At 41.5% G+C, this 144,179-nt stretch overlaps 1 protein-coding gene across 4 annotated transcripts; it reads left to right on the top strand.

Annotated features, from left to right (window-relative positions):
• Positions 1–59,215: 59,215 nt before the first annotated feature.
• Positions 59,216–87,219, top strand: C2H11orf87 (chromosome 2 C11orf87 homolog). 4 transcript variants are annotated; one of them, XM_054627920.2, is made up of 2 exons: positions 59,216–59,370; positions 81,344–87,219. In XM_054627920.2, the coding sequence occupies exon 2, from the start codon at positions 81,492–81,494 to the stop codon at positions 81,966–81,968; it is 477 nt and encodes a 158-aa protein (XP_054483895.2). In that variant the 5' UTR covers positions 59,216–59,370; positions 81,344–81,491; the 3' UTR covers positions 81,969–87,219. The 4 variants fall into 4 exon arrangements, with proteins under 4 accessions (XP_054483895.2, XP_077030036.1, XP_077030037.1 ...); XM_077173921.1 differs by lacking the exon at positions 59,216–59,370 and adding an exon at positions 80,526–80,654; XM_077173922.1 differs by lacking the exon at positions 59,216–59,370 and adding an exon at positions 80,740–80,757.
• Positions 87,220–144,179: the final 56,960 nt, after the last annotated feature.

Genomic DNA, 144,179 nt, shown 5'->3' with positions numbered 1-144,179 from the left:
CTGATTTCTTTAAAAAATAAGTTAAGAACTGAGTCCATTGTTTCTTATTTTATTTTGACAGTGTTGTTTATGTTGACCAGCACTGTACACTGTGCTCCATGCATGTTGCTGCTGTAATTAATTAGAAAAGGATGATGTGTGTGGCTCAGTTCAGAAGATGACACTCTTTCACCCCACTGAGGACTGGGAACCTGCTTTGTCACCAAGCAGCTCCATGACCAGAGGAGGAGCAGCAGCAAGGAAGTGACCAAAGGTGGTACTACCAAGCCAAATGTTCTGAGGAGGATATGCAAGGCCTCCCTTTTTAATGCTTTGGTGTAGAAGTGGTCCTCTACCTGAGCAAAGACATTTCTCTGTTTTCTGTCTACCAGCTCACCACCTCTGGATGTCCCTGGCCCAACAGGTTGCAAACCAGCTCTTGCACTCTCACTCCTCCATGTGGCTCCCCAGCTCCATCCACTGCAGGCAAGGGTACCTCTTGGCTCTGTGCTAAGCTGGAGCTACTTTGGATGCTTACATTTTTGCTGAGCTGCACCTTTCCTAGTCTGGAAAATCGTTGGGAGATTCCCAATGCTCATCTCTCCTTGTGGCTCAGTGCATGCATTTACTTCCTGTAGATTTCCTTTCTATTTTAAGATGCAGGAAGTCCAGTCCCAGCAGTGGGCTTGTGCCAGTTTGAGTTTGAAGAAAACAAGGCAGTTTTGTTCCTAAACACCCATAAACATACTTCTGTCCGTTTGACTGTCTCTGATGTCCTTCTCTGCTCTGTCACTTGAATCTCTGTGACATGGGGACATGATTGTTCAGCAAATTATCTTCTCTGTTTATAATATCTTGTGTATTATTTGAGGGCTATTACATGAGTCAAAACTGTTGTGTATGAGGCATTTGCCAGGCCTTGATTCCACCTTACAGGAATAATGGACTGTGATCCTAAATAAGCAGAAATAGTTAACCCCAGTTTTGATCATGAATCTATTTTACTTACTGATGACTGGTGACTTAACTTTGCTGTCACTTTGCAAAGTCTTACTTGTACATTTTATTCAGTTTACTATTACCTGTATTTCCCTTCAGAATAAAAAGACACCCAACCCCTCCTTTGTCCCTCTCCTTTGGCTTTAGGAAGGTATTTCTAGAGAAGTAGGGGCCCAAACTGAACCCTTTCTTCCTCCGTCTGCGCTAGTGTTTCTGCTGTTGATGGTCCTTGGTCAAAAGTCAGGATATTTGGTTGATATTCCTAAACCCTGGATTTCACATGCATTTTTCCCACTGCAGAGTGCTTGGATTTTGGGCTAAAACCATTTTTTCACCTGTTCTTCATTCATCCTGGAGACTCTTCCACCTCCCCAGCCCCAGGGCAGCTGTCAGTGTTGTCTCTTGAATGTTGAAACCAAAATTTGGTCCAACCAATGTAATCAGGTCTCTGGATTATTTTCTGAACCTGGTCCCTGCTGCTCTTAAGCCCTTGCTTGTCCTTGGCAGCCGTGCTTCCCATCTCCTCTTTGCCTTGCTCTAAAGTCAATGTTACACTGTACATTTGACCTTGACATACCATTCTTAAATTTTAGAAAACTGCAAAGCTCCCAACTCCTGTGTTTTGAGGGGGCAGCAAATGCCTAAACCAGTACCCTTTACTGGCACAGACACTGAGGAAAAATATTTTCTGCTTGTCTATATTTATTGTCTCAAATGCAAGGAGAGAGTACTGCAGTCCTTCACTATATTGCCAGCAATACAAGTTTTGCAGTGAGCTCCTCAATTTTCTCATAAACTACCCCTCATATTTCTTCCTCATCACCAGTTTTTTAAAGGGATCATTAAGTTTCTCTCAGATAGACTCCTCTGATGTTGCAGGATGGGACCCTTCTGCTTTATTGCACTGCTTCATGATGTATGGGCAGAAATACTGCTTACCAAATAGGAGGTGAAGTGAAGCACTGGCTCTGCCATGCTGTCATATGTTGTAGAACCCACTGAACACTTCTTCACACTGTTTTAATGCAGGGGGAAAAAAAACCCAACCCAAATATATTTTGAGTGGCTTGAAACCATTCCAAACCACTCAAAATCAGAGAAAAAAATCAGAGCTGTGATGCAGCCCACCAAATGCCAAGCATTCCTGGGACTGCCCCTGCAGGGGCCAAGCAGCCCCTTCCCCCACCTGAACCCTGTGGTTCCTGTGGACAATGGTAGGCAGTGCTCATTAGCCAAGTCATATTTCACCTGAAGGGGAAAAAAGCAGGAAGATAGCACCTTGTGAGTTTGAAGATCAGAGCCACTGTTGGAGAGGTTTGTAGATTTTGTCTCAAGGGCTGACGATCGGGGTCCTTGTAGGAGTTGTGTGTGAGAAGCATCAAGGTGTTCTGATATTCAGGTGGAATTGTTTTGACAAGTCTAGAAATATGTGAGTGAGGAAAGGTAATGAAATGAAATCTTCCCTCAATGAAATTAAGGAACTTATTAACTCAGCAGCTTTGGGAAAATACTTTCAATCTAGATGGACACCTGACAGGAGCCCTATCGAATTTTCATAGATACAATTAACTCCTTCCATTTAGAAACACTCAATTAGAAGCTTCCAATTAGGTTGCACAGTACACCAATAAAGTGCTATTAACCCTCCAAACCACTGCTACTGACACTAAAGACCTGAGAAAGAATGATTGAACAGCTTGATCTGAAATGAAAGCAGCTCACCTAAGGCAAGCCTGGTGCCGATGTGAGCACTTTCCTTTTTTCTTTTCTTTCCAAAGTAGATCATTTGTACAGTGGCACATGGAAGTGCTTTGCATTGCAAGCAGGACCAGCTTGTGGTGAGCCCATCCACAGGCCAGGGCTGTGGAGCTGTCTGGGAGCCCCAGCAATCACTGGTTGGTGGGAAGCCTGCTCCAGACCTGGCCTGGGCTTCCTTGCACAGGGCCACATCCTGCAGCACAGTGTCACCCCTCTGGCCTTGCCAGCACTGTCCTTCCCAAGCCCCCCAACTTTTTAAAAATGCTTGGAACCCCAGATACTTCCATGATCTCACTTCCACGCAAGTGACTTCTCTGATTTAATATCACCCCTTTGGGCAGAGTTTTTCCTCACTGTTGGCCTGAGCTGGTACCTTTTTTGGTTTTTAATGGGTTCCTGCACTTTTCCTGGCATATAATGTAGATAGAAACAGACCAGTGAAAGATTAGTTCAAAGGTTTATCTCATAGAAGTTGGTGGAAGTGGTGACCTTTTCTCAACTAAGGTAAAATGTGTGCTTAGGGAACTGAAAATACACTATTGACAAATGGCTTAAATGCTTACTATTAAAGGCCTCCATGAAATGAGGGGAGGGGGAAGGGAGTAAGAGGCCAGGTAAGTGGTGGCTTGAGCAAAAGACCCCCTTGGGATGTATTCTGCTGTTTCACATCTAGGAGGCACTGACCATGTTTAAATTACTTCTTATCCACCTAAGCAGGTCTTGTCAAACCTGCAGGGTCTGGCTAGGATAGAGTTAGCTTCCTTCACAGTGGCTGGTGTGGGAGTGTGTTTTAGATTTGTGCTGAACAGAGGGCTGATAACACAGAGATGCTTTTGTTATTGCTGAGCAGGGCTCACACAGAGCCAAGGCCTTTTCTGCTCTTGTACTGCCATGCTGGGGAGGGGCTGGGGTGCTTGGGAAGTTGGGAGGGGACACAGCCAGGACAGGTGACCCCAAGTGACCAAAGGACATTCCCGACCATCTGACATCATGCTCTGTGCTTAAAGTGGGGGAAAAGAGGAAGGGGGAAACATTTGGAGTGATGGTGTTTTTCTTCTCAGGTAACCATTGCATGTGATGGGTCCCTGCTGTCCTAAGGATGGCTGAACACCTGACTGCCCACAGGGAATGGTGAATTAATTCCTTGTTTTGTTTTGCTTTGCATGCATGGCTTCTGCTTTCCCTTTTAAAATGTCTTTATTTCAACCCATGAGTTTTCTTGCTTTTACTCTCCTGATCTTCTCCCTGATCCTGCTGGTAGGGGAGCAAGTGGGGCTTGGTTCCTGGCTGGGGTTACACCCCAACATCAACTTACATAGAAAGGATGTGGGTCACAAGAAACTTCTGGTGCAGCCAGAGTTTTACATATGAATGTACCTGAGCTAACTTGTGATTGTTTGCCTGCCTCTCTGGGATCCATCCTGGTGCCAACAGGATGACTTTGCCAAATGTACCTGGAGGCAGCTCCACGCTTGATATGTGGTATCATTAGTGGCTCAGAAATTGATGGAAGCTCTTCAGTTAATGCCAATGTTGAAATTTGGTACTCTGAATATCAAAACTTCTACTGAAACTTTGAGAAAGTTGGTGAATGTGCCTCCTAGCAGATATTTCAAGGTAACAGATCAAGTGTTTTTAATTAATTGTATTTCCATACACACAGAGATAGCATTTTCCATTCTGAATTAATGACCTGTGAAATCCTGAGTTTAAATACAGAGGTCATTTGTAATTTACTGGAGGGCAGAAAAAGCGTCAACTCTCCCTTAATGATTCCACTGTTTTTTTTATTTCCCTTGACCTCAAACAACCACAAGGCTTTTTCTCTAAAAAACCTTTTGCTTCCAGCGATGAGACTCTGTATGTTGAGTTTCAGCTGTGATTGAATTTATACTAGAGCCAAGTTATAAACCCTCGAAAATAGGATTTATAATGGAAATTCCAAGTACAATCTTAACTGCAACAGCCAGCTTTATACTCAATACTACTATTAACATTCTTCAAACCCAATGTTCAGGATGAGTCATACTGATCTAATTCTTTACATAACCCTTTTCTTTTCTGCAGCTCAGGCCTACTCTTGTAATTTCTAGTCATATGCCAATGGATACATTTCCTTAATTTGGGGGCACACAGGACACAGCTGATATGCAGTGCCATGGAAATAGACACTCTTTCCAGCAGGGGCATGCCTTCTACACGTTTATTCCATTAAAGGACAAGTTTTGAACAACTTTCCCTAGTCTGAATCATTAATGTATTTGTTACTTGTATAATGTCTATGGAACCTTCTAGTTCTAGCTTTCTAGCGCTTAGATAATCATGCAACATTTAAAATTACAATGGTGAACAAAAAGTTTCAGGAAGCTGTGAAGATAGGAGGATTGTAACTCCTTCTGCTTTCTACCTGATCTTTGTAAAAGAGAGGTGAGGAATAATTGGCATGATGTGAAGAATATGACATGCACTGTCCTCAGTGGTGCTGTGCTGCTATAAATGCATAAGGTGATCCTAAAAAGGGAAGGTGAATATCAGGGATAAGAACAATGGTAATGAAATCACTTTGCTTGTCCTGGTCCCTGCAGCAGAAGATTTGATGTTGCTGGCCAGAATGTAGAGATTCTGGTTTGTGAGTATTATGGAAGTTTTAGAATTTCACAAGTAAATGCAATTTAGACTTTATGTAAAAACTCATGAAGACAGCATCTAAAGCATCTAGCAGTTTGGGAGGAGAAGGGCCAAGCTGACACAATGTCTGAGAGTGGAATTAGTGGGTGAAAGAAAGGCTTGAGTCCCACCATTCCCTCATGGCAGGTCCTTGCCTCTGCTACCTTGTGCCAGGGAGAGAATGAAATATTTATCTGCATATATGAAGTAGAACAAATTGCTCAGGTGAGATTAGGAGGCTGCCTGAGGCTGTTGGTTCCACTGTCCTTATTCCATCCATCAGCAGAGGGTGAAGGGAAAGAGGAGGTGCCAAGGATGGGCCAAGCTGTCAAGAGCAGAGCACGAAGCACAGGGCAGCTGGACATCCCTCTCCAAAGAAACACTGGTTTATGGGAACTTGAATGAGTGTCTGGAGAAAATCTGGCAGTATGGATGGACCTTCAGTTCAGTCCTGCTATAGCATAGAAAGGCGCATTTCCTTTTGCTGCATTTGTCCTTTCCTTAGGTAGCAAAAGTTTCCTTGCAGCCCATGCTGCCTTATCCTGCCATTAGCTGTTCATATGTGTGAAGCATTCTGCTAATTACATCTGCTGGTGATGAGCTTCTCCTCCCACCCACGGGCTCACCAGGGCCTGTGCCTGAATGTGAGTGCAAATCCAAACACAGGTGACACTTTGGGCATGCCAAGGGCTGACAGCAAGCTGCTTCAGCATCGAAGCAGTGTCTGTCCTCAGCAGGGCTGGACACTGCTCCTTAAAGCCTTAATTCCCACAAACTCTTTCTGACACATCTGTAAAAGTAAACAGGTAAAGCAAGCCTCTTGTGAGCAGGTTTGTGTTTTCTTTCATGGGACACTCTGCTGTAAATTTTTAGGGGTCTGAAAATTGGAGAAGGTTGACAGCCACCGGATCACTTCTGTAAATAGCCAGAGAATAGTCAGGGGAAAAAAAATGTCCATATTCTCTCCATCTCTTCAAAACTGAGACATAACTGGTGTTTCAAATCCTTGTGGAATTGAGCTTCTTTTAACATAATCAATTGGGAAATTTTAATTTCTTTCTTTAATAGGTCATATTATCATAATTTAAATTGCTGTTCTCCCACAGATTAAATATATTTCCAGATTTATCCCTGTGATCTTTTCATCAACTTTTTCAGATCTGAAGTGTCAAGCCCTCTGGGAAAAAGAGGGTCACTAGCACTAATATTTGATTGATGCAGTAATATTGCCACTTGAATTTCTATGATAGTCTGGTTTTACAGGGCCTTGAGTACGCATTAGTACCTGGTTGTTAGTTTAAGCTGTGTCTCTCTGGATGTATAAACTGTTGCTTTTGAAGTTATAAGCATAAGAAAAACTTTACTTTCTACTTTAAAAAATAATCTTTCAGACTGTTGAAATGATTTGTGATGTTGTTACGATTTTGCAGAGAAGAAATCACCACTGAGAAAAAGTACTTTTACATATTTCTGGAAAACCTTTGAAAAGTATATGATTTATAAAGATTTGAAAGTCATATTTGAAGTCTCTTGGGTATTTTAGGAAAGGCTTAAACTCTTCCAAACAAGCCTTCCCCTCTGGGGGACAAAATTTCTGCAGCTATCCCACCCACCTGATGTTTGCTTCTTCACACATCTGTGAAAAGTTTTTAACCTCTTGGTTGCTCTTAGACAAACTCAGAAGAGGGAGAGGCAGCTCATGGGCCCCCAAGGAGCTCTGCAGAGAGAATTCCTTAGCCAGGGAAGGAGGATTCCTTATCCAGGGAAACCCAGGTGAGGTGTAGGCCAGGGGCAGCTGCCAGCATCCCATGGAGTGGTGGGTGGCACACGAGGTCTGTGCAGGAGGAGAGATGTGGCTGCTGTGCTTGGGGAAAAGCCTTGTGGACCAAAAGAAAAGCACACTGGACTGGGACAGATCTAATGCAGGAGATGAGGGGAGTCAGAGCTCTCTGTTGTAGGTGGTGTCAAATCAGCCTCTGGCAGGGAGCACAGACTCCTGCCTGAGCCACATCTGTAGGAGTCTCCTGACTGAACTTGACCAATGAAGAATAAAACAAACCAACCTTTAGGAGCCCTTGCCTGGCTGGATGTAGGTTTTGAATTGAAATGGTTTTTTGGCTGCCATGAGACTACAAAATGCCTTTTTCCTAGAAGGAGGACAACATGTACGTATTTTCATAACTAGTTTTGGAGGGTTAAAAGAAAGGCCTTGAACATGAAATTGCATAAAGCTATGCAGAGGAGCAACCAGAAGACTTCAGTGTACAGAAGGACCACACTCCTCATCTTTCCCCTCTCCCTGTGAGTGCTTGGTGAGGTGAGCCAGTTGTCAGTGTATTTACTGCACTTCTTATCCCTGAGTGATTTGTTTTGGCTTACCACTCCAGCTCAGCCAGGAGCTGTCATGTATTTGGGAGGAAAAGGCCTTTGCTCTATTTGCAATAGACTCTGTATGACTGGAGATGGGGCTTAGATCGGAGCAGGCACGTTTTGCTGCATGTGTTTGTTGTTTGACAGGTGTCCAAGGGATTTGGAGATCATACAAGGTTTTTGGAGAATCACACTCTGGACCAACTGCTGTTTTGGCCTTTTTCAGGAGAAGCCATCTCTCTGACTCAAGCTGCATGCTGACAACCTGCCTTCTTGGCTTTAGTCCCCTGGAGCCTGACACAGTGTTGGGGGTCACTTTGCAGGGGTACAGAGGAGGAGTGATGGAGATTCATTCTCCTCCTTCTGCCAGCTCTGTGCCCTCTCTCCTGGCTCCTCTTTGCCTGTGACTGTCACAGTGGTGGCACCAGAGTTATGGCTGCTTATACTCTCTCATATATCCTCCTTCAAGATCCTTGATTATAGGTACTTAAACTTAATTACTGTGGATTTTATAGCACTCTGGGACAAGATAAAGGAGAATGAAAACTAGTGAGGCAAGTGGCCCTTCCTCTGCTGTTCAGGGAAGACTTAAAGGTATTTTTTTAACAGGTAATTTATGAAAACTTTGATCAGATTATGTAGCTGTTTCCTGCTGTCTCAACATCATCCTCATGAGAACACTACCAATAGGGCTTGGCAGTAAATTTCTGGAGATCTCTTAATAGTATTAGTCTTTCTGCATCTGGGAAAAAGTTTTCTGATGTGAATAAATTTATATTTGTCCTGATGAACATTATTAATTTCAGGCTGTTTCTTCAGTTTACCAAAATTAGAGCATATTGTCACACTGTTCTGCTAAACATCTCTGGTTACTTGCAGCTTTTCTATCACCCCTTTGTTGTTTCCAGCTGGAAGTCACCTGATTGAACTGATTTGATTACTGATTTGAGAATTTTATCATGTAAGATTTGCAACTTAAATTTTTATTATTGAGAGAAAATAAAGAGGAGAAAAAAGAAATCACATGTCCAAATAGCAAATTCCTGGCAATTTGCCTGGAGGAAGAGGGAAGGCACAGAGGTGTCCAGCTGCAGCTGCTGTGGCCTATATGAGGACTCTGCATCTCATTCAACACTGGCTGAGATGAAATAGAAACTTCCATTTACCTTATCATGGAATGAATCTGGATCCTTTGGTAAGTAGCCTTTTTCAATATAAGAAATGTCAGAGAGAAGGAAAAGAAATCTCTGCTGTTCTGAGATCTTAAAGCTCTTATTTAAGATATTTCTGGTGTGTTGTCTAGAAAATGTTTATAATTTATAAGAAGAAAATTTGATTAATTTATTTGTGATTACCAGCCTCATCAAATAACTTGCTCTGCACTTGTCTCTGAATAACACTAGGTCGTTTAGAAATTCAACTTACTGTTTTATTTATTTTAATGTCAAGAACCACTAATAATTAAAAAAAAAAGTTCCATCTCTGACAGAAGTCTTTTAGTGGGAGTTCAAGTAAATTATTCACAAATCAAATGATGATTTTATTCCAGTGGGAAGGTGAGAGATTGCATTATTCATTATTAATTCCATCATTCCATAATATTGCACAGCACTTTATGCAAAAAAATGAAACCGTCATTTGCAAAGAACAAATGCCTCTGGAAGCAACATGCACATGGAGATGAGCAGAAAGGGGCTGTGATGAGCCTCAGGTCTTGTGCATATCCCCTCCTTCCTTTTCTTTTTCTTTCTCCCACTTTCTTTCTCTGTCCCTCCCTGATTTCAAGTCCACCATTTTGGAATGGACAATTTAGATTAATATCTGATCTAGAAGAAAAGGCTTTGGAAGACAATGGAGAGATGCAGATGTAAGAGTGAAACTGAGCCTCAGGACATGCAGGTTGCAGCAGAGAACAAGATTAGAGGCAGCTGCTCAGGAGGGAAGGAAACAGGAATTGAACAGGAAGAAAAAGCTTGAGGACTGGAGATGTAGGTCATGACCACTATTTTTGCAGTCTTTGATGCATAAGTAGGATCTGTGTGGGACACAGAGCAAAGTATGAGAGGCGAGTCAGAGGCTCTAACAACCTCTAACAAGCAAGGCGCATGTTACCACCTCACAGACAAGAATAATCCCAGATCCTTTCCCACATTTATGCCCTTGTTCATGGACCCACACTCCCTGTCAATCAAGTAGGATGTTCCTGTGAAGGGAAGGCTGGCAGATCCCACTGGGATATCTACAGCTTGCTTCTTGATGAGCAGGGTGGAGTAATGATCCCCGCTCTTCTTCATCCAGGGGAGCCCTGGCAGCAGGAAGGAGAAGAGTGGTATTAACCAGACTGTGACAGAAATATTACTTCAACATAAAAGTAAAATGATTTTCCTGTTTCTGCTCTGGTTCCAAATAGGATAACTTAACTGTCTCTCTGTATCAACCCATCTTCCTGGATTTATTTGTTTTGTGACCTTCAGGATAAATACAAGTCAATATTGCAAATCGATGTTAAAACATTGGCTCTCTGAAGGGGAATGCTGAGTTTACGGTGAAGTGATATTAAGTGATGAAAACCAAGGTCATGGTGCCTTTTGTACTCTGTTCTCTGTAGGCTCTGGTATTTCACTGGCCTCCTAGGACACCTGGAAATATGGCAGCAACATATGATGAGGCCTCATTAATATCTGAGGGATGAAGCTTGCTCAGTCTCTCAATCAGTGTGCAGAGTAGAAATTGGGGATGTGGGCAATGGAGGAGAGATTGGTTTTTGTTATTATATGTCTTGCTGTATGCTGGAAAAGGCAAAAACAAGGGGGTGTGTTGTGCCACATTTTGCAAAATGATGTGGTTTGTAATGGCCCATGGGAGCTCATCCACAGCCTCAGGTCTGCCTGACCAATTCTCCATCTCCTGCCCAGAGATTCATTTTTCTGGTTGAGGTCCACAGTAGGGACTCTGTCTGGACAGACCTCTGGGGACCAGCACAGACCAGAGCAGATGCTCAGGCACTACAGGCAACTGGCTGGGCACCTGAGTATTACTCATTTATTGACTTGCCCATGATGTTGTGCCAGTGATTGACAGGCATTTGGGCAGCTCAGCAACATGGCATATTCTTGCAACTTACCAAGAAGGAGGGAAAAGAAGAAAATCTATCACAGATATTATCTGGGTTTTTTTTGCTTTTAGGTTTGTTTTTTTGGGGGGGATTTTTTGTTTGTTTGTTTTGGTTTGTTTGTTTGTTGTTGCTGATTATTTTTGTGGTTACCCAACCCCTCAAATTCAAGGCCAGTCCCCCTGTTCTGTTTGGTTATTGTGGCATTACCTCCTCGGTAAAGCAAGAAATTCTGCCTGTGTCAGAACTTGTCAGGAATGCAAGGAAATATTCAAACTTCTCTGCAGCTTTCATAAATCAGCCATCATTGCTCATGGTGAAATATGGCATGGAAAGTCATAGTCAACAAATACAAAGGAAGGAAAGCTTCAGCAGGCACCTCTCTCTTACTAAACTTCATGATTTTTCTTTTAGCACAGGAGTTTTAACTCATGGGGTTTTTTTTTTCCACTGCAATGCTTTTAATTTGAATTTCTGAGCTATTTGCAGATCAATAAATTGTGTGTTACTACAGGTCTGTGCAGAAAAACCTGGGATGTATAGACCTGCAGAGACAACAGCACTGGGGCCTCGAGAGCCTTGAGGCAGCAAGGCTTGTTTGCATCAGCCTGCTGCCATTCATTGAGAAGATGCTATTATGCAGGGACAAATTACCCTCCAAGAAAACAATCAGCCCCAGGAGTTTTTCAACTGATTTTATTTGAAAACACAGCTACACACATACATATGATCACTGAAACCAAAAGGATTTCTACATAGTTTCTGTCAATACAGGCAAGGGCTTCTTGATGGAAAGTGGAGCCTAAAATTAAACCCACACCACATTAATCCTAGGTCTTGTTTTTTGAGGAGATTAAACTGTTTCTGATGTGCCTCCAGTAATAAGCTCTAGCAACAGCCAAGAGACTCCAGGTGGCTGTCTGTTCCTCTGGGCTGAGCAAGCCATGATAAATAGGAAGTGAGGCTGGCCAGGGAAAAACTGCTGTTCTGAAAAATGATTTACTGATGTTATGGGGTGGACCCACTCTCCACAGACCTGTCTCTGGATTCTGTGCTGACTATTGCCCTCTGTGTTGCCACTGCCTGGTGATGACCCCTATTAACCTTCTCAGAAGTCCCAGTACACTGGAGGTATTACCTAGGTGCAAAACTCTAGTTATGACACCCATGAAGGACAGTCATATCTGCACAAGTTTGGGTGGGTTGTGCTTCCTATGAGGAAATTAAGAATGGTCATAGCTGTCCAAGAAGATAACCATTTCTCTTGGGGGTAAGGATTGGTTAAAGACACTCCTTAGAGGACGCTACAGTGGTGTGAAAATTAGTCATCTTATGGGAAAAGCTAATTTTAGGAATTTAAGGAATTACCCTGCTCATGTTGAGCTGAAGTGAAAGGACCAATGAGAAGACAAACCAGAAAACATGAGGCCACAGTGGCTGGCACTGGAACTAAGGTAAGTGATCTCAGCTTTGGTGTAACAAGATATGACTAGGACCAGAGGAAAGATATTCCTACCCACACCTGGCTACAGGGCTGGTGGATCAAAACACACAATGCTGCATGACTTATTTTTGATGGCCAGTCCCAAGGAAGTTGCTGCTTCTTGGTGTGTGTTTGTCAGAAATCCACCTTGAGCACAAAGGCAGGACATGCAGTACATTCCAGTCATGCTAAAAGCCCCTCATGTCCCAGAGGGCCAAACTGGCATCACACCAGGCCATGATGTCTCTGCTGTAGGGTCTCACCAGAGCGCCTAGCAGAACACCCAGCTGTCTGTCCTGGAACAACTTGACACAGTCCTTTCTGTGTGAAAATCCTACAACACACCTTCCATGGCTGAAAAGAGAGGGGCTATCATCAGTAATGTTAAATGCTGACAAAAGAACCACAGAAACTAAAGGGAACCTAACTCTTCTGCCTTTAATACATTATTTAGGAACCTTGAGATGTGTTGTCTCAGCCTGTGATGACTACAGAAAGCCTTGCTGAATTTTTCTGTGGACCTAAATTAAATGAATTTGAGTTTGCAGTGAATTCACAGCTCACTCCTTCACCGGTGTGTCAGCATTTGGTGACTGTTTGCAAGGGGCTCAGAGGAATTCCTGGTAGGCCAATGGAGTGCAGCAGGGAGAGTGCTGCTGTTTGCAAGTCATGGCCACTGGGAGAGGCACAGAGAACACCTTCCACCTGCTGTGTGCCTGTGGAGCACCTCTGGGCCTTGGGGCATTGGTCTTGCAGGACCTTCTTTTCAGCAAAAGCCTATTTCCCCCTAAGAGACCAATTTGCTTGGTGGGATTGAAATAATAGTCTAAGGAAGTTTATATTCCATGGAGGGCTGCCTCATTTAAAAGTCTCCTGTCATTAGCTTGTGCCATTATTGTAGAGACTTTTCAGTGCAATGTGCAGATGAAAATACAGCCCAGGAGATGTACAAATTAACACTTATAATGACATTTTTAAGGAGTAAACAGAATTAATTTTTCCTGTGGAAATTAACAACTCCAAAGACAATATCCAAGTGGTTGCCTAGGGGTACATCCAGCAGTTTTGTCAGTCAAGGGCAGAAGGGTTATATCTTCCTTTTTAGTTAATAGTTTTCTTTGCTTCTGATGAGGAGTATATATTGAAATTTTTCTCTGTCATGGACAGAACTTTGTTGCTGTGTTTCACATCATTAGTGGCAGATCAGCTTTCTGTCCCAGTGAAACCTTGCCTGTAGCCCTGCAGCCCTCGTGAGTCTGTGGGATCAGGGCAGTAATGCCAATGCAGACATTGTCTGTGTCCTGGAGGGAACATGGCAGGTTCCCTGCCTGCTTCCTTATGAGGCTGGCTTCTCCTTCAGAGCAGCAGGGCAAAGATCATAGCAGATGGAGCCAACCTTTTTTTAATTAGCTAATTTATTATTTCAAAGAGAGAGTCCCTGTATTTAATCCAGTGCAGATGTATTGGAGAACTGGCTTGTTAGCATTATGAAAGTGGAGGCACTTTTACATCCCATTCTCCTCACATTTCTGAACAGAATTTTTTTGCAAAAATGTTGGTGGGGTTTCTTTGTCATTTCACATCTGTGCTTTGTTCTATGGTGCTCTGCTTTTGAGCTGCTTTTGGATGTGGAATGGTCACAGAGCTGCTGTACTCTGTGTCTGGAACAATGACCTGGTTTTCTCATCTGAGACCCTGTGTTGTTTCCCTAACATTTATCACAAATGAGTTAATCCCTTGGCATTTGACAAGCACATCAATCAGCCATTTTGTCCAAATTGACATCATACTGATCTGTCACTTCCAAATATATTCTGGTGGAAAGTTACCTTGGTTAGAGCAAAATGAGGAGGAAGAGGAGTAAGAGGAACATACTGGATTTCCCAAGATCTTGTCTGATTTGCTGGGGATTTTCCAAGATTGGAATTTCCATACTGGATTTTCCAAGATCTTGTCTGATCCTAGGCCAGGGCAGGCAAAGCTCTGTTCAGATCAAGACCTTTATCTGACATTGATCACTAACAAGAGCAGGAGAAGAGGTCAAACATGTAGTGATACCCCCCTAATCTCCCTAAGTCCCCAGATCCAGCAATCTGTAGCTGAAGAACAGAAAGAACCAAAGATGGCACATTTTTTATTAAAACCCCTGCATACATTTTTCTTCTGCATTTATTCAACCAGTTTTCAATGTATTTATATTTTTGGGTTCTGCAGTTTGCTGGTGAAGAAAGTGCTCAAACTGGACCATATGAACAGTTTTTTCAGTTGTAAAGAATAGTGTGACTTCTCTCACCCTGGTTTTTCTCTAACCTGTTGACATTTTAGGGTGTCCTTTCTGTGATCTAAAAAATTTCTAGATGTTAAAAATCCATTATTCCCACTTGGTCCACTTGAATGGGGTGCTCTTAGGCTCAGGAATCTTCTCTATTTGTCTTTTTTGTCCCTCAGTTTTCTTACTCTCATTTCTCAGGCTTTGGAGAGAGATGGCATGTTCATGCATAGCAAGAGGGAGAAGTTAAGGAGGGCATTTTCTCCTCCATCTCTTCCATGTGCTTTCATCAAGCACAACCTCAAAGATCTTCCCCTTCCTCCTTCACTTCCTGCCACATACTTGTATGGCAGAACTTTCTTCCAGAAAATGTTTTCTTGTAGAAGCTTGGTCAGGGACCCCTCAGGCATTGCTTGGGCTGCAGGGCTCTCACAGGGCTGGGCTGGGGAGCAGAGCTTGGCAGAAGGGGGCAGAGGGCTGTAGGGAAGGCCTGGGGGCTCTGCTGTTGGGGTGTGAGAAGTGGGAGTCTTTTATTCACAGTACAAACAAAGATATTATTTGCCCTTTGTATTCTTTGTTGTTCCAACTAGTAACTTCAAATGTAGTTGTCATGTCTTCCACCATGCAGAGTTTCCACATACACACATTGTATTTCTGGCTGCTGTCTTCCCAGCTCTGCGAGCACAGCCCTCAGAAATCCCCTCAGCCCACACACCTCCCTCTGATTCAACACTCCCACAATGAGAAGAGTGAACTGAATGAATCCTCCTTTTCCAACAGCTGGACTCAGCCAGGTCCCTGAAATGAGCCATCTCAGCTATTCCTCCTTTCCTCTCCTGCCTGAAACCCAGCACAGCACTCAGGGCTGCCTGCATCTACTTTTTCCAGAGTCTGGAGAGGGAAGAGGGCAGAGCATCATTTGGGAAAAGACCTGGCAGAGTCCCATGGAAACTTGGTTTTTTGTTCATCACAGGCAGAAGCCAGTCAGCTGCAGAGCTGTGGTGTCTGGCATCTGCACAGAGCATGCCAGAAGCAATGTGATTTGCCCTGTGGCAGCTGCTGCCTGCTCTCCCTGCAACTCCCATTCTTTGGCTCCTCCTGCACCATGTCTGTCCTGCAGCTGAGCTGGGCAGTGAGGCCTGATGCCTTTCCCCTCCATGGGGTGCAATGCTGTCTGGGGCAGTGCCTGTCTGGCAAGATTCTGGTTGTCCTCAACCCTCACTGGTTCCTGTCCTAGAGAAGAAAAACGCTGGAAAGCTCAGAGGTATAAAATAAAAGATATTTCTCGCCTTTAAATACAAAGTGATTTGCCTGCTTATAAAGGTGAAAAACGTTGGGTCTACATCTGCATCATTGCATCTACACCTAAATATTGCATCTAAAGAGCCCCATGTGTGAGTGAGGAGCTGGCAGCTGCTGCCCAGCACCAAGACCGGCAGGCAGGCCCTGCTCAACTCTAAATAATGTGGGCACAGGCTGCCGTGTCTGTGTTGCTGGCTCCCTGAAATTGCCTGTCTCTGTGTGAATGTCAGAGCCCTGCTGCTTTCCAAGTGACTGATGGTTCCCCCGTGTGTAGCTCTGAGGCTGACCCTGTGCAGGAGCCTGCAGACACGAGTGTGGAAGGAGCACAGGAGCCTGGCAGCTCGCTGGGGACCAGCAGTGCAGGAAGCTGACAGCTGGAGCTGATGTATGGCCCTGTTGCCCACCTGATGCATTTAGTGAATTATGGAGTAAATGACCGTGGCTGTCAGTGAAGTCAGGAGATTTGGCAGGATGCTTTAGTGCTTGGAAGCTCACAGGCTTCCTCCCTCACCACAGTTTGCAGTGCTGAAAGAGAAGGGAGGTGGGCAGTGTTTGTGGGACCAGTGGCAACACAGTGCATTCCCCTGGGGACCCTGTGGCTGCATGCAGGGAACACTTCAGGTGAGTGATGAGGGGAATCAGGGGTCTTCAGGTACAAGACTGAAGTGAGAGGCTATATGACATTTGGTTTTCTCCTCCCTTCACAGTTACAAACAGCTACCTCTGTGTAATGGCATGTTTCCACTGGGAAGTGAAGAAGCCTCCTGGTGCTGGCTAAATTGAATGCACAAAAACCCCAACCTGATAGCATGGTGCTAGAGTAATGGTTGGCCCAAGAGATGACTCTTTGCTTTACAAAAGAGGATCCAAGCAAGGGTCAGCATGGCTTTGTGTGGGTGGTTCAGACATGGTAGAAGGATTCCTGCACTGAGATCACTACCAGCAGGCAGCAGTCTTTCTGTCTCTTTATTTCTTTATTTCTTTATTTCTAAAGTACTCTTTATTTCTTAATCAGTAAAAGCAAAATAATTTTTCTTTTATTAACCCAAAACTTACTTGTTAATTTGGAGGGTTTTTTCTATAGGTATGGATAAACTATTCTTTGTACCTGATTACTGAGGAATGTGCACATCTTACAGATAGCTTGATATGTTGCAAGTATTTACTGTAAAGGCAGGCAACAAATCAGCTTTTGATCAGGTATGAGATCAACTCCTACGGGATGCTTGTGATGTTGAGGTGTTCTGGTAACTGGAGCTGATTCCTGAATATAATTTTTAAAGCTCTCCTCCCTACCTGATGATCAAAGACAGCAGAGTGCATAATTCATGGCCTTTCATATTCATGTTTATATTTTTGGTTTATGGTAGGCGAAAGCCTTTGCCATTTTAATGAAATATATGCCCACCCACTGCTCAGTTATTGAAAGAGGATTAGACTGATAAATACATGTAGTTATCACTATTCATCTTCAGCAAGGAGGTTCTTTTTGAGACAGTCTCCCTGCTGGCAATTCTGCCAGGGTTTTGGCTTAAGCATCTTTGGGCCACTGGATCTCTGTTCCTTTTGGTACAATTCTCCTTCCACTACTGCTTATGCTGATGTGTCTATAGCCTAAAAGAAGGCCTAGCTTTTGAATCTGAGCACTGTTTGAGATAATTTTTTAAGGCCTGTGTGACAGCTTACCTCTGCTCTGGGGTGACTTGAAGGTTTTTTTTTTTTTTTTTTTTTTGTTTTGTTTTGTTTTGTTTTGTTTTGTTTTTTGTTTTGTTGTTTTTTTGTTTGTTTGTTTGTTTTTTGGGTTTTTTTTAATTGTTTCTGTTTTCTTTTTCTTTTTTTTTTTATTTTTTAGAATTTTTTATAAAAAAAATTAATTGAGTAATAAATAGTGCCATAATCCTTGCAATAGCTGGTTTGATAATCTGTACCTCAATGATGACATGATAAAGCTGGAGCTTTATCATGAGCTGTCAATGTGCTCTCACAGCCCAGAAAGTCAATGGTGTTCTGGGGTGCATCCAAAGCAGTGTGGCCAGCAGAGAGGGGATTCTGCCCCTCTGCTCTGCTCAGACCCTGCCTGCAGGGCTGCATCAGCCCTGGGGTCCCAGCAGAGGAAAGATGTCGATCCCTTGGAGCGAGTCCAGAGGAGGCTGCAAAGATGATCAGAGGGCTGGAGCACCTTTCCAGTGAAGACAGGCTGAGAGAGCTGGGGCTGCTCAGGCTGGAGAAGAGACAGCTCTGAGGAGACCCCAGAGCAGCCTTCCAGTTCCTAAAGGGGGCTTATCAGAAAGATGGGGACAGGCTTTTTGGCTGGGCCTGTAGTGGTAGGACAAGGGGTTTTAAACTAAAGGAGGGTAGATTCAGACTAGATATTATGAAGAAACTTTTTTACAATGAAATGGTGGAATACTAGAACAGGCTGCCCAGAGAGGTGGAAACATTCAAGGTCAGGTTGCACAGGGCTCTGAGAAACCTTCTAGTGGAAGGTGTCCCTGCACATTGCAGGGGGACTGGACTAGAGGACCTGTAAAGTTCAAAATAACTCAAACCAGTCCATGATTCTATGATATATCCGTGATGTACAAACTCACTCACAAGTAGTTTGCACCTGGGTTTATTGTCAAAATGTACATAGGGATAGTGTACCCTTTCAGGCAGCTTTGAGACATTGCCTTCTGCCCATATTTAATTATAATTTTCTTTGTGTTTTCTGGTCTCTATTCACATATTTAGAACAACAGCAATTTTGATCCTGATGCTCCTGGAAGAACGGGGGGCTTGTTACAAGAAACACAGAAGGATAGAATATTGAGTTGAAAAGGACCTATGCTGATCATTTAGTCCAACACTTTAGTGAATCCCCCATATAGAGATCAAACCACAACCTTTGCATCAATCACATCGTGCTCTAGCCAATTGAGCTAATCTCTTTTCATAGCTGTGTAACCAAAATAAAGAAAGCTGCTTGCTCTGCTTTCACACCACACCTGGTGCAGAGTAGGGCAGAAAATGATTCACTTCTGATGCTTCTTCTGTTAAAGAAAATAGATGGAACACTGACAAATGCCAGCACTTCCCTTGTGCTAGGCATTTCTCAATAACACTTACCTGGCATTAATATGCTCATAATGCTGAGCTGTGGGAAAGGCCTGATCAAGGGGTGATCAGTCCTTGCATGGATGCTCATCTGGTAATGGGGGTTTTCTCTCTGCTGGCTGTTAAGCCTGCTCACTGTTATGCCTTCACTTTGACCTTGATATACACAATTTCAAGAGCAAACACTATCTTCTAACCCACATCAGCTTCATCTAGAATTAATTTAGCAGATACAGCATAGTCCATGAGACCATATAACATAGTCACTAAAATATTATTTTCAAGGTGGTTTTAACTTTGCAGCTTCATTTGCAGAAGAGAAGGCTTCAGGGTGACTATAGCCTTCCAGTACCTGAGGGGAGGCTACAAGAAAGATGGAGAGAGGCTATTTACAAGAGCATAGAGTGACAGGACAAGGGGGAATGGCTTTAAACTGAAAGAAGGTAGGGTTAGATTAGATATTAGGAAGAGATTCTTTACTGTGAGGGTGGTGAGGCACTGGAACAGTTGCCCAGAGAAGCTGGGGATGCCCTGTCTCTGGAAGTATCCAAGGCAAGGTTGGATGGGGCTCTGAATGCCCTGGTCTAGTGGGAAATGTTGCTGTCCACAGCAGGGGGGTTTGGAATTAGATGACCTTTAAGGTTCCTTCCAAGCCAAGCCATTCAATGATTTTGTGATTTTCAATTTGTGCAATTAATATTGCAGTTGTTCTCACTGACCTGTTCAGTCAATGGGAGGTGGTGGAAGGTGCTTTCTGTGATTAACACATCTGGTCAGAGGGGAGGCATGAAATTTCCAGCATATGAGTGTGGTTGAGTGATCTCCAAGCTCAAATTGGCCAGAAACTCTGTAGAAGTGGAATTTGGGGCTGTAGTCAACATTTAATTGTTTCTGATGGACAGTACTGGTCCTTGGAAAACTGAAAGGAGCTGTACCCACTACAGCCTTGTGCTCAGCTGGTTCCATTGAATATGAACACAGTTCAAAATCCTCTTCAACATGCACATGTGAAGATTTTGAAGCCTGTGACTGGCACTTTTGGGACTCTTGTTCTTGGCTTTTTACATCTGATTTTGCTTAGGCATGCATACATTTGATATAGATTACAATTCTGTATGAAGCGTGATCCTCTGCAGCCTTGGAAGTGTCTTGTGGTGTGTTCAAAACAAGCTCATCAGAAGTTTGGCAAATATTGTATTATGTCATTCACTACTGTGCTGGAAAATGTGAAGCTTAGCTGAATTACTTGGTAAAAATGACAGTAATAATCAGCTATCATTGCACAGAGCTTTGCTGTGCTCAAACAAATCAGTTGCCAATTTCTGCCAGACTCCATGAGGAGTACCACAAATTATCAGCAGCTCCTTGCATTTGAAACAAATGCAGCACATTCTAAATATGTGTCCTCTTTTCTAAATTCATGTAGGGCCAGAAAAGTATGTGTTTTCTTGGCTTTTTTTTTTGTTTGTTTGATTGTTGGCTTTTGTTGTTGTTGGATTGGGTTTGTTGCATAAAAATCCCCTTATAATCTTCTCTGTCCATTGTTTCCTTAAAAATTAAGATTTCCTGATGTCAATTAATCAATTTTAGCTGTGGTCATTATTCACACAGAACTGCCTTTCCATCCCCAAATTAATAAATGTGGCAGGGAGCTTGTTGTCTGGTGCAGACTGGCCTGATGACACCTACTTTCTTAGAAGTTTAACGTGTATCATAATTTCATCTTTCTCTCACAACTTTTGCTGACTGTTCTAATATCATGTCTTTCTGTTCTCAATTCTCCCTTCTCTTTACTATTATGTGAGAAAGAATCTGTTAGCAGACATTTTTTATTTTTCCTTTTTAGTGGTGTTTTGTAACTATGAGATGATGTATGGAAATCTTTCTGGTAAAGGAGCCAGACTTCACCAAAGGATATGCCCAGGAGATTTGATACCTGTTGCAGTCATTATTACTGTGGTGTTGTGCACATGTTGATCAAACTTCTGGCTTCCAGGGCCAAATGAAAATTGTTCCTCTTTGGTCCAAGAATGATATGCTTTGTTTTGTTTAGATTTGTTCCCCACTGGAACAATTTTGCTTCAGCAGCTCTTTGTGAAGCCAGTCACTGAAGTGCTGTTTTTGTGATAAAGCAGGTTTGCTGTGAGGGTGACTGCCTCTTCCCTACTTGACACTGCTATCCCATTGGTGTCTTTTTTCAGCTCTTTCAGGGGGTTGGTGTTTTTATCACTTTCATGTGAGTTGGATCTGTCCCGATTCCTTCATTTCCTAAAAGGTGGCCGAGACTGCTCTCTACATATTGAACTGTTCTCTGTTGTAGTCTGCTCTGAGCTCATGCTCTCTGCAGTTTGGGATGAGTGCTTCCAGGCTTTATTGTGCTTCTTTTTTGTGGTGCTAGAGCATCCCCAGGTGACCTCACCTCTTGTCAGCTTGTCTGGAGTGCTCTGTCCAGTTCTGGGCTCCTCAGGACAAGAGTGACATGGAGCTCCTGGAGCAGGTCCAGCAGAGGGCTACAAAGGTGATGAAGGGACTGGAGCATCTCTCTTATAAGGAAAAGCTGAGAGAGCTGGGCCTGTTCAGCCTTGAGAAGAGATGTCTGAGAGGGGACCTCATCAATATCTAGAAGTATCTACAGGGTGGATGCCAAGGGATGGAGCCAGGCTCTTCTCAGTGCAATAGGACAAGGGGGAATAGGTAGAAACTGATGCACAGAAGTTCCTGCTGAACATGAGGAGGAACTTCTCTACTGTGCAGGTGACTGAGCACTGGAACAGATTCCCCAGAGAAATCGTGGAGTCTCCCTCACTGGAGATGTTCAAGAGCTGTTTGGATGCAATCTGTGCCATGTACTTTAGGAAGACCTTGCTTGAAGAGGGAGATTGGACCAGATAACCCCACTGTCACCTCTTCCTGCCTTACCCATTCTGTGATTCTGTATCAAGAAAAAAAATATGAAAAACACCATCACCACAAATTACTTGTGATCATGTTTGTGTGTGTCAGCTGCTGGATAAATACAACCTGTAAGTACATTCTCATCTCATGACATGTCAAGGTAAATGCCAGACCCTGTTTTTCCCTTTTCTGGCAACCAACCTCCCATACCTCCTATTTGTTGAGAATGGGACTATTTGCAATGTTCCTGGTGCTGGGGTAGTGCAGGTGTGGGTGTTGACAGATGTGACCAGATAATTTCAAGCTCATTTATTCTTTTCTCCTTTGGCTTGATTTTGTTTGTTTAGCTGTTTTTTCCCCAAAACTGGCCTTTCTAAGGACTTTCCAGGGAGGTCTTCCGTCAGATCAGGAGGGTCTCTGAGCACCCTTCCTGCCTTACTTTCCCTCAGTTGTTTCCTATGCTCTCTTCAGTCTCTTCACCTCTAGTTTGCTCTCTGGTGGCACCCTCCTTCCACCAGCACTGACAGGCTGGGTGTTTTCTCTGCGCCCCGCCTCGGGCAAGCTGCACGCTGCTGCCTGGCTGTGCCACAAGAGCAGCTTTACCTGCTCCTCATTTCACCACGTCTTGCATGTTTAATCACTTCTCCTGATGTAGAAGTTAATGGAGGGTCTCTGGTGGCCAGCCCCTGTGGAGCAGGGACAATTGCCAGCCAGCTCTTAATCTGCCCCTTGGCCACCTGCTAATGGCTGATAGTGTTTAATGCTCACAGGCTGCTTGATTGAGTAGGATTCCTTCTAAAACAATAAACAGGGCCACATCTTTCTTCTGCTTTTATTCTTTGAGTACTCATAAAATCAGAAATGTAACCTAAAAGGAAAAGTATGATGGGTTTTCATGCTGGGGAAACAGAGCTGTTTTCAGTGTGGATAGACTGTAAGGTTCCCAAGTGCTTAAAAGTCTGTGTGTCTTTAGATTTTATAGAACTAAGCAAATGCTGCCCTTCATGGGTTTGTTTTTTTTTGGTTTTTTTTTTTTTGTTTTTTCCCTAAAAAGGCTCTCAAGATTAATACCTTTCAATTTTAATTTAGATGCCTTGATTTACTTTCTGGTTACTGATAACTATTCAAAACTTGAATGTGTTTTCATACAATGTTACTTCAATCTGTTTTTGAGTACGAGGCTTTTCAATTTTTCAAAAAAAGTCTAAAGATGGAAAAATGGAGAAAAAAAAAAATCTATCAACTACTTCATGAAAGATTACTTTCCCATATTGACCACAGAGCTACAAATAACTTTAAGGAGACAAAACCATACTGCAATGTTTTAAGCCTCACATGCAAATTGTGTAGACGAAGGCTATGCCACATTCTTCTCAATTTTTAAAAATGTATAGCTTTTAACAATTGGCCCTGCATTTGGCCCCACTCCCAAAGAGCATACATGGTGCTTATCATATTATCCAATATCTAGTTGTGTTATTACCCAAGGCTAAGAATTAAATTGTAAATAATTAAGTTTTTAAAAGGTTTTGAATTGTCTTTAAGTTTGGTAAATAATCTAACCAGAACTTTGTTAAGAATGTTCCATTTTTTTTTTTTTACATTTGGCCTGTATATGTCCTACATACTGATGTCAAAATCAATTGAAGAGGTTCTCAAAGGAAGTAAAGAAATCACAGCTGCAATTCCATTAGCAATAATATGTTCATGGCAGACAACATTGTCCATTCTGTATATAGAGGTTTTAGACTCTGATTTATTTGTAAGACCTTAGGAAGTAACTCAGTCATCTTTTGTAGCTCAGTGAAGATCTCTGGCTAGCACAGCATGTAGCTTAAATGCTACATCTTACGTTGATAGAACCATGCTAGCATTTCAGATGTAAGGAGCAGCTGTCTGCCTTAGTTTTGAACTTACACTACACCACAAGCACAAGAATGATTCTTAAGTGGATTTAACAGCCCAGACTGAAAGTTTGGTGTGATCCAGGTTGGTAATTTTGGAAGTACCTCCAGTACCTACCTAGGTTATTCCTGCTGCAAGGTGCATACACCTTGTTCTTAGTGAATGGAAAATTAATGGGTGGTGCCAGGCAGTCCTCTCGATACCAGAGGATGATGGAGGGCTTTGCCAGGGTGCATAACTGCAGGTAAGATGAACGACAAAGGAGAAATAATAAAAGTTTTAAAAAGGGCAGGAAAATGAATAAAGAATGTAATACTTCAGTGGCTTTCCAACTACAGAGACTTTTAAAAGGTAATCAGAACTTACAAAGAGAAAGGTTATGTGTTGGACAAATGTGAGATATTCAAACCATCTTCAGAAAGAACTGGGTGACCTTGAGGACTACAATAATTGAAAGGGACTGAAATTTAAGAGTACAAAATGAAAGGTCAGGTACTTGCTATCTAATAACAAAACCTTTATTACAAACTGGGATCTCAGCAGCTGTAAATGACAGAGGAGGAAAAGCTTCTGAAGGAATTGGCAGGTCAGAGTTGCTGTAAGTATCCATAATTACGTGTCTGGGAAAAGGCTGTTCAACTAGGCTATAGCTGTCAGGAGTGCTGGTGGGAGAACATCAGTGCCATTCCATGAGGTATTCCACTCATCCCAGCTCTAGCATCCCAGGCTGCTTTGAGCAAAGTGTTGATCCCTCCCTCCTGCTCAGCCTTAGCAAACACCTGGAGGGCTGTGTCCAGTTCTGGGCTCCCCAGTACAAGAGACACACACTGGACTTGCTGGAGCAAGTCTATTGAAGGACCATGGAAATGATTAAATGCTTGGAGTGTCTGATACATGGGGAAAGGCAGAGAGAACTGGGACTGTTCAGGCTGAGGATGAGAAAGCTCAGGGGGATTTATTCAATGTATATATGATGGGAGTAAAGAAGATGGACCCAGGCTTTTCTCAGTGGTGTCCTAGTGATGGGACAAGAGGCAATGGGCACAAACTGAAACATGAAATTACATCTAAACATGAAAAGAAATGTTTTTTACTTTGATAGTGACTGAGCACTGAAACAGGTTTCCCAGAGAGGTTGTGGAGTCTCCATCCTTGGAGATATTCAAAACCAGCCCAGGCATGGTTCTCAGTGACGCAGTCAAGGTGACCCTGCTTTGAGCAGGGGATTGGACTGGCTGACCTCTGTTAAAGCTTTCCCACCTCAGCTGATCTGTGCTAGAGTGATTCATAGGAGATGAATTCAGATTGCAGAGAGGGGTCACAGGGATGAGAGGGGTCCTAGAGTGACAATCCTTCATGGTAGGCTGAAAGTTCTATCTAAAAAATGTATGCAGTGTGTGAAGGGGAGATTTAAGCACCACAGAGAAAGAAGAAATATTTATTGCAAAAGGCCACGGTCACACAATAATAGCTGGGTTTGTGCTTGTCATAATAACTGAAAAGTTGAAGTCAAAAGGTATTATGTATACATCACAGCAATCACATTTGCTATCAACTTTCCAGGCAGCAGGGACAAAAAAAAAAAAAGTAGCAAAATCTAACCTTTTTTAAACAGCTACTAGAAGTCATTAGAAAATAAATGCTATAATGCAATATCTTCAGGAAGTGGGGGTCCTTCAGTCCTCAGTGAGGAGCACTCAAATACAGAGGTCCTATTTGGCTTCTTCCAATTTCTGTTTCCTTAAGGAAGAAGTGAATGCTAAGAAGTGAAATTGTTGATCTCTGAGCTCACATCTGTATGACATTACTAAAAAGGGATAGTGAGGACATAGAGGAAATGAGGAACCCAAATGCATAAGAACATTCAGATCTTCTGTATTTTAACTGGCTTAGCCATAGTAGAAACTTGAGCAAAATCAGTCATATGTATTGGAACATTGCTGTTCTGGTGGAACTCAATAGGGTGAGAGCCCTGGAGATGGTGCTTTAAAAATACAAAACATGTTTAATTTAGCTTTAAACTGAGCCTTTCTTATCCTTCTTTAGAGTCCCATTTAATGCACTACAATAGGAGATGAATGGTTTAGGTTCTTTTCCAAATGCCTTGCTGAAAATCGCTAACTCCAGCTCCAGAAAGTTGTGCTGGAAAGTGGTCTTGCACACCTTCGAAAGAAAATTTCAGCTAAAATTCTTCTTTTCCTGTCATTTTTGTTAAAGATAGAAATTGGCTGTGGCATTTTTGACCTCTGTTGATTGTCTGTTATGTGAGAATGTTATGAGGATAAGCTGCAGGTTTTTTCTCTCTATTGTTGCCTGCCTCTAGAAAGTATTTTCTAGCACCTCTTCTTTCTAATTCCCCCAGAAAATTCAGTTTGGTTCCAAAGGTCCAAATCAAATTGAATAGAATGCATATGGAAAATTTATCCTTTGAGCATAATCTCTACATCCACACTTCCATCATATACAGCTCATTCAGACTATGTGGACAATTGGACAGGAGAGAAATCTCATGAAACTGATAACAATTAAACTTCACACAATTGTTAAAGCAAATTACTCTCTTCATCATACATAATTACTATAATTTATATGGAATCATCTGTGGGAAAATAGAAGGCAAAGAGAAGCACTTTAGAACAATTTTGTAAGGCTGTAAAATAAATTTATTTTACAGTTTTTTAAAGATGTAAAATAAATTTTTCCATGATAAATAGCTTCAGGCCCAGGTGCTTGAGTATTGAACAATGCCCAGGGATCCTGCAGCATCTAGGGCTTCCTCTTCATGGTAGTGGTTGCTTGTAGCCCTTGCTTCCCAGTTCTCATGATGAGTACAAGTTTGATGAGTACCTTTGCTCCTGGCTGATCATTTGGCTTTGGCTCCCTTATTGCCACTTGTGCACTTCTCTTTTCAGAACAAGAAAATGTCTTGCGTGCCAGGGATGTCTATTGTACATCATTCTGGGCACCTGCTGATGAAATATTCTCTGCCACCTGAGACTGGCTTGGTGTTGCTGCACCTCCTGTGAAGTAAAGCTGCTGAGACTGGCTCACTGCTCCTTTTGGGAGCTGCTCTCCTCACTCACCCTCATGCAGGCACAGCTCAGTCCCAGGCATTCTCCAGCCTTGCTCTTGAGGTTCCTCAGTTGTGTGTGCTTGAGACACACCAGGCCTTGTTCCTTGTTCTTTTGATGCATTCAGATTCATCTCTTGGCCAAAACCAGTGGCTTTTGCCTCCTCTCAAATAGTCTGGGAAGAGCTTTGTACATCTGCAAGATCTGCAGCTCTTTACTGCAGCACATTTTTGCAGGCAGCATGGGGAGTTTGATGGGGTGTCTGACATTGAGCCTCATCTCCTTTCCAGCTCATCTGCCCTGTTGTGCTACCAGAGTATGTGGTGTTCCTGTGCAGGGAACACTTGATTTCCACTGCAGCCAAGCTCCAGTCTTCCCCATATCTTTGATGACTCAAACTTCTGCCAGCAAGTTCTATTAGGTTCTCCATCACACTGCAAAAGGAAGGACACGTGCACTGTTATATAAAACTTTCACCAACTTGTAGGCAAGTGCTGAGGAGTGTCTGTGGATGTGCAGTGACTCACATCAACTGGGATGCTGGTGTCTTTTAGGTATATTTACAGGCTCACCCAGACATCAATACTTTATCATGGTTTTGTTCTCTACTGTCAGAACAAATGCACTGCAAATCTTCCAGCACACCTAGCATGTAAATCTTCACCTGTGTGGTTTCAAATTTAGTCAGTATCTCCAAAAACGCTCAGTAGCTTATGCTGGGAGAGAAATGTCAGCAGATTTGAGTGCATCAAACCTCAGGTTGAATAGAGAGGGATTCAGAAAAATTTGGCAGTGTGGACTTTGCTGCAGGTAGATAACAAAGGCCTGATGTTCAGCCATCAATTTAAGCATTAAGGCTACATCTTAATTCCTCATACAGAATGGTTTTGCTCTGTGTGTCCTGCTTGAGTCCCTTCAATAGGCAGCACTGCAGGAAGGAGGAGCCACCTGAGCCAGCTGTTCTGTGATCTGAGGATTGGGCTTCTTTTCTTTGGTGTATTGACTGATCCAAGTGTGATGCTAGCAGTACTGCAGGTACGTAAAAGGGAATATTCCTCTATTTCCAGTGGAGAGATGGTAAGATTCATTGCAAGGTCTCCTCCTGAGTGTATCTGGGACCACTTGTGCAGCTCTGCCTTTGGACTGGAAAAGGTCAGGAGAAGAATTACTCTGTGTAACAAGAGAAGGAAGAGCTTTTCGTATCAGAAAAAAATAAAGGAGCTTCCGTGTTTAGCTTAGCTAAATGGAGGCTGGAGGTAATGCAGCTGCTGTCTATGAAAATGCTGGTGGGAAGAAGAAGGATACTCTGAAAACAGACAAAATCATGTGAGAACAGAAGATATATCAACGGACCAGGAGCAAAATCAAGCTAAAATAGGAAAGGTGTCTCCTCATCATTACAGCAGACAAGGAAGAGCCTTCCAAACAATACACAGCTCTTCCAAAATGTAGCTTGCTGTGGCTATGGAACAGTTTCATACAGTGTGATGCCAGTGGCAGACATCTATCACGAAGAATTCTATCCCTTTATATATCTGGTTGCTAAAATTGCTTTAAGTTCCAGTTATTTTCCTCTCCAAGGAAAGATAGCCACCATGAGAAAACATGGCACACATGCAAAGTGTGCATCAGCAAAGTGTCAGGGGGTGCATTAGCCTTTTTTGGAAGAGTGTTCAGGGGCTTGCAGAGGTCCCTGCTGATCTGGCCACTTCACTGTAATATCTGCACAGATTACAGGCAGAATTTAAATGACACAGGAAAACAAAAACAAGCGAGCAGGCAACCAGCAGAGAATCAGTGCAGTGAAATCTAGTCCCTTCTACTCAGGGACTGGTGTTGTCACAGTCTCCAGGGCTCTGTGTTGTGCTTCCTCTTGGGAAGTGGAATAGTGAAGAGGCATCCTGCGAATCATGACATGCTGTAAAATACGGGTTTTAAATTTCACAGAACATCTGTTGCAAAACTCTTGTTTGTTCAAGGCTCTTTATTTCTTCCATTGTCTAGAGGAACTTAGATATGGGAATATTAATATTTCATGTCCATTCACAGACAGGTCTTTTTTCACACAGGTCCCTGAGAGCAAATGTTCCTTATCTCTTGTCTATTAGAGGACTGCTATTACCCTCCAACTGTCCCTGTTTTCCTTCAGACCTTAATAAGGAGAATTTTCTTTCATATCTTGTTGTACTTTTTAAAATAATTTGATTATCCCTCAGACCTCAAGGATTCTCCACATTTTACATTTGGATGGACTTGTGGCTAATGGCCAACTCTAATGAAAGTGACTTTTCTGGGCCCAGGAAACATTCTTTTATTCCCTATCATTTTCTGTTTCCTCAAACTACAATGGAAGCCTGTCTGCCATCTTTAGCTTTTTTCTGAGACTATTTTCATCATTACTGCTCTAGTTATTAACCTAGAAAGGTATCATCAGTCTTGTTTTAATGGCGGGATGTTATGTATTCTGATGGTACCATGGGTACAGGGTAATGTTGAAACAATGGCAACTGTTTTGTTTTTTTTTTTCTTTTCCTTTCTTTTGTTTGTTTGTAAGCAGCTGGGACTTTAGGATGCCAAAAACCTTCAGATATTCTGCTTTTTTATTCTGATAAATGCACTTCAAAAACTATTTACATGTAAGAGAAAATGCTCCAGAGCTCAGAGCTCATAGAGCCCTGCACAGTTCCCTTTCAGTTCTCTTTTCAAGACATTTTCTGTAGCCCTTCTACCCCCCAGAGGATTCATATTTTTTGAGTAAGAACATTACCTTCTGCCTGAAGCCTGCCTGAAGTCAAGAAAAGGTCATAAACTGACAGCAGTTGGTACTGGATCTAGGTGTCTCACAGTCCTCTGGCAGCTTAAGCAAGCTTAGGTAACTAGAAAGTATTTTTCTTGGCAGAGTATTTTATTTTGAGAAATATTTTATTTTACACCCTTTGAGTTAAAAGGAACTAAAAAAATTGCCTGGAAATAGGAGATTAGGTGAAAGCAGCTGACTGTCCAGCTTAGATGCAGACATGGTCTTTCCTCTTTTAATTTCCCTACTTAAATGAATTTGTCATGCTTTGTTAGTAAGAAGTTAATGAAATAGTTTGTGCATCACAAGAGGTTAAGTGCATGTAATTTCAGCAAATCAAACCAGGGCCTGAAGTGTTAACATGCAGTAACTGGGCCCATTTGGTAAAAGTGATTAATTCTTCATTTTATCTGCAATATTCTGGTCCCCTTCTTCCAGATATTTCTTTACATTCCTTGCTGTAATTGTCAAAATTAGGTGTCATAAAGTATGATGTTCTGGAATTAGATGGGTAATCATCTTTAACTGTTAGTGAGCACTGCTCTGTGTCAAGCTTACTTTGGTGGCAAGGCATACTTCTTCATTTCTCAAATTTTTGTCCTGTCATAATCAGCCATATGAATTTAACAAAAGTTGAAGTGAGACCTCTGTGCTCTCTGGCAGCCTGTGTCTATGTGCCCCTTCTTCTGTTGCTGGGGTAAGCTGGGTGCAGAAGGACCCTCTGGCATGTGCAGGACTCTGGAGTGTCCCGTGGGGAAGACACAAGCAAGTCAGCAGAGCAGGCTATTGGGCAGACTGCACTTGCAGAGGATTATCAGTCAGGAGGCTGGAATCAAAGGGCATTTCATTTTTGAAGCGCCTTCTAGCTGTTTATCTCACTGAGAAAACTCAAGTCCTATACAGTCCTGTGCCATTCCATAGCCCTCATCAGTTACTCTTTGGAGCAGGAAAGTGGACTGAGTTTGTTGCAGTGTTGCAACACAGAGTAAATGTCATCTTGTGAGTGCACATTCACCCAGCTCCAATAAAAGGAAGACCATCTCTGAACAGCTTCTTGGCTGTACCTATTGACTGTTTTTGCTAATACTTAGCAAAGGACCTGACATCTGGATGCCTTTCAAATGGTCAAGGAGAGAAAAGGTTGCTCTCTTTCTCAAACAACTCATGGAAAAATGTTTGGATGACCCTCTGTAATCCATAGTGCTTCCTGTGGGTATTGTCAGTCCTCCTTTGTACCCCCTTTCTGTGTACACAGTGGCCCATCCCAGATGTTACCAAGGCAATGGCCTTGCTGCCTCAGGACCATCTTGCCCAGGACACTGCCTCCACCAAGAGCCAGCAGTGCATGCTTGGAAGAAGCAAGTAAGAATGATCACTGCCCTCCAGTAGCACCCTGATCCCAGCACTCTGGTTGTGGACTTTCTGGATAGGGTCCTGTCCATATGGTGTGGTAAGGTGCCCTGCATACTGCTGAGTTTAATGGCCACAAATGACTGATCATCCTGGAATTCTCAAACTTGCTCAACCCTTCAGCCTTCAGAGTGTTCTGTGCCGCTGAGTTCAACAGTGACATCATGAATACCACAAAAAGAAGGTTTGATTTTGTTTCTTTTGGTAGTGAGGCGATGTGGATTATGATTCATAGCTTACAGTTCAGGATGATGAGGAGACCATGGCTGCAGAGTTTGCTGGGTTGGTGCAGAATTGCTGCTTGCCAGCTAAGCCCCCAGCCATGGGGGCTGAGGGCCTGCTAGCCCTGCATTTGGGGACCCAGCCTGACATCCTCTATTTTCACACCTCTCAAATGACCACTGTCCATCACTGTAGCAACTCATCCAGCATGAGCTCTGACCAGCAAGCTGGGAAGAGACATACCCCCTCTCTTCCCTGAGGAAGGGATAGAGCCACAAGCCAGGCTTCCCTATGGAGAAAGAATGATCATATTGATACTCTGCCTAAATTAGGTGAAATTAAAATTTCTTGTGGACAAAAATAGAAAACAAATTATGTAAGTGAGGCAACAACTGAGAGTCAGTTCCTTTATTAAAGCCAAAATCACTAAATGGAAAGCAAGATGAATCCTTGGTTCTCCTTGATGTAGAACTCAACAGGCCCTGTCCATTCTTCTGCCTGTTCTTATCTATAGAATTGTCACTTTTTTTTACATGCAAGCAATGCTGCACTTATCCAGGCTGTGCCCTTTGAGTTTCAGTCCTTGCATCGTGCTCTGCCTGGGGAATGAAGCAGCTGCTTCCCGACTTGGCTGTGCTTTCCTCAGAGGACTTGGTAGCATTTATGCTTTTGAACCTTCCTGGCTTCCAGTTTGGTTCTGGATGAAGTTCAAGGTGTTGATTTTCAACTTAAGATAGTTTGCATCCTAGTGGTGAACTTGCTTCTCACAGTATGATGCTGAAGGATCTTGGGTAACTACCTTGGCAGATGGAAAAGGGATGGTATTTCTGGTGAGGATCTCATCACCAGCATTTTCTCTCTCTTTTGTTTTACCCTAAATCACTTCTATTATGTTTACTTTTGAATCTCACCTAATTTTCTGTGGAAAACCCTGGGCTTACATTTGTGTAAGGAAATGAAAGATGCCTGGAACGTGTCCCAGAAGGAGGTGGTCCATGTCCATGGGATTAAATTCTCACCCATCCAGCACAGGATGGCCAGTTGCTGACTGTACTTCTTAGCCATGCTATTTCCTGTACTAGGGAACATTTGGGAAGTTTCTAGATGACCTGGAGCGAAATTGTCTCAAGGAGCACTGTAACGAATTAACAGTCCAAGTGATTCTGTTCCACTGGTTGGGAACATTTCCTGGCACTGCTTAATAGGTAGGGATGACTGATTGCCAACAATTAGGGTAAAGTTTTCAGAAGAACTAATGATTTTGAATTTAAGAATAAGGTGAGAAAATGATGAATTTCTGATTATTGGCTTGGAGACATCTGGGGAGATCTTTGGCACAAATAGTCAGCCTGAGTAAGAAAGGTCTGATCCAGAGCAAGAACTGTGATCCTCGGGCTTTTGGTCTGGATGATGACCAAAGGGGTGGGAGAGGATTATTTTAGTGTGCTGATACATCTGTGATAGCTCACAGTTTGTTTGGCTGCACCCTGTGGGGTCCAGCAAGGAATGCTGGATCACCATAGGCTATGGCAAGTTCAGAAAGGCTAGGGAGTCACTGGAGCAGGAGGATCCAGGTGATTTAGAAGAACAGTTCCTGAAAAAGCAGTGAGGTGGAACCAGAATGCGTCTCTGTGGCATATGGTTAGTGCTCCTTCTGAGAGCTTAAGTCTGGTAAGTCCAATACCTATCAAATCAGGAGTGGATTTAACTCTAGGATTGAAAGTTCAGGAGCAACATGACAAATATAAAGTATTAGAGGTCAGGAGAGACGCCATTTCAATTTATTTCAGGCATCCATCAGGAGTTCTTGTTGGTGTTGTTGTTATTCTTTCATAAAGCTTACCTGGGATTTTGTGCTCCAATCTGGTTTAGAAGGGCAAGGCTGAGGGAACTGTGGCTGTTGAGGGAATGGGGAAGGATGATATAAAAGTGATCATTTGGATGTGCAGGTGTTTGGCAAAAGAGAGGTTTAAGGATTAAATTCTACTGGGAAATAAACCAGCAGCCAGCACAACTCAATGCCTTGTGCTCCTGACAGGGGTCTCTGCCTCCAGCAGCAAATTCCCAGTGGCTCCACACACAGCCAATAGTTATATGGTAATAATTCCAAAGTTTCTTTAAAAAGAGAACTTTTCTTCTTGCCTAGGGGCAAGAACTGACTTTTCTTGGGGGTTTCGTTAGTAACTATTACATTTTGGTTCTACTGTAACATAAAGTAAATCCCAAAAATTTAGGTTAAAGTTTGACTTTTATTAGTCCAGATGTTATAAAAAACACTGAGTACCAAACAGCTTTCTCTCCCCTAGGCTTGTGGAATACTGGGGTGTGCTCTGTTTTAGGTAACACAGGATGTCCCAGGATTTCATTAATGTGATGCTTCATAAAAAAATGTGATACTGTCTTGGGATCTTGCATATGGCCATACTGAGCTTTCCTGAACGCTTCTGCACCCTGCATTTCAAATACATATCTGGGTGACATTCCCAAAAACCACTTCAGATTCTTAAATTGGAAAAAAGAGAGCTAAGTTGAGCATCTTTTGCTGATTAAAGGTCAGAGGGAAAATGTTATTAGGAGGAGCTCAGAAGGGTCATTTGTCTTCTGTATTTTGCAGCAGGATGAAAAATACTTGCAAATCTCTGGACACAGCTTTAAGAGTTCCAGAGCATTTTGGCAGTTGGGATTATAACAATCATATTCTGCAACTGATGGCAGATTAGGGAATGTCTTGACTGGGAATTGACAGGCCTCCACTAGTCAGGGTTCTTTTTTGTGCCATATCTGAACCAGAATCTGGGAGTCAATTTGGCAGCTGGTTTGTGAGTTAGGAGAGTCAAATGCAGCTTTTTTACTCATTCAAATTGACATGTAGTTCAATGTGATCTAGGGTTTGTTTATGGGTAGTTTTGGTTTGGATTTGTTTGTTTTTTGTTGTAGTAGGAATTACAGACTTCTTATTGTAGTGTTGTGAAAATGTTTGGGAAATGTTTTATTTTTCCTTTTCTTTTTTGCCTCCTTGGTTGGATCAACTAGTAAAATAAAATAAAAAAAATTACTATTGAATCCCTGAGTAAATGGAAATTCTTTATATTCAAGTGTTTTCTATAGTGTTTGGTTGGATCAACTAGTAAAAAAAATGAAAAAAATTATCATTGAATCCCTGAGTAAATGGAAATTCTTTATATTCAAGTGTTTTCTATAGTGTTTTAGGCCTGGGGATGTTCCTCATGCACCTCTGTATTTATTGCAGGCTGTGCAGATCATCAGAAGGTGCACAAGTGTTTTGCAAAGATATGGAGAGAGTAGTCACACACAGCCAGTTCCTGAATTACAAACTGGGGTTTTACAGAAGCCCAAACACAGTTTAAAAAGATCCAAAGGGAAAACTTTATTAGGCAGCATTCATGTATTCCTTTTGGAACTCTGAGCAGTGTAACTACCATAGAGTAATACAGCATATTTAAGAAAGAGGAGACTTTAATTAGAACCTGCTTTTATCTCTCCTTTTGGAAAGAGGCACAGCTCATGTCATGATGCTACAACTACTGTACTTTTTAAAGAAACTGGGTTTTAATTGCAGGTCTCAACCCCAATGCAGCTACTGCTGTTTAGTTTATCACATGCTGCAAGTATGTAGCCTGTGTGAGGGGAACAGCAGGACTTGCATTGATTTGAAACTTCTCTGCATTGGAGCTATAAACTTTGTAGGGCACTTTGGGTAGTTGACTATCAAAAATCACATTTGACATTTAGTCCCTCAGCAGCACAACCAGAAGTCAAGGGATGAAGAGCTGTAGCAGATCACTTTGTGCCAGGTTACTGCCTGCTTGGTCGTTTAAATGCTCTTCTTTTTTTCATGCAGAACATTTTATAATAGAGTGAGAAATTAGGTAAATATCACATGGCATTTCAGATGTGTATGTGGAGATCTGTATTCAAATTGTAGAAATGGTAGGTCAGAGGCTGCTGTTTACAGCAGTGCTTGATTAGAGGGAAAGGTTTTTTTCGGAAATCATCCAACAAAATGTAGCTCTGTGGTACTGTCATCACTTGAAGTGAGGAATCAGCCCTAATCCTTTCAGACCAAACTGACAGCAATTTACAAAATGCAGCCCTGTTAGTGTGATGCTTGAAAGTTTTCTTCCTTTCATCTATTCAGTAAGCTTTAGATTTTCATTTTTCTGTGACTTGCACTTGATTCTGGGGCTTCAGCTTACATCAGTCACAGACTTTCAAACTCTGTGTCTTTATTCCCCTTTTGATGACTTTTCCTGCAGGCCAACAGCCTGGATCAGCCAGGTGTGGCCAGCAGGAGCAGGGCAGTGACCGTCCCCCTGTACCCAGCACTGCTGAGGCCACAGCTCCAATGCTGTGCTCAGTTCTGGGCCCCTCAGTGCAAGAGAGACATTGAGGGGCTGGAGTGTGTCCAGGGAAGGGCAACGGAGCTGGGGAAGGCTCTGGAGCACAAGTGCTGTGAGGAGCAGCTGAGGGAGCTGGGGGTGTTCAGCCTGGAGAAAAGGAGGCTCAGGGGGACCTCATCACTCTCTGCAGCTGCCTGAAAGGAGGGTGCAGCTTGGCAGGGTGGGTATTGGTTTCTTCTTCCAGTCATCAAGGCGAGAGGAAATGACTGGAAGTTGTTCCAGAAAAGGTTTAGATTGGACATCAGGAAATTTTTTTATGGAAAACGCTGTCAAGAACAGGAATAGACTGCCCAAGGAAGTGGTGGAGTCACATCCCTGGAGGTATTTAAAAGATGTGCAGATGTTGCACCAGGCACTATCAGACTTATGGTTGGACTCAATGATCTTAGAGGGCTTTTCCAGAAAAATCATTCTGATTCTATGACCACTTGAAAATGGGACAGGAACCAGTCCCTTTTCTCAGCTGGGTGAGATTAATGAGGCAGCATTAATTAGCAATGGTCCATATTCTGCAGCACTCTGTGAGTGCTGTCTTTTCTATACACACAGAAGTGGCAGAATACAGCCCTACCTTGAGGGCAATTTTTGAAGACCAGTATGGAGATTTAACCACACAGCTGCAGTTCAAGCCAGTTGTGGTTGCACCTCCAAGCATTCAAACCCTGCCCATTGCTCTGGGAAAAAAAATCTAGACACATCTGACTCTGAAGTGAATAACAACAGAAATGTTTGTCACTTCTGAAGCAGTTAACATCTGCTCATGTGTTAGTTAATTAACAGAGCAATATTAAGCTTTGAAGAAGCCTTGTCTTTCATCAGATATAAAAAATAAAAGGAGTTAGCACTCCTTTACTCCTTTACTCCCTGATACAAGACTTGCTCAGGCTGCACACCAGTGCTCACTAAACTGCATTTTGAAGCCTCCCATGGACTTACTCCACCTGGCAAAGGGCCCAAGTGTGACTTGTCTGCATTAGTCACACTCTGTCTGGCTTTAGATAAGATTCAGCTTAACTCCTTCAAAATGATGTTGTGGAAGTAGCATTACTGCTGTTCCACCTCACACCAAAACTTGCTTATATTGGCTTTGCATATGTGTATTTGATGAAGTGCTCACCCTCAGTTGTTCAGAATTAGTCAGAAATGATGGGACTTCAGCTAATAGTCATTGTAAGGTAAATGTCATGAGCTTCTTTAGCAGTGATACAGCTCTTCCAATACTAAACATTTTTCTCTAATAACACTTCTGTCAGAAAGGGACAATGTATTGTCACCATCTCAGTGGCACACAGCTGAGGTACACAAGTTGACTTTCAACTCCAGATTCGAACATATACATTCAGATATTGCTGACTCAGTGTCAGGAGGTATCTAGACTCCTGTTACAGTTGATGGAGACCTAGTTCTTCAACCCCATAGAGCCTGGAGAGGAGTTATCTTCATGCTAAAGCAGATAACTGTTGGCTCCTCAATGAATCATGGAATGTTTGGGCTTGAATGGACTTCCAAAGGTCATCTAGTCACACCCCCCTGTTCAAGCAGGGACACCTAAAGCTGGTTGCCCAAGATCATGTCATCTAGCTTTTGTGTGTTCTCAAGGATAGAGACTCCACCATCTCCCTGGACAGCCTGTGCTGGTGCTTGCTCACCATCACAATAAAAATGTGTTTCCCTACTCATGAATAAGGACCTGTGTGAGAATGGGAATCACTCAAAATGTGCCGGGACACTTCAGCCACACCTTCAGCTGCTCAGCACAGCATGCAGCAACAGAGGTCTGGGAGTGGAGGACAAGTGTTATTCTGGGCCAGCTCTGGAGGTTTGCTTTAGGAATTAGCTTGATCAAGGACCAGTGAATCAGGGACCTCTGCATCATATGCTTTTGGGCAGGGCAGATAAAGCCACAGAATTGCTTTGGCAGTGCCAATAATGGAATTCCTCCAAAAGCCCACTTTTCTTACTGCTGCAGTCAGTGAACTATTCTTCCTCTTTATTCAACTAGAAATGAAATGCAAAAGAGAGGCAAAAGTGTCTGTACATGCTCATTCTGTAATCCCAAAATTATGTCACTTGGTGGGTGATAGAGAATAAAACATCCATAATGCACAGAGGCCTAACTTGTGCAATTGGTATCAAATTGTTCAATAAAACACACAGAGATAGAGAAGACTGCAAATATCACTGTATTGACATAACATGCCCACTGGGCCCTGTGATTGAAATGGCAACCAAGCTGTAGAGAGCATACCTAACCAGAGTTTAGAGAGAGAAATGAACAGAGACACAACTGTGAGCAGCTAATACTCAATAAAGACAAATGTTAGAGAGGCTATTTAGATAAGAGAAAAGGAAAAATGCCTCCTTTCCTGAAAGAGAGATGTCTTTATTACATTAGATCTGGAAGGGCACTTTGTGATCATTAAGAAGTCTCTTGTTTTCAGATAAGCGAGGAAACATAGAAATAAGACATAGATCTCTGAATCTTCCTGCAAAAATTACCAGAGGTCTTAGAGAGATTAGGTGGTTTTAAAGAAAATAAATCCAACTAGCTCAGAATTCTGAGATTGGGCTGGATATAGAAAAATAAAAGAACATACGTTTGCCTCAGTGGTTTTCAGTTCTGTATCTAGGCACCAACATAATTTAGAAACATAAAATTGTTAACGTTGGAAAACACCTTTAAGACTTTCAGGTCCAGTCATCAATTGAGCACCACCACCATATTCATTATTAAACCATGGCCTCAAGTGCTGTATCCACACATTTCTATAACACCTCCAGGGATGGAGACTCCCCCAATTCCCTGGAAAGTTTGTCACAATGCTTCACAACTGTTTCCATGAAAAAAAAATCCAATACATAATCTAAACCTACCCTGGCATACCTTGAGGCTATTTCCTCTTGTCCTGTCAAATCTGATGTGCTAAAATAGAGAGGAAAACCAGTCAAATTATCTCTGTCTCAACTGGACTCAGACACATTTTTCAACAACAGGTGTTGCTGAAAAACCAGTAGACAAATCTGTACTCTGTTTTGTATTCACTTTTTGAGAGTGCACAGTGAAAAACTATATATCTAAATGGAAAAAAAAAAGTTTATATATTTTCCTACTGATGCTTGATACACTTGGACCTAAATAGTGTTGCTACCTAAATCCAGCTAGGAAGCCAGAATTTATGTGCTAGGTTCCAGTCATAAGCAAGTCAGGTACTGTAAAGATCATTTTGTGCAGTGTTTTGGAGGATTTGCAAATAGATGGGTTTTTTTCCTTTTTTCCTCTATGCTGGGGCAATACAAATGAGTGACCTCAGAAAAACCATGATCAGTTATTTTTATGCTTACTCTGTGATATTTATCTGGAGCAGCAATTTACAGGGGTAACGAGCTGTGGCTCTTGCATTGGTATTTTGGCTCTTCATTTACTGATGAAAATGTTTAGCTAATTTTGTTTTCTGCAAAATGTCCCCACTGTCCCCAGTACTGGCCCCTATAGCTGCAAGGATCCACAGAGTGATTTGTACCCATGGCTTTTCTTCTGGTTCATGCTACTTTATGGCATGCTAGTGTTTGAACAGTAGTGAAAATACTACAGGAGATCTACTTATATGGAGCTATCTCTATTTTTTCAGTACAGCTGGACTGCTGAAGTTAATGCTGAGGTTAAGTGACTCCAGATGCTTTGGGCCATCACAAGGCCCCATTGGTTTAATTTATTAGGAAGCTGAGTAAACCTCTGGCCCATAACAGTAATATCTGTCTAGCAAAGGGCAAATGCATGAAATTGCACTGCATCTGATGGTCATGCATGACACACCTATTCCAGCTCTCTCCTTTCAGGCCACAGAACCAGGCAATTCTCCCTCAACTCTCCTAGAGCTGCAGTCATATGTGTATCAACCCATGGTTACCTCACTAGGTCAAACTTATGTTTGACCTTATGTTCAAATGTGCAATTCTTTTTCATCATAGGCAATGGTAGTAGTTATGTGACCAAATAATATCCTTAAAACTTTGTATTTGTTGTTTAGGATAAACGCATTTTCAGAGAAGCGTAACTTCAGGAAGATAAAGGGCTCTGAATGCATATCTTGTCCCTTCCTGATTACTCCTGTTCCTTATACTGTGGGAAGTCCTCAATTGCTCAATCCTGCCCAACTTCCCAAGATCTCTGCTAGCTTTTGAATTTCAGTCCTCTCTTGATGTACAGTTCCTGTCTTGACCAGAAGGAAGGATGGAGATCTATGAGGAATAACAGAAATGTTTGGTCTGGCCAAGTCTCACAATAGTTTTAAAGCAAAGATACAACACTATTATAATATGGTGTATAAACAAAATGTATTACTGTTTTAACAGGACATTAACTACCATGTAAAAAGTTATTTCTCTGACACCAAAGTTATTTTTCTTACCATGACAAGTTATTTCTCTCCATCTAGCCAGACTTTTAGACCCCAAGCATGTGCTGCCTCAGCTCCTGTTTCCACATCTCTTGCCCCAGCAGGGCTGGGGAGATGCCACTGGAGTGGATACTTCTCTTGCCATCTTGGTGTGGCAGTGGGGAGGTGCCACACATAGCAAAAGAATTGGGGTGCCTCTGGTGCTGAAGTGAGTTGGACTGAGAAGGCCCTTAGGTGGCCCTTGTAAAGTGCAGCAGGGAACATCTCTGAGTGAGGGACACTTGCAGAATACATCACGGTGCCTGAATGCTTCCAGTTTTGCCTGAAATGAAGACTTCAACCATATGTTCTGCAACACTACGTTGGCTGTTGATTAAGTTTGTTTGCCATTAGGTTTCTAATTATTTTCCTTCCCTTTTGTGCTTTTGCATTTGCAGCAGGTGCTTGTTTTTTTATGACACTATTGCACATGTGCTTGAGTGTTCTGGCTTGTGCAGAGGCTTTATCTGCACTTGCTTATTCTGTGATTTTTCTTTACAGAGCTGCAAGTCCACATTAACATCAATGAGTATCCTGACATATTTGCATTTTGTGATTTAAACGTGAATGAACAGATCCTTTTACTGATGTGCTCAGAGACATGGTGAGGGGTGTGGTATAGCAATCTGGATGATGAAGATTTGTTATGACATTCCTCCTAAATTATTGAATCTGTCTTGCTCTATGCTAATTAGATGTCTCTGTTTGGTGATAAAACCAGACCTGGCAGAAAATGGGAACTTAATTGCTTTCATGAAACATTTAGACAATAATAGACCTATGAACAAGTAGTTACCTGGGTTTACAATGCAGAAGTCTTACAATCTCTTTTACTTTTAAGCAGTTGTAAAATTAGTTAATGAATCAGCAACAATTGCAACATATTTGGATTTGAATAATTTTGTGCAATATGTTCTGGATTTTTGTAGTTAAAAATAGTTTGGATTAACTTTGCTATGAAGATAATGGCATAATATGAATATAAAAATGTGTGCTTTAATGAATCAAAATGGATTAAATTATTGAGAAGCTTCTATGGGATTTTATTTGATCCAATTTCATTGAATATTTTCCTTAATGATCTTAAAGAGAGAGGAAGCTGCATCATAATGAAAGTAGCAGTGTTATTGAGACCAGAGAATAAATGGAGATAAATGCTACAAAGGGATCTAGACCTACTAGAAATTTGAGTAGAGAATAATGAACTGAAATAAAACATGAGGCATGCTAAGTAGTAAATAGAAAGCCCAGGGATCTGCAAGAGCAGAAACTCTGTATAAATTGAAGACAATTCAGAAAATAAGGAGAAAATATATTTGATTGCTGTAGAGATAAGTGCACAGAAAAGATTAAAAAGGCAATTCACCTGTCCTGCTTTGGGATGGGAAGTGCTGGGGCCAAGGCTGTTGTGTTCTTATGTGTTGGTTCATGCAAAATCTGTGTCTCAGTTCAGAAGTCAGCTTTACCAGGGTAACGTGGGAGCTGTGAATCTTGCCTGCTGACACACATTTCTGCAAACAGGTTCTGCTCAAATGCTCCAGAGGCACTACACTTTGGTACAAGCCTTGCATGCAAGGTGTCTTGGGAGGGAGAGCAGGTATTTGTCTGTGAAAGTTTGAAAGGTATGAGCTGAAAGGATCAAATGCACCACTAGCAAGACCAAATTCCAGCCTGTCAGATTCACCTCAGTAGTTTCAAGAGCACTGTAAGGAGCAAATGAAGAAGAGATCCAAACAAAAACATCAAATCCAAATGCTCCAAGTCTGTTTGGATTCATGTATAGACTGTGTGCTCCCTTTCTCTGTAAGGAAAGAAGATACACACTGGATGTGGACACCTCCCAAGTGGTGGCAAAGACCTCTTGATTTTTCTCCCATCTTTTAGTCCCACGATCTCTTTAACTGAATAGTGTTGGGTTTTAGCCTCTTTTTCCTGCACTGACTTCACAAGTCCCATTCTCTTCCACCTTTACAGCTTGCCAAGGCCCTCTCAGTAGAGAGGCAAACCAACTCCTCAGAGGAATATGGGCATTAGGTCTGGGTCCAACCTGGACCACAAAGGAGCATTAGCAGAAGAGAAGCTCTTCTTCTACCCTGTATCAACAAGAATGTCATTGTGTGGTTTTTGACTTGCATTTCCAAATCAATTAAGAAGGATATTTCTGACATTACTTCAATCAAGATATGCTGATAAACTGGTATTGTTTGTTTGCATCTCCTTTTACCCATCTCTTTGCAGGCATGATACCACATCTGCTTATTTTCCACGTGCTGAATTTCAGTTCCATAAGGTACCAGGTGGGGACAGCCTCAGAGCTGTTCCATGTTCCCACCAGTGCAGTGGGGATGTCTGTTTGCTCTGCACAAAAACGCAAGGATTTAGATTAATCCTTAAAATCTTTTCTTTAAATAGGAGTTAAAAGGTGATGGCAACAAGACTCACAATAGTAGCTAGCCACCTTATTCTGGTGTGAGGAAAAAGGAATGGACATAAGGAATAGTTGCCAGATTTTCAGTGCCTGGCCTGGTGCTCAAGTGTGGTGGGCAATGTGTGACCCCGTGTGAGACCTTTCAGTGCCCGGTGTGGGCTCGAAGTACATCACCAACGTGCAGTGCTTCAGCCTGCTGCATAGCAAGGGCTGCCTTTAGCAGCTGCTGGTCACCTGTGGCCCGAGCATGGGCAGCAAATGTCCCCACTGTCCCCAGGCACAGCCAGCACTGGCTGATGCACAGATGCAACTGCTCACCACTCTTTTGAACCCGATGCCAGTGTCTATTTTAGGTGCTATAATGATTGGATCAAATCTTTATTTCTGTGTCTCTGATAAATCAAGGTGATATTCTTGCTTGCTTCCAAGGTATAGGGCTGTCCTTTGCTGCTTCCCAGAGTGAGGCCCTGTACTTATCAGGAACAGTGTATAAAATAGTAATAAAAAGTGTAATAAAGAAACTTGCTGCATGCCCTACATAAAAGACCTTTTTACATAATTTTATTTCATCTTGGGAGAGCAGTGTCTCCCAGAAAGCAGCTCAGAGATTGACTGTGCCCTCATGCCCTGCTGTCATTGCACGTAAATCTAATTAAATCAAAGGTTCAGATTAACCAACACAAAGGTCTCTTCTGCAGGGCTCAGTCCCACTCTTCCTGCTGTATCTCATTCCATTAATTTATTCAGTGTCATGTCTCATTACTCTGCATCACTCACTACACCCTGCACAATGAGATGCAAGTGTTTCCTGCAGTGCCCTGGCAGTGCCACAGCAAGCAGCCCTCGAGGGCACCAGCAGCTCGCTGCCAGGGCTGTGCCAGCACCTCCGCAAAGAGCCCACATCAGGGCTGTTTGCTGGCATTACACGACAGAATTTGCTAATACACTTCCCTAGGAAGACTTTTATTACAGAACAGAGCTGGAAGTGTGAGAGCATTGCCTAATGCTTTTTTTTTTTTGGTTTATAATAAGCTGACTGAGCTGAAATTTTACTACCCTGGAAAATGCGCTGTGCATTCACTTTTTGTTTTACCTTGTCTGAAAATTGCCATTTTAGGGAATGGACATTGGCTATGCATACTTTTTCACTTAAAATAATTACTGGTTATTTTCATATAGCAATTTCTGCTATTTTTGGGCTGGACTGAGAGGAAAATAAAAGCAGGATGGCTCCTGGTCTTTCACCAGCTTACATGATTTCACTGTCATATTATCTGTAATTTTTTTGTTCCATTTTTAACTCACTAGTGTATTGTGCTGCCAGTTCTAGGCCAGTCTGAATCTTCCATTCCCTAAGCAGACTTCTAGTTCTTTCAGTGAACAGTGTTTCAGTAGCTCTTGTACATGAGGTTTGTGCATGCAGATTTCTGCAGCTCACTAACCTGAATATTTCAGTTCTTCTGATTGCCTGTTCTTTAAGAGTTCCTTTAATGATGTCAACTGAGGTGTATCTAATAAGAAAGTTTTATAATATCACTTTGTGCATTAAGGGGGGGAGGCTGGGCTGTATATTCTTAGGTGTATACATCTGGATTTCTATTCAAAAACAGATTAGCATGATCCTGTGGAAAAGCAAGCTGTGAAGGATGCTGATAAGCTGAATTCCTGCAATCAATCAATATTAATTTAAACTTAAATGAGTGGAAAAATATTATATTGTTGAAGCTTCAAGAAAACAGCTCACACCAAACAATGACATACAAACAGAGTGCCATAGGCCATATGAAGAAACACTTTGCTCAGCTCCATTGAGATATCTGGTACAGCACTGTGTCCTGCTCCAAGTACCATTCTACAAGCTCAGAGTATAGCAGCTGCAAAGAAGGCAAGGGAAAGTAATAAAATGCCTGAAATCTAAACCTATGAATTCAGAGGGAAGGCTGGAAGAACTGTGCTGGACAAAAGGAATTAGAGAAGTTACTGAAGTGAGACCAAATAATCTTCAAATATGTAAGTCAGAACTGCACTAATGGCAGTTGAATGTAATCTATATCCATTACAAAGATGAAATAATTACCTAAAATTCCAGCAAGGGACATTTAACTGAGAGTTAGACTGCATTTGCTATCCATGTGGCTTGCTGCACTCTGGAGAAAGCTGCTGTGGGGCCTGGGCTTTATCACTGGAGGCTTTCAAGAGGCAGAGACAGAGCCAATCCTGCTTGGTGCATCGTGATGAGCTGGATGACCTCTAAACCCCTTCTGGTCTGGTTTATTGCAGTCCTAGGGAAAATTCTGAAAATGTTCACAGCTAATGTTCACATTGTCTAATAAGGACAGCAGTAAAAACCATTCCTCAGTGATTTGCCCAGGATGCTTTTACTGCAAAAGTTAGCAACTTTTACTTTCAGGTTTGTACTTTTGTACTTTTATGGGAGAGAGAGAAAGTGGGTACAGATAGAGGATGGACTACAGTTTACTTAGTAGTGCAGTCTCTGAGTTACCCTGTCTAGCTAACACTGTAAAAATATCAATTCAGGTTTCAACTCTGTCATTTCTCTCAATCAGAAATTAAACCTGCTTCTGCCAGCTGCATCCCTTCCTTTGACTGATAAAACACCACTGAGCTGTTCATCATTTTTGTTTGCTGGCCAGCCCAGAGATGAAGCTCATTAAAATTCTCTCTGGTGGTTATTCTGTGAGAAATGCTATAGAATTGCAAATCATTATTGCTGGTTAATCAAATACCTTTCAGCAAGCAACAATATCTTTTGGCTACCAAATGTCTCTTTGGTTGCTTCATCTTATTTCCAGTAAGAAAAAAAAAAAAGAAAAAAGAAAAAAAAAAGAAAAAAAAAAAAGAGAAAGAGTTTTTTTGCAGTTCTTTTTCCTTTTGCTGACTTTTAGTACTCTCTTCTGTTTTTTGCCAGATGCTGAAGCTGAATAAATTATTTACTGGGAATATAAAATCTGACGAATGTGCCAGCTCCTATTTGAAAATAGTTTTGAATCAGCAGGGATTTCTGCAAATGTGGTTGGTATTTATATGTGGTTGGTAATCTGGAGGAACCTGCTGATGTCTGGTAAACCTCAACAATTCATTATTCATATGGTTTAACTGAGCTGTTATACCACAGTGCTTCTGTTGCCTGACTAGAGAACTGGAAGTTTTTAAATGGATAAATGGTGAATAACAAGTGAAAAGTAACAGTCTTGTGTGCAGAAGAACCTTTTGTCATAATGGGAAACAAAACAGCTTTCATCCTCTAAGCAAAACCCCACTTGTGTGCACACTTGCACACGCAGGCATCCCTATACATTCACCCTACAGCAGCTGGTTTGCATCCATGTGCCAGCTGCCCTGACTCTGAGCCAGAGCCTGCAGAGCAGCACCATCCGCCCCCTCCAGATTCCCTCCTCCTCCCTCTTGGCCTTGGGGGGGCTGATGGAGCTGAGATGCATCTGGCAGGCTTTAGAGCATGTTAGAAACTCTCCTACTAGGGGTGAATGTATCAGGGTATGTATCAGGGCTGCTTCAGAGACTACCAAAATTGTGTGTTGGCTCACAGCCATTCAGAGCAATTTCCCTCTGTTTGCTCAAAACATCTGCAAGGGCTCAGCAGATGTCATGGATGCCCATCCCTGGAAAGGTTCAAGGCCAGATTGGAGGGAGGTAGTGGAAAGTGTCCCCTGTACATGGCAGGGAAGCTGTAAATAGATGATTTTTAAGGTCCTTTCCAACCTCAGTGCCTATAGTTATGGGAAATGCTATGACTGGACTACTGAAGCATGGTTGGGTGCCTGGGGGACTGTAGGGTGTGCATCCTACAGTGTATCTTGGCAATTCACAAGCTCAGAGCTTGCTTGAGTGATCCTTGCCAGCTCCTGCAACAAAGCTGACAGCAAAATTTTGATCAGCACTTGCTAGTCAAATTCCATTTACCCACAACTAAGCACCAGTGCTATCTTGGCTAAACTTTTCAAAATCTCCTTGTCTCATTGGTAACTCTGCATACTGGTGCTGCTCCACTCAGCATCTGTTACATCCTTCTGGCAACTTTGCTTCCTCAGCACCTTCTGGTTTCCTCGTCTTTAGATTTTGTCTTTGATTGATATAACCAGGATTCTTTGTCTGCCACAGTGCAGAAACTTCAATTTTCTAACTGTCTGCACCATTGATTTCCCACAATTCATATCCTCTAGTTGTTATGGAAAAAATGAGGCTTTCAGTATCTTTGCATATTTTGTGATACTGCAAGGTTTTCATGAAGGAGGACAGGGTTCCCTCATCTTTTCCTAGTTTCTCTGGGTTAGTTTAATTTCTGAAAGAGATAAAACTGCTGTTTCTGAATTATTGACTGAAACTGTAGCCTTTACCCTTTGCCTATTATTGTATTTGCTTGTATCTTGTTTTTAATTACTGAGTTATTTAGTTCACTCCATTTGGAAATAGCTTCCATTTCTCAGTAAATTTTTGTACTGATTATAACATTGCACTCTTTGAAGAAGCAACCAGAGCCAAGAATGACCTGCCATTAGTGAACTGAAGGTCACTTAGGATGTTCTGCCACAGAAGATCAAATCCTCCCCTGGCAAGCTTTACAAGATTATGAAAACACTGGGAGATGTTTCAGTCTTTTTTTGTTCTAAGATTGGTGAAATGAAGAGTTGGCCATGTGCTAGCTTACCCTGGCCATCAGGAAGTGCAAGCATCAGCATTGCTGGCCTTAGTTTTTAATCTTGGCTATGCAGAAAGTCCTTGATTTTTATTTTTGCAAACCTGCATTTTTTCCCCCATGACCAGAGATGTATCATCACACGTGCAACAACAGCAGCTGGGCACTTTTACACCATTGTAAAAGTGTGGACTTTTACACCATTGTACTCAAAATGGGCTATCCCAGAACCATGTATGGAGCTGTCCCTGTGATGCAATCTGAGGGTTTGAATATTTCAGCCCAAGGAGGACATTGACCCTGGTCTCCAGTGCCCCAGCTGTTGAGCTGTTTTCCCATAGGGAATGTCATTGCCACGGTTTGGTTTGGGTCTGTAGTTGTGATACCTGATCTCCCACACATCACTCAGGGTGCAAAGATGGAGTCTCACCTCTGAAGAGAAACACCACAACTTGTGCTCTGCAATCCCCCCTGTGGTGGATTTATCCATCCATACTGTCAGGTGCTGACTCATGGTAGTCCCTTGGAGTCTCCTCCACCTCCTCTGCTGGTGCTTGAGAGCTCAGGGCTGTGTTTGCTACTCCTCACTGCAGATGCCTCCTACTTAGATCTGGCAAACAGAAACATGGCAGTGACAGAGACTTTCTGTGGAAATAGCCCTTAGCACTTATGTCAGTTTGGTTATTTACTGAGGGTTTGCTTGTTGGTTTGTTTTTTTTTTTTAATGCAGATAATTTAAAATATATTATAGTTTTTATGTTTGTGACCATGTTAATCTATGCATGTTCAGTTTTTATTTTGCATCCAATTCCCACAAACCTAGTAGCAAGTGGAAGCAGCTTTCCCCCAGCCATACTGAATTTCAAATGTTTCCATATAATTTGTCACTGCTCATCAGAATGATTCAGATTTTTAAAAAAATATTGATTTAAAAAAATATTGATTTATGGTTTTCTGCAAGTGGCCTAGGTGAACTTGAATGGAAGGAAGCTCTTAAATCTTGTATTCAACTCTCAGAAATAAAATTTTTTATTTCGACTCTCACTGGTGATGCACTCAGCATAAAACAACCAGCTCCGAGGGAAGCTTCAGCCTTGCTGGAACAAAGCTCCTCTGGTGAACTGTGCCACCAGCGCCCAACACACATGGAAGTGTGTGGAAACAAATGGAAATAAATGGATGGTAGATGTCCTTGGTTCCAGACTTAGGTGCTGTTATACCATTTGATTTCATAATGAAACAAACAGCCTTGTAATCAGATGCCTCATTCAACACTCACCACTGACAAACCTTGACTTCCATCCTTAACCTTGCCATTTGAGTACTTTGTTAGATTAAAACACTATTCCTTTTAGGAAAAAGAAGGAGAAATGCTCATGTTATGACAAGAGTGTAAGTAAAAAGGGAAAGGTGAGGTGACATCTGCAGCAGGAATGCTGTGTTTATTAACCCTGCCTCTCTGAGTGTAACCTGTAAATACAAAACTGGGGCTCTGGTGACTATACTGTGCTCTTTTTTTCCTTTATTTTTTGATAGAAAAAAATGCAAGCAAACTGCTTAAATCATAGGAACAGGCAGCTGAATATGAATAAACTGTTTCCTGTGGGTGAATTTGATGGGCTCTAACCAATGCCTTCAGCTTGTCACTATTCCCTGCCTGTAGATACAAGACACAGAGCTGACATTCCAGGATGAGCTCTGTCATTAGTAGGGCATTTGATCTATTTTGCTTCTGCCAATTAGGATTTTGACTTCCATGTGCTGGGCAATCCTGTCTTCATGTATTTCCTGGAAATGATTCCCAGCTTTGGGTTGTAACATAATTCTTAACACCTGGGGGAATTGTAGCACTCTGTAAGCTGTTAGACTCACATTTCCCCTGTAATGTGCTAAACAATAGCCAAAAAAACAAGAATTGCTGCTTTTTCTTTCATGCTTTTAGTTTCCTAGCTATCCAGGCTTTGCCCAGCTCAGTGCACACAGCTGTATCTAATTTAAATACAATGCAAATGCAGATGCACATAAAAGATCAGCAGAATTAATTATGTTCAGAGTGCTGGAAGAGCCACTGGGAAGCTTCTTTCAGCATCTCCTGCCCACTCTGCTCGGGCTGTGAGCTCTGGATGACATCTGACTCAAGCACTCCTTTAATTTATAACCCTGGCAATTAAATGGCAGTTCTCCAGCCTCTGCCCTAGGGAATAGAGCTATAATAGGCTTTAGAGGTAAAGCTACTATATTGCAGGATGAATTTTGGGTAAAGTGCTAATGTTATCATGTTGATGCCCTTCAGCAAATACAGTTATTCAACAAATTAAACAATTTTTATATTCTCCTTGACATTTCATAGCGTACTTTAATAAGTTAATGTATCTCTGCAATTTTTTTTTTCTGCTGGCACCTAGCAATCCAGAGTAGCTCTAATTTGCAGGTGTTATTTGCCATGCTTGTGATGAACTAATAAAATAATTCAATCAAAGTCTGCCAACACATTGGAGCTTTGAATACTTCTTTAATTTCTCTAATCATTTATTTTAATTGCTGATAAACCAGAGCTGAAATAACATTTGGTTTTAGTGTAGAAAGTACTGATTATACACTTGTTTTGTTGGTGCTTTGGTCACTGCTGTTGTTTATGCATCTGTAGTTTAGTTAGGCCACTGGGGCCAAATCACCCATTACTCTCAAAGTCCTTTAAAATTTATTGAACTGGAACATGTAGCAGAGCTGCTACATGATTCTGTATCTGATAATGGAAGGAGAAGAATGTAAACCAGAGGAATATTCCTAACAGGGTATTTTAAGTTCTGCCAAGGTGTTTAACAGAAAGGGAACCTTGACTCAAGTGTGTGTATACTTATTTGGAAGGAGGGCTGGAGGTGTGACAGGCAAGTGGCAGCTGGGACCTTATTCTTAATTTCTCTATTAAGATAAGAATGGGAGAAAATAGTGGTCTTTGGTAGCAAATGGCAAGGTGGAAGGGGAAAAAGCTGCTTCAGCTGTCACATAGTTCTGTGTAGGAGAGAAGGGGTTTAGGGTCTCCATGTGAAGCCCACTGCTGGTGTTTGCATCAGGCAAGCTCTGCATACCACTCCACTGCTTTATTTTAAGCTGCTTCTGCCTTGCAGTCAGAGTGTAGCTCGTTTTGGATTGCACTGCAGTGGTGGGGTTTATGCTGATTCCTTTTGAAAGATACCAGCTCTGAAATGGGTATTTGTCACTTACCTCATGCAGCTCAGAGACGCCTGTCACATGTGTGTGGCTTCTGGGTGTCAGCAGGATGGGAAAGCTGTGCCCAGGGTGCTCTGTCCCCCAGCACCAGTGTGATCTGCAACAGGGAATATCAATGAGATTGAATCACACTTTATAATGGCTGAAGGCAAGAACCAGAGGGAAGAGGGTTAAGGATTTTACTTTTGTGCTTTTCCTGTCCTTTGATCTGGCACATAACTGATAGAAGGTTCTTGCACAGTCAGAGGGGCTACTATTGAAGACACTGTACTTCTGCAGTCTGGAATTGGGGGGTGTGTCGCCTGACTGACATTTCTTTGGCATCTTTCTCTTTAATTCCTGCACACTTTGATCAGACCACACATTTCCTGTTCAAATTATAATGCACTGAACATCTCTTGTGCCAGCCCTGAGCCACACCTGCATAAAGCTACTGCTCTGTTAGGGGGCCAATGCCTTTAATAAAGATTTCCTGTTCTAGGGGTCGGAAGAGAAGTGTGCTTCATCCTGAGGTCCAGCCTTGCTTGCTGGATCTAAGCAGCAGATCTCTGAGCTATGCAAATGGGCCAAATGATCTTTCTGGGGATTTATCAATTCTGTTTTATTTTTAACTATTGATTTTTGCAATCAGATATCATACATTGCTTTTTGCCCAGTCAGCACTGCCCCACAAGTAAGTCTCTCAAGAAAATTCATTGTTGCCATGCCAAAAAATGAATTACATGGTTTTTTAATCTAAAGTCAAGCATTTTTGTAATATAACCATCCTGGTCAAATTAATTCTTACAACTGGAGACAGCAGGAATAGGTGCCAACATTTTGAGTCTATTTCAATTTGCTTTAATTGGGTGTATAATTATTTTTCTACAACTAATCAATCCCCATACTATACTTGCAATTATAAAATAATGGAAAGACTCTTTAGAAATTTTGTAAAGCAAGATCTTGTTAAGATTCTGTTAAAAAAATCTGTAAACTATTTCAATTTATTTTCATTTCACCCCAGAGGATTTTTTCCCCCCATCCTAAGTCAAAGGGCAAAATGCACAAAGGTAATTGGCAAAGATAAATATCTTCAGGGTGATAATAACATTCAGGGAAAGGCATATTTGTGTCTAATTCAAAATATTCCACAGTGTCTTTTTGTTCTGGTGTAAATGCAGGCTTGTAAACTGTGACTGCATCTGGCACAGCATAAGGAGGGGAAACTTGCTGAATTGTTCAGCAGTGGACAGAGGAGAAGGTGCACAAGCCAGAGGGAAACAGGCACCTGAGACCTGCTTCAGATAATGTGAGGAGATGCAAATGTAAGTCATCTCCATGGGGACATTAAATCTGATGGACAGTGTGATACTCTCATCCTTGGACCATTGCTTTCCAGAGATGGGTGTGACCAAGGGGGAATGGGACAGGTACAGATGAGATAAGGGATAAGACAGCAGAGGATCAGCTGGGAATTTCCATGCACCCATGTCGCAGACATCTTTTCATTAAAATCCTTTTCTTAGGATTTTTTCTTCCTGAGAAGCTGAGAGGCTCCAAGAACAAAATGTAAACAATGGTTATCTGCTGCTGTGGAATGCATCAGGTGTGTCTGTGGTTGGTCTCCTGTGGATGTTTGGATTTAGTGACCAGTCACGGCAGAGCTGGCTCTCGCGCTCTGTCCGAGCCAGCTGCCTTTGTTAGCATTCTTTGCCATTCTATTCTTAGCTTAGCTAGCCTTCTGAGATGAAACTTCTCCTTCTACTCTTTTTACTATAGTTATAATGTAATATATATAATCATAAAATAATAAATTAAGCCTTCTGAACATGGAGTCAACATTTTCGTCTCTTCTCTCACCTGAAAACCCCTGTGAGCACTGTCACACACCCACAAAAGTGCTGCATAAAAGAGCTGACAAATTATTTCTGGCCTCAGGCTAGGCATCATGTGGCTAGAGCTTCTACACATCTTTGGTGTGAAGTTGTAGAGTGCATCAACCAATCTTCTTGTAAAATGAAGACTCAGCTGACTGAATAGGAGGATGTTAAAATGTTTGGCCTGCTGCTGTCAGAATATAAGAGAGGCACAATAAAGAAAAAATCAGGTGATATGAAGTGTGATAATACTGGTGTTTTCTGTGTGATAATGCTAACAATCCAGATCATAATCCTGCCAGCACCATCTCTATTTGAAGTGCAACATTTAGGATATAAAGAGAAAAATCTTGTCCATACAATTTGTGTCACAACTCAGCTCAGAACTTCTGCCTCCATGGCTCGATCACCCTGCAACATATTTGTTAAAAACTAGATCCCAGTCTGCATTTTTTGCTGCTACAAAAGGACATTATTTTCATTATTTCCCTGTGGCTGCTGTACTTCCAAACATATCCCAGCAAAACAGGAATTAACATCAGCATAGATTTACTAAAATGGGCCAAAAATTGCCAGGATAACCTGAATCCAAATGGGTTAGTAAAAAAGCCATCACCATGGTAATCCTAAACTCAAACTTGAGTTTTCTTATTCAGAGTCATGAAGTCTAGAAGGACAGTCTTAAAAACCACCTCATCTGCATGGCAGAACAAAAGGAGAAAAGAGTAGTTAAATGAAGTTCTGCCTGTGGAGCAGCAAAGCCAGTTATCCATAACAATCTCATTGCCTGCAAGATGCAAATGCAGGATTTGTGATGGTGTGAAATAATAAAGAACAAGATGGGAGTGAAGGCAGAGTCTGGAATAGACAGGTCCTGCCAGACTGTGATGATTGTGAAGTGGAACTAGGGAAAAAGATGAATGGGAGAAAAAAAAAATAATCTGTGAAGCCAGCAGCAAACAATGGCCACAAGAAGCTGCAAATGCTGGAAATGAGCATCAATGCAATTACTGAAGTAAATTAAGTGACAGTTGTCAATGAACTGAGAGCTTTTCCAGAGAGGCACTGGGAGGAAAGCTTAGAAAGGAGATTGAACTTTGAATTTGATGTTTTCAAGTACAAGGTTTGGGTGTTCCATCAGAGCTTTGCATCTGGCTTTTTCTGAATTCGGCCCCTTCCCTGGGCACTGCCAGCCCTGCTGCTCAGTGAAGCAGTGATGCATTTGGTCTGGGGAGCTGTACAGATGTTTCACATCTCTAACAATCTTCTCTGCTGTGGTATTAAACACAAATGGGAAAATGTGAGAGATGCTCCTAAACAGCATGGCCTTGTGGCAGTGTGGTGCCCCAGTGGCTACCTTCAAGTGCTGGTGATGATGGAGATTCCAGGGATTTTGCCTGGCTAGCAGGAACCCCAGAAACCCCAGAAACCCCAGAAACCCCAGAAACCCCTGCTAGTTGTCATCCATATCTAAGCACCCTCACGCAATGCCAGTTCCTTCCAGTTTCGGCACCAGTTGAAACATCGTGAAAATATTTACTACCAAAAAATGCTTCATACTTTGGGTGGATGTCTACTATACCAAGGGACTTTGTTTTCTTGCTTTAAACTGTTCACCCCCCCATCAAGGTGTGTACATTAGAGCTCCCTAGCCCAGGCTATGGCTCAGCTTGCTGTGTCCCTGGGGATGGGGATGTCTGCCAGCTGTGTGGTGGGGAGAAGGATCCTGCTGGTGGTCAGCAGTGCTTCAGCTCTGGGACACAGTCCCTTGCCTGATTATATAGAATGAGGGAGGCTGCAGCCTCTGCATCTGCACTCTGTTTACACCTTGTGACCACCTCTTTTGCTTTGGTACATATGCCTTTTCCCTGTGTTCAAAATTTTTTCTTCAGGTTTCCACCTTAGGAAAAAAATTGGTTCAAAACAGCAGCCCAAATACTTAGGAATTAATCTAATCAACACCAGGACCCCAGTGCTGCACAGAGCCAAGCTGTCTCCTTATTAGTCTCCTGGTGTTTACAGTTTGATTTGACCTATGCAATAAATCCTAAGTGGCCTGTGGGCTGCCTACCAGCAGTGCCTCTTCCCATGTGTTGCCTCTAGCAGAAATGCTGCCCACAAGGTCCTGATACTATTAATCTCTCCCCAAGAGAAATTAAAAAGTCCCAAAACATTTCCTTAACTCTAATCCTTTTGTTGTTTTTCTGTCATTCAGTTCACCTTCTGTGTGATTTTCAAGCTAAAGCTGACCAGAGTTGAAAGTAGTTTATAATGAAAACATGCTCCAGTGCTTTATTTAATGGCATTAGGTTACATCGACCATAGAGCACACGTCGTATTTTCACTGATGATCAGACTACAAAACCAAATTTAAAAAAAAAAAAAAATCTACCTGAAGCAATCATAACATTTTTTTCCCCTTGTGCTGCAGCTAGGCTATTAACAACCTAGAAATCTGCCCTGCCCTGTATCTCAATTGATTTGAAATATGGTGGAAAACAAGCTTCCAGTATTACTAATTGTGCATAGCATTTTAACAGCTGCTGTGTTTCATCATAAATCTGTTTATTTGGGAGAAGAAGCTAAGGGTTGGTGTGTGCAGTGAAATCGCAAAAGCTCTGGGTTTTAAAAATATTAAAGGTTACAGGGGTGAAATGTGCCAAGAACTTAAAAAAAAAAAGAAAGAAAGGAAGAAAAAAAGTCATTGTGTGTAATTTGCAAAGCAGTTTTTCTGCTTGCTTTTTCTCTTTTGCAAACTCTTAAGTTTTGCTTAAGGTCTGCTTCTGCCAGACCTGCTCATCAAAAGCAAGCAGCCATCAATCTGTCAGAGCCAAGGTGGAAATGGGCAACTCCCACAGCAGTGGCCAGGTAAGGGAAAGGGCTGGGGACAGCCTGGCTGGAGTGGGAGGGAACATCTGTCCCCAGCACCAGGCAGCAGTGCCCAGCTTGGCCTGGCTCGAGAGGGTTTCTGCTTTCCTTCTCCAGCCTTGCTGACTACAGTGACTATGCCAGCCTTCATATTGCACATCTGCTGCACATGGACAGTGATATTTACTTGCCATGGATATTTTATGGAGACAAAACACTGATTCCTGAGTCAGTCAGCAGACCTTCCACTATGAGTCCTGAGCAGCCAGTGTGTGTGGTGCATGCTAAAAAGGAAAAGCAGAATTCTTCAAGTTTATTTGCTCTGTTGCATTACCCCAAGGCCGTACAGCAGAGAATCAGACCCTTTCCAAGCCATGCTGGAGGTAGGAATGTAATTATCATTGCCTTCAGTGCTGAAAAACTTCTAAAAGCTCTTCCATTTCTGGGAACAATGGTCTGTGAATCTCTCTGGACTGAAGATTAATGCACCTCTTTCTGCATCCCTGTCACTTGATTCAGTCATCTCCCTCTCCTGGAATGTGTGTGTTTGCCACTGTAAGCACACCAGAACTCCAAGAGCAGGCAGCCCTTGCACAGACCTGGCTCAGGCTGCAGAGGCACCTCCAATGTGTGTAAACCCCTGGAGAGGTCTTGCTCTAAACTGCTCACTTTGGGGATAAAACTAAGATTTTTTTTTCTTAGAAATTTGACTGAGTGACATATATTATCCTCATCTGAAGAAATCTCAGAGTTAAGTGGGGTTTGATCTTGCTGGTGGCTGCAAAATACAGGTTTTAATGCATAAGAAAACTGATTTTCTTGCTGACTGATTTTCTCAGAAAAATTCAAGGCAAAATCCATACAATCTTCAGTATTTTGTGCATCTGATCACATTATCACACTGCTTATCTGCAAATCGCATTTTGATAGGCTTATATTGTCTTTTTCAGTATCTTGCTGATGACATTTGCTTCACATGGATTTGTTTGATGGCTAGTAGCCCTCTTGTGCTGCCCTTCAGAGTTTTTATTTAATAGACTTATAGCATAGCTTGCACTGGAAGGGACCTTAAAGATCACCTTGTTCCAGCCCTGCTGCCATGGACAGCAACACCTTCCACTAGCTGACATTGCTCAGAGCTCCATCCGGCTTGGCCTTGAACACTTCCAGGGATGGGGCATCCACAGCTTCTCTGGACAACCTGTTCCAGTGCCCCACCACCCTCACCCTCACAGTAAAGAATTTCTTCCTAATATCTAATCTAAACCTAGCCTCCTTGTCCTGGCACTACGTGCCCTTGGAAATAGTCTCTGTCCATCTTTCTTCTCTTCAGGCACTGAAGAGCCTCTTCAGCCTCTCTTCAGGCACTGGAAGGGCAAATCAAGCTACCCCAAAGCCTTCTCTTCTCCAGGCTGAACAATCCCAATTCTCTCACCTTTCCCCAAGAAGAGGTGCCAAAATGTTTATTGACATAATCTCCTTCTGTCTGAGCAGTTATGCTTTATGAAGAGAGAATGAAATTAATAATTTTTTAATTGAAACATTATAAATTACACCTTAATGAAGGCTGTGACCATGTGGGAGGTGTGTTATTCCTGAACAAAATGGCTGCACCTCTGTGCTTGGGTCAAAAAGCTTGGGAACAGACAGGCATTGAAAGCCTCACAGCATTCCTGGGCACCCCACAGGTGTCTGACATGTAAATGACAGTATAATTCTGTCCATGAGAGACAGAGGAAATTATTCTATTGCTAATTTTCTCTACATGAAGCCAGGTAATTGACTGGATTAAAAAAGAAGTTGTGCACAATATAGTAAAGGCAATTTGCTGTGTAACTGATATTTATTTTACAGGACACCTCATACCTACAAGAGAAACTAGAAGAATTTGTGTTCTGTTATATGTATAAAATTATCCTTAGGAAGAAGCTCACAAGGTGAAATCTATCTCAGAATTATATGAAATATCTCACATGGAAAACCTGACCCTCTCACATAGTGTTTTTTTCTGCCCATCACACTCTGTGATCTGCAGTGTCTTCTCTCAGGCATTGCTCCCAGGGATGGAAACCTGCACAGCAGAGTGGTAAATAAGTGAGTTTTTGAATTTTCAAACATGACAACCTACTTTCAGCTGCTTGACCTAGCACAGAGAAAGGAAAATGCAGAGAGCAAAATTCAGCACCCCATAACTGCTTCTTACCTACATTTTCACACTCTTCCTCTGTGTGCAAGTAAAACACAGTAGTCCTGCAACCAGCAGAAGCCTGCAGGTACCAGCTGGAGTGTTCCTGCTCAGGGCAGTGGACCTTAATCATGAGCTGCAAGTTCATTAGGTGGAATTCCCTCTCTCAGCTGAATTAAGCATTGCACATAAGCACGGGAACAGTACAGCATTATCACCTAACACTTGTGCTGGTGTGGGTGGTGTCCTGCCAGTTCTGATGGCCCCTGGGAGCAAAGTGATTGCTTTGCAGGCTGTTCTAGCACCCCAAACAGCTCCTAAACCCATGTGGCTCCCAGACTCCTAAATAGCACCTAAACTAATTTTCTCCAGCTTTTTTCCTTTTACTTTGCTCACAGTCAACTGCTTTTCCAAGCAAGGTGGAAAAGCTGTTGGGTTTGTGCAGGGTGCCTTGATCTGAACATTTCTCTTAGAAATGTCACTCTGTTGTCACTCTCATAATTTCTGCGGGTTTTTTCTTTTGGCAGACATTAGCAATTGTTTTGTCTCATGCTCCTGTTCCTCCATGTCTTCCTCCAGAAAGGATCTGTTACAGGAATTTTCTCACCCAAAGAATTGTACCCTTGTAAGAGCAAGCAGTGAAGTTTTCATGGTGCAGAATTTTGCCTAGGATATTCCCAGGAGATTTGAAGCCTGCTTTGCTTATTACCATGAGATTGCATACACGCTGATTAGACTCATCTTTTTCATTTTCCAAAGGAAAATATTTCATTTTTACTCTGAGCATGATTTTCCACTGTATTGGTTTATTCCACAGCAGATGTGCTTCTTACATCAAGTTTGCTCTAAATGCAGTGGAAGAAGCTTGTGGAAGCATCTTTAGCTCTACTATTTCTCTGATTTCAGTGTAACCTTTTACTCCCCTTTTGTGAGTCCTAGTGTCCTTCACATTTTCAAAGAACTGACTAAGATCAAAACATTAGAATTATCCATAATGCTTTTGCTCAGTCCTTGGAGACATTCTGTGACCTTTCTTTTGGTAATATGAACATCTTAACAGGTAGGTCACCAAAAAATTTTTCAGAGGTTTATACTTCTATTTTATTAAATACACTTACAATGACAGTTTGGTCTTACATTTTTTTTTTTCTGAGATGGAATTACACCCAGTTGGTTTTGCATCTGAATTTTGCATTTTATGTTTGCTTGCATTTTATGTTGCTCAGTTGTACCTTTTACTCCTGTCTCTTCTGAGAACTGACCTGACTTAAAAATAGCTTATGGATGGTCATAAATTGCAATTCTTAGCAAATTTGCTATTTGACACAAAACTGCCGCCTCACTCTTCTGAAAATCACTTTGCCTCAGGTCTTGTAAACGACCAACTCTATTAATTCCTTGCACTTGCCTGTGCCTCTGCCTGCCTCTCGTTCCAAGACACTGTATATCACTTACTCCAAAACTCAGTGTGTTTACAGTGCCCACGGGAATGAAAAAGCAGAAGACCTCGTAAACTAAATAGTTTCCTAATTAACACATTTAATCTAAAACACCCCAGCAACTTAGCTTGAGGGGGAGAAAGAAGGAGGAGAAATGTGCTATCCTTGAGAACACTCTTCCTCTGCTTATCTTGAAGGCACAGCTATACACCTCTGGAAGGTTGCCCTAACCTACACCTCTAGCCCTCTGCAGCAGTGGGAAGAGTGTCTTACTGTACTTATATCTATTTCAGCCACAGGTTCTTCCTTTTACACTGTGCTTTGTTGCTTTCTTTTCAGCCATTTAAGATCAAGTGCTATTGTCCTCTGCTGCTGCTGCTGCTGCTGCTGGAGCACGGCAAGACTTTGAAACAGTCTCCATGACAATCAGAGAGATGCAGTCTGGATCCTAATGGGGGTGATGCATGGCTGTGATTGTATCCTGCAGAGCAAGGTACGTGGATGCAGCTGCTGGAAGATGTGGGTTAAGAGCTGCTGGTTCCTCCCTCCTTTTAGGACCATGCATGGTGCTCCGGGGAAACCTCTTTGCTCTGTGCTGACACAGCATCTCCTTTTCTGGAGATGTTCCCCAGGGGCTGATTCTATCTGGTGTGAGGTTTAGAAAGGGATGAGAAATATTAATGGCTGAATGATTATAATGCCTTAGAAAATGGAGCTGAAAGTGCAGTGTATAGAGATCAAAATGAAACACAGTATCTGGCTGTGAGATTTTGAATTATATCAAAAGGGAATTTATTCCTGCTTTTTAACTTCTTGTTACCTGCAGAGCTGAATTCTTAAAACATCAGTTCCTGCCTATTATGGCAGTATGCTGTGTTCTGTCCAGTGTCTTCATGCAAAATGAAGTTATAAAATACAAAAAGATGTGCTAGTTTTAGGTACATCAGCCATTCATATAGAACAAAATATTCAAATGCTGTGATTTATAAAGTACTGGTTGGCACTAGACTGGTTTTTTCCTCGGCCTTATGATGTAAAAATGAGGACAAATGCTGTGGAATGAAAATGAACATGAATGCTCTTTGATGAACAGCATGTAAGCTGTTTTCTGATTGTCTATGCTGATGTCTTTGCCCATTGTTTAAATGTGATAAAAGCTTTATGCTGATGCTGCTTTAGTTATCATAAAATTCCCTCTTCCGGGCAAATGTCAGTCACATTAGTCTTATATTCTTTTATTACCAGGTTCTTTGTATCACATTTGAGCCAAGAAACTTATGAGCCACAAGGTATCCTGAATACTGAAATACTAGATATTTGTATGTGTTTTTAATGGACCATGTGCAAACAGCCACACAAAGTTAGTGAAGGTGAGAACTGCATAGCATGACATATGGTGAATAAAATTGATAATATTGGAACAGTAATGAGAGCTATGTAATGCTTATGTATCTATTAATATCTGTATCCACATACACCCCCATGTCTTCTAAATATATGTACAGTAGCTCTAACTTTCAGCAAGTAAAATGAGAATTCATAATGCAGTAGAAGGGAAAGAGCATGAAAATGAAAACAGAGGCAAAGCCACAATAAAACTGAAGCAGTCAGGAGGAACAAAAGAAAAAAGATACCTATTAAAATTCATTCTATAAAAGGAGGATTGTGGATGCAGGGAGCTATTTCCAGTGAAAAAATGTTTAAGAGAAGCTTCTTATGGTTTTGCAGCAGAAATCTTTGACCTTTCATGTGTACTGTGACCATAAAGGCTGTGTCTTGAGACAGAGGGAGTAAGATAAGACAATGTTTAGGTGTTTTAGGATGAACAAAAAGCATTTTCTTCCTCTTTCTTTTCATGACCTACCAGTGATAGACCTAACCCTTTGGAAAATTCTCAAAGTCTTCTTTAACCTTGGCTCCATCTAGATGCTTTGGTCATCTTCTCTAGTGTGTCAGCCTTTATGTTTAGTGACTTGTGCCAAACACTCCATAGGTGGTCTCCTTATGGACAATTTCTCTTTTACTCCAGCATATTCTCTGAGAGATTTTAATATAATTTTGCTTTTTCACCCTTTTCCTTTCATTCCAAACTCTCATTCCTTATTTCATTAGGAACACAATTTTACCTGCAAATTCTGCATCTTCTTTCGTGCCGGGAATAGTCTTGGAGAGAATCTCAGGACTACATGAGAAATATCCAGATAAATCTCTTGAGATCTCGAAATAATACCAATGCAGAAACCATTCTATGTCGGTAGGAAGGAACCAGGTCCTGTGGAAATATGTTCTGTCCTGATGGGAGTGAGGTCTGACCTCCATGTTATAGGATAGTATCTCAAACAAAGGATATGCACATCTGGCTCAATGCCAAGAGAGACCTGATTGGGAACAAGGCCAGGGCAATCAGAGCAAGAGGCTCTCAGGACACTGAGAACTGAGCCCAAGGTACAAGCAAAAGAGTGAGGGAAATAAGAAGACTCAGCACATTGAGTCTGGCACGGATCTCTAGCCAAGCCCAGGCTGTGTAGCTGTTAAGTCAGTTATACCTATCGTAAAATCAGTAAAGAGAGAAAAGTCCTCTGGGTCTCTCTTGCAAACCTGCTCTTTCTGACTTTTTGTTCATATTGCTGCCTCTATTTCTATTATTTTCTTGCTTGCTAATTGCACCTTTTCAGTGTTAATGTCACATGCTTGGTCACTGCTCAATCTATGCATTTCTAATTTAATCACTCCTCAGGCACCAGCTCCTCTCAATGCTCTTATTTGTGCTGTGGTTCTTTAAACAGCCCTGTAGTCTGTGCAAATCTCCCTAGAAATGAAGCAATATTCCCCACACATTTCACCTCAGTCTTGCAGAGAATGACTCTTGCTTCTCTCAGCTGCTGCATCTTTGCATACACACTCAAAGCTACACTGACCTTTCCTACCACTGCATTTCTCTGACACTTGAAAGTAACTTGCTGAGTTTTATCCTCTTAGCCCTTATGACGTTTCTTTCATCAAAGAACCTGCCTCTAATAGAAATCATCTTCCAAGCTAATTTTCCATTCTCTAGTGCCTGTCCTTTATGGTATTTTTCCAAGGTGATTCTTGTTCTGTTAATTTTGGCCTGTGTTACAAATTAATCCCTCTGCCCCATGTTGTTGGCCTCTCTGGTTTTCTTGTCTTTTCTCAATTTAGCATAACACCTATGAATATTATTAATATGTTGTTTATGCCTCTTTTAGCTCATTCCAACTCAGATTGTTCTGTAATTCTGTGATTACTGGAAGTATTACATCAGGCAAAACCAAACACTGATCCTTAAATATTTACCTGTCCTCCCTATAAACTGGTGTTATTTTCTTTGTCTGTTAGCCTTGTTTTGGTCCTTCATTCCAGACTTCGGACCAAATGAGATTTTTTTTCACAAGCAAATTCAGTCAAGCTTTTTAAGAATGATTTTGGGAAGCATTGGAGGCAATCTTCCATTCTCATGCTCTCCAGTTTTATGTCAGTGTAGCTACCTAGCTTTGAGGCAGAGGATGATCAGACCAATTGTTTAAAAAATGGCTTAAATCCAGGAGTATTACATTTATTGTCTTCCACTCATCCGTTGATTTGGTAATTCCTTAAAAATGGATTGTCTTTGTCAGGCAAGATCTATTCTTTATAAATCCTGCCTCTTATTGCTCATCATTGCATTATTCTCTGCAAATGAAGTGACTATTTCTTAAGAAGACCTTTTCTATTGTTTTTTTGTCTTTTTCCAGTGCTAGAAGCTAAATGTAGATCACTGTAATTAGTAAGAATTTCTTCATTCTTTTATGAATGCTGAGACAGTGCCACATTTGCTTTTCTGTTTAGCATTGGCAGAGGGAGGATAGATAAAGGCATAGCTGTCTCCTTCTCCTCTTAGCACCTCCACACACCTGTGGTGTGTGATTCTAACCACTTGATGGTGCAGGAGATGTGGTGGAATGTGGCCATCACTGCTGCTTCTAAATCTCAAGATTTTGCAAGATAATTTGTCAGGAATGTTATAGTAGCTTTAAGAGAACCCAGGAAGAATGAGTTGTATCATATGTTTGTTTTCTTAGGTTTTTTTGTTTGTTTTTTTCAGTTTCTCATGGCCAATAGATTTTTGTCAGGAAGTATTAAAGGTCCCCAAAGGATGTGCTACCAGAGTGTGACTGTTTTATGCCTATGTGCCTGTATCAGAAGATGATCAGGGTATACATGGTTTAAACACTGCTAGATCTGCCCCATAATTTCTTCCTGAGTAATTCTACAGCTATGTCTAAGTCTGAAAGGTACATTTTGTTTCTGAAAGTACTTTGTGTTTTATTTCCACAAGAGCAATACTCACATCTCATTCCGTTCCTTTGCTTTCCTGTGCATTTGGCCACTACCAAACATCAGCAAACACAATCTCATTTCTGGTGTAAGATATTAGCCAGACATTTAAGAAAGTAAAGTTAGGTTGCCTTGAGGTAGGGAGTTGAATTATCTGAGGTAGGGTAGTGAGTTATCTAAGGGGCACAGTTGACTCCCTCGACTGGTTTGAACTTTAGTGCATGACGAAGTACACCTTTTTCTCTCCTAGGAGAAATAAATATTAGAAATTGCCTGGAGAGCAAGTTCATCCAGAGCTACATGTCCTAGAATCCTAGTGTGAGGTGTTATGGACTCATCTATGCATTCACCTGAAAAATCAAGGTTTACTTTTAAAAACTAGGTTTTTATCTAATTCACTGACCTGCAGCATAAGTAACTTAGACATCTATTATGTTGCTGCTCTTGCTCCACAGTGCTGAGCAGAGCTTTGCACTGGTGTCCACAGCTGTGCAAGCTGCAGCTGGGAAAGGACAAGGGCTTTGCTGAGATTCTGTGCCTGTGAATATGTTGTGTTTTTGTTTGGGTTCTAGACATGGCAGACGTTCTCTGAAGCATGGCTTCTCATTTACCTCAGCATCCAATCAGGAAGACACTGTTGTATTCCTAAATTATTTTTTCTTTCTAGTGCTCCATAAAATAAGAACTATAACTGCAAAAAATTCAGTTGGCCACTACTGAGCTCACTGACAACTTCAGGCTGAGAAGCCACATTTAACAGTGGCTTCATCTAGGATGGAGAAGGGGATGGCTTTACTTCACATTATAATGTTTGATCATCCACAAGTGAATTTACATGTTGCTCAGTTGTACCCTCATGTGGGAAAGATGAGGTATACAACTAAGGAAAGAAACCACTGTGTTGCAGTGTGATGTATTACCTTTTCTCAGTATCCCGGTTCTTTACCCAGGTGTACCAATAACCCCTCTCTTCCCCTCCCTTTGCCCCTGCTAAGTGCTGTCTGTCAATCTTAACATTCCAGCAAGGGCATGGTCTGATTGGCAGAGTTCAAAAGATGCCTCTCAGCCCTGGGGACATTGGGCTATCCAGGTGTCATTTGTCCCCTGAGACTTCCCCTCCCTTACCTGGTTGGTGGCACCCCTACCCCTTCCCTTCCCCTCTCCCCGGGGTTAAAAGACACAGCAACCACGCGGTTTTTTGTTCTGTTGGAGCTGTTGCTGCGTTCAGAGGCCTGTGTGCCAGGAATAAAGCTCTGGACCGAAACCCTCCAGCAGGACCCGTCTCCTTTTTCCTTCACTTCGCCTAAAGCCTTTCCACCGAGGTAAACCCGAGTTCCTGCTTGCCTGGACTTGTCCCAAGCGCCAGCTGCAACATCCAGCCAGCCAAAGGTGTCTCTGAGGTGAGACCACCACAGCTGCTGCCCTTGGTCAAGCAGCAAGGGTCAGATGAGCCCAGGCATGTCCCATCTGGCAATATTGGGATCTAACTCCAATACCACTGCAACAATGTTCTCTAAATATACCACTGACTGTAAACCAAAGCACAGTAGAACACTGGATTTCAAAAATATTAGAAAATATCCCTTTTTTGTGTCCATGGTCTTTCAAATATGTTATTTCCACTTATATGTATGTGTATATGTATACACATGTATATATACACACATTTATAAATACATATTTATATTTATCTGAACTGAACTACTTACTAATTGGAATCAATACAATGTGTTGTCTGCCTCCTGTTCATTGTGTCTGCTTCCTTGTTCTGCAGTCAAACCCTAAATGCAAGCAAGTTCCCTTTTCCTGGGAAGTGTATGATCAAAGGAAGATCAAAGCAGAATCTGAGCTCAGGGTGTGTAATTTTTGGCTGATCAAACACAGATATGTTCCCCTGCCTTGAAATGAAGGTTGGAGGAAGTTAACTAACTGGCTATAACATTTTCTTTGCATTATCAATTGGCAGTTCTAAGGGCTCCTTCCAAATCAGAAATAAACTCTCTTTGCTACCGTAGTGCATATTAACCACAAACACCCTTGCAAAATAATCTTACAGGTGAAATACAGAGTCATACCCAGATCCTGCCTCAGTCTGAAAGTTTGCTGGGGAGTTTTTTCTGGCTCCTATTTGTCCACTTGCAGCTAAGTGGATTGTGCTGCAGAGTAGAGGGCCAAATGCAACCAGAGCAGAAGTGCTCACCCTGCTTCTGTGTTTTTGCATGTATTATTTTCTCCAGAGAAAAAACTAGATGGATCCTCACAAAAGCTAGGAAGATGTGATTCAGACATCAGTGCTATCAGTGGGCAGATTATATGTCCCACACTTTTGATATCATTCTAATCTCGGAAAGCTAGATCGTTTTAAGATATGACATTTAAGATACTGCTAATGTTGTTAGCATTAACTGCTACAGCCCTGGCTGTACTTGTTGTGCAAATAAGAATCTGATTCTTCCTTTGATCTTGCTAAGTTGCTTAGAGCCCAACAGATGTCAGTAATCCTAGCATCATAAAACAATATGTATTTTACCATCAGAAAGAAATACATACAGCAAATATATTGAAGTTTCAGCTTCCAAAGAGGTTATAAACAAGAATGCATAAAACAGGATATGTTTTAAGATGAGGGTATAAGAACAGCTTATAAAAGAAACATTTGGAAATAACTTCCAAATTATATTCAGAAGTGAAAACAAAAGTGGTAAAAATATTTCAGGCTCCACAAATATGGACACTGATTCAGACAATTAAGAAAACAGCTAGAGGACTGTGAGTTAATACAGAGCCTCCAGAAGTTGATTTAAATGTGGATAAGTGAGATCACATGTGTACATGTGTAGGGGAAGATCCCAAAATTCTTTAGGGAAAAAAAGGTAGCGTGGTCTCCTGACATGATTGTATTTCCTAATAAATCCCATCAAACCTCGGAATCTAATAGAGATTTTTTTCCTAGCTGATGACTAGAACAAGGACGAAAGGTTTCTGGTAAAATTACTATCAGAATATCGACAAGAGTTAACCAGGTGAGTTAACATTACTAGCAGAACAAGGAAGGTGAAAATCCTGTAACAGGGTGTACAGGAAGTGCTCCACAGCTTAAGCTTGCTGGAAATGCAGATCTGAGCAGAGCTGGTGCTTGTTCAACCATTTGTCCCTCTGCTCTGTCTGGAGGTGGTGCTCAGGCTCTGCTCTGAGTGGACAGGTCTCACACTGAGAGGCATCAAACTAAGTTTGTCTCCAGCAAGGTCAGACTTTGAATGGCCAAAAAAAAGTTTCCCCCTGCCTCACTCTGCCGTGGGGTATGGTCTGATTTGCCTCTCCATCATGGAGAGGATCCTGTTTCCAGTACATTCTCTGGGCATCCAAAATGAGTTCACTCAAAATGTTTCCCAAGCAGTTTCCTCCAGACTTGCTGGGGGAGCAGGTGCAGAGAAAGAGGGCTCCTGTGCTGTCCTGTTCTCTCTTACTGGGACAAAGTACTCACCTACAATAAGCAAAACCACATAATCTAAGTAGATGTGTTTATGGACACACAGTGGGTGTGTTCTGCAGTTCCACTATAGACAATTGCCTGTGGAATCTCTGACAGAAAAGGAAACAAACCTGTCCTGTTCCTGTCATCTTGGCAACACAGTAAAGCATAGACATTGACACTTCAGAGAGAGGTGTTCATTTGTATCTTCCAGTACCCAAAAGTAGAAAGTTTTACTGAGAAAGCACTATGAGAGCAGCATATTTAAAACAAAGCAGAACAGAAGATTTATGCTGTCTGCTATGTGTGCTTCAAGAAGCCTGGGGTAGTAAAAGTCTGAAGGATTAGAAACACAGCCAGAGTCAAAGAAACCTCCAAGAGGGCACTTTGGTACATACCTTAAACTTCCCAATGGAAATAGAAGAGACAGAATAGTTGTTTCTAAATTATAAGCACTAAGTGAAAGTGATTGGGTCCTGCCACTTAATAAATAACCATTCATATGCTGAGGCTTTCTATGTGTGTGGGTGCATGCTCTTAGCCCTTCCTGGCTGTAAGAGAAAAATGTGTTAACTTAAACCACCTTCACAGAACTGAAGCTGGTGCCTGTTGGATTTCAGCTCAGCCGTGAGCATGTGTGTGCTCAGTAACAAGTGGTACCTGTTAAAGTGACATGAACTGCTCACAGATCTCAGATTATGCAGTGATAGGTGTACTAGAAGCTGAAGACACAGAGAACTCCTGCTGGGCTAAAAACTGTGTAGCTCTATTGATCTGATGCCAGCTGAAGATTGAGCCTATTGCACTTAGAGAACAGATGTCTACTTTGGCCTCTAAAATTAAAAAAAAAAAAAAAATCAAAAGAAATGGTAACTACACAACCTTTTTCTGGCTTTTGTTCTAAGACTCAGCAAAGCTGGTGAGGGCAAATATTGAACACTTGGACAGGCATAGTTTAGTTAGAGACTTTCAGCACAGGCAGAAAAAAAGAAGTTCAAACTTGGCCATGTTGGCTCATCTTACCCAAGTGAAGAAAATGGGAATGAAACAGGGTGAATGTGTGGGCATCCTTCACAAGGACTTCTGGATAGCTTTCAGTGCCCACTGAGAGAGTAATCTGTAAGGTTAACGAAGGAACACTGGTGGTGATGAAATGCTCAGTTGGTTTGCTAACAGAAACCAGAGATGGCAAATGGGACAGAGGGGTAAAGAGAGACAGTGGGATAAGAGTGACGAGTGGCAATATGTTGAGCTGTTCTGTTTCTGCTATATATAGGAGGTAGCGGTTATCCTACAGAAGGAAATGTAGAACAAGATGTGCAGATTTGGAGACGATGTGGAACTGACAACCTGAGAAATGCCATCCATAAAGGAAGTAAGTTGAAGATGCTGAGAAATCTGCCTTATGTGTAGGATATGAGAGATGAACAGGCAGTGCAAACCAAAGATGGAGAAACCAGAATATGGTGGTGAGAACTGTGCTCATTTGCTCATTTGAAATCTTGATATTGTTGCAGGGCAATGACTCAGAAGCCAGAGAGGGTCACTGAGGGAAGAAAGCCCAGGCCAGAATAGATCCCCAGGACACATTTGCAAAGAGCTAAAAAGAGGAGAAATGCTTTAGTTTTCACACAATAAAGAAAGTTGCTAAATTTGAAGAATAAATGTGTGAACACTCTTGGAGTCCTTAGTCACTTATGCAGTAGTATGCCAAACAGTTTTTCCATGGTGGCAATGGTAATTAAAAGTGCAAGAGCAGCACTGGAGGCTCAGCAGCCCCCCAAGCAGCTGGCATTGATACCCGACAAGAAGCCAAGAATGTATTTCAGCCAGCCACCATGGGAATCTGAAATTGTGTAGTTAATGCTTTCAGTGCTTCTTCTTGAACTTTAGGACATTTTTCACCTACACCAAACCATATATAAAATACCATATATGCATTGTTCAGCTGTAGAAATTCTCTTGAGTGCATATATGCCACTTACATGAATCGTGTTCCCCACCTCCTGACTCCACTGTCTTGAAACCACAGATCTTATTCCTCTATAAATCTGGAGAAGTGTGTCCTAGGCTTCAGATACAAAGTTTCCAGAATGGAGAGATTACCACTGAAGTGTGTGTGAGATCCAGTGATGGACACATGACACATCCAGCCTACAAAGCTCGCCCATCCACATTACAGGGACTTGGGATCACAGAGGGCATGGAAACTCCTGGGGATACTGACACTGAAAAAGAGGATGGAACCAGGCCAGCTGCCTGCTGAGGATGCTAGGAAGAATGTGAATGAATCTTGAAGAAAACAAATATAGAGAAAGTGAATGAAGCTTAAAGCAAGACAGGTATTAATGACTGAGCTGTGGTAAGGCAAAGGAGAGCCCTGGTCTGGATAGAAAGAAGAGGCAGTGAATCTTCTGTAAGGCTTTTAAAAATAAAATATTGACTTTTTAATTAAAATGTTATAAATATTTAAAGTAAAATATATAAAATATCATAAAATATTGCTCATTTGTATGCTGCCCAGCCACCCTCACAAATGAACACTCTCCATTGACACACACTTCTGTGCCTCCTACTAAGGCTTTCCTCAGGAGGGTCATGGCAAAATGAGGCTGAAAAATAGGAAATCTACCACTTTCTAAGCTGAGAAGAGCAGTGCCAGGATCAATACAGCATGAAACAAGCATTGGACACAGCCTAACCACAGTCTCTAAAGCCTTCATTGCAGCTCTTCTTTGTGGTTTTGGAACATCTCTGAAAGAAAAGAAACAATTTCCTTCTTATTGCAAGCAATGGCCATCAAAGTTATTTTAATGTAGAGAAACAAAAGTGTTTCAAAAGTGTTCAAAGGGGTTCTGAGGGGCAAATGATGTGAACCCTCATTGTAAATAAAGGAATTGTAGCTCTTATCAATGTGGATTTGAGGTCCTCTCAGTGTTCCATGGGCAAAAATCCTGGCTAACATTGTGTTTAGTACAACAGCACAAATGGCTCTTTTCCATCCACAGAAGTTTTGTGTTTTACATTTCATGTTTTGTGTCAGTTCTGTCTGGGTTTATCCCACTTGCTGTCCTCAGAAATCTCTCCCAAGATCCTGCTCCCCAGTAATGTGACTAACAAATCAGAGATGCACCATACTTTCTGCTCAATTAAGGACAGAAAAACAACCCTCACACAAGCAGTATCTAGGCTATTGCTGAGAATGGTGCTGAGCGTTTCAGATAGATGTTCAGAAAAGACTAAAAGGCAGCTACAGAAGAGAATCTTCATGAATTTCATCCCAATCTTTCATACTCAGTAACACATGATCATTTATTCAATCTTTTTTTAGAGGAAAACTGCAGCATTCTATGTTTTTCTGCTTCCACAGAAATGTGAGCATTTTTTGGACTTTTTGTCACAAAATGAACTCTTTCAGCAGTAAGAAATCTTGAAACACTAAGTGACATGCTTTGTGCCCATCCTGTTCTTTCTTCCCCATAAGTTTTCTTGGGTTTTCCCTGTGGTTATTCCTGCCACTAGCTAACTGTTCTTCAACTCCAAAATGGTAAATAACAAAATGGAGATATAAAATAAGGAGGATGCAGCTCCAGAGACCCGGCCAAACAGAGATAAGTGGGGCAATGAAAGCTAACATGGCAGGGCAGCTAGATTGGATGAAAGATATTTACAGCTTTTTAAGTTCTTCAGGTTTGCAGTGGCCTACCAATTTATGCTGGAAGCATTGTCTTTATGCTCCATATGTACATTGCAAATGTTGCAGTCCAGGGGCTGCTTTTCTTCTGCCACTGACTCTTTCTGTGGCCTCAGCTAAATTACTTTACCTTGTTGTTACCTTTAATCAAATTGTGGTCTTGTAAAGTATGATCCCTCTTTAATGCCTCAGTATCAGGACATTGACTCGATGGGGACTTCTAACATTGCAACCTAATTATTGATAATAAAACATTACTAGCTGAGAAGAATCAAACCATTTTCTTATAGCCTTTACTTAGAAGATTTTTAATTTCATGAAGGTCTGAGAGATTTTCATTTTTTGGGGTGAAATAGAAATGGATTGGTAATGTTATGGAATATCTTTCAGAAAAATGTCTACCTACAATACTCCTTTATTATCTCTTCATGTTCCTGCAGTCTGCCAGTCTTACACAAATCTAGTCCTGTACAATTTTTTTCCTACAAAACAAGCTATTAAAAGACGTTTTTGCTGCTCCTCTGCACTAAAAATTTTTTTGCACACAAAGATTACTTACAGACTGTTCTTTTTCTTAGCTGATTTAGTTTGTTAAAAACATCTAATTGATTATATAAGAAAAAGAGGCCAATGTACCTTTGCAGATGCCTTTGACTTTTTTACAGAGTGATACTGTGCTGTGCTCTACAAAGTTCTATAATCTATACATCTGCTTCTCATTATTATTATAACTTTTGTTGAGTATATTATCCTTCCAAAGCTACTGTTTGATTTGCCTTTCAGCAAGGGAGACTTCACCTTTCCAAAGTTTCTTTTTCATATTTTTACTAGGTTTCTGTTCTAATGCAACCCATTATTTTCAAAGGCTTTCAACAACAGAAGAATATCATTGTGCTCAGAGCAGATGTCTGAACTGATCAGGAAAATGATTGTTGGGGTTGTGTTTGACCATTTTCAGAGACTTTGGTGGCATGGATTTATAGTATAAGAAAATCTCCAAGCTCACCTATGCCTCAGGTGCTCAGCATTCACTAAGGCACTGAACCTCTTCTCCAGGTTCATGTGCTCATGTTCTCCTGTCTTTCATACAAATGCATTGTAACACATCTCTGCTAAGAAGAGAATACAATAAGACAAGCTGGAGCCAGTAGTCACAGTGATGAGATTATTTTGAACTGCCTTTAAAGTTTCTTGTGTTAATGACTGGCAAATAGTTAGGACCTCTTAAAAGCTTGGCTCCAGTACAGTGTAATGGCAGCTGTGAAACATAATTTCCCAAATAAGCTCTTACAATAGTGGACTGAGATATACAGAGTTCACCTATCTTTGCTTCTGAAAGCCCAAAGAACGTACCAATTGTGCAAGCTTGCAGTCCCTTGTTAATTATAATCTCTGTTTATATAGCAGCCCTATCTCAAAACTCTTTTGAAGCATTAAGACTCCTAGCACTTCTTTTATGTAGGCATTATTATCCCTGTCATTATCATCATCTCATCTTCCATTTTATAGGTGGTAAATGAGCAAAATCACACTGTGAGTCAGTAGCTGAATTGGGAATAGAATATTGTAGTCCTGACTTTGTCCCTTGCTTTAATTACTCACTAACATGATTGTTATTTGTGGGTTGAAGTGATTTTGTTCAGTGTAAGGTCTCAGCAAAGATTTTTGTTTGTATGGCTTTCATGCTGATATTTTTCAGCTGTTGGTCTCGGTTTAAGTAGCTAAGAAGAGATGCTGTCATCTTCCAATTAAATACCTATCAATATGTTTTAATATTATACAATTTGAATAATAGACTGGAACAGCTCAAATGAAGCTTAGTCTATTGAGCAATGAAGTATTTAGGTATTGATGTTGTGTCCTAATCTAGTCATAGTAAAAACCATGATGGAAATCTATGGAGAAATGTACTTTTGTAAAGTAGCTGTGTTTTAAACGACAGTTGTTATTAATTAGTCTTTTCTTTTAATGTGAAAATACCATATGCAATTACTAAATTAAGTTAAAGCCACTTGTCTATTTTTTTTTTAGTCAGAACATTTTAGTTGGTATAAAATACACAAATGTGTTCAGTTGAAACTAGACAGTTAACCTTATTTTCTCATTTTCCAGGACTGTTTTAATCTGGAAAGGCAATCTAATCATTGCATTGGCTCAAACAATAGCCTAGCTTCAAAACATCCCACTGACAGCACCCCACTCCTTTGTTTCTCTGTCATCAAATGTCATAAGAAAGAGAATAAAAAAATAAATATTTTCATGAGTGGTTACTCAGAAGACCACAAGGTGCAGTCCTGTGAGAAACTGAAGATGCCCCGAGAAGTGAAAGCATGGTCCTCCCATAAGAGAAGTGTAAGACGCTCAATATTACAACATGATTGTTTAGAAATAGTGGATTGCCTTTTTTCTTCCTTGTTCATTATTCTTCTCCTTTTCATCCACCTTCTTCTTTTAAATAACGGGATATCTTTGTCATTCCTTTAACTACACTGTAAAAGTCTTGTCCTCTATCAGTGGTCTGCTTGCCTACAGGTGCAAAACTTGGTTTTGGTGAATTATCATAGAAATACATACTGCCTTAAAGGGAATAGATCCCTCAAATAAAAGTAGAAAGCCCTCTTTGCTCCCTTCTACTTGCCCCAATTATAGAACAAAAAGTGCTTCTTGGTTTCAACAAATAGGATCTCATTCAAGGTGATTTGAATGCTGTATTTTGTGGATGCAGCAGTCATGTACACAGTCTTTATATACCTGACAACTATGGAGAAGAGAAACTAGTTGTGCAATTTGTTTCATAGTTTTCTGTAGTAACAAGGTTACAATTCCCTGCATTTGTTCTGCACCATGCCGGCACTTTACGCTCTGATCTTTAATTCATTCTTCTTTAATGACCTATTCATTTGCTCATAAACCAGATCTCCATGTCTCCCAATCACTTTATTAGACAAGTTAAAGCCTATCCCTTCCCTTCCCTTCCCGAACCTTCCCTTCTTTTCCCCTCATGTCCTTCTCTTCCTCAAACTTGTGGCATAAAAATGACAGACATAGGATTGAAAGTGGCAGATGATACCTGCCTACCTGAGAAGTACTCTAACATTTCTCTGTTTTTTCATGCTATCACAGTTTATGGAATTTTTAAATGTGTATTCTTATAAGAATTATTACATATTTCTCTAACTAGAGCAGCTGAAACCACATATAGCACTATGTCTGCATAGGCCTGTGACTGAAATGACAAATGATATTTTTATGTTGTACCATTTTCAGTTATGCAATTTCAGTTTCTTGAAATCTCTCTTCAAACTGTTATATGTTGCTCCTCAAATAATAGATATTTATGATTGTCACTTCTATGCTGTACCTCCTATGTTCCACCTGCACTTCTCAGTTCTACAAAATGCATTCTACTATAAAAAGGTTAATTTTTGCCAGATTTCCCCCAGCCTGTAAATTCAGCCTTCCCTGATCTGTCAACTCAGTTTTCCCTTTGCTTTCCAAGCTTTTCCTTTTTACACTGATGTTTCTCCAGCGTGACCCACAAAGGTGGTGAGAAGTAGATTAGCTAGGCTGTGGTCCTGGGCTCCTCAAGGCAAGGAAAAATATTTGTATCATAGCAATTATTTAGAGACCTAATTTTAACTGCTGAAGTGTGAAGGCCAGAAGAAGTAGGAAACAGGATTCCTTGGCGTAGTCTTACCTAAGCACACAAAGAAAAGTTATGGTATCAATACTTTCTTGGAGTACAAAACAGCTAATCAGCCTCCTGCTATCATGCAAGGACATTACTACATCCAAACATGTTCCTGTAGAGCTTTAAAAAAACTGGCCAACTTTGTTGAGTGTTTATTGCATTGATATTTTCTCCTTATTTCCAGATGCTCCAGTTGGTTTTATTTTATTTTGGAGAGAGTTTTATGTTCTCTCAGAGCACCTCTTGATTAAAATCAGTTGCTTTCCCAATGTGTTTTCAGTCTAATTTCAGACTTGACATGGCAAAGAGTATAATAAAACTTAGCAGAAAGATACAGAGAGAAAACCGAAGAGCCCAGTAATAAAAGATTACATGGTTCTCCAGCAGAGTCTAATAAACACAGTGGTGAAGGAAGCAAGTTTAAAATGAAATCTCAGTAAACAACTGCTTTCTTGCTGATTACCACTGGTAAAATAAGCACTTCTGAAACAATGCTATTTTTGTACAAAAGGATTATTCACAAGCACATTGTCCATGATAGCAGCTAAATGCTAGGAACAATGGAGGGAAAACCTTGAGCTCATCACTGTGTCAGAGCCTTTTCTGTTTCACAAGGTGATCATGCAGCTCAGAGGATGGAGGGCTCTTGCAATAGGAGAGGCATTTGCATCTTGGGCAGCTCTGTTTGCCACATGAGTTTTTGGGAAGGAGGGAAAGAAGCACCTGTGAGGGGCTGCTGCTGCAAGGTGCTCCATCCAATCCAACAGGCAGTTAATAACGATGTACTTAATTTTACCCTTCCCATTAGCAGGTGCTTGTATCCTGGGCTGGATTTGACTACAGGGCACAGCACCTCATAGAATAGGACCTTCACATTTCTGGTCCTGGTTTAGAAGGTATGGGCATGAAGAAATTTTGTGCTTATGAAGTTTTGGGATGATACTCTAATTAAAAACTCTAATTAAAAAATTAATATTCTCACTCCCCATCTCAAACTACAGCCTCAGAAAAAAAAAGCTGAAGTGCTACAAAGCTAGTAAAAATTAATTTTATTTTTAAATAAAATTTCTAAACTTAATTCAAAATTCTGTTAGAGAAGTGGTTAAAATCCTGGCTACAAGCAAGGTGACAGAAAAATTGAAAGAACAAGGCTATCCAAAGACTTTCAGCTGTGCAACAATGCAAGAAAAATGCATTCCAGCAGCTGGTATCAAGATTTCTTTTACTGTTGCAATAGTGGAAAAGTGGGGATAAAACCAAGATCCCTTGGATGTTCAGGGTCCAGGAGATGATAACAGCAGAGCAGAATAATAATGAGTGCTGCTAACTTCCTTCATCACACAGTAGTTGACAAAAAAAAAAATTTTACATATAAATATAAATATAAATATAAATATAAATATAAATATAAATATAAATATAAATATAAATATAAATATAAATATAAATAATATATATAAAAAAGGCCCTGGGCAAAATTTGAACTATGTGTGTTGCTGATGAACAGCACAGTGTGCTGGAGTTGACTGAGCATGGATTTTTTTTTCTAGTAGAGCTAGAGGTAAATGGCTTTGTCATCCATTACACTTTCCCAGCTTTCTTAGATTTCCTCCCTGGAACAAAGCCAGGATATTATGGGGAGAGGGAGGGTTGTTATGTGCATGGAATGAACAAGAAAAATCTCCTGTCTCAGGCTGAGACGTGCTGCCTGGAGCTGAAAGTCCCAAATTCAAGTCCCTTCACTCCCAGCCTTCTGGCTGCAGACAGCAGCTGCCAGGCTGTAACCCTCAGTGTCCCTTTCATAGAGTTGCTGTTCTACACTCTGTACACTTACAGATGGATCACATGAACATTTGTGAGGGCTGTCCTGCCTTTAGCCCATGGGATGACCTGCTACAGTTAGTTGATGTTTCACCAACCACTAGCCATGTTCTCTATTTAAAAATAAAGTCTGCTCCTCCAAATTCCCTGAAAACTCTGTAAACTATTAAGAAAAGCAAAAATATTAAATGTGGAAGGTCATTACTCTGACCCTGCTGTTCTAAAATGTATTGGCTAATGAATAAAGTAAATTTTAGTGAATTTTTAGTGCATAGTTACAGTTAAAATATTGTCCTTCTTTCCTCCCTTTGCAATAAATTTACTCAGATCCACTTTGCATTAGTAGATGTATGCATGTGCAGTTTTAGAATTCTGATGTTATAATTAGATCTGCGTATTTGGTCAGGCAAGCTCAAGGTTGTCTACTTATTTCTTCATAGTCTGGATCTATGTTCTACTCCTAGAACCATTTAACACCCTATTGAATTCTGCAAAAGCCTAGTAACCTTCCTTAGTCGGCATCACATGCATCCTTTTTTTTTCTTTTTTTAAATTCTCACCATCACATGTGGGAGGTTTCTTTACCAGAACAAGAAAAGAATATTTTTCAAAAGTAAGAATAGAAAATGAATATGTAAAATTGTCCTTAAGCTTCATAAAGAATCAACTCCTGAAACTGAAAAAATTCTGAGTCCATATCACCCAGACTACCTTCTTCTAAAAGGTGTGGGAGAAAGAAAGAAAAAGAATATCTGCTTCTGAGCTGGGTAGCCTGGGAAGCAGAACTGTCAGCCATAGTAAAGCTATTCCAGCTCAGAATCTCTGAAGGACACCTCTAGTATCTTTGCAGGATCTTAACTGACCTCCAGTGCATATAAAACAAAAAATTATTTTATTTTGGTGGTAAAATCCATTCTATCTACAGTCCTAGGTTTTCAAACCATGTTTAAATCACTGGGTTTCACCTATTGTAGTGGGACTATGTAAAGTCCTGGAAGACTTCCACACAGATGGCCTTAATCCCATGGGGAGATAGCAGATTATTGCCAGGGTTATTGGCATTCATGCAGTGCTTGGTCTGGCAGGCAAATGATGACATCAATCTTGGTGAAAAAGGGATCATGCATTATTCTACATGCAATCAAGTGCTAAATTTAAACACTGGTGGGACAATAAATTTTTTTGCAAGAAGGGTCATTAATAGGCAAGGGCCTGAACCATCAAACCTTTACTTACATGAACAGCCTCTGCTCACAGAGGTTATCTTATTAGGCAACTGCCTTACTGAAAAAAGGGCCTTGTACTACAGGGATTGAGGAATTAGTACCTGCAAGAACAACTCTTCTAATTATAGACTAAAAAAATTCATGTATGAAAGTCCATTTGTGGGATTTAGAAGTATGTATGCTGTCTGCTTCTTAACAATGGGAATCAAGAGAAAATTGGGAGCTATCAAGGTTCTAATGAGTACAAACCTTGTTGTAAAATTCAAAATCTATCCCTTTAATATAATGTCCTCTATCACACAGTGGCCAATCGTGTTTGAGCCAGAAACCTAATCCCCATAACTGTCATACTGTTTATATGGTATGCTTGAATTCACTATAACTAATGACCAATTTATTCTTGAAAGAGGGCATTCTTGAAGATATCGTGTCCTTTATTTTCATGCCAGACAAAGTAAGGGTTTTTCATGACCACATCATCTATATTTTTTATTTATATATTCAAATATAATTATAATAGTTAATCAGAGCAAAGGACTAATGCACAATAACAACACAGATTTTTTTTCCCCCTGATTTCTGAAACTTTCTGTATTCTGCTCATGGGTATTCCATTTGGTTGGCTCACAGCCAATGTGAACCAGAATACCAAGGTATGTGTTATTTCCCTTTTAGTTTACAATGTTTCTCTTCTGACTCTCTTGTTAAACATTGTAAAGTTACTTGCTAGAAAGAGCAAGAACAGTCTCTGCTTTTCATTCATTTCAGCTAAAGCAGAAATATTGCAAGATTGTACATGAACACACAGAGAAGGGGCTGGGACAGTAGGGAAGGAGTTAAACATTTGCTGAGGTCTATACTACTGTCCCCTCCCTGAATCCCTTTTTTACTCTCTACAGTTTAGGAAAAACCTTGGAATAATTATGATACTAATACACAGGACATATTTTCACTATTTTCTAATCCTAAAAGCAAGGTAAAATGTCAATAATTGAAGGCAATGGACAACAGGTAAAATTAATACACAAAAGATTTTTAATTTGTTTAAGGTAATTTAACTTGCAGTAGCTTTGTGTTGCCTCCCCCAACACGTAAAACCTGAAGACAGTTATATATTCTAGTGCAATAAATAAGTAGTCCTAGCTATTCGCTTTTGCAATAAACACATCTCAAGTTAGTAAATTCTTGGTTTTGAACTTTATCCAATCCCCAATTTGATTATTTCTGCCATAAACAGGGCTAACATTCTAAGGTATCCTCATACCTTTATTATATCTCCTAATACTGTTTTCTGTGCAAAAGGCCATTCTTATGGTGTTGTTTAGGTTTTTAAAATGAATTATTTCTAGTCATCTAGCAACTTCTAATCAGCAGTCTGCACCTTCACAAAGTCGCACATGCTTCTGGGATTAAATGCTATCCTTTTCCCACTTTCAGTTTAGGCCAGAGGATTCAGTGGAGCCTGGTCAGGGAGCACAGCACTACTGCTCTATACCTTGGTTGTTTCTGTGTGGGATCAGAAGCGTTCTCCAGTGGCACAGGCCATGATGAGTGGTCCCCATGCCCCTCACCCTGTTTTGCAGCCCCCCCATTCAGCTGCAGCTTTGCAAAGAATAGTGGGAAGAAAGAGGGAATAGCCTGAGGATTGATGTGCTGTTTCAGCATGTGGTGGTTGTTTTCTCCTCTAAGGCAGCGAGTACAGAGCACTGGTTAATGCAGACCTCAGATACACATGTTGGAGGAAGGCAAGGAAGAAGAAAAAATGTGCAGGCAGAAAGCCAGTGAGGTTATGGACGTGTGTGTGTGAGAGGGGTTGGACACGAATGCAAGGAATGCTGGGCTGAGAATCAGAGAATCATATAATAATTTGGGTTGGAATGGACTTTAACACTCACTGAGTCCAACCCCACTGCATGAGGAGGGGTGTTTTAGCAATAGCACCAGCTATGCACCCCTCTGAGGGAGCTGAGTGAGAGGAGCAGTGGGCAAGGGCTTGTCTCTCAGCACTGGACTGAACGTCTTTCCTCTCTGTGCAGCACCCCTCCAGCATCAAGCTGTACTATTCTGGGGAGGAGAAGGAGTAATGGAAACTCCTATTCCTCTGGTTTTAGAGGAAGTGATAGTGGAGCCCTGGAAAATGTTAAAGATAGACTTTGAAAATGTTAGGCTTTGTGTTTTCTCAGATCACTGCATCTGCGTAAGCAGTATGATAAATGATATAATTGTTAGATGTGATGATTGTTTAGTAATTAAATATAATTATTATATAATCATAAGAAGAGTCATGAGAAACTATGTTGGAAATTTAAGGGGGGCTATGCTTAGCTGAAATCTATGTATACAATAGAACAATATAATTTTAATAATTAACATGAAAGTTATATAACGATAGAATATAAAAACACGATCATCTCGAATGTATGGTCAGAGTCAGATTTGGGTGGAAAACACCCCTGACACCCAGAGCTCTTAATAAAAGCACCTGCATATAATTGCTTATGTGATTATGTGTTTCTGAATGCTAACAGAAGCATTAAGTTGGAAGTGTTTGGGATAATCCCAATGTAGTTCTTCTGTGTATGTCTTCAATGTAGTTCATTCTGTGTGGTGTAAATCTTTCTCCAGAACAATCACAGAGTTAACAGTGCCTGGCCAAATTTCACAAGCTGGTGGTGCATTCACTTATCAGAGACAAAAGACAGTACAAAAGAAATCTGCCTTGAAGCAGCAAAGTGCTTAAATGCTCAGCTAGCCAGCTTCTGTCCACCCCTGTGAAAGGTTCTTGGCTATCAGGGTCAGCAGATCTAACGTATCTTTGTTCTTGACTGAAAATTTTTCCAACTCATGTCACAGCTTACCCTGTACAGATTTTCCTCCAGGCTTTTTAGCCACTAGAAAGGATGGATATCTTCTGTTTCTCCTTATAGTCCTGTAACTTACACCAGAGCTTTATAGCAGCTCTCCTTCCAGCATATGGGGTTAGTCTAGAGCACACAACATGAAACCAATGGCCCTTGTTGTCCTATGCTTCCAGACACTACCACATCAGTTTGTTCCTTTTGGAAATGTGAAGAGCTCCATCCTAATGGTAATTATTTTTTCTGCCCTGTTAGTACTTCTGAAAGAACTTCTCAAATAATAGATTTTCTTGTGTTTACAAATCATCCCATTTTTGGTTTAAGTGCATTAATGGACAGCTCATATCTGTTTGTTCTTGACTAAAGCGCCTGCGATGCACTTAGCCTTCGTAAGGCAAGTTTTCACACACATTCCCACCAGGAATCCCTGGCACTGCTTCGCTCCCACCGATTGACACCAGCCTGCCCGAGCAAGGACTGGTGCGGAGGGACGGGGTGTTGGTACGGGCGGGGGCTCGGCACCGGGTGCGGTGCGGTGCGAGCGCGGCTGGCGGGCGGGCACACGGCAGCCGCGGGGTGAAGGCTCCGGGGTGCCTCGGTGCGGGCGCTCTGGCCGCGGCGCCTCTGCGTGGCTGGGGCCGGGACGGCGGGGCTGGCTGCAGTCGGTGCCTCTGGCACCGGTACGTCCGGCTGGTGTGGGGACGGGGCTGCGGGCCGCGCTCAGCGTGGCGGCGGAGCTGAGCAGCGAGGGCGGGGGTTGCGCAGCCCCGGGCGCTGCGGGCGGTAAGGGGCGCGGGGTGCGGCAGCGGCGGCGGGCCGGGGGCGCGGGGTGCGGCGGGCCGGGGGCGCGGGCGGTGCCGCCGCCGTGAGGGGCCGTGCGGGGCGGCGGCCGGCGGGCCGGGCCCTGACGTCAGCGGCCGGGGCGGCTGCGGCTGCGGGCGGCGCTCCCCGAAGCGGCGGTGCCTCCGCTCCTGCGCTCACTCCGCGCTGCCGCAGCCCCCAGCGCCCGCGGCTCCCTCGCCGCGCAGGTAAGGGGGGCTCCGGGGCGGGCGGCGGCTCCGGCACGGCGGGGCAGGACCCGCTCGGCTCCGGCAGCCCGGAGCCGCCGCGGCGCGGGGCTCTGGCACCCGGCCGCCGCTCCCTCGCTGCCTCTCCCGCGGCAACTAGTTGGGGGAGCGGCCGGGCGGTGCTGCCCGCGGTGCCGAGGAATTGGCGAAGTCGGAGCGGCGGCGCGGTGCCCCGTCCCGGCAGGGAGCCGGGGCCGCTCGGAGCGGGGCGCGGGGCGCAGGCTGCCGCAGCCGGGTTTGGGGCGGGGGAGCTGCGCAGGGTGGGTGCCTCGGGGCGCTGATGTGTCCGGCTCCCTTTGCAGGCTGCTCGGGCACTTCAGAGCGAGCGAGAGGCTGAGCCGACAGCATCCCGGGCATTTCCAGCAAGCGCCCGCCAGCAGCCCGACACCGACTGAAATTTAGACGTCTTCGGAGTGGAGAGGAAGATCCTCATCTTCCGTAGCCTCCTCAATGAGTGCCAAGCTCTCCAAAGAGTTGAGGCTGTCCCTGCCGCCTTGTCTTCTGAACAGGACATCTGCCACCTTAAATACCAGCAGCACCTGCATCACGCAAGTGGGTCAACTCTTTCAGTCCTTCTCATCCACCCTGGTTTTAATTGTCCTGGTCACCCTCATCTTCTGCCTGATCCTCCTCTCCCTCACCACCTTCCACATCCACAAGAGGAAGATGAAGAAGCGGAAAATGCAAAAGGCTCAGGAGGAGTATGAACGGGACCACTGTGCCCGCAGCAGCAATAGCAGCAGCCAGCACCCTGGGACAGTGGTGCAGGGAGAGGCATCCCAAGGAAGAGACAGCCGACTGGGAAGATCCCCCCAGGACTCGGAGATCCAGCGCTCCTCTCCCTCGGCAGCCCCCAGCTCTCAGCAAGCACAGGCTTGTTTGGACACAGCTGGCGTGGGGCTCCTGCAGACGGTGATTTTGTCATGATGGTTTGGGGGAGACCTCGTGAAGGCACTGATTGATGTTGTAAATATCTGAGTGATTACTCTAGTCCCCGAAGAAGAAAACATTGCTAATTCAGATGAACGAACAAGCCCATGATCCAAGCGCACGACAGATCACATTGCGTTTCTCATTGACTGTGTGAGGAAAGGATGCATCTTTTTACTGGAGAAGGAGCTGCACAGAGCTATTCAATATCAAGTCATCCACCTGCACAAGAGGGTCAGGGGTAGGGGGTCCCTTTTCTCTGGACATTATTACCCCAAGTACAGGGATAATTGGGTTTCCCACTGCTCTTGGGATTCCCACTGTGCCCTGTGTCATTGTTACATGGTGTGGGTTGGGGTGTGGGGGGAGAGGCAGGTCTGGTGGGTGCCTTTGGGACCCTTCTGTTGGAGCAGACTGATGGTACACTCTGGTCTCTCCTTTTGTGCTGGGATCTATGCCCCTGTCCCACCCCTCTCCCTCCTTTCCAGAACTGGATATTGCTTGGTGTAGAAATGGCCACCCCTAGTTGGGCTTAACTGCAAGCACCCTCTGACCCCACAGCCCTGTGCCCCCAGCTGCTGCACTGAGTGACCCACTCACTATCTGGAGGATGGAGTCAGCTGTCTCCATAGAGTGGTGCCTGAGCTTTCCTCTCCCATCAGCTCCCTTGATCTTGAAAAGCACCCCCTTCCCCGTGCCATGACCCGTGAAACCCAAACCCAGTACTGTTCTGTGTGGGAGGGAGGGGTAAGGTGCAGAAACTTGCCTGTGCCCTCCCAGGGGAGGTTGTCTTTGTACCTCCTGTTGGTCCTGAAACAATCCAGTTCTGCACCAGGCACCCTGCACTGAATGCCTGCGTTTACAGCTTTGTCTCCCAGCAAGGAATCCTGCAGCAGTACAGATCTTGCTTCTACTTTTTTAGGCTGATGTGTATTTTCAACCCTCCTAATCTTGTAGACAATTAGCGACAGACAACACTTAATTTTATCATATGTTCTCTCTTAGGAAACAAATAATGCAGTTGAAAACATCCACTCCCAAACCCTGGCAGATATTTATTTTTGAAGTGGCTGCTGTGAAGTGGTGTAGTTTATCCCTAGCAAGCAGAGAGAGTTTTGTTGTTTCTGGCTGGCGGGTGTGAGTGGCTGCTGGTACTGTGTGTAATGGAGGATGCAGTGTGGTTTACAGAAAATGCGTCTTTGCTTAGTGATCAAATCAATGACCATTACTTGAAGGTGCCTTAACAGCGTGCCGTATCCAAACTTTGAAACATATAGTGTGATATGGTAGCAGAGGCAGGGCAGCCCTCTACTGTGCATACTAACATCTAAAAATTGCAGCAGAGAAAAAGTGATCCCGAGGGATTTATTCTTTTTTTTTTCTTTCTGTTCCATCATTTAAAGTGATTTGAGGATATAGTAATAGCCCACAGTTTTTAATATTCTGTATCCTTTGTATTTCTTCTTGTACATGCTCTGTCTGCCAGGGTATCTGACTGAAAAAATCCCAGACACATAGACCAGGAGGTCTGGAGCTGTAATCTGTGGGTGAATGTCGTTAACCAGTTTAAAACTGGGAAAGAGAATGGCAAAAGTCCTCGATAATACCCCTTATAATACCCCCAAAATGCAGAGATTTCAGGGCAGTATTTCTGTCCCCCAGTTTTCTCGCTTCCTGATCTTTCCTGGTGTGATGGGAAATTGCTGTTAAGTTTGGATCCGTGCCTCCATCGTTGTAGGGAAGAGCTGTACCAGGGAGCCCAAGGAGCCGCTCCACCTGCTGAGGTTGGTGTGGAGAGCTGCCATGTGTGCCACTGATCGAGGGGTGTTTACGGCTGGCTCTTGCTGATAATGGCTACTTCGTTGTTGCTGGGCAAGGAAATTGGCTTTGTTTTGTTTCCCCCTAATAAAGGATGCATGAACTTTTGTGTTTAACTTCCTTATGCAACTGCAGCACAGTATTGCACCACAGGGAATAGATTTAGGACAATGAGGAGTGTTCAGTGAGCACTAATGGAGCTTCCTGACTGTTGATCTCCACTAAACAGAGAGGTATTACTTTCCCCTTTATTTTGTGCCTTTAAACCACCCCCCACCCCATCCCAAACCAACAGTGTATAATTTCGAGTTTTATAAAAGCAATAAGATGTTCCAAGTCACTCCAGTGCGTTTCTGGTTGATGATTCCACTTCTTTAGTGTCTGAAGTCAGATACTCTTCCTTCTGCCTTATGCACTCAAGGCATGCAATAATTCCCCAGAAGTGTACTGCTTGTCACATCTCATTGCAGTTATAAAATTGCCCTATTTTTGAAGAAAAAAAGAAGGATGGAGAGATAGATATATATATCTTTATATATATATTATGGATATACAGGTATATGTATTATTTATATAATCTCATGCCACTGAAAGTAGTTGCGAAAGTGTGACTAGAGTTAAAATATTATCATGTAACTCTATCCTTTGTTAATTAGCTTTGATTTAATATTTTAATATCTCTGTATTTATGTAAATCTGTGTAAATTATATGGTCTATTAGTAAAATTTCATACTGACTTTAATTTTTGCAGAACTGTGAGCTTCTTGTGGTGTCATCTAAGGTTTTTTATTTCTAAAGTTAAATTAGACAAGATATGAGAAGTTGTAAATTCCTATTATCACAAAGAATTACTGCAATAAGGTTCATGCATATTCCCTGTACACAGCCCTATCTTGAGGTATAGCAAGCTTATGAGGTTTAATTGAACGGTCTCAGGAGATCTAGCTGATACAAGCAGGACACGTAGGTTTTCATTTTCATGAAACAATAAGCAATCTAGGGAATAGATGTGGATTTTTAAAACAGAGTTTATGCTTGGAGGTTCTGTCAAATCAATTGCTTCAAAACCCTACAGCTACAGCTAAACTTCTGCACTTAGCATTCAGTATTAATAAGGCTGATGCTTCTTTCCCCTCCTACTTAAACTAGAAAAGAGTAGAAAATTGTTCATATTTCTAAAGCATACATTTTCAGCTAAATATGAAACTGCCCAAAGGGTTTTGAATATACATATTTTATGCAAGTGTAATATCTATGTATCTGTATCCATATATTTAAATATTTTTGTGTAACCTTTTCTACGATATTTGATAGAGATGCTGGGTAAATGCTTGTACCTTTCTCGAACACGAGGAAGGATTTTTACCCTCTCGATGCGGACGTTCTTTTTCCTGTGAATTTGCACTGGTTTTGATGAGTGACAATGACGACTGGGCAGCTGAGTGCTGACTGATGGAAGCACAGACTGTCTTCGCTCTGTTAGGGGGCAAATCCTGCAGCTGGATTTTCCTGGTTCTGAATTGGAGCTGGTTGGCCACTAGCATCCTGCATGTGTAAGAATAAGAAGTGCTGTGGGGCTCAATAGTTCCTCTCCGGTTCAGCCGTTGTTCCCTGGAAGAAGCGCGACAGCAGTGACTCCTTTTGTAGAGCCTAGTGAGAACAGAGCTGATGAGCAACATGATGGGACTGCATTGGAGCATCAGTGATGCCTCATGCTGCACTCCTGTCCTCAGAGCCTGCTGCTGCCCTGGGGATTCATCCAGCTCCCACTGGCATCAGCAGGAGTGCTTGCACTGACTGCCAAGGGACTGGGATCCCATCTGGAGCCCGCACGGAGGGTGACAGCTCTCCACATCACCGCCGCTGACCCTGCTCTGCTCCTGTCCTAGCAGTCTCCACGGGGATGGAAACCACTGCCTCCCACGAGGGCTGGGTGCTTCAGCCTGGTGGCACTGGGGAGCCGGCTCTGCTGCTGTTAGCTCTGCTTCTGTGGACTGAGGCACTTCAGTTCCTATGTGGATCACGGACAGGGAATGTAATTTCATTCAAATCTATCATTCCGGCATTTTTTTCTTTGGGGGTTTGTCTACTGCAAATGTAGCTTCAGATAAAATTTGCCGGGCTCTCCATCCAGACATGTTTTAACTTTTGATACATCTCTCTCAGATGTATATCTGTAAGTTTATAGATATATATCTCAAAGGAAATGCTGGACAGAAAGCAAAGAACAGAGACTTCATGTTACTGACAAAACTGTCCTATGACAAAAAAAAAGCTTTTTTTATTTTAAAATTAATTTTAGAGGCTGTATCTTTAATGTAAATAGCAAGTTACTCTGTGATTAATGTTTTCCATAGCATTTCTGAGTAATTGCTATCTTGTTTCTGGAGAGCCGTGTCCAGTGTTATGAAGCAACTGTGCTTTTTTTCTTCTGTTGTTATGAATATGAGTGCAACTTTAATATAGGGAGGAAAAAAGAACAGGATTTGACTCTTTATACAGGACTGAATTATTTTAAATCCAGTTATAGAATTTGGTTGCTTTTTTTCCTTTCTTGTGGTTATTCTCTCTGCACGTTCATATGTTTTCTATGGGTACTTGAAACCCTACATTTTAATAAGTATGCAAGATATGAAGGGAACCATGACAAATTATGTAGGAAATATTCTTTTTCCTCTTTCGTGTAAATAGCAAAATTTATAATGACTTAGATACTGTTTCATTACATTTCTCATCTCTGTAGAATTTGGCATGACACATATACAAACCTTTAATAGCACTTTCATTTATGTTAAAAGTTAGTACTACTTTTATCCAGGATTGACTTACTCATCTCTTTCAGGTATCCAACATTTTTTCCCCTAAGCTTTTAGATCAGAAGTTTTCCATCTGATTGCAAAATAAATTTCTAGTAGAACAGAGCCTCCTTCTGTTTTTAGCCTTTTACATGTAGGTCTCTGATCTGAATCCAGCCAAGCTCATTAGTGTAGAAAATGTGTTACAATCTTGCAAGAACTGGATGGTGTACGAGCCTTGAGGAGAGAGGTGACTGGCAGGCAAACAGGTGAAATACCTGGCAATGGAAATAGTTGGCTTTCCTGTGTGGGATTGTGGAAGGGAAGCCTCCCCTTCCACTGGATGGACCTGGGTGAAGGGCGACCCATTCCAGCCACAGCAGAGACAACTATCGATGTCCTTGCTGATCCTGTTGCTCTAAAATGTCATTTTCTCTATGACACTAGATCTTATTTCTGTAAATTATGTGTAATGTAGTTCTTATTCAAGTCAAAGAGGTTTTCATTGCTTCATCGGTACTATATGTTCTCTGTGGATAATTAGAAGAATTAATTTTCCAACCCTTTTAACCTAATACCTCTACAAGCATCAATTTTGTATGAGTTAGGAAATAAATAAATATTTGGATCAGAACCCTGTCAGTAAAGATTGCCTTTATTTATGTAATCCGGTGTTCCAGTTGACTTTTCTTTGTTGTTTCCTTCCTTGAAATGTAGCAATATAATATGTTCATTTTCTTACTTTTCCAAGAGGACAAAGACTTTAAAGCAAATACTGCAAAATACAGATATATAAACAGGAAAAATTTTGACATTGTATAGCAGAATGAAATCATGTAGACTTTTGCTTTTGTTCTTTCGCAGTCATTCTTTGACCTCTGTTTTTCATACCACCTCCAATCAAAGAAAATTTTAATCTAAAATCTTAGAAAGAACTTACATAAAACACATGCTTTGCTTTTATGGTTTTACCTTTCCTTACTACACAGTCAGTGACCAAGTAGAGGTTAAAACTTTTCAAACGGTATCCCAGGAGATTATGAGTGCTGTAAACAAGGGGCCAGTATAGTAGGTTCTAAGGTGAAAATATTAGCTCTATAATACAGTAAAGGCAGGAAGGCTGTGGGGTGAATTTGGGATTCTAAAGGAGTGCCTTAATTTTGTTCCTGGCTCTGTCACTCACATTGTGAGCCTCTTGGCTTCCAAGCTCTTTATATAATAATGTAACTAATCTATTAAACAGAGTTGGATCCTGCAAATACACAGCCCCGAAATGAATAAATTGAGCATCATCTACATAAAAGAATACTTGGAGCATAATACAAATTAGAAGAGTCTTTATGCTGTAATCACCTGGCTTGGATTGTTCAAGTGCTTACACTTGGCAGCAAGATGCAAGTGGCACACTGCGCAGCTGGGAGACGGATGGCTGGGCAAGATGCTCCAACAGGCACACCGAGAGGCTCCATTTAATTTTTAATTTGAAGTGGAATACATATTATGGAGGAGAGCCAAGAAAACTAATGTTTATTTTAGCATTTCATCACACATGGCACTTCTTTTCTCAATGCAAAAAGCAGCCTTGTATGGTTTTAAACAGAGTGCTGACTAAGGTAATAGGAATATAGGAAAAGGTAATTCTTGGGAGTGAACCCATTGCTAATGAAATTCATGGCACAACATCCTTGAATACAGTGGGGCCTCAACTATGCCCAAGAAAATACCAGATCTCAGTCTGCTGTCTGTCTGTTCCTTGCCAGTGTCATCAGACTCTTAGTATTTCTAGGTCACATGGATTTCTCCTGTTTTTTCACTCACCATCCATACAGTGAAGGATCACATGGGATTACCTACATGTGACATGTTTTTGCTCACTTTTCTTTTGCTTTTGTTGCCTCCTGCTATCTGACTTTCCACTAGAGAGCCTGTCTATCTGCCCTTTCCACTAGGGATAGGCTATGTTGGCCGGCTTGTCCCTTCCTCCTAATGGGTAATCTCAGCCTATGTCTGACATTAGGAAGTTCCTCACTGTAAGTCATCAGCTGGCTTGATTTCTGCAAAGATCCTGTAGGACTTTGTGATCATCTTGGTCCAGCTTGTCACACATTTGGATTGCCCACAGCCCAACCACTCTGCAGCAAGACACAAGTTTTTGAGAAAGTGCTAGATTTCAAAATAGCCTGAGAAATACCAGCACAATTCCCAGCATAGTCTACTGGCATCGGAACAGTGTCACATTTCCTGATTAAGCTTCCAACCCAATACCACAGGCTGGAACTGCTGAGAAATCATCATTCTTTTATATCTATAATTTCTATCTTTCTATCATTTAAAGCAACACTACTGTAAGGAAAAGCATCAGTTACTGTAGAAAGGAGACAAAATAAGGGAGGGGATATGATTATGAGTATTAATATACAAACATGTAAAACCTGTGAGACAGACAAGATCAACTGAATGTCTAATAATGGCTAGCCACTCAGTAAGCCACTCACTTTTAAATCAGATTATCACAATCCATCCTATTACATGTGGTCTTGAATGCTTTTAGATACATCCTTTTACTTTGCTGCTGTCAGTGAGCCTGTACTTGTTTATGAACTCCAGTTAAACTCTTTAAAGTCTATTTGTTTTCATTACAGAAATAGCATTTCTATTAAATCATCCTTTGAACAGGCCTCAGCAGTAGCATAGGGGAGCCTTCACTTCCAGCACACTTCTTAGAGCTTGTTCAATCTGATAAACATGATGCATAAAGGAGGACAACAGTCCAGATGATCATAGGGGGTCACTGCAAAATCTGTAAACCATGATTGCATCCAAACTGAAGGCAAGATACCTATTAAATCCTTGGATGGCCACAACTTTTTACCTGTCTACAATGAAGCAAACATCTCAGCTCGAGTTATTTTGGATTTATGTACTGCTGCTGGAGCTGAGCTGACTATGAGCCATTACCTATCTGACAGAGCTTCTCTGAGGTGAGGTCTCCCTGAGATAAAGGGACAAGGATGAGCCTGGTGTAGGAGTGGAAAAGGTGGGTGATGTGTGACAGACGGGTGTTAGTAGGACTGTTTGCATAGCACTGTAGCCATACTGCAGGTCTAAGGGCAGATTCCTCAGCCCCTATGCTTGCAAGTGAGAAAACAACAGCATTACACAACTCTTGGTATCAGATCTGTACCTAATGCCTTTTATAAGTGAAAATTTTTTACAGCTTCCAGAGAAGCTCTTGAGATTGCTATGTTCCAATTAGGCCTCTTTTGTTTCTTTAAAAACAAAATAAATTTCGAATGCTCTGGAAAACAGAAACTCAAAATGTATGTCAAAATAAAGTAAGCGACAGGATGCTGTAATCCATGTGAGAAAGGTGTGCTGCTGAAAGACACCAGGCTGACAAATCTTTATGTGCTCATAGCCTGGGGACTTCACCACCAGAGAACCGTGTTTCTTCTCTGCTGATGTGCACCGGTGTTGCTGGTGGGGGGCCAGGAGGAGGAATTCAGATTTCCTCAGGCTGATGGAGCTGGTGAACTTGTGATGGCATGAGCTGTCAGCAGGAAAATGAAAACACTCACCTCCCATCACAAAAGGCATGGGGAAAACACAAGTTTCAGAAACAAAGATTTTTCTGAGTTAGAATTTGCTGGTTAGATTTGTTAAGGAATATCGCCAGGATTTACTTCATGGTACCTTGGCTCAAGTAACATCTCAGCATGAGGAGGTTTCCATTTGCCTCCCTGTCTCCTGCCTTCTTCTACCACTCTTCCAGACCACTTCACCTTCACTAACTTATTCTACCCTGAAGCAAGTTTTGGTACAGCTGCAGGAATGTGTGCAAATGAGCTAGTGAATCACAAGGCAGCAACAGCCCCTAGGTGTGCTGTGGAGGAGGCTCCTAACAGCCTGAAAAAGGGTGCAGGGGCACTAAACCCTTCAGAACAGTTGTGTAAGGAAGGGCTAATGAGACCACGTGCTTTGATCCCTGTCATGGACATCTGGGACTAAAATATTGACAGCCTTCTGTGGCTGTGGAGCTCCAGCTGGCTCTTGGGCTCTGGCACACCTCACTGCCACAATGCCCTCAGCTTCCTTCATACCCTGTGGTATAAAACTGCATTGGCTTGCAGCCTTCCTCTGCCTTTTGAATGAGATCCTTCATATTTCCCCGAATATCCTCTTGCTCCTCTATATGTCCAGTTCCACACAAGGTCTACATCTCCCCTGCTGACCTGCCTGGCTTGCAGGTGGGATGCACAGAGCTGCAAGGTAAGGGCAATTTGGCCAGTGCCAACAAAGCCCAGTTATCCTTGCCTTCCTCTCCTTGATCCCCAGCCCAGTCCACTTATATTCCAAGGAGCCAACAGCATTCAGCTCTCTGCTCTTCCCTCAAGCATAGTTGATATTAGCCAATGGACCCAAAAACTGCTGGGGGAGGACAACTGACAGCGCTTGGACAGGGAATATGCCTGCACTATGATGCAGGCGTTAGTGAAAGAAGTTATTTTTCACATCTCGTGAATTGTAAGTAAATTTCAAGACTTTTTTGGTGCCTGACTCAGAGTTTTGAAATGTTTGGATTTGGCAGTGCTGCTCAACAATATCTCTGAAGCCCATCTGTGCTGTTTACACGCTCTTTCTTCAGCCCCCCAGGCATTGTCTGTTTCCTTTGGTTTTCCAGACTGTAATCTTTTGAAGCAATAAATTAAGGGTTTGTTTGATAATTGTGATGTTTGTGTGAAAGTTGCTCAGAAGGTGAATCATAGATTTCTAAGACTAAAATGGGATCTGGAGGCATATAGCTGCAAAATTATCTACAGTCTGTCATAAACAGGATTTTAATCCAGTAATTCACATCTCCTGCCTGCCTCCTCTACTGCTTCAGGTCCAGTGGCTCAGAAGCATTCATTTTTTTAGGAGTGGTAGCTGATTTCCAGCTTGCAAGTGCTGAATCCAATTCATGCTTTTGTAAGTTTTTTCAGTAATTCAAAAATAGACAAAAAATGCAAGATTTGTCCCTTAAAGGCAATATTTTGTAATATAGAGAATGAAGTTAGCATATGCAGTAGTTATTAGGACACTGTAAAAAACAGAAATCTGGCAAGAAAGGTGAGCCATCTGTGAAAATACAGTTCCTATGACATGCAATAACCCAAATGATGCCTCAGTTATAAATTCACAGCACTGGGAGTGCAAACAAAACTGTGTCCTGGGGGAAAACTATGAGGAAGTGTTACATATGCGACCATGTACCTACTCAGAAGGTGTCAGCTGAAATAAATGAGATGTTGGTAGTCACTATGGAATTTTGCCTCACAAAAAGTCCCCCACTCTATTTTTACAGTTTTATCCTTCCCTCCCTTCACCGTTTCTCCCTTACTCCAATATCTCTTTAACAAAGAACAACAGCAAGAAAAAAATCTTCTGCTCTGCCTCCAGATATTTCTCTGTTCAAATGTCTCCACCAGAGAGCTCCTTAGTGAGCTGCATAAAAAGACAGAGGGCAAATATGGTCTCCATTTTTTTGTGTTTATATAAAGATATAGATAGATATAGATGTATGTGTATGTTTGTTTATAATTCATATACAAATTCTCTCACACAGATTTTGGTCTGATGACTCTTCTTGAAGCCCAACATTTAACTTTCAAGTTAATGAGGCTTTCATAAAAGTTTGGGGTTATTTGTTCTTTTCTAACTGCTTCATTTGTGTTAGTAAAAAAAGTATCATCAGTTATTGAAACTTGTGGATATTTATAAGAATATAAGGAAGTGGGACCAAAACAATTATCTTCCAGCCTCATCTCGGAAGGAATTTTCATTTTGGTTTGCCCTAAGAGAAAGACAATAGCATTCATGCTTATCAATGAGTGTTTCCTAGGCTATGCAGATAGTAACAAGGCAAAGTACTGAAGCAAGTTGGCATATTTTTTCAGTTGATAAATAATTCACAAAGCAGCCACAGGATAGTGGCTGAGAATATGCCTTCTAGTGAGAACCTGAAAAACTCAATCTGTTCTGTTTACCCAAGAAAAATCTGAAAGGTGATTTGTGCACAATCCTACATGGGAAAGATGTTTTTCATGGGAACTAATTGGTCAGAATGGAATAGAATATTCTGATGTGACAGTGCAGTAGCTGATGCTGTATAATATGGATAGTAGAGATAATTGAGCTGTGGCAGATTCTTATCATTCAAACTGTTACATTGAGATGTCATTACTTTTAAAGAAGTTATAAGGTTGACACAAAGATTTTTGGTTAATGACATTCCTGAGCTGGATTTCTACAGGAGATTAGACAAGATGATTTTATCACTTTCCTTTAGGCTTCAATCTATTGATCTGCAAAATAAATTTTTCGCCATGAAATATATATTTTTTGTAAAGGGAAATATTTATTTTGCAGATATATTGCACAGAAACTGACAACTGAAAGAAAAGCATTTCCATACTTTTGTTACAAGGCTAGCATTTCCCAGAGGTGAGGGCTTCTCTTTGCTTTCTCATAGCACACCTTCACTACTGCATGACACATTTGACTGACAGAAGTCTTGCAATACACTTGACAAGAGCTGTTGCTGCATAATGCTACAGGCTGTCTCAAGAAGTACTTCAGTCTCCTCACCTGCACACTTCATTTCAAGAGATCAACTGAAAGGTCAAGAAGTGAGTAAAGAAGGTAATTTCGGGAAAGAGAATATCAGTGGATTAACTCAGCGTTTTAAACTATAATTAAGGTTGGTGATAAGCTAAAAATATTGTGAGATTCACAAACAACATTTCTATAGATCGGAGACCAAACTTAACAAATTACTGGGTAGAAACAGGATAGTTGTGTTCTAAAAAGTCCTTGCAATATCTGCTCCACCAGGTAACCTCATGGATGGATACAGAAATTGCTTCCTAACTCCTGAGGGGTGCAGGTCAGGTTCAAACAGGTAAAGCACTTGCATTTTGGAGGAAAAGTAGAAGTTACTGAAATAGTCAAAGCCTTTGTGCAGTGCGGCCGTAGTGATAAGTAGGAAGGAAGTTGTGAAATGAACAATAAAAGCAAAAATGGTGGGGAAACTTCTTCCAGGCTTTGCTTTCCTGATGAACTCTGAGCCACTGGTAGTGTCTCATGGGTATGGGAAGAAAGAAGGAGCAGCAAACTCTGGGTATTTAGGAAACATAAGGCATCATCTTGATTCCTCAATTTGTCTAGGGTTAAGCAGCAACTCAGTGTGGGAATTTGGGTCTGCCTTTGGGACCATTGCCTGCTTTAGCCACATAAATCCTCTGTTGGATGAAGCCTAACTAATGCACTAGGGGGCAAGGCTCAAAAGTTGCAGCATCCAGATCTTTTACTGGAAGTAGCTTTATATATATCTCCACAGAATCTGATCTAGTGAAAACTGTCTCCACCCCCATCCGATTCTGTATTACAGCTGATACACTTACTAAAAGAGCAGTTCTAGCCTTGCATAGCCCCATATCCTATCCCAGATACCATTGCAAAACAGATGTATTTACTCCCCACGGTTTTGTCTTGCTCTGCCTTTTTTTCCTATTAATATCTATAATAATTTTATGAAGACGTGGTCTGCTATCTGCACAATTTAAACTATCAGCTCTGTGGAGCAGTGATTATGTTCACATATACCAGGCACAAAAATGATGCTGTATAAACACAAAGGATATGCCTATAATGAATAAAAACTCTTTTCAATTTTAAGGGTAACTGAAACAAGGGAGAGAGTAGATGTTGCAGTGTGATGCCATTTCCCGTTTCACCTATCCCAACCCCCAGGTGTGCCAACCTCTCCTTTCCCCGTTGTCCTCCTGCTGAGAGCCGTCCATCAATCTTAACATTCCAGCAGGGTCGTGGTGTGGTTGGCAGAAGTTCAAAAGATGCCCCTCAGGTCCGGGCTCACTGGCCTGTCCCAGTGTCTGTATCCCTTGAGCCTTCCCCTCCTCCCACCTGGTTGGTGCCTCACCTGTCCCTTCCCTCCCCCTGTCCCCGGGGCTTAAAAGGAGACGGGACCATGCGGTCTGGATTCTGTTGGGAGCTGTTACAAGATTCAGAGGTCTGTCATCCTGGAATAAAACTCTGGATTAAAACTCTACGGCAGAATCCTCTCCTTTCTCTTCACCGTCGCCTGAACCTTTTCCACCAGAGGTAAACTGAGTTCCTACTCTGCCTGGATTTGTTCTGAGTGCCCAGCTGCAGCATCCAGCCAGCCAAAGGTATCTCTGGGGTGAAACACCACAGCTGCAGCCTTTGGTCCAGCAGCAAGGGTCAGACGAGGCCAGGCATGTCCCACCTGGAAATATTGGGATTAATATTCCATAAGTACTCACAGAATAACTAACTTTGGAAGGGACCTCTAACCTTGATTTAAAGCCTTCTTCACCAGCTTGGCAAGTCTATGACTGAAGAGGCTCTTCCCCTTCTCCAACAGATGGACCCCACCAGCCCCCAGGACCAGGTTTCTCCAAGTGAATCCCATGGTCTAAGTGGCAGTGCCCCTGGCTGTTGTAATACAGACCATTGGCTCTGAGAACTGTCTTCTATGTAATGCAAAGTGAGAAGATCATTCTAAGTGTATGAAATTGTTTGTGACATTAATTCAGTCCCAGATGTGTTGAATTGTTCTAATATGCGAGGCTGAGAAGCTGAAGCCACTGAAAATGAATATGGTGTGTTGTTAATGTGCTTGATTATGAGAGAATTAGAACACTTGTTGAAATACTGTCAGCTGTGTTTAATTTCCAGTGGATTTATTGGGCATGAAACTCATGTGTGATGACATATTGCTGTTAGCCTCATGGAAGAGGTTGTATTGTCTTGGATTTTGCTTTTCCAGCAGCAGTGTATTTCCACTACGATATTACCAGTATATGTGATGATTTTTGCTCACTAGAAACAGCAAAACACTTGTAAATGTCATCATCCATGGGACAATGATATGCTCTTTTAAAGATTCCTTTCTATAATGAGAGTGACCTCAATTTTGTCACTGCTCAGAAATGACACAGTTTACAAGCTGTATGTCTGCTGCAGAGGTACCAGCAGTGGCAAAACTATTCTGTACTTGGATGTAGAAATACACGATGTGTTGTTCTCCAAGACACAGAGTAATGGTGACACTGGCCTGTAAATCACTAATAAATGTAAAAAGCCTGCACATTTTAGTGTGAACTGAATGCAGATGATATGCATTCACAACTCAGGGGACTGAAGTCTCTGGTCAGTTCACTTTGGCTGCTGCATATTTTAGCTGGAAACCAGCTGCCAGCACATCTGGTACCGTACCAGGAGACTCATTTGTGTGGGTGAAGAAAAAGTACAGATATTCTGCTTAAGGCCAGTTTGGGCTTCCAGATTTCTCATTTATCTCTGAGATTCACCTCCCCAAAATCCTCTGCACCCACTGTTGCCCTGGTCTGGAATCAGCTGTGGAGCTCTAGCATCACTGAGTCCTTAAGCTCTGGTACTGCTCTATGTGGCCTCTTGTTTTAGCGTTGGTCACCTGGCAGAATGGTGACAGGCATGAGAGTGGGTGCTGTAAGAGCTGTTGGGCTGGTTGAGATTTCCCAAGCTATTTAATTGCAGTTAATAAGAAGAGTTTAAAGCTAGGTAAAACCAATTATTTAACCTAAGCCAAAGTCCTCGGGGACTTGATGACTTTTTTGTGCCTGGGACTCACAAGCATGGGCTTCTCCTCAGATGTTGGAAGAGATTCATCAGCCTTGGACAGTGGAAAAGAATCCCCAGATGTTGGACAGCTGAGTTTAAATTCTTCCCCAGTCTATTGTAATATTAACCATCCAGTCAGAAAAATAACAATCATGCCTAATGCCGTGCTGGGATGGTCTTTTATCAGCTTTTCTTGACTGATAGTTCCGTATCTTGCATGGATTAATTTCATCTTTTCTGACCTGGAATGGAAATCCAAGCAGAGTATTTTATTGTTTGCATGAGTCCTGCTCTCTTTTCAGTGCAACTTCTTCTGAGAGATAATGGGTTATGCTAGGTGGGTAGAATGTGGGGGGCTTTATTTACCTGGGCTGAAGTGAAGCATTGAATGTCCCTTGCAAAATGTCTGTGAGTAACCACAGTCAGAGATGTTAATTATTAACACAGCTCCCGTAAGGCAAGTATGAAGTAAAATATGAGGGACACTATCAGGTTTGTGAGAGGTTGCTGGAGATATTCTACTGATCTAGTGGCTCTGGAGACATCTGAGGGATCTGAAACTGAACGGGTGGGCTCTGTGTTTGTGATACATTTCTGCTGTATCAATCCATGTTAGAACTTCTAATGCTTATCTGCACTCCATAAGAACCACCAGGTTTCTCCTTTGATGCCTATTTGGGCTTTAAAGAATCTTTTTGTCTCTCTCTAATGCATTTGACATTGATCATAGCTATAAGCAGGATTTATGTCCAAGGGGAACTGATCTCCTGTGGCATTCTTTCGGCATACCGTGTCCTGCACTTGTGAATAAAATGATTACCAGATTGGGGTCAGAGAGGAATTTTTTTCTAGGTGAGACCATCGCATTGTCAGAGTTCTTTGTCCTTGTTCTACTCAGCACAGCTGTTAAAGCCTGACTAGCAGTTCTATGTAGCCACTAGCAAATCTTTCCCTTTCCCCCCCTACCCCCTAATTATTCTATGTCACTGGTGACATACTTGCTCCTCTGAGTAACTGCAGCTTAAGGCTCACTATGTGGTAGAGAGTACTCTGGGATCTGTGCCACGGAGAGGAGATTGGTACTGGTACTTGCTTTTGACCTGGATAATTACTGTGTGGTTATAAGGGGTTGAAGAGATGGGACCCAATGTGTCAAGGCCATATTTTTTCACCCTGATCCTGTTTCCTTTGTTCCTTGCTACTTCACTTGGTCATCCCCAGCAATTAGTGATTGAAGCAATGTTAGAAAAAATTATATAATAATAACAATTTCAGAGAACACCTTGCTCTTTTCATAGGTTAAAGTTCAAGTTCATTCCTTGACTTGCATATCTTTGCATGCTGGAGTGCTTGGGCAAGCTTTAGCCATGTGGCATCCGTGCCACCATGGAATCATGTGCCTGAAAGAAGAGGGAGGGACAGAGAGAAGGTAGTCTCAGTAGAGATGGGGATTGGAAGAAATGCAGGTAGGTTGAGCAAATGGCCAACAAGCTTCTTCTAGCAAAGACATTATAATTAAAACCAGAAGCTGATGCAATAATAATGGTTTCTTATGTAATGCTAAATACTACTGTTTTACTCTAATTTTGATGACAATTTTTCTGTTTCACTGAGCACTGTGCTGAAAGCTTCTTACAAACAAGCTTTTAAGTGCATCATGTAAAATTTGAGCATGTCAGAATAATCTGCTCATTTCAAAGGATCCAGTGTACTGAGGCTTCTTCTTCCTAACTGCCCCTGCAGTGCTTTGGATTGCTTATTAGAGAAGGTAGGCATGTAGAATATTAATAGGAAATAGCATGCTTTTCTATTAAATTAACTGGACAGTTTAAAATTCAAGTATTTTGTACTGTCTTTTTTGAATTGTGGGCAGTTAATGGAGGAAACATATTCAAGGAGATTTTTAGATCATTTTTACAGGAAATCTAATCTAAAAGACAAGAACTCGAGTTGCTGAATTTCAGTGCTGCAATGTTAATGCAGCTACTGTTCTGGATGATCATGAAATTAACTTATTCATGTAGACAAGCTGTAAAATTATGACACTGCCAAATTTAAAATCTGAGTGATAAACAAGTTAACTTGTTTCAGGCACTTAAAAAAATGTTTTAAAAGGACAACTGTTATGAGGGTGAATGCTCATAGAATTTTTCTGTATGCATGAGTTTTCCATATATGATACAGTATTATAACCATGCAGTAATAGAAAACAGATCTGGAAGAAATATCATTAACTCATCAAGCCTGTGTCCCTGACTTCTGCTGTACCAGAATGAAGAACCCGTCTTTCATTGGTGAGCAGTTCATTAACCACCGATCACATATCATCACATTTGGTCATTCTTATGCCATGCATAAATTTTTCAAAAATTATTGTGAGCAAACTGTAGTGCTTCATAAAGTTTTGAGGTGTATTTCCATGTGCCTTTTTCAAGGACAATGCAACAGTCCGTGTTTGCAAACGGCACTCAGCTTTTACGGAATTGTCCCTGGGGAATTGAAACCAATTTCAGAGTAAAGTGTTGCAGGGTCTTGTCAGAGCTGGTCAACACAGCTGTAAGACTTTCCTATTGTAGTCTGGGATCAGTACAGCTCCTGATAGGAAGGGTTTAAATATTATTTCTCATTTCAGTTTCTGAATTTCCAAAGTCTGGAAATTCACCAGAAAAGTGATAGATTTTGCATAGCTTTGGAGGGGAAGGGGAAGGACAGCTGGTGGCATCATCTCACTTTTGTAGATTATAAGGGGTGGGGACTGACATTTAGGTCTCCAAAACCATTGACACTAAGACTATTCAGATTTCAGGGGACTGGACTGAAAGTTGGATTTGTGTTGCTTTAATGGGTAATGCTACAGGTGTAGAGACTTAATGTAAATGGAATTTCTCTGATCAGGTGTGATGCCTCAGTCTGTGCATGACACACACAGAGCACACGTGTGGTTTCTTAATGTGTCCCATGGTAGGCTCTAAAAGCATTAACTGAATCTGAAGGCTTCTGAAGTCCTCATTTTTTGACTTTTTCTCTGCAAATCAGTGGGTATTCATTGCTTCCCAATCCTGTAGCATAGGTTCCATTGGGACTACATGAGATGTTGTGCAATACATGCCCCTAAGCCTCTGCAGTACCTTTACCCAAAGCTTGCCTTGCCTCCAAGTCACCTTTGGGCCACAGAGAGCTTTCACTCTTGAATTCCTTCTAACTCTTGTTCTGTTTCTGCTGAGAACATTCCCAACCAACCCCCTCTGTCTACATTCTCTACAGGAAGAGCCTTGGCAAAGGGCAATTCCTCTGAAGAACCCTGGTTTTCATGACACAGATTTGTCTTGTCACATTTTATTACCATATAACACTGCAGTCCTTGTAACAGAAAGTTCATAATCTAAACAGACAGAAGAGTTAAAAGGTGAACAGGGGCTCAGGACATGGAATTGGGAAGTTATATGTCCAAGGTCACACAAATGATCAGTGCTAAAACTGGGAATAAAAGAATAAGATCCTTTCCCAGTGTGTAGGTGATGCTGAATGCCTTCCAAAGCTTCTGAAGTTGTATAAACATCAAGTACATTTTAAAAAATATTTTTCTGCTGGAAAATAATTTCCCAGACCCCTTAGGTTCTCATGATTTCCCCAACTCAGACTTTGCCATTTTACCATCAAATTCCAAGGTCTAGTCTACCTAACACAAGCACACAAAAACAAGAGCACAAATCCTGAAGAGAGAACCCACAGACATTGGTGCCTCCTACCTAAGGAAGTGCTGCAGTGAGATGTCTGTTTTGATTGCTTTTGACCTGTGTTTTCTTTGTAGTTAATGGAAGGAGATAACCATCAGAAGGATGATTCAGGCTCAGATGGGAGGCAACTTAAGTAAATGTTACAATTTAGGAAAGGTGAATCTGGCCTCTGTCCTAAGAGGGATGTTTTGCATCTCTGCACTGTGAAGAGAGGGATGACCACTTCCAAAAACTAATAGATGCTTATCACAATAGAGTGTTAAAGATTGGTAGAAATGAAATATATTCATTGACATTCTATACAAGTAAGAGAAAAAAAAATTGAAGATTGATGACATCCTTTTTTTCCCCCTCAAGCTGATCTTCCTTAGTAGTATAAGAATAAAGGAAACAACCAACTAGTTCAGATCCACTTGGGCATAAAATTTTTGTGAACTGGTCAGAGGACTCACCTACCAAAAGGGTCCTACATAGTTCCCCTTTGTTTTCTTAAAATGTTCAGCATTGTCATTTGATTTAAATGATGATAAAATTGTTTCTGAAGCCTTCAGCATTTGGCTGCAAACCAGGGCAAGTGCTGTCTTTATGTCATAAAATGGCGGTGTTTCAATGATAAACATAGCCAAAGGGGAACATTTTGGTTAAGCTATTTTAAAAACCCTGCAGTGTATTGTTTCCAATTAGTTGAAATCTGCTTTAATAGGGCAAAGCAATTTTTTCCACAGAAGTTTTATTCAAGTTGTCATCTTTCCTTTGTGACTTATAGGGGGGGCTGAAGCCCTTCCATTCTTGGGTGGCCATTTAGAGTTTGAGTCAAAATGTTGGCAAGCATTTTGAGCACATTCAAGTCAACATAGATAGAAAGATTTGGAAGGTGCTCTGGATTTGCCCTGACTGAGTTTGGAAGTTCAAAAATACAGTCTGGAGGTGGAGAAGGCTGAGCATCCCCAGGCACAGAAGCTTGGGGGGCCTTGGTAAGAAGGGGTGAAGTGGTGGAAGCTTAGGGGATATTTGTGGCAAAGGAGAACACCTGTATTACTTGTACCAGAGATAGGAAGGTGGGGAGTGATAGGAAGTATGGATTATTTGAGGAGGGAAGACAGAGTATCACCTCAGTGCTGATAGACTGAAGCAGAAGTGGGAGAACTTCACCATCTCACAGAGCAGGAGGAAGAGCAGAGCAGGCAAAAGGGTCTCTTTGCCATTCCAACCAAGATGGAGGGCTACTTACCCCCACTCTCCCCCACTTCAACATGCAACCAGTGCCTCCTTTACTGCTGCTGTTCGCCAAGTTTGAGCCTGTGCTCCTGCTGAGAGTGCACAAGGGAACTCTCCAGAGTGCACTGTTTGTGAGCTCTGGGCCACTCTGGCAGGGACAGCCCAAGCCCTCTGTGCACAGTAAGGGTTTTGCTCATCCAACCCATTTTGAACAGGCACAGCACAGCTAAGAGTCCTTTCTTTTTTTTTTTTTCTCCTCCAGCTACCTCAAGTGCAGCTCTTCCAAAGTGGAATGCAGGGGCATTGAACCTGAGGGTTCAGTTCCATGGTCCATTTGATGTGACTAAACCATCTGCCCGGTTGTTTCTTTTCTGTATTTTCAGTTAGGTAAATTACCTGCTCCAACCTTCTGTGCATCCACACAAGATCTTGTATTGGCACAAGTGAGAAAATGTGGCTGGGGCCAGAGAGCAGAAGGTAGAGCTATCCCTTTAAATAACAGCCCAGATTTAGGTCAGCTCAAACCAGTTATGAAGCCAGAGCTTGATCTTCAAGGACTCACCATCAGCTTCATGGATGTTGACTTCCAGGCAGTAAAATAATTTTTTAAACCACTGCCTATTTCAGTTTTGCCCTATACATTGTGGGGTTACTAATACGTCCCTATATAAAAGAAATGTTAGGCATAGTTGATCAGTGTTTGTAAAATGCCAGATGCTACAGAAAACTGGAGTAAGAGGCACCATCTCAGCTTAGCTTTGAATAAGATGCCTAGCAAAGCATGCAATTCTTATGTATTGTAGCACTCAAGCCTTTCAAGCAACCCACATGTTGTACAGTGGGATAGGCTTTACAGTGACACTAATGACAGAAACATTCAAAAGAACCTCTGGGAGGTAGGTACAGGCTCTAAAGTCCTTTGCAATGACTCAACCCCACAAGTTGACAACGTGATATTTTGTGTTCCTGCAGTGCTGAACACGCTGGGTTTGCAATTGAACAGGATAGCTTATGCGTAGAAGCAGTGCAGTACAGTCATAAATAATAGTAGAAATAAACTCACAGTACTGAGGACCTGCTGACAGTGGCACGTAGCAGAGTGGTAATACACAGTATGTAAAGTAGGGAAGTTAGAGCCTTTCCTTATTCCTATCTTCCATTTTCCTCAAGAAGAAAAATGATATGGATTTTGATGTCTTTCATCTCTGAAACACTGGGCTCACCTTGTTTTGTGGCAGTGGTTTAATGCGGTTCCTCTTAGAGATGAGATCACAGTGCTGGATATAGAAACCTCGTCAGGTGAGGAGCTGCAGTTGTTGACTGTACTGTGAGACAGATATTGTGATGATGATTATATACTAAAAGTGCAAGAGCGATTAGATTGCACAAAATACCATTTTTTAAAATCATGAAATGCTAAAATAGAAGGAAACCTCCATTTGTTCCTATTTAATTTTTTCTTCTGTATGTTGAGCTCAGGCTCTGGATGACTTGGAGTGTGAAGTGTGGTTTTTGGCATACAAAAGACAGTTTGACAAATTAGTGCTACTATAGAACAATAATAGAGGAAAGTACATCTTGATCCTCAAGTTGAGTTCTCTCCTACTCCACACAAATATGCAATTTTTTCTCTTTTGTAAGCATATCGAACTCAGTTGTTTGTTGGTGAAAGCAAGGGGGAGAGTTAGGAAAAACTGTAGCATAGCTAAATGTTTCATTGTGTGTTAAACCATCATTCAAGTTTTAATGTTTAATTATTAGAAAGGTTGATAGCAGCAGTTTGGGAAACCTGTCAAAACAGAAATGACAGGTAAAAGAAAATCCAAACAAAAAGCAAAATCGCAGGCTTATATTTTCTGCAATATCACAGAATGGCTCTGAGATTTTTCTTCACTTCTTTCTTTCAGGTAGAATTTCTTAGCTCTAAGCACATGAAAATTGAAAGAGCAATTTTATATTATACTTACAAAGGAGCAGATTTATTGAGTACTTAGACCTGCTAAAGAAAATCACTTATCTAATCTAACCAATGTACTGCATGATCTTTTTTCAATGGCTAAGTCTTCTGATGGAAAAATAGTTGAAAAATAAATCCAGCAGCTCAGATTCAGGAAAGAAAATTAGGGAGTTGTTTGTGGCCTTCTGTTAGTCCCAACTGTTGCCTGGTAACTGTCTAAAAATTAACTGTGCATCACCTGGCTTCTAAGGACCATGGCATCACTAGAATCCTGGCATCTGCTATGCCTTACATTGAAAAGCTGAACTTCATTTCCTGGTTGTGATTTTTTTTGTCATAATCAGGGAAGTTACTCAACTACACAGCTAGATAGTCATGCTAAAGTCATTTAAAATATTGTAAAAAATAATATAGAACACATGTAGTAAACTATAAAATGAACTTATTTTAAAATACGGAAATTTCACACACTCTTTTTCTGATTTTACTATGTAGAACTCCATTCTTTCTCTGAGTGGTGTGGTATTTAATTTCTTTCTTATGTCTGCACCTACTGAGCTTCACCCAAGCTTTGCACGAGACAAGAACTGAGAACAAAGTGCATTGACAGAAGCTGTGGCAGGGGTACTCCTGAAATGGAAATCTAGCAGGTGTACCTAGATCATCACCTATACCTTGACCAGATTTGTAAAAGAAACCAGTTTTAAAAAACTTTCCAGGTTGTTTGATGCTCTGTTTTGCTCAGATTTTAGGGTCAATTTCCAGCTGCTGTTCCAGTAGTAGTGCTGAGAAGAATGTGAAGATTTAGATGAATATTAAGCGAGAATACATAACCTAAGCATTAAACTGAGTGGAACTTGTCATAGACTCATTTAGAATAGAAAACAGCCTCAAGATCACCAAGTCCAACTATAAGCTATTCTGTTTAATTGAGCAGTTAACCTGGGACTGCAAGCTACTCCCCTCTTTTATGCTTTTGGCCACTTAACACTGAAGGCCCTGCAGCAGAACTTATTTCAATGCATAAGAAAATCTGAAGTGATTTTTTAAAAATTGTTCACTTACAGATGCTGTGTCAGGTTATTATGCAACACTCATCCTAACATTAATTTTCTATGCTTACGGTGCTCTCCTTTGCAGAACCTCAGAGCGTCCCGCACACATCAGTTAATTAAGTTTCACAATACCCATGTGGGTGCATTGTTTTATTGTCTTAATTGAGCAAAAGGGAGAAGAGAAACACAGAGAGATGAAGTGACCTAGACAAGGTCACTCTGCTAATTAAAAGTTTATTTCAGAAAAGAAGATAAGCACATCATAAGTGAAGCAAAGTGAAGGTGAACTTACTGTTGCTAAGGTTTATTTGCTATCATAGAACTAACTTAAAACTCTGAAAATTTGGTTTAGGTAAGCTTCTAAAGGAGGTGCAGAATCAGAGAATGCTGACTTCTCTCACTACAAATTTTATTCAGTTCTCTAGGAAGATCTTGACTGCTCTTCCTGTACTGCACATGGTCTGAGTGGCAGCAGCAGCCTACAGGAAAAGCAGGTAAATCTATAGATGTGCACTGTGTTAGTGTCCTTGGGCAAAATGGCAGAGGAGGGAGTCCCAGTAAACCAGTGAGAGATATGAGCCCTCCCAGGCTGCCACAGGGAGTTCTCAGCCCCAGGGGCTGATAAACAGCCAAAGGAAGAGGCTCTCAAAAGCACTCTTCAGACTGACAGGCTCGCTGCCGGAGGGGTGGGTGTCACACACTGTGTGATGCTGAGGAAGTACATTAGGAGATGGTACAGGACTTTTTATGGGCTGTTCAGGGAGGTGAGGAATGGTAAGGATCAAGGTGGTCTGGGCAGGAACAAATGTGCAAAGGTGAAGGCAAAAGGAGCTGTTTCTGTGTGAACAGTGGCTGTCAGCACACTTGTCTGGCTGTACCCTGCTCCTGGTCAGCACTGTCTGGATGACTTCTCATTAAACTCCATTCCTTATTTCTATTTTCTTGGTACAGGGACTGTGTATTCTGGGGACATGGGGCTGCAGCAGCCTCACCTCTACTGAGCTCTTTGATTCATCAGCCCCTGGCAATAAATATGTATATGTTTATAGATGTCTGTATATGTATCTATATGTCCATATATGTGAGCCACAGTTTTGCTTGTGAGTATTCCTGTTACTCGGTTGCATTTTTCAGGTGGAAAGAGGGGAGAAAACTGCAAATTAGGGTCATTTGGGAATGCCAATCAGCCATCTCTGTTGACACCAAGGACCTCCTTACACAGCTGAGCTATCTTTTTTCCAGAAAGGTGGCATCAAAGGACATAGGCAGTAATTTGTTTCAGGAAGGTCAAACACATGTGGTCCTTCAGAAAGCTAAAAAAGCCTCATTCTGCATCATTAGAAGCCAATCTTTTATATGGCTTATGAAGCTTTCCAAACACTGCTTTCTAGCATTGCAGGTGAGACTCATCTAAAATACTTGGAGAAGAAGAACATTAATGAGCAAGTTTTTTCTAACATCAAACCTTCAAGAACAAGCAAACTGAACATATTTGCATTTTCAGCCTTCCTCCTCATGAGCAAGGCAGGGAGTATGTCGGAAACAAAATGAAGAGGGCTTTTTTCCTCAAGAGGAAAATGAAAATCCAAATTGAGGTCAAAACCCAATAATCATTACTGTCTTAGAATTGAGAAATCTGTGTGTATCAGCACAAGCTCTTTTTTTGTGGATTCCTTGCACAAAACCACTGATGACAATCTATGTGATAGATAAATTACATCCCACTCATTTTGATTACAGCTTTCCATTTCTCTTTTGGAATGAATGCCCCAGTACTTTCACATGAGTGAACTAAAGGACTAGAAAAGACAAACAGCTAAGGGGAAAATAACAAAGCAACAGAAGTGGTGACAGTGAATTGATGCAGTGAGTAAAGAAGGGTCATTCCCAATCACTATGTCAGCTGTGGCTGTGGAGACATGAAATAATTCCAGGGGAAAAAAAAAAAAGACTAGGCCATTTCATATCAGTTCTGTGCTATGGGTAAAGGTTTATTTATTAAGCAAAGTCTTCAATTTACAACCCCTTTAGAATATCTTTGTGTTGCCACAGTCCATGTAGTACATACAATAATAACACAAGACCTTCTGAAAATAAGAATGAGTCTTGTTATGAAGCTGATGCAGATGAACTGATTGCTGTTAGAAAAAGATAACTTTAGAGAAGAACACCCCAAAGTCACACACCAAATCCTAGCACTGAGCTGTTAGAAAATATTTGTTTTGCAATAAACTGTGTAGAGCAGAGGTGCAGCGTGGGTCTGTGGAGGCACAGGGTGACGTCCCACAGCACCTCATGCTGAGCACACTGCAAAAGCTGCACAGAGGCTGCTCAGCCATGCAAGACCAGGACATTGTCTCTGCTTCTCCGCAGGGGCTATGCTGGGTTGCCTTTCTGGCCCTCTTCTGGTCCTTGGGAGTGTGCCCACTTCGTGGCACATGCATCAGTAGGAGTAGCCAGCAGAGCTGTAACCTGCCACCAGCTTCTGCACTGGTCATCAGCTCGTGGAATTGTAATAATCCAGGGGGATCTGGAAAATCAGTGCTTGCATTAGCATTTTAACAATGGGGCATCTTTCAAATTTAGGCTTATTATTAAAATTTTTATGGTTCCCCCCTCCTCTGGCAACACATGAATGAATTACTGATTAATTTTACAAGGCTCAGTTTTCACTTTAATATTACCCATCACTAATTCCTGGCAGGTTATTGTAGAGTGCTGATGAAATTTGTCTGGTATTAAATGGATCACAAAGTGATGAATCAAGGCCAGAGTTCCTGCACTATCTTTCTTAATTCTAGCTAGCATTTATGGCCACCTGATGTGGAAAACTAGCCTCTGCCCAAATGCAGCAGGGTTTGACTGTGAATGGCAAATTTAAAAGCATCTGATGAAAGTGTCTCTGGTGTGTTTGTTTTTTGAAATAGGAAAGATGCCATTTTCCTACACAAGCTTTTTGAAATACTGGTAAAAAATTTGGGCCTATTCAAGGCCAAGTTGTTGCTTGCGTGGGATCATTTTCTGAGGCAGTCAATTACCTACAGGCCATATGTCACAGCTCGGGAGACCTGAGGCAGGTGTGTGTTGGAAGAACCCACTGTTCCATCTGCCAAGTTTGTTTTAAATGTACATAGCATAAACAAGCCTGAAGTCCAGCTGGAGTGCCACAGCCAGTGTGGCAAGGCAGATGACTCTTTAATTTCTTATGGAAGAAATGGACAGAAAATAACCCCAACAGACTGAGGGAATTTATCAGATCTTGACAAAAAAACTGTTGATGTTTCCTATTTAATACACTGAACTATTAGCAATAAAAATGATCATGTGGTTTGGAGAGAGGTCCATCTTGGGAAATGGTCAAGGGCATTTCTGTTCATGTGTGCTGAAAACCAAACTCTCATCTTACAGATCATTTTGGTTTCCTTGACCTTGTCCTCCAGTTCCCCTGCCAGGAAATGACCCATATTGGTGCAGGTTTGTTCCCCAAAGTATTTCAGTAATACACAGCCAAAACTAGATTGATTTATGGAAAGTTGACACCTGGACACCTTGGTAACACCTGGGCTTCGGGCAGCATCCTGTGTTCATGGCAGTGTCTGAGAGAAGGAAAATAGGACTGTGAGGTGATTTTGATAATGATGTGGGTTGAAAAACATCTCCTTATTCTCATTTGACATTTCTTATTGAATCCTGTCTAGTATATACATAGTTATACACTTTCTGACACAGAGATTATCCTTATTCTGTTTAATAATACTGAGTCAAACTTATTGCTGATGTTATAATTCTAGCTGTGTACATTTAAATATTCTGTGAGGGTGCCACTCACATGGGGAAATGTCAAGGCTTATCATTGGTTTGGTAGATATGCTAACTGATTTAATTGCTGTTTGAAAAAGTGAGCATGTCAGCAATGAGATATTCTTTGTCATGGCTCTGTCCTGTAGATTTTATGTTCATTTATGAAATAGAAGGCCTGGTGCTCAAGCCAGCCTATTAATATGGAAATAAATATGTGTAGGACCAACAAAGAAATGGCAAGGATAGTTCCATAAGCCTGGTGTGAATACAACTATATGTAGGCCTTGTTGTTTTGGATTGTGTGAAGTGTTACCCTTTTAAAAGAAGACAGTGTGGCCATGGAGATTCATAAAACTGAGAAGTTCATATCATGAACCTTTCCCCAAGGGCCTTGCACTTGGGTTAAATAAATGAGAACAGCCAGAGGGAGAGTGAGCTACAGCCAATTGCACTCCAACAGTAGCTACCTGAGGTTTGCTGCCAAGATAAGGGCAATATCTTTGAAGACTGGTCCTGGGTTCTAGATCTGTGTGAAACGGTAATAGGAAGACGAGGTGGAGAATGTGCTTGTTAAACTCTCATATGACAAAGACTTGTGAAAGTGCATGCAAATTGGAAATGGAATTTGGAATTTTTTGGAGAAAACTGAGAAAAGTTCTTGAAGCTGATGGAGTGTCTGTATTCAGAAAGGAAAAATCTGTTGCATAAAAATTGAATGGGGAAAACACAGATTAAATACTGTTTACAAAAAAAGGGACTTGGGGTTTACTATGTTTTATAAAATAACCACAAGTCTATATTTTTAGCCTATGACAATAAGAAAACCAAGAATTTGGTTGGGACATAAAAAGGATCCCTGGAAATAATCTTCCTATTCCAAATGGATATAGTGTTTAGTTTGGGAAAGATGTGGAGGAATTGCAAAAGGCTTCTGAATGATGTGGCCTAAGAATGACAGATGAATGAATTGCTATAGTTTATGTCAGAAAAGAAAATGCAAGGAGATGATATGACAGCAGTCTTCAAGTATGGAAAACACAGTTGTAGAGGAGAAGACAGAGTGCTGTCTTTTATGTTCTCTCTCTAAAGAGAATAAAAGGCAGTGGGGTTTACTTCCAGAGAGAGGAAATCAGTGAAAGAAGGACCCCCTAAGGCCTTTTCAACAGTAAAAATTAACCCCACTTTCAGCAGTGGGTGGCCTACTGCTAATGTCTGGTACAATCCTAGAGCAGAGTCATGGAAAAGCCTTATTTCCACCAGTGGAACTCACTCCTGTTAGTGACCCTTGACATCAGGGCTACATCCCAGTACAAACAACTAATTTTGGCAACCTTGGATTTCTTCTTTTTTCAATTTTAAGCCATTTAACTTTGGGAAAATGACCTATATAAAACACTTTGCTCGGCTGACAATGACCATGGTTGCTTTATGTGATTCTAAATTACTATAAGCACTGGAGCAGGGTTCTCCCAGAGGACAGCCAAGTCACCCTTAATTGTACTGAAGGAAATGGTCCTTGTGCCAGCAGAACATCCTACATTCTCCACTGAAATGATTGATCCAAGACAATGAATAGCTGGTCATGCCTGCTAGTTTATGGCAGCCTTAGGCTGCACTTGGTGTTGAAGGATGGTGCAACACAAAATGCTGTGATGTTTGTGCAGCTTACACTACACTAAGCTGTAACAATCTTAAGAGCCAAATCTCCATGGAAAATAAGTGTTCGGGGTTTTTTTTGTTTGGTTTTGTTTGTTTGTTTGTTTGTTTTTGTGAAGTTTTGTTGATCTAATTTTTATCTGTTAATTTAGGGCAAATCCTGCCTTCATTATTTAACTTTAGTTTATCCTTTCCTTTTTTAATGTACAAGTTAACTCAGCAAAGATAAATAACAGTTGCTAATCTCAGCAAGGGAGTCTGTAACAACACAAGGGACTGTGATTAACAGGGGAATTTGTAGTCAGCAGCTCTAGAATGGCTGGATATCTGCAGTGTGGGAATGTCAGCCTTTCCTCTAAGCCTGCTCTCAAACATTTTGCAATTCCTTCTAGCTTCTCTTTCCTTTCCCCACTAGCAACTGTCATGTGATACTGCTGGGAAAACATGTCAGGGTAATCCACCCTTGATTCAAGTGCATTTTGGGTATGGCCTGAATGTTAAGAAACAGCAAAAAAGATCACAAATCTTATTTTATTTATTTATATGACCAGGAGAATAATATCAAGACATTTTCTTTACCTCCCTTCTGCACTAATTTTAGGACTGCTTCAAGCTCACCTTTAGCTGATTCAATTGATAAAGATGAATAATGTGCATGATTAATGCACATTATTTGCCTGAAGTCCCAAGATTTTGACTCACCAAAAATTTCAGCTGTGCATTGCTGTTAGAGGGTGTGTTAGATGCAGGACCTCTGTGCTCAGTATATCACAGCTGCCTGTGTATACTGACTTCCAGAGGCTTCACTGGGATTAGCCACATAGTTGAATCAGAAATGAAATATGTCACAGGATTCACAGAATCCTATATTTTTGATTCTCTGTTTCCTAAAATCGACTTTGGTGTTGTTATCTCTCAAAAACATTGCACCAAAGTACCCACACTGGGACATGGCAGGGATTGAGGCAGAGTCTCCCCAGAGAGGCAGGAAGACAGGGATGGAGAAAGCCTCTCAGATTGTGCTTCTCATCCCCCAACTTGACTAGACATGTTTTTGCAAAGGTGAGTTTTGTTTGCCTCAAAACATTGTCTGTAAAGTGAGCTCAAGAAATTACAGTAATTCAGCAGAAATTAAAATCTCTTTGCTATCACTGAAGTGACTTTATACATCTGACAATAGCAGAGCTTATGGAGTGGTGAAGTTAATTCAGCAAGAATTAGGCCCAAATATCCAAAAAGCAATTGCTCTGTGTGTTCATTCTCCCTTTGCTTTTAAAGTCTACATTTCCTCTTATTGATATAAATTGTCAGGACAATGGCTGCAGTGTGTTTATACTGCCTTGCACAAATGTGGCTGCAGATCAGGGTTGTGTGTCAGGGATACCTTTACTCACTTTATGTGATGGATAATTCCATCACATAGTTACAACAGAACCACCCTCAGCCTCTAAGTACATATCAAGGGTTCTGGCTGCCCCTGTACATCTTTTTTTCATGTATATGGCAAACACTGCTGGCCTGAAAAGATGAGGCAATTGATCGTAAACTTGAAAATGGTAAGGAATAAATATGGCAATCTGTCTTTAAATTGCTCCTGGCATGAAAAGTCCCATAAAATACCACTGACCCTACAAAAAAATGAATTTCTATTTTAACAGAGTGACTGTTCTCTGTTATCCCTTCTTTACTGCATGAGACTGTAAAATGCTCAGTATTGTCTTGGGATCAGTTTGCTTCTTTTACAGATCTGGAAAGGGTGTCTGGGAGTAGCAATTAGTACAGGCTTCTAATGGATGCTGCACCTTCCTGGAGAAGCCTTCTGGCTCTCAGTAGCTCCATGTTGAAGTGCATTGTGTCTCTTAAGGAAAAGATAGAGTAGGAGGAGAACAAATATAGTAGAGAACATAACCAAGCCTCATGAAGGAACAGGACCTTTTGGATCAGAAAGCCTTGTGCAGCCCCAAACAGCATTTAATGAGCTTTTCACGTGCTGAGCTCCCCACCAGACTGACCTAGCAGCACCAGTGACTACATGCAAATTGCTCAGTTGATATTCAGACATTCAAGTTCCCTATTTAATCTCTTTAGGAATTAAAATATATTCTGCCCTTATTGTCTTTAGATGAACAGCTGCTGTCTTCAGCATATCTTAGAGTGAATAACTGTCTCAATTGCTCCTTTCTTATTTCTGTGTCTAGAGTTCACTGTTTAATTCCAGATTTTTATTGCATATTTTTTCTGAGGTTTTATCAGTTTCTTGAACTTTACTGAGCTTTGGGTAAGCACAACTGGTTGAATTTAAGTATTTCAATTAATTTTGTATAGTAGCTGGATACAAATGAAGGTCATTCTTGAATCATTCCTAGCCTGCAGTAGGGTCAGGTATGACAGGGAAGTGGTATAGTGGCCTGAAAAGAATCCATTCCCCTTTCTGAGCAGCGAGTTTGTTGCAAAGTTCTTGGAATGGAGAGTGGTAGTGCCCATCCCAGAAAGATGTCATCCGTGGCTGGTTTTTTTCAATTTGTGTACAGAAAATGCTCACATTACATACAGCACACTGCACACAAGGATATGCATTCTTTTCTAGTTTTCAGGAGACTCGATGAAGGCAGGAAAAAAACAAAATGTGAAATCCCCAGAATGGAAACTTAAATGATGGGTGTTGCATGTGCAATTTACAGCATAGTTCTGTTATTTCCTTGTAGGAGACATCTCTAGCTATGGCATTACAGCTGATTATTTGGGATGAAATGGTTGGCCTGCAAAAAATATGGCCTCAGCAGCAGCTGCTTTATGAACAGTGCCCAGCTGACAGTCAGAGATAGCAACTCATCTTTGCGGGGGGGCAGCTCACGTGGGGTGTCTCCAGACTTCTTCTGCCTGGCCAAAACATGAACTAAGTCATGGATGCTAGTCTTTAAAAGAAAGATGTTTCCTCCTGTACAATCTAGAAGTGCTTGATTCACGTCAGGACACTACAGAAACTTGGCTTTGATTGGGCTATTCTCCTTCTCAGCTACTATTGCTTCTTTCCTTGACTCAAATTCTTGAAAATACATGCCTGTTGTATTCCATACTTGACCTGCATTTGCTTGGAACTGGAGACAGACCTGTATTACCTCCTGAAGTCCCTTCCAACCCAGTCACCTCCAACCTATGCTGTGACACTCCTAACACTACCTTCTCAAAAAGCCTTGGTTTCTGCCTGTAATAAACACAAAGCCCAGCTCTGCTCCTATCTTGTAATCAGCAGTTGCTTTGCCACAAGTGGTCTGTGTTTGACTGTTAGTAAGTACAGTGAAGATATCTTTTTAAACATGTGAAATTTATGTTTTTACTGTTTGCTTCAAAACATAAAAATACATTGAAATAAATCTGTCTTGCACGTCAGTGACTTATTACACAGACTTTTTATAGAGTGAATAACTTTTTGTTTTCTCCAGTTTTTTTACAAAGATAAGCAAGTGCTTTCTTTAATAAACAACAAGGTTCACAACACACAGCTATTCTGCATGCACTGTTTATTTTGTGTGTGTAGGCATAACTGTGTATTCATTATTTTAAGGACGTGTTAAGACAGTCAAATGAGATGAAAAAGTGTTTGGGTTTTTTAATGGAAAAACACATCTAGAAAGCTTATTTTAAAATTAAATTAGTATCCCTACAGTCTGTAAATCAACATTCAAAAAAATTTGTTCAGTAAATATTCTTCCTTCTGCTCACAATTTGGAAATGACAAATATTTCTTGACCTCCAGATTATTGTAGAAATTTTAATTAAAGGCTAAATAATACAGTTTAACTATCTATATAACAATGCAGGCACAACTCTGATCCCACCAGTGTCCATGGAATAAGAGCCACTGATTTTGTTAGTTAATGATTTCCATTTTAAGCAAGTAAAACTAAAAAGGGGTAACCTTTTAAACTGCTGTCTACCTTAAAATTTTATTTTAAAAAGTTCCCATACAAATCTATTTGTAACAATGCTTCATAGAGTTAGGCTCTGAACTAGTACCTAGAGGTAGCTATCTTGAAATTACTAGTATTTGTCACAATTGTTTTTAAATTTGAAATTATGTTAATACTGAGTGTTTTAGGCAGTTATGTAAACACCATCTGGGCAAAATATTTGTAATTATTTACAAACAAAAAAAAGTATCGGGGAAGCTTTTTCACAACACCAAGCTGGCACATTAATCTAAGGGAATGTGTCCCCCAGTGCTGTCCATATGCTGGTTGCTCTTAGGTCAGTGATGTCCACTGCAGTTTCCCAGCTGTTTTGGTTTTGCATTTAATTATTTTGGTTTCATGAACAAAGAGAAGTCTGAAGGACTGTGCCAACACATGCAAAGGGAAGTGCCTGGTCATTCCTAAATCAATGGTCTTCCTTGGTCCATGGAGATATATTTAGGCAGCACAGAGGCAGCACTTTTGGTGTGGTAAAGGGTGTCCTCCACCTGCAATGCTGACTGATGGCCTTTGGGTGAGGGGCTTCAGAACTAAGCCAAATGCTCTGTCTGCAAAGTCCTGAGAAGGCCCTGGGGCCATGTGTCACCAAAAGAGAGGTGTTTGTTTGTACCCCTTTTGCTACCTAAAGTTTGTTCTCAAAAGTCAGTGTCAGGATAACATCCCTACAGACACCTATAAATACATGTCACTGAGTGGCCATGACAACACACTCACAAAATCTGACCTGTGATAGTCTGGGCATCCCATCTGGAGGGATGACTCAGGATTTGCAGTATTTTATAGGTGTTTAAAGAAAGCAACCTTCTCCTAGAGTTGTTAATAATAACAGGGAAAAGCATCTACATGCTAAGGCACAAATTCCAACTGGCTGTGGTATAGGTAAATCATCCAGCTGCATCTGTCCCTGAATTAATTATGCTGAGCATTTCCAGGAGCAGACGGGCCAGTGTCCCAGCTGCTGACCTGGCTGCTTCTACCAGCCTGTCCCTGGATCCAGTGGGATGTACCAAGTGCCAGCAGGACCACAGGCACCAGGAGGGCTGAAGGATGGCAGCAGTGATCCAGCATGTAGCCCTTCACAGCTTGGGCATTTTCTTTCACTTTTGGTACTGCCCGAAGTAAGGAGATGTTTGAAGTCCTATTGTCCTGTACTGGTCTCCTTGTTCCAAGCTGCCACTCAAGGAAGGGCAGCTGGAGCCTTTGGCTGCACAACTGCTTGCAGTGATTTCCTGGTGCTGTGGGGCCGATCCAAGGCAGCAGCAGCAGCAGCAGCAGCCAGTGATCAGAGCCCCAGAGTGAATCATGCACCATCTGTGCTCGTGGGCCGACTGTTTGTGTGTGCAAAGTGTTGGCTAAATGTGTAGCCACAGCAGAGGAAGGCGAATCCCCCTTGCTGGCAGGGAGAGGGGCATGTGCCTGTCCCTTTTCACAGGGCTGAACAGGTGGGGCAGGGGGTGCTGTGGTGTGTGCTCAGCCCTGAAGGCTCCAGGTGCTGCTCCTTGTGCTGGCTGTGAAGGGGTGTGTTTGTGGCATTGGTGTTTCCCACTAAACCCTGCTAATGAACAGGGGGTATAGGAATGTCCCCCCTGTTGACGGAGTGACAAAAGTATCCTTTGTCCCCTCAAAAAGGAAAGAAGCCCAGAAGTTTCTCTCCTTGATTAGGTGAAAAAGCCACCTCATAGGCCTAGGGAACTTCACCTCAAACTTAAGGCTAGCTAATTGGATAGAAGCCAAAAAGTCCCACCTGGGCAATTTACTAGAAAAAGAAGTGAACAAAGAAATTAATTGCTTTTGTAAAGTGTTTTACCAAGAGCAAGAACCTCTAACACCTCACTTGGTTTTTCTCTATTTATTATTTTGCCTTTTATTAAACCTTTTTGTTTCCAACACTGCAACAGAAGCCATCCTGCTGATTTTTATGCCTCCAAGGGTAGCTAAGCTATCTTAGGTGTGTTATAGACCTCTGAGAGCTTATTAGACCTAGCTCAAAGAGGCTACTATAACAAGGGGGGAGATTAGACAGAGCCAAAACTATTTCTGGGGCTGTTTTTGGAGCAAACTGGGTGAAGCAGCCAGGTAAGGAGGGAGCTCTCCTTTCCTTGAGTGCAGAAATGGAGCAGGAGCAGAGGAAGGTGTATCTGGTCTCTGTGCCCCACGTGCTCTCTGCTTGGCACACCTCCTAAGCACACAGTGGCTGTGAGTGGGTCCCTTGGTGTTGGATGCTTGGACACAGTAGGCATGATGAGAAAGAGGTTAAAAATGATGATGAAGGGGCCTGCAGCCCTCTTTATGCTGAGTAGGCTTTGCAGTCAGTCATGAACCAGAGCAGTGTCAAAAGGCTGTGTGTCCTGCCTGGGGCTGATCTGGGGACATGCACAGGTGTAGGGGATGGTTTGCATGGCCCAGCTGTGCTTCTGCATGAACATAACCAAAGAAATTACTTCTGTGGTCCAAAGGGGAACCTGAAACCTCTCCAGTGGGGAGGTGGGGAAGGTGCACCTGCAAATGTGTATGGATCTGCCAGCAAACACTGGCAAAGCTTCTCTGAGTACTTCTCTGCTTTTAACAATGTGTAATGGGCTCATCTCCCCTGGACAGTAATAAAGGTTTCCTTTTATTCCCACTAAATCACAGGTAGGTCACCAAAGGTAAATGCAAATATCTGAACAATTTTGTGTCCTGCTTCACAATAAGCGGAGAATCGTAGAATCTTTAAGGTTGGAAAGGACCTCTAAATCATCAAGCCAAACATTAACCCAGCACTGCCCAGTCCATCACTAAACCATGTCTCACTCCCACATATACACATCTTTTTAATACCTTCAGGGATGCTGACTTCACCACCTCCCTGGGCAGCCTCTCCCAGTGCTTGACAACAAGCCTTTCAGTCAAGAAATATTTTCTAGTATCCAACCTAAACCTTCTCCAGCACAGCTTGAGGAGAAGGTTTTCCTCTTCCTCTTGTTGAAAAGGAGAAGGTCTTCTCCTTTTCCTCTTGTCCTGTCACTTGTAGCCTGGCAGAAGAGGCTGACCCCACCTGGCTGCACCCTCCTGTCAGGCAGCTGCAGAGAGTGATGAGGTCCCCCTGAGCCTCCTTTTCTCCAGGCTGAACACCCCCAGCTCCCTCAGCTGCTCCTCACAGCACTTGTGCTCCAGAGCCTTCCCCAGCTCCGTTGCCCTTCCCTGGACACGCTCCAGCCCCTCAATGTCTCTCTTGCACTGAGGGGCCCAGAACTGAGCACAGCATTGGAGCTGTGGCCTCAGCAGTGCTGGGTACAGGGGGACGGTCACTGCCCTGCTCCTGCTGGCCACACCTGGCTGATCCAGGCCAGGATGCCATCGGCCTTCTTGGCCACCTAGGCACATGCTGGATCATAATCGGGTTTGCTAATCCAAATGCAGTTGGGGATTTGGGAATAGGAGGGCAGGGACCAGAGCTGTGGTCTGCTGTGTCCCACCATGAGCAGTACACCACACTGCCTGGGAACAGTCTGTTTAAAATTAAGGTGAAGCATGTCGTCATTGTCCCCTTGGGAATTTCTCAGTTTCTAAATGAGTGCAGAATTCTAAGCTTGTAAAAGATGGAGAACTCCAGCCTCTGGGCTTCTGTAACTAAACTATTAAAAATAAATATAGTGTAGAGGAGACAAACCTTTAGGGAAAGAGCTAATTGTTTATTCTTGCACTGGATTATTTCTTTTTTGCAAGGCTGATTTTTGTCTTGCTATTGACAGTAATTTCAGAGCAAAAAATGATGGAAACAGTAGCACAGAATAATAAAAATACAGTGTGAAAGACCAATTACGTCCTTATATAAGACTGCCTGTACTTTATTCAACTTCACTTTCAATCATTTCGCCAAGAGAGATTACAGATTTTCCTCTGGGAAATGATTCTTCAGTTGGGAAAATACAATAACTGGGATTTTTTTTCCGATTTCCTTTCTAAAGTCTTGTTTGTTTAATATCCTCCTATTTCTTCAGATGCTTTTTCTAATCAATTTCTCATGCTTCTTTTTGGTCAAAACCTTTAGATACTTGAAATGATACTTGCAACAATGGTGGGAGCAGATTTGACAACTCTCAGCCCTTAAGAAATGCTCAACTGTTTCATTTGCAGTTAGCTTTGTTTCTGTATTATTGTGTTGTATCTGTACTTTTTCCTCATTTATCTTTAAACTGTGACAAACCATCAGATTCAATAATGAAAACAGATAATGCCCCTGCTTTTTCTTTAAATAACAAATCATATATTTAAAATGTTAATCTCTTGTGTTGATTGTCATGGGAGAAACTGGTAGCTATGCTTCAGAACATATGCACTGCTGAGCCATTCTCAACAGCAGGTTTTGCATTAGAAAATTTAATCACTAGATTTAATCATGCCATAAAATCCCAGAGCTGTTCACAAATACAGTACTATTTCCAGAACTGTATCATCTATATATTTTCATAATTTCACGAGTCAGCCTATACCTGCTACATGTTTAAAGGTTACTGCTTTCTCACAGATTCGGTTCCCACCTGTCTTCTTTTCCTGGATTAAGAGAAAATAATTACAGGAATTGGGACTGTGGAAATTTCACTTAATGTGGATATTGTAAAATAGGAAAAAAGATTAGACAGCAACTCAATGTATTAGTACAAGCACTGGGTTTGTAAGTCAGCATTTGCACTTTTGATAAAATTTTATTTCCTTCTTAATTTTAATCCATAAACTGAAATTTATATTCCTGATATTTTTCCATCAGTGCAACTTCCTACAAGCTGTCATCTCCCCAGTCTAAGTGTGAAGGTCATTATGAGATGGCAAGAAACTAGTGGCAAGAGACAGAGGGCACTGTCCTTCAGTACCAGCATAACTTTGATCTCAGTGTTCCTCCCTAGAAGTCTTACTGCATAATGCAGGATCTAGCAAGCAGACAATAATATTGCTCAGGCAGCAGACAAGCAAAGAAAATACCAACCAGAAAAAATTGAATGTTTTTTACGTGGTATCTTTTTCATCTGTGAAACCCATGACCACAATGAATTCCAAAGGGATGAAGAAATTCAGAGCTTTAAAACGCAGCCCAGTGGTAATGCTCCTCTGTTGGAAACAGAGTGCCAGTAGACTTGGAGAGAGAGTGGGATGTCTAATTTTTATTAATATTATTTGTTTCTGAATTCAGTTTCTTGGATTGTGGAAGCTGATTGCATACTGGTGAATCAAAATTAAGCGTGCGCTAAACTGGGTGCAGAACAAGGCAGTGGGCAGTGACCCTCTCCAAAGCAAACAGCTTTAAGGATACCAAGGCTGGCCCACATAGATTTGTACAACTGATTCACTTCAGACTGGAGGCCTAAGGTATCAGATTCAAAGTCAAAGGCCTTGTCTGCTTCCCCTCTCTTCAGTTTCCTGCATCTCATAATAAATTCTTTGAATTAGATCCTTGTAAAGAACAATATCGTTTGTACTTCCCTTGAATCACACCAGCCCTGGCTGCAATATGTACAGCCAGCTGAGAGCACTGTGTAATTTATCATGAAAAAGCAGATTTTCTTGTCATGGCTGTGTTGCTGAGACTGTCTTGCACTGGGGACAGGAATCTGTCCTAGTCTTTTTTTCCCCCACTATATAGACCATATTTCAAGTTTACTGGAATTAAGTCCCAAGGTGCTGAATACCAACCACTGATCACGTAAGCTGGCACAAGTTAAGTTTCTTGTCAAATTGCTGCTTGCTTTCTTGGCTAGAAAAACAGTTAAGGAGATTCTTACTGAAACCTCCTCCTTCTGCATTGTTATTTCCCTATCCACCTGCTCACTCCAGTCAAAGAGAAATACCAGTGTGCTCTGTACCATCCCTTCAGCTCCTGCTTCTCAAAAGGACAGTCTATGGGATGTCAAAGAGCTGTGTGGAGAACAGCATGGTGCAGCAGCTCCTCCTCACTGCCTGCTCTTCTCTAGCTGTCCCAGTGTTCACACACTTGAGAGCAGCCGTGTTGCTGATGCCAGGAACAGATGCAGGGTACCAATGGATGCTCAATGGATCCTATAACAACCAATAGGTACCTACATGCAATGGCAGCAGAGTGGTGCAGAGTTGTCCACCAGAATTCAAACTCTGGTGCAGCCACATTGCTGAGGAGTCAGTGCTCTGGAGCAGCTTGGGGGGGCCTTTGATCTCTGTATTGTTTTCCCTATGAGCAAACCATGGTAAAGACCATGCTGCACGACAGAAATGCCTGGTCTCTCACAAGCAGCAGTAGCATAATTTATTATTTATCAAGTGCAGGCATCACACCAAAATGCAGTGGAAATAAGACTCAAAAAATCCAGGCACTAGTAAACCTCTTATTCTTTCAATGTATGAATAAAGCTGAAGCCTCGCTTTGACACTTTCCCTGCCCTCTCCTTTTATTTTTTTTTCTTTCTTCAAAATGTTTCCTTAGTCCAAGTGATTTGAAGGGATCAGGAAATATTTTTTGGAATTTTTTTCCTAAAATGTGAAATTAATAAATAATTTTGAGTGGTTTTTTCACCTTCAGTAATTCTTATTGCAGAAATGCTGTGATCTGTGAAGGTCTGCCTGAAAAAGGCCAGAAGAGCAATTCCTCCCTAGGGTGTTAATCACCTCTGATCCCATTGAGCCACCATCATATTTCTGGGACTGTCTATGGGCTCACCACCTCATGCCTTTGTTGAGGGCAGGGTCCTTATGTAAACTTCTGTTTAGCAAAATTTGATAGAGGCTATCAATTCTTTCCATGCCTATTGGATATTGATGCATGAAGGACAAATTCTACAAGGTATGTAGGAATCCAGAGCTGCAGATGGGCACCATGTGCATTTTCAAAAGCATGCAGGTCTTTTTCAGTGTCACTGTAAACCTGTAGAGCATGAGATCACTATACTGGAATCAAACAAATTACACTAAGAAAATCCCTCTGAGCTTTAGGTGTTAAACACCTTGAAAAATTTAACTCCAGGTGATTTCTGTAGGACTAAATCCAAGTATGTAGATGTAGAAGATACATTGGTTTCAAAATAAATATCCTCAAGACCTCAGAACTCTCTTCACTCTGCTCTCTTACCTGCCTCCAAAGTAATCTGTACAGAGCTAATGGCATTGTATTTCTCTCTACAGCAACAGCTTCTGAGAAAAAAATAGAAGAAACAGAATAAGTTCCATTATGTGCCATGGATGACCATTCATGTCATGTCAGATAATTAAGTCCTTAAACAGGGTTGAAAGAGGTTTCCTGTATTTATGGCAGAATACAAAAAAAAACCATGAATAACCTTCCTGCCAATTAGAAATAAATACAGGAATATTGACAGGAACACAAGAAAAACATCCAAACTTGGCAATTACTGCCACATATCTTTGTTGGTGTGCTAAGACAATTCATGAAAGGCATTTCACAGCTGCTTTCAAACATGACCCAAGCTCTTACAGTGGTTTTATTTACAGAGAATCTTTTTTTCCAGCAGTAACCACTGAAAAAATTCTTGTTCTTTAGAAAAATCTGTGCTGGGCTAGTTTCTCAGACTGCTTTCTCACTGAAGCAAGATGTGTGTTTTTGAACAAGCTAGATGGGGAAAACACAGCCTTAGGATCAACTTCCTACAGGCTGGAAACATAGCTGAAAATGAGGTGATTCAAGTCAGAATTAGGGATTCTGTTTTAAAAATGTTCCTTCCCTGGTACATTTCTATCAGTGACTCTTGGATAGCCAGTGTTTCCTAGAGCAGGGAAGCCTTTTCTCCTCTTTCACAGCTTAATATCAACACTCTGTTTAAAAAAAAAAGTGATCCTCAACTCCTAAAGATGTTTCTACTCCCATTCTCAACCCTAAAGTCAGCAAAGCCCAAAATGATGAGTGGATTAACCCTACAGCAAAACACCAAGCTCATTTCTTAACCTACAAAGACCTGTGGTTTGTTTTGGCCTTAGAATTTTGAGCTCGTTTATGTGAGAGGTGTGTAGCTAGGAATGAAGCTATCAGCTTCATTTCCTGATAAGGTTTAGGTTTATCTCTGAAGCCAGTCTATACAGAAAAACTCAGCTGAGCTTCATCCAGTTGCAGAGAGACAGCACAGGGAAATACAGCTACAGGACAGTATGATTGTGTAAAAGCATTTTGGAAATTCCACCAATGTCACAAGAAATAAGTGGTCTGAACATAATGCAAAGGGATTTGCAGGTTGTCCCTCAGACTTCTGAGATCCCCATATACTACATTCAGTCTCCAAGAAAAGATTTGCCACCACATGAGAAGCAGGATACCTGGTCAAGTGCCATAAGACTCCTGAAGTCACATAGCATATGTACAACCCCAGAAATGTCAAGTCACAAGAGCATTCCTTCCTTTTTCTTTGTATTGCAAAGAAAATCAAAGTCAGATTTATCATGGGTATTGCAGCTGCAAACTTAAACAAAGAGATGTTATTATTTCTCCATAGTAAATGTGAAATACAAATCTCTCAGCTATTGGATATTGTTAAATTCTCTCATTCAACCTAGCAAGATTTGTGTGACATTCATTTCTTTAATAATTTAAAGGCTTTATTCCTTTTTCTACTGCAAATTACTAATTCATCCCTCTGGCAATTAGAAACAGGCTGGTATTTATTTTTCTAAAAGTGCAAAGAAACTGATAGCAACAATTGTACGTGAATTTTCTGCTCTGTGTTTGGAAGGAAGAATCAGTCAACAACAAGTTTGCAAATGTTTTGCTCAAAAGCTTTCTGCAGTTTTAATAAATGTTGACTGGGATCTTTAAATTATTCTTGAATAGTATAGCCTGGATATTGTAATAAATAGGAATCCCATTTGTCTCCAAATAGGAGTTTCTTTGACTTCTGAAGGAGAAGATGACAGAGAGTTTAAAGAAAAAACAACACACCAAGTAAATATGGATTATTTGTCATGATTTTTTCTACCCCCCAGACTCAAATCCGAGATCTATCTCTGTTTTATAATCTTAGTACATTGCGAATTTTGCATGCAATATACAGCTGTGATGGCTAGGAATATCATTTCACCTTAGTGAAATGATCAAGAGCTCCACAGAAATCAGTCATAGATATGTGGCAAGTTAGTTAAAGCTGAAATAGCATGCTATATGAAGAAAGAGAAAATAAATTCTCTTTCATTTACTTTTTTTTTTTTTTGAGGGTCTACACACTCTTCATACTTTAGAGGAATATCCTGAATGTGAATGTGATAGCTCAGCAAGGTCAAGTTTCCCCTGAAACCTGCCAAATTGCATTGAGCTGTTTGTTTATTGAGCAGCTTTAAAATCCTGACTAATTTGCTTTTTTGATAAAGAATTGACAGTTTGCTCTTACAAATCACACCTTTAAATACTGAGACATCTTTGAAATGTCTAGGAAAGTGCAGGAGATAAATTATCTGCCAACAAGAGTGAGGGGGAATAAAATGAAGTAGCCAGGAGAAAGAAACAGAGGAAGCAAAGGAGAAAAAGTGAGGAAGGGAGCAGGGGCTGGAGAGCAGCTTACTGTGCTAAGGCTTGCTAAACTCCATGGTGTGTCAGGGCTGGAACAGACCTCTGCTCTCTGTCATGGCAGAGGCTGAATGAAAACCCTGCTGGCTCAGGGCCTCATGGTGTGGTTATCTTCTCCCAAAGGAGAGATAAGGGTCTTTTTCAGGTCTGAAAAATACCCTGGCTTCTTCAGGGTCCTCGGTGACTGGTGGGAGGCAGCTCCTCTCTGGGAGCCTGGGTGTCGATCTCACCTGTGTGACAGTGGTAATTCCTTCATGCTGCAGGGTCTGCTACTGTTTCTCTGTCATCAAGGAGTGATTGTGTCATTTTAATTTCTTCTTAACATTTCATATCTCATGACTATAGAGTAAACCAGGCATTTCAACCTTTTTGACTTGTGGAGAAATGAACAATTTCCTGGGAAATGTGAGGGCCCTGTTCAAGGACACTGACTGAGCTGGTTATAGGCTGCTTTTTCTTAGTTCTTTTCCCAGACCCTCTAGAAATAGTCCCTGGACCTCCAAAGGAGTTGTAGAACAAAGACTGTAAAGCAAACATGTGGGTTTTGAGGTGAAGACTTCTGGGGCTTTATTACAAGAAGCTCGGTAAAAAGGAGCCCAAATATCTGCTTGCAGGTGAGAGGTCATGGTTGTGCAGTCTGTAAATAAATAAACACTGCCAAAACAAGTAGGAGGAAGGCACAGGAAAGAGGGTAGAAGCAAAGAGGAGCAAACCATTCTAACAAAAAGCAAAAGGCAAAATGTTGCTTTTGACATAGGAAGTCTCTGAGTTTGTTATTTTCCCAGTTCCATTAAAAGAGAGAACTGCCAGCTCAGTTGGCAACAAAAGAAATAAGCTCTGATGAGCAACATAGTAAAGAAGCAATCCCTCCTGCCTCTTCCTGGGGTTCTGATTGCTGTGGGAGAAGATTCACAGGCTTAGAGTGAAGGAGTTTCTCTCAGGAAGCTGCTGCTGCTCCCAGGTTTGCTTGTAGGCTGATCTTCTGACATTTGGCCCTAAGGTTCACTCTCAGTTGTTTCCAGGGGGCTGTCTGGATAATCACCCAGGTGATATGATCCCTTGGGACACCCATGGGTTGCATGCTCCCTGGGGAAACATCCAGGGACCTGATTATTTTCTGGCACTGATCACAATTCTGATCAGATCCCAAAATCAGAAGAAAACTGTATCACCCTAATTCAAATTCAAGCTGTGTGAGCAGCTAAATCTCTGAGTGCTGTAAGGAATCTGCAGTTTAGAAGTCTCATGTCCAAAGTTGGTAGTTAATAATGACATAAAACCATAATTAAAAGGGAGGGGGGGGAATGTTTGCAGAGCTTAATTAGATGACAACAAAAAGTATTGCTAGCCTGTTTTCCCTTTTCCCTCAGGTATTTTACCAAGTGGAAAGAAATCAGTCGTCTACAGATGTACAGGTTTAAAATCTGAATAAAATTTTTGTTCTGAATAATAGAAATAATACTTCATTTGAAATGACTGAAATTCCTTTCTGTGCTGTCAGGAAGTCTTGGCTCAGGAGGGTCAGACCAAAGTCCTCTCACTCTGTATCAGCCTTATTTCTTACATCCTTTCTTTGCCCCTGGTCTCCGTAGTGGATAGGATAGGGGGCTGTGTGGACCTTTGAGTCTAACACAGAAGGGCTCCTTTGTTATCATAGAACCATAAGATATCTTGGGTTGGGGTGGACCTTAAAGGCCATCCAGTTCCACCCCCCTGCCATGGGCAGGGACAACTTCCACTAGACCACATTGCTCCATTCAACCTGGCCTTGGACACTGCCAGGGATGGGGCCTCCACAGCTTCTCTGGGCAGCCTGTGCCAGTGCCTCATCACCCTCACAGTGAAGAATTTCTTCCTAATGTCTATCTAAGCCTACTGTCAGTTTAAAACCATTATGTTCTTGAAGTGAATTTCCTCTTCATCTGGCACGATGGAGAATAATCCTGTTTGCTTCAAATGACCTAGTTATTAATTCCAGGGAAGAGAAGGACAGTGTGTTCTGTTTCTAGAAACACCTTTCCTTTCACACAGGAAAACAGGCCCTGCTGAAACTAAACCCATGTGTATTCCATTAATGGACCTTTAATACAGAGCACAAACAGTTTCCCAGAAAGGCAAAATGCTGCCTGCTGGATTGCACCATATGCCCATTCGTGATGACCTGACCAACAGGATACTAAGCAGGATTAAATGTTTTCCTCTCCAACAGAATGCTTCCAAACTGGATAGACATCTCTAGGTAATTACAGGCTAGAGTGTATTAGCCCCTGAGGTGAGGACTGCAGTAAGGCAGTCCTTCACAGTGGATTATTTGCTCAGAAACTCAACTGTTTGCTGAAAGCAGCCTACTGCAGCACTTCACACCCCCTGAATCTGTCCCTTAATCTCTTAACTCAGTACAAGAACTTAGTCCAAATGGCATCAGTAGAGCATAAATTTGTTAAATATACTGACTCTGATTTACTTCTTCCTTCCTTCCTTCCTTCCTTCCTTCCTTCCTTCCTTCCTTCCTTCCTTCCTTCCTTCCTTCCTTCCTTCCTTCCTTCCTTCCTTCCTTCCTTCCTTCCTTCCTTCCTTCCTTCCTTCCTTCCTTCCTTCCTTCCTTCCTTCCTTCCACCAGATTCCTGGTTTTTTACTAAGTGGAAACTGACTTATTTCTAAAATTAATAAAAAAACTCCCAAAACACTCACAAAACATTCAACACACAAAACCTGAAAGTATATACACTTAGCCCCAAACTGCCTTAGGCAGGAAAATTAATAAATCCTGCCTTAAGCAGGAAAATTAATAAATCTAAATATCAAGCTGGCTTTTCTTTTAAAGCCATCAAGGTTGCTGAGGTTGTAAGAGACAGTAATATCTGGGAATGTAATTTTGTGGACATTAGTAGGATATAGACAGTCTCATTTTTATTTTCTCAAATGAAGCCACCAAAGGGATGAAGAAAACAATAAATTTCACTGCTCATCCATCTGCAGACCTCTTAAAGCACAGTACACAGGTTAAGCTCCAGTGCTCAGCTCTCCAGACATTCCCTTGCAAATATTATGTGAAACAAAGGTTATGTGAGCATTTATTATGGACACTTTTGCTACAGAAATGGACAATGAACAACTAGCCAAGCTGGATCAGAGGGAGCTGGACAGATCCTGACCTCCTGTTGCATGAGGAAGGAGTTGGCACTGCCCTCTCTTCCCTACAGCTTAACTGCAGTCTCGCTGGAAAGGTGCTGCCCCAGTGAAGCACAAATGGAAATCTCATAGTGAGTTCTGCTCCCCGTGGCTTTACTGCCTGATTTGCCCCATATGCCTGATGTTGGAGATGGTTTGAGAGGGGCATGGAGGAAACAGTCTGACATTTTCTGTAGCCTTCATCCTGTAGGTGCAGAACATGAATTCACAGCACAGCTGCACTTTGAAAAAAATATTCTCTGTGTTTGATTATTCAAACAGCATAAGGACCAGTTTCACTGTGCACACATGGCACATGTACATGTTTTGCACTGGGAACTACTCCAGCTTGCAAGTGATACTTAAAATATGTTTTGTTGTTGTCACTACCTGCATGTCCTGGCTGGTCCAGATCACTTCAGCCCCTTTGTGCCTTTAGTCTGCCATCAGCATTACCTGTCTCAGCACAAGAGGTTTCAAACACTCCTATTACATCCAATTTGTCTGTCCAGCTACGCCTAATGGATGTGACTTTGTCTCCAAGCACTTCAGTGTGCTGTGGAAGCAACCATCCAGTCTTTGTAGATTAAACAGAGAGAGGAAGTAACTTCCAGGACATTAAACTTCCTTCTGCCCTTCAGACTGATGATTTCCTGAGGCTGGACAGCTTCTGCATGTCACACCAACAGTGGTCCTAAATACCTTTAGTAGCCTGGCTGTGGTGGAGGGCGTTGCTTTGGAGCTGGTGTGCAAGGCTGGAGGCATACTGCTAGAACAGGTAACACATTCAGTATTCTTTTGTTCAATACTTTGTCTTTCTCATGATCTAAATGCAGCTGTTCCTTTTGGAAAACAATACCATAAGCAGTGAATTTGGATTTTACCACTAAGAAAGTCAATAGTGGATTTCAATACAATATATTTCTATTTTTAATGAATTTGCATTTGAATTGGCTGTTTTTAAGGGATATGCTCAAATACCAGACAATTATATATTTTTGTCTGGCTATTTATTGCTGTTTCCGGTGGCGCATAATTTTTAATATGCTGAGCAAGAGCAACTGAAAGTGGAGTCAGTTTTATTGCAAGGCCAGATGAAATTGTCCAGACCGAAACTTTACGGTTTTTTACAACCAACAATAGTAATTACCATATTGGAGGTATTATAGTACAAAATAGATTGTGTTGTGAGAAATGAGGCCAGATGGAACTCCAGCTGTCTCCTTAAAAAAGAAAACATTAGAATCCAATTAAAATATACTTTGGATTATGTTACAGAAAAAGTTGTGCAATAATTAATTTCAGACCTATACAACTAGTATCAGTTTTAATTTACAGCTTAACTCTTCAAGTTATTTTTGTGCTTGGTTTCAAGTAGCAGAAGTTTCTCTGTCTGGGCTGTTCCTAATTGCTTCCAACTACAATGGCAGGGTTAAGGTCCTTGCTAGTTCATTGCTGGATCATGACTGGAGTTTTGTGTGTGTCCACTCAGTAGCACAGTGGAAGGTACAACACTCATGGTGCAACACATGGTCTTGGGTATGAGGGCTTCAGTTTCTTGCTCAGTGGTGGATCTCATGTAGTCATGGTCAAAAAGTTTTTTGAGGGACATTTTCCATTGAAAATCCTGATTCAATAATGCAAAAATTCTCTGCAGAAATAAGTAGTTCTCAAATTAATTTCCTGATTTCCAAATGGCCTAAAATGTTGTTATTATATTGTATTTTATGCACGTACCGTGATAAAAATTGAAATCAATAATTTTAATTTGATCAAAATAAATAGCTTTGCTTCATCCAAAGATACATTTTTAGAAATGTAATTTTTATATTTGGCTTGAAATTTTAGATCTTCATACATTCTTCCAACTGAAACCTAAGATGGACTTCAGAAGTCTCAAAAAATCTTGACTTTTGCCCTGGCATCTTTGAAGACAAACTGGATGTCTGAAGATATATCTCATATTTTTCCCATGGCAAATCACTCCTAGGGTTTTCAGTTGCCCTTGTTCTTGTACCAGTGAAGCACAGATACACTGTCCAGTTTAATTATCTGGGGATTTATGCACTGGGTTAAAATGTTCAAGCCTGGCTGTTTATAGAGAGAGACACATAAACCCACACTTAGCACTTAAGTAGGTGGCCTCATTTTCTGAAGTAGTATTTATCCAGGGGCCATGTTTATTTAATGTCAGGCTCTCAAATGTTCTAGCCTTATCTCTTTGAATTTCATGATATTAGAAGAAACAGACTGCCACACTTTTTATGCTAAATATACATGGAAATCACCCTGAGAGCTATATAGTACACAAAAGAGAAAAAACAGAAACAAGCCCATCACGTAGGTTTTTTATGTGTTCATGCTTCTTGGGCTGTCTCCTTGCTCCAGACAGTGAAGCACAGAATGTGATGCTCTCTTTGACTGATCATTGCTTCTCATCACTGAAAGACATGCAGAAATTGCTATCACTTCATACAGACAACATGAAAAATTAATAGAAAGGAAAGACACAATGGTTGACGGAGGGCTATACATATTCTTACCAAGCACAAGGTTGTGAAAAATACTGTAAACCTGAGGATTTTGCAGAAAAAAACTAAACAATCCTCCTCAGTAAAGGCTGCATGGCTCTTGAAATTACATATCCTGTGGGAAATCCCATTTTTAGATAAGTCAGTTTTGATTTATTGTGTTTCTGATAATGATGATTGCCGGTATTATTATTTATCATATTTAACACACTGGCAGTACAAGTAGCAAGCATTCTTACCAAAAATCCTTTCTTGTAGCTATATTGTATGGCCTTATTTCCTAATGTCTCTGACACTTGACAGAACAATGCCACACAGCTGATTATTATGAACAGTTGACAGTCACACTTTGCTTTCTTTTCCTGTGGTTCTAATGAAATGGGAGGCATTTTCTTCCCACAAAACAAAACAAAAAAATCCCCACAAAAAACAAGCCAAACAAATATACAAACAAAAAAAAATGGAAAAAGAAAAAGTTTCAGCATTTTTTAGTAGTTAATATGCAGCTAAAAATAGCAATGCTTACACTAGTAAAAAAACCTGCTGGAGTTTGAAGCCATGAAAAACTTTCACAATGACATGCACATTTAGGTGACTGCCTTTTGTAGCTGCCATTAACAGTTTTCTTGCAAGGGAAGAAGATGGAGAAAGGGCAAAAGGTGTTGGTGAAAAGGGAATGTGTCAGCAGGGGCTGAAACAGGGCTTAATGTCACACAGCTGACCAATTCTCTTTGTCATCTCCCACATCTGCTGTGGGTGAATATTAAAACTGCTACACAGAGAGATCATTAGAAACAACCACCCATTACCATGCCATCACCTCTCAGCTCATTACTGCTTTATCTTTCTGCTGTAGTGCCCCTCCTTCAGAGGGTTTTCCTTCAGGTTCCTGGGCAGACCAAGGAACAAGCAGAATATTGATTTTGGCAACCTACTGCTGCTGAAGCTGAAAAGTTCAGGAGTTCATTCAGAAAGGTATAAGAATACCATGTAGATTCCTTGGTATTTGCCCTGGCTACTCCTGCTGCTGTTGCTTGTCTGTATCTCACATCGAAGAAAGAAAAAAAAGATGAAAAAAAAAAAAAGGAAAAAAAAGAGACTTTTGAAGTCGATGTCACAGACAAGCAGAATATAATACATGAAAAGGCCAAATTTGCTAGGAGGTGCCAAGAACAAGGGCAAGCAGATGAAGCTTTTATTACTGCAGATCACAGTTTTGCTGAACATAGCATATACTGAATGTTAAAAGAAGAATTAATAAGAGGCAGAATAATTTTTGGCAAAGGAGACAACCAGTTCATCAGCAGAACTTACACTCAGGCCCAGATCACTCGCTAACAGCGGCTGGAGCAAAAGTGATGCTGACCTACATACTGGCAGCACAGAGGAGATTGCAGCAGACCAGTGAAGAATAGGAACACAAACATGAAAAGAGCAGCTGCAAGCACTTTTAATACCAGAAGTAGTGCTCAGTGAGTGAGGGAAAAAGCTAAGAAAATAGCTAAGAAGCTTTAACAGGAGAGAAGATGGAAAAGTTGTGGGAGTCATGACAAAGAACTATGCCCCACAGGCCATGAAATCCCTGTGAAGGCTCAGAATGTAAGAGATGCCACAAGGGACATCTTCTCAGAGCAGACTGGGTAGCAGGGAAATGCTCATTAAGCCCTGTTTCTATTCTGCAACCTGAAAGGACAATACTTTCTTAGAAATGCACATTGAATTATCAAAATCTTGCATTTGAAATGGGAGTATTTGACAGCAGTCCCTACAGTTCCATGGAAAGATAAGAGCAGTAGGGTTTGAGATGGAGGTACAAGAGGACCACACAGGAAATCGTGTGGCTTACAACATTACAGAACACATTTTCAGACACTTTTCTGGGAGCCTCAGAAAAGGATGAAAAGCTCTTCCACAAATTATTTCAAGGTGCTCATTCTTGCACTGTGCCTAGAAGAAATACTCATTTGGCATCCATCTGGCATATTTTTACCCCCTGGAAATCTTGAAATGAAACTGTGTTAAAATTTGACAACAAATCTTCATTTAAAGACCCTTGACTTTCCCTTCTACCCTGCAAGTGCATAAAAAAGTTTAACAGAAGTCACAGTCTTTTCACAAGTTTGCATCTTGATAAGGAATGATAACATATGGCTGAAAATGTGACAGTCATCTGACCCTCTCAAAACATGTCTTGTTGCCCTTCATTAACCAGACTGGTTTTAAGGAGCTGGGTAGGTTTTTGAATCCGTATGTGCCAGATTGTTGGGAAGGAATTTGTTTTTCCAGATTCAGTAGACTGATATTTTTTGCACTATATTTTACCACAGGCTAAAGAACCTCTTCATGAACTGAAATGGAAATAAATGGGACTGGTCAGAGTATGAGCAAAGATCAGAAAGAGGCAATGTAAACACATAATTGAAAAATTGAGTGTAAAAACTATTGCTGTGTGTTTCTAGTCTATATGTATATTATATATATTATATGCATTTATCACCCACTTGCCTGGTCCATGGCTTTGGTTAGCACTGTGTTTGAAATTATGGCCTGGAAAGAGAAGCAATTAGTAGGTTCATTTACTGTTTTGACTGCAGTTAATCACCAGTGACACCAGTGCTGGTCCCTTCATGTTTTTTCACAGACTACATTTTCTCCATTTTCTGACTCCCATGGTCAGAAGGATTGACCAGAAGCCTGGGCCTGTGCTGTAGGTGTGCCAGTGAAAGAGCACCCTGGAGGCTGTGCAGAGCCTCTGCCAGGTACAGAGGCACAGAATTATCCTTTCCTGTTCTGGGAGCATGCTGGTTCTTGTGCTGGGGAGAGCAGGGCAAGCCTCTCCCTGCCCACAGCCCCTTCAGCTGTGGGAAATGCTCTCCACCCTGTCCTGGGCACTGGGAACTCCCCACTGTGGTCACAAGGGCTTGCGTGCTGAGGGAGTAGAATCCATCCCAGCTGTGGCAGTCCAGGAGCATTTAATTTATTTAGTTTATTATATATTGTAACTGAAGGGAATAATTCTGATCTCTAAGAAAACCCTCTGGAACTGTGGTCTAGAAACCATTCCAGAGAACCAAGCTCCAACTGCCTTGGCACATAACAGCTACTGGGAGCTCATAGTTTTGTATTCTGCAAAACATTTGGAATTAAAAAATGAGAAAAAAATGTTTTTTATTAAAAAAAAAAAACTTACACAACCAAATTCACTTCCCAAATGCTTGAATGTTGGTGAAAATGCTGCTTTTTCAATTATTTTATTATCATAAGCAAATGGGTTTATTTTGTCACCCTCTGTGCATTGTATATGCATTGAGGGTGTGTGTAGAAAGGCTTTTTCCAAAGATTTTGAGTGTGTTGGCCATTCAAATACAGTGGCAAAGGGTTAGAAATGTCAGAGGCATTCAGTATTGGTGAATTAATACAAAATATGTTTGAAGGTCACACCTAGCCATTAAGAATGTTTTTATAAGGTTTTGTGTCAGTATTTGTGAATATTTTAATGTTATCATTAGTGCATGGTTCTCCACAGACCATTAGCCCAATAAAATCAAAGGCCTAGCAAAAGATTACAGATAAAACGTAGACCAAGGTGGTGAAACAGAGTATCATAAACAAGCAAATGATGGCAAGAAAGTCCTAAAACATCTGCATTTACATAGTTTGAAATAAAAATTAGTTTCAAGAAAAATAGATTGGATCCTAGAAATGAAAGGATTTTATATTTATCATTGTGGTTGGCAATGCTTTTTCAGGGCATGCTCTGGTAACTGTAGAACATTCTCAAAGGAATAACTCCAAGTGGGATGTCAGGAAAATAAAAAATGTATTCATTTCAAGCTTAGGTAATGATAACATTAAAAACAAAAAGCAAAATTGGATTTTGAGGGGATTGTGTTTGTAAGTGAACTTCCTAGGAAGCTGATGCTGCTGCTTTATTTATTTATAATGTTTTCTAACTGGATGACATTATGTTTAGAGTAGGCTTTCTGTTTTTTTCTTCCAAAGGGGTTCATAATTTAATAAACGTCTTTCATTCTGTTTGTTTTCCAATTCTGACCCTGGCTACTCAATATAACAAGGCTTTGCTGGCTTGCATGGGGGTAAATGTAATTGTTAAGCTGCAGTGCAAGGTTTTCATGCTGTGGAAGCTCTTCCAGGGAACATACAATTTGTCCAAGTTAAAGAGCACTGTAATGTGAATCTCACTTGTGTGATTGTTCAATTTTAAACAGAGTTTGGGCTCAGCAGGTCCTTTCGACAGATTTTTCCATATCCAATTCTGCTGCTTGGAACATGCTGTATGGAAAATCTCTTAAAACTGAAACAAACTATTAGAGTGCTGCAGAATGCTTCAGTGCAACTAAGAAATTTCAAGATAGTAATAGTGTTTATTGTTTGTAGTACTGTATTGCTTACAGGTCCTGGAGCAGTAAGTAGTGGCGCTGCATGAAGACTTCTTTAAGGCCAAACTAGAAAGTTTGTTCTCTCAAAAATCTTGCAGTCTAAAACATGTATTAAAAAGAAAATAATAAATATGTTTTATTTTTTACTTATTGGAATCAGGGCAAGCAAAGAAACAAGATAAATATATTTGAAAATATTGGACATGCAGCGACCTATGTGTATTTTTTTCATGTATTTAAGGTCAAATATAAGGAGCAGTTGCAAGTTACACAGGGTACAAGACATGACCTTTCTTAGCCAGCCCTCTGCTGCCCCTGATTGCCGTCCCCAGCCTCCCAAAAGGGGTTGGTGTCTTCTTGTTTCACTGCTCCTGAAGTGGTTTCTGCCAAAATAACCTGATTTACCTTAAACACTGTTGTCCATGTTTATAAAACACATCCTGCTGACAGGATGAGCTGATGAAGTAGCTCTACGGGCAGTTATCCTGCTGTAAGGTGAGGAGAGGGCTGATGAGCGGCGCTTGTTCCAGGTACCTGCAGCCAAAAGAGCATGTCTGGTCTGTGCCCAACACCCATGGGCACGGGCTGTCCCCCAGGGCAGGCAGGAGCTGGAGGAGGCATTCAGAAAATGGGAAGCCAGGTTGCTGGGTCAAGGAGACCAAGTACACAATATTCCTGAGTGGACTTCTGCTGCATTCATATATCGCCAAGTAAAGTAGTGAGATGAAAACTGAATAACACTGAAAACAAAGACTGAAAAAGCAGGGAACAGTTTGAGAAGGGTTGTTAGCAGCAAAACCCCCACTGGAAGCACCCAGAGACTGAATAGAATATGCATGAGCTGCAAATATGATATGCAGAATGTGTCCTGGAGTTCAAGTCCTGATTTGATATTCCTTCCAATTCCTCAGATACAGGATGATTAGGATGCTTTTTCCATTCAGAATGGATGTAAGCATTGCTCTGGAAGCCAAATTCTGTCTCCAAAGCAGGGAACTGTCTGTATTTACTTCTTCCAGACCTAACTGTACTCCTCAGTGACTTGAGTCTGTGTCTCTTTTTTAGCCTAGTGAATCCAATTTTGTAATCCTCTTTGTACTTCCTACCTTTCTGTGTGTCGATGCTCTTCTGTTGAAGGAGAAACGCACTATGCACATTATGCCTTTGGGTTTAATTTTGTGAAATGTTTTTGATGAGAAATATCTTGTCTCTCTTCTCCTCTCCCTCCTTCCCTGCGAGTTTCCACTGATCCTCTGCATTTTTTTTCCCAGATGTTTCAACCTGCAGAGCAGGAGTTCTTGAAAGCAGCCTTATTGAGCGATCAGTTATCACAGCTTGAAAATGCCTGCTGAGGTGTTTGACACCCAGCTAGCATCCCCAGAGTGGCTGGCTGCTCCATTGTGATGCTTTAAAAATGGGTGCTAATGAAGCAGATTCTCAGAGCTGGAGCGCTCTGCAGATCTTGCTGCTCTCAGTCTCTCAAGTTGAATGCTTCTGATTCAGAGATGCCTGCAGTCAGGGATCATTTCCATAAATCTTCTCAGCATCACAGTGTCCTCCGCTAGGTTCCTAGATCAAATGCTCTTATTTAACTAGTCTGAGGGAAGGAAAATTATTCAGGGATAGTGCAAATGAAAAAAAATATGGTAGAGGAATATGAAGCATAAACAGTTCTTCCATTAGTCTTTCTCCCCAAACCCATGCACACAAGATGAATAGCAAAGATACCAGAGAAGAATCACAAACTCTTTCCTTTTACAGCTCTTCTAAGGCAGAAATTAAGGAAGCTCTTTGTCATCCCTTTCACCCAGCTCTTTAGCATTTTGGTCCTGCCAGCACTTAGAAATTTATTCATACCCTAGAGTATTTTGTATAAAATTCAAACTTATAGTGAATGATTTATCCAAAAGCCTCTATTAAACAGTTTTTTCAAAAACAAAACAATTCTTAAGACTTTAATTAAATAGAACCAAGATTAAATTAAAAAAGGAATCTAATTTCCTTTGCATGAAATGAGGTGGCATTTGGAAAGTGTAACTCAGCATTGCTTCATGTGAGCATTGCTCAGGGTACATGCAGAGCATCGGAGTGAGGATATTAAATACAATCAGGAGGCCTCACAGTATTTTATGGATAAAGAATCAAATTTAAACATAAAAGTGGTAATTAAACTGGGATTTCAGCTGAGTATTATGCATTATAGCAATCTGATAATTGTGAAAGTATTTAAGGAAACTAATATACTTTTAGCTTAAAAAAACCCCACTTTCTGATACACTGAAAAGTGCTATGTTATTCACCCTTCTCATTCTCCATGCTTTGCTATACTTTCTTTAGAAATAGAAAAATTCCACTAATACAGTTTCTGGACACTTAGGGATATATTATAGGCAACTACTATGGGTGTGTTATTTAATCCCTAAAGTTAGTTCTTCCTATGGTCTGCATCAAGATTTGGTGCTCCTGGATAAAATTGGTTTAAAAGGTTGATTGAACTGTAAAAATAGGTTTCATATCTGGTCTCTAGCCGAGAGCATGGTCTGAGCATCACTTTCTGGCCAGACTTGTACTGCAGAGTTGGTCCTCTCTAATATGTTTTCCCATACAGTGTGTTATTCAAACTATCCCTTTACCAGTGTTTTGGGTCAAACCCAAGTGATTTTTTTTTCTTTCTTTCTTCACTGAAATTAAAAATTAATGTAGATGAATAACATATTGTGTTTAACCAAATTACTTGTCTTTCTTTCAGTGAAATATTTAATTTTATTTTATATTTTCTCTGTTACCTTTTTTTGTTTTAATATTCAGCCTGGGGAATTTTTAGGCTTATTCATGAGGATGTTACATTTGAAATACCTGAGGAAAAATAATTTTGCAAATTCATTTGTTTTGGTTTTCTTAGTCACAGCCATTCAGATTGCATTTATCCAGATCTAGTCTCAAGCTCATAGTCTCTTACAGCTTCTAAAGACTAAAGAGTCAGGATTTCCAGTGAGTGTATTTAGTATCTGTATTATCAAAAAACAAAGGCACATAAAATGAGAGTTGTTGCAGAAATGAGCTGAAGAAGAATCCCCTTAACTGAGCCTTGCTGATTTCAGTGACATCCAGCATGTCCAAGTTGGTAATCTACACATTTTTCAAGAGCTGGACACTGGTCTTCTGGCAGCCATGGGCACACAGCTGTTTTCATACATCTCTGTTATGTCATTTGCAGACTCTCGGCTTGGGTCCTTCTCTATGTAAAATGCAGGCACAAACATATATAACTTCATAAATCTCGCATGCTCTATACTTACTTTTTGATGCTTGGATTAAATATCTAGAAGATAAAGAGGTGGAAAATAGGCCAAAATAATTTTTCACTGAACTATCATCACCCTATTTGTCTATTTGTGAAGGTCAGGTTAAAAATACCCAGGCTTTTCAAGGTAGTATGCACCCAGGGGAAAACCTTTCATTCAGTACATTTTCAGAGACAAGTCTTTGTATTGAAACTTTTTCTTCTCTGAATTTGTCCCTAGTACCTTCATTTCTTTGTCCAGACTTCCAGGGTTACTCCTTAAGTACAATTCCACAGATTTTTTCAGCAGCTGCCCCTGACATTCACAGACAAAAAAAAAATCAATTCATTAAGCACACATAGTGATATGCAGAAGTCATGCTAAGGGGTTAATTGTAGCTCATGGATGTGACAGGACAAATTTCTAGACTCATCTAAAACCAGAGCAAGAGGGTGACAGCAGTGTCAGTGCCAAGATGGGATGTCCAGGCTGCACAGGTGGCAAAGGCCGGGTGTGTGAGAAACACCCAAACTCTGCAGATCATTGGTATTGGGAGCCTTTGTGGAGTAGGCCTGGGCAGGACCAACAGGACCAATAGGTGACCATGTCAGCAACACCATTTGGGGCCAAGAATACCCAGGTAAATGAGTCAAAAATACCAAGCCTGGTTATTGATGTGACAGAGCTGTCTCCAAGGCGGGAATGGGGTTTAGAGGAGGGTTGTGTAGTTGGGGCAAACCTGGAGTCTGGGAAGAGAGATATAAGCAGCAAAAGAAGGGCCAAGAATCAGGAAGGATCAGGTTGAATGGGGCTCTGAGCAACCTGATCTAGTGAAAAATGTCCCTACCCATGGCAGGGAGGCTAGAGCTAGATGACCCTTTAGATCTCTTGCAACAGAAAGCATTCCAGGATTCTATGACCATTAAAGATTTGTCGTACCCCAAATTACTCTGTGATTCCATAATTCTATGGTAGGAATGATGAGATGTGTGATTTCCATGATGGGTGGTGCCTGGGGGATGTGCCGTGTTTGCTGATGGCAGCTGGAGCAACACAGACACCCAAACCTGCTGTCTTGACCCTGCTGTGAGGGCTGGGCTGCAACTGGAATGGGAGAAAGTGGGTACTTTCCCTGGCTGGTGAGTGGACAGACAAACACAGACAAACAGATCAAGCATCCTGGTATGACTGTGCTGGTGCTTGTTTCAGGCCTGACAGCTTCCACAATTTCATAGCACTTTTCCTTCACACTGTCTCCTCACACACATGAAAATGGCTCTTCTTTCACACCTGAATGTATTTCACTTGAAACTTCCTGGATGCTTTTTTTACCTTTACCAAAAGTTTGAAAGTTCCTTCTGCCTTTTCATTGCCCCCCTTTGCCTGGTGGCAGATGTTTTTGAATGTGCAAGAGACTACCTGCAGGGATTGGGTTCATCTGTATTTCATGGAATAAAGAGGCAAGTTACAAACACAGCACGGTCATTGTCCTGCATTAAACAGTGAGACAAAGCTTGGGTTTGAGAACAGGAGGCTCAGTCCTCCAACACTTCTGAACTACTATAAATCCTTTATTACAGATGCAGGAAAGAACAAAAAGATTAATTCCTTTGATGCTTTATGGACCTGTTTTACAAACAGTTTTCATTTTTTACCTTTAGCTCAAGGAAATTTTGTAAGGAACAATTTTCTTATTTGGCAGTCTTTCTTTACATCACTGAGGCTAGAAATTACTAGATTTTTCAGAGAAAAGTTCAAAGGCTGACTAAAATATGTTGATTTTGCTGTAAATTCTTCCTTCAAGACAAAGAGGGCAAACAAACACAAAAGGGCCAGAAAGAAAGTCATAACATAAGGCAACCTTCTGCCCTCCTGCTGTTTCTATAATTTTGCTGTTGGAGAAATAGAAGGTTTGCACCCTCTTTTACTTGTACCTCATGCTAAGTTCAAGTGTTGAACTACTTAGCCACTGCTTTTCACTTCCTCTCTGGTCCTAGGCTCTCAACAGTTTTGCAGAAGGTGCAATGTTAGCTGGCTAAGGCATCATTCTTCCTTTTTGTGCCAACACAGAGCAGCTGTAGAGAGAAGGCAGGAAGAAGAAATAATGTTAAGGGAGAAGAAGGGATCACAGCCATATACAGATTGGAGAGACTTCAGGTGGTCCTATTGTCCCAATCTCACTTGAATATTCTTAGTTATCTGTTACTTTCACCAGAAAGTGAGCCCCCCCAACAACTGCTGTGTTTTTATTTAGCTCAGGATTTCAGTGTTTAGCTTTTGTTTTTTCAGACCAAATCTCATCTTAATTGCTCTTTGTATTCCTAACCTCCTGAAATCCTGCTAGAATACTTAATAATGCTTCTCTTTTATATCTATTATTATGGGCATGTGACCTCCCAGTTCAGGCTCCTTCACATATGTGAATAAGGTATTTCCTGCCTATACTCCCAGGTAGTTGCAGATGTTCAGATCAAGCTGAACAGAACTAAACAGAACACCCACTGTTTTTGGGGCACTCTGATCCTTTACAGTTTACTCCTGTCTTTTGTTTTGGATTTCTTTGTCGGTTTTCATGTACTGTGACAAAGACAAACCTCAATTCCTTGGTGTGCAGACTTGAGCGATCCCACTTCAAGATGGCTGCAGAGATATTTGAGTGGGACCATAAAGGGACTACCAAGATAGTGAAGAATCTAGAGTGTAACAACCCCAGTGAGAGGTTGTGGTGTTTAGTCTGTATTACTGAACATGCTGCAGTGCCCACTTTGATGCTCAGGCCTCCCATACCCCATGTAGCCACAGAATCACAAAGTAATTCAGGTTGCAAGGTAACTCAGGACATCTCTGGTCCAACCTCCTGCTCACAGCAGGGTCAGCTTGAGGTTGGACTAAGCTGCCCAGGACTTCATAGAGCTCGGTCTTGAAAAGTTCTAGGGATGGAGAGCTCTGGAGCATTGTCAGGGTTCAGGCCTGTTTGTGTGAGCCTTCTCCAAATCTTTGCTGCCAATGGGTTTAGAGGAGTGGTGATTGTGAAAACTCAGGTGATATGCAAAGAAGACTTGGAGCACATGAAAGGATCTTTGAGGATGTGGGCTTTGAAGTCCTGTCTGTCTCCTGTTCATAGCAGTGTCCCTTCAGCTCTTGTCCTACGTACATACATCCCAAACTACGCTTAGATTATCACTGAGGATTTTGGGGTTCCTTGAGTCCTGTAAATCTAGATTAGGATATCCAGATCCTTATTGCTGTGTTATAGATTAGATTAGATCCATCTAATCTAATTAGCACCTTGAAAAGCATTGCCCTAACTAAAAACACATTTTCTGTAGTTGTCACTGTGTGTTTCAGAGATTGCAGGGAACTTATTTTTCTCCTTAACATTCAGTAACTAAAGCACACAGTCATGATTGGTATCTTCTTAAAACAAAAATGACTGAAAGGAATGTGCATCAACTCTAATAACAGTGATTCAAACCTTCACTTTTTATATACTGCAATAGCAAATTTTATTTACTTGCTTTGCTAGCATTACATGGCACACAAATGTCTATATTTTTATGTTTATAGACACATTTTTCCTCAATTGCCAGTTGTCTCTGTGGTGATGAGGGTTGCAAAATGTCATCCATTTTGGGTATATTTATGCCTTTCTCTACACAGCATACAAGGCTATGCAGGCTCAAAAGCTTCATGCTTGTAATTTGTCCTTATCAGTATCAGGGCAGGCACTGAAATCTAGGAATGCTCTGCTTTTCCCTAATCATCTTTAAGTGTGTGGCTTGGAACTGGACACAAGTATAGCCTCACCAGTGCTGAAAAAATACCTCTGGAAATGGCACTCCTTTCAAACTCAGTTGTTACCAGAACGACCTGCTTCCACTTGGAGAAAACAGTACCTCTCAGACTATTTCTGAGTGTTGCTGGAGCGTGTCCAAAGCAGAGAAACAAAGATGGTAAAGGGTCTAGGGAATGATGAGTGGGCGAGGGAATTGGTGGAAAGGAAGCTCAGTGGAAACATTATTGCTCTCTACAACTGCTGGAAAGGAGGGTGTAGCCAAGTGGGTGTTGGCCTCTTCTCCAGGTAACAAACAGTAGAATAAGAGGAAACAACCTCAGGCTGTGCCAGGGGAGGTTTAGATTGGATATCAGGGAAAATTTCATACCTGAAGAGATTGTGAAGCACTGAAACAGGCTGCCAGAGAAGTGATTGAGAGGCCATCCCTGAAGATATTTAAAGGGTGTGTAGATGTTGCATTTAGGGACATGGTTTAGGGATAAACATTGTCATGCCAGGTTAGTGGTTGGACTCAATGATCCTAGAGGTCCTTTCCAACTTAAAATTATGCTATGATTTCATGATTCTATTTCCCACTGACACTTAATTTATCAGGTGAGATGCAGGTGTTGGTGAGAAAATGGAGGGAAAAAACTTCTCCTTCCATTTAGAACACAGTATGCCATGAGATGCTCTGGAAAGGAAAATCCATCACCATCCCTGCTAGTTCATGAGTGGAGTGACAGGATAGAAGCAGGAAGCACCTTTTCCTCTCTTCACCACCTGAATTATTTTCAAATTTTTTTATTAAAATGCTGCAGACATCCTAGGCCCAGTCCTAAAGTATTTACTGACAGAAAGAACGGTTTTGGCTTTCACCAAGATGTTTGGCAAAGTACCCTTTTCATGCTGAGTTCTCTGGAGCTAGATGGGAGTTCTGGCTCCCATTTCCACATTTTTCCTGTTAATAAAGCTTTCCAAAGGAAAGGCAGTTGAGCTGTTACCGTCAAAACTTCACCTTGGCACAGATTTAACTCAGAAGCAAAGCCCAAGCAAACTAGCCAGGCTAATGGATGCAAAGCCTGTCCCCTGAGTAGTTTTCCCATGTGCAGTCAGATTTGTGAAGCCCCATTGTGCCAGTGTGCAGCAGAACTCTGCTCTGCTCCTGCACCCTCACAGGCAGAATTGGGGGGTTGGTAAAGGGCAATTCATTTCTCTGTTGGTTTTGCGAGGGTAAAGTCTAAATCTGCAAAGTAGAAATTGTTCACTTGCAGCATTCCACTTGTCTTGGAATGACTGAATGGAAATAAAATTATTTATGCACTCATCAGCATTCTTCACATCTACACTTGTTGCAAATACTGTCAGCTGCATTTAAATGTATTTACTTACTTGTGCATTTAGGAGTCCTCAGGCAGTAGAATAAGGTAAAAAAATTTTCTCCTGTCATTTAAGGTACTCCTTTAATTTTAGCCTAATTGACTTAATTTAGATTATTACCATAAAATGATTATCACAGTATTTTGGAAAGCAAAATCAAAATCAGAACACAGTAGGATTGTCTGGAGATGTGTATGTCATGACTGTACTAGTAGGTTTTGGTGATCCTGATCCCCTCTCCAGGGTTCCCCCGTCCCTGCCCAGGGCTCAGAACCCCATGGCAGCTCCCCAAGACACAATCCCTGCCCCAGTGATCCTGCAGCAGGGCCAGTCTGCGGGTCCCACTGTCCTGCCCTGCCTGGCCATGGGCTCCACTGAGTCTTTCCCATCCATGTGCCCACATCCTGGCCTGGCCTCAGCCCATCCTTGTCCCCAGGGAGGTGCCTGGACCTGATGGTGACCTGCAGATTGACTTCCCAGCTTGATCTTGGCTGTCTCTGATTACCATGTTTATCACAAGCCAGCAACCTGATGTAGAGCAGTTTTCCGACTTAGGGTCAGCACAATCTTAGATTCCAGCCCCTGCTCTAGTAGCAATAATGACAGATGACAGACATGAAACTTTTGAGTGTGCATATCCTCGTATGGTCTCTAAAGAAAGGCAGAAGTATAACTAAACTGGATGGCATTTTGTATGCAGTTTAGAAGAGAGGAAACAGGGGGTTCCAGAGTGTCAGCAGATGTGCAGCTGAGCAGAGTGACCAGCTGAGGTGCTCTCATCTGTGCTCCTCTCAACATTTGGAGACTGATGCCAATGGAAAATCCTGGTGAAATGACTAAGCCTGTGAAACCTAAAAAGTCAAGGAACCTTTCAGGCATTTGGGGATCTGCAACATTAAGAGTGACAGTATCTTCTTATTGAACCTCAGAACACTAACATCTGAGTCTAATTTGCAGTTGTATAATCCTTCCAATTTTGAAAGAGATGCACAAATATTAACCAGTGCACACATTTATATACTGAAGCAAAGGCATGCTGCCATCATCTTCTGGTACCATCTAGGGAATTCATCTTGCAACCAAGGCCAATATGCTCCAAGAAAAGACTAATAACATTTCAAATAGCAGCTCAGACTGGAGGCCTGCTGTTTGTGGAAAGATGCTGCCAGTGTAAAGATGTCAGAGTAAAGCCCATCCTTCCGAGCTCACATCTCTTGGGTCTGCAGCTGGCACTGACCTTTGAATGCAGCTCACAGTTCATGTGTGGTGTCTCCTTTAGATGGGACAGCTAGAATATGCTGTTCTGGATGCTGGAATTCTTTATATTTTGTAGATTCATTGGCTGGTCCATTTTTTTGCTCATGCTAAACCCCTATTAGCTGGTTTGATTTGTTGTTGGGATTAGGGTTTTTAAATATGTATAAGGGTAAGCAAATTTTGTTAAAGAATTTTCTGCAATTATGCCTAAGGCCTAGGAGCTTTTGGATTATTTGATCCATGTATATGTGTGGAATAATTTGAATTTTTATGTTTAATATATATGTGAATATGTATATATGTGTATATGTGTGTGCATGTGTGTGTTTGTGTATATATATATAGGACAATAAGGTGATTAGGAGTAGATAGGATGGATATACAAAGGGGAAATCAGGCATGACTGACCTGATATCTACAGGGAGATGACTTGCTCGATGGATGAGGAGAGAGCACTAGATGTTGTTTATTTTTGCTTTACTGGGACTTTTGACACTCTCTCCCATAACATCCTCATTGACAAGCTGATGAAGCATGGACTGGATAAATGAGCATTGAAGGGCACTGAAAACTGGCTGCATTGCTGGGCCCAGAGATTTGCAATCAGCAGCGTAAAGTCCAGCTGGAGACCAGCCCTGTACCCCCAAGGACTGATACTGTGGCCAATATGGTCAAAATCTTCATTAATGATTTGTACAATGGGACAGAGCACAGCTGCAGAAAATTTGGAGATAACACAAAACTGGGAGAACTGTTTGATAAACTGTATGGCTGGGCTACATCTGGAGGAACATCACCACCAAGTCAAGAAAGGCAATCCCTCTTCTCTACTCAGCTCAGGTGAGCAGGCACAGCTGCAGTGCTGGGCTCTGTGCTGGGCTTTCCACTGCAAGAGACACCTGGACATGCTGGGGTGACTTCAGGAAAGCACCACAAAAATTAGTAAGGGATTGATGCAAGTAGGGTCTGAGAGAGTTTGAGGTGTTCATCCTGGAAAAGAGAAAGTTCAAGAATATCTTACCTTTAAGTGTAAAATGTCTGATGGGAGGCAGTAAAGATGACACAGACAGATTTCTCAGTGCCCAGATACAGGTGAAAAGGCAAAGGGCACAAATGGAATACAAGAAAATTTGTTTGAAGTTTTGGGATTTTTTATTGTGAGGATAGTTGAACACATGAACCAGTTTCCCAGAGAGATGGTGGACCTAT

This window comes from Agelaius phoeniceus, chromosome 2 (assembly GCF_051311805.1).
Source record: "Agelaius phoeniceus isolate bAgePho1 chromosome 2, bAgePho1.hap1, whole genome shotgun sequence".
NCBI lineage: Eukaryota > Metazoa > Chordata > Aves > Passeriformes > Icteridae > Agelaius > Agelaius phoeniceus.
This window is presented reverse-complemented; position numbering and strand designations above follow the sequence as displayed.

Bases quoted from the DNA above. Each gene is read 5' to 3' on its own strand.
- C2H11orf87 (XM_054627920.2), top strand. From the start codon at position 81,492: ATGAGTGCCAAGCTCTCCAAAGAGTTGAGGCTGTCCCTGCCGCCTTGT.